The following is a 144,179-nucleotide window of genomic DNA, read 5'->3' as shown; positions in this document are numbered from 1 at the left end:
CCTTTTAACGGTTTTACTAACCCCAAAGCAGGCGCATTTTCCTTTTAACGGTTGTACTAACCCCAAAACAGGTGCGCTTTCATTTTAACGGTTATACGAACCCCAAAACTTGTGCATCTTCTTTTTAATGGTTGTACTAACCCCAAAACACGTGCATTATCCTCAAAACATGTGCTCTTTCCTTTTAATGGTTGTACTAACCCCAAAACAGGTGCATTATCCTCAAAACAGGTGCACATTCCTTTTAACGGTTGTACTAACCCCAAAACTTGTGCCCGTCCCATTCAACGGTTGTACTAAGCCCAAAACGTGTGTATTATCCTCAAAACGTGTGCTCTTTCATTTTAAAAGGTGTATTATCCTCAAAACAGGCGCATTTTCCTTTTATCGGTTGTACTAACCCCAAAACAGGTGCGCTTTCCTTTTAACGGTTGTACTAACCCTAAAACAGGTGCGCTTTCATTTTAACGGTTATACTAACCCCAGAACGGGTGTATTTTCTTTTCAATGGTTGTACTAACCCCAAAACTTGTGCCCGTCCCATTCAACGGTTGTACTAAGCCCAAAACGTGTGTATTATCCTCAAAACGTGTGCTCTTTCATTTTAAAAGGTGTATTATCCTCAAAACAGGCGCATTTTCCTTTTAACGGTTGTACTAACCCCAAAACAGGTGCGCTTTCATTTTAACGGTTATACGAACCCCAGAACGGGTGTATTTCTTTTCAATGGTTGTACTAAGCCCAAAACGTGTGTATTATCCTCAAAACAGGCGCATTTTCCTTTTAACGGTTGTACTACTAACCCCAAAACAGGTGCATTTTCCTTTTAACGGTTGTACTAACCCCAAAACAGGTGCGCTTTCATTTTAACGGTTATACGAACCCCAGAACGGGTGTATTTTCTTTTCAATGGTTGTACTAACCCCAAAACGTGTGTATTATCCTCAAAACAGGCGCATTTTCCTTTGAAAGGTTTTACTAACCCCAAAACAGGTGCATTTTCCTTTTAACGGTTGTACTAACCCGAGAACGGGTGTATTTTCTTTTCAATGGTTGTACTAACCCCAAAACGTGTGTATTATCCTCAAAACAGGCGCATTTTCCTTTTCACGGATTTACTAACCCCAAAACAGGTGCGCTTTAATTTTAACGGTTATACGAACCCCAGAACGGGTGCATCTTATTTTTAATGGTTGTACTAACCCCAAAATGCGTATATTATCCTCAAAACAGGCGCATTTTCCTTTTAACGGTTGTACTAACCCCAAAACAGGTGCATTTTCCTTTTAACGGTTGTACTAACCCCAAAACAGGTGCATTTTCCTTTTAACGGTTGTACTAACCCCAAAACAGGTGCGCTTTCATTTTTAACGGTTATACTAACCCCAGAACAGGTGCATTTTCTTTTCAATGGTTGTACTAACCCCAAAACAGGTGCGCTTTCATTTTAACGGTTATACGAACCCCAGAACGGGTGCATCTTCTTTTCAATGGTTGTACTAACCCCAAAACGTGTGTATTGTCCTCAAAACCTGCGCATTTTCCTTTTAACAGGTGTATTATCCTCAAAGCAGGCGCATTTTCCTTTTAACGGTTGTACTAACCCCAAAACGGGTGCGCTTTCATTTTAACGGTTATACGAACCCCAGAACGGGTGCATCTTCTTTTTAACGGTTGTACTGACCCCAAAACAGGTGCGCTTTCATTTTTAACGGTTATACGAACCCCAGAACGGGTGTATTTTCTTTTCAATGGTTGTACTAACCCCAAAACGGGTGTATTGTCCTCAAAACCTGCGCATTTTCCTTTTAACAGGTGTATTATCCTCAAAGCAGGCGCATTTTCCTTTTAACGGTTGTACTAACCCCAAAACAGGTGCAGTTTCCTTTTAACGGTTGTACTAACCCCAAAACAGGTGCATTATCCTCAAAACAGGTGCACATTCCTTTTAACGGTTGTACTAACCCCAAAACTTGTGCCCGTCCCATTCAACGGTTGTACTAAGCCCAAAACGTGTGTATTATCCTCAAAACGTGTGCTCTTTCATTTTAAAAGGTGTATTATCCTCAAAACAGGCGCATTTTCCTTTTATCGGTTGTACTAACCCCAAAACAGGTGCGCTTTCATTTTTAACGGTTATACTAACCCCAGAACGGGTGTATTTTCTTTTCAATGGTTGTACTAACCCCAAAACTTGTGCCCGTCCCATTCAACGGTTGTACTAAGCCCAAAACGTGTGTATTATCCTCAAAACGTGTGCTTTTTCATTTTAAAAGGTGTGTTATCCTCAAAACAGGCGCATTTTCCTTTTAACGGTTGTACTAACCCCAAAACAGGTGCATTTTCCTTTTAACGGTTGTACTAACCCTAAAACAGGTGCGCTTTCATTTTAACGGTTATACGAACCCCAGAACGTGTGTATCTTCTTTTCAACGGTTGTACTAACCCCAAAACGTGTGTATTATCCTCAAAACAGGCGCATTTTCCTTTTAACGGTTTTACTAACCCCAAAGCAGGCGCATTTTCCTTTTAACGGTTGTACTAACCCCAAAACAGGTGCGCTTTCATTTTAACGGTTATACGAACCCCAAAACTTGTGCATCTTCTTTTTAATGGTTGTACTAACCCCAAAACAGGTGCATTATCCTCAAAACATGTGCTCTTTCCTTTTAATGGTTGTACTAACCCCAAAACAGGTGCATTATCCTCAAAACCAGTGCACATTCCTTTTAACGGTTGTACTAACCCCAAAACTTGTGCCCGTCCCATTCAACGGTTGTACTAAGCCCAAAACGTGTGTATTATCCTCAAAACGTGTGCTCTTTCATTTTAAAAGGTGTATTATCCTCAAAATAGGCGCATTTTCCTTTTAACGGTTGTACTAACCCCAAAACAGGTGCGCTTCCATTTTTAACGGTTATACGAACCCCAGAACGGGTGTATTTTCTTTTCAATGGTTGTACTAACCCCAAAACGGGTGTATTGTCCTCAAAACCTGCGCATTTTCCTTTTAACAGGTGTATTATCCTCAAAGCAGGCGCATTTTCCTTTTAACGGTTGTACTAACCCCAAAACAGGTGCATTTTCCTTTTAACGGTTGTACTAACCCCAAAACAGGTGCGCTTTCATTTTAACGGTTATACTAACCCCAGAACGGGTGTATTTTCTTTTCAATGGTTGTACTAACCCCAAAACGTGTGTATTATCCTCAAAACAGGCGCATTTTCCTTTTAACGGTTGTACTAACCCCAAAACAGGTGCTCTTTCCTTTTAATGGTTGTACTAACCCCAAAACAGGTGCGCTTTCATTTTAACGGTTATACTAACCCCAAAACAGGTGCTCTTTCCTTTTAACGGTTTTACTAACCCCAAAATGCGTATATTATCCTCAAAACAGGTGCATTTTCCTTTTAATGGTTGTACTAACCCCAAAACAGGTGCAGTTTCCTTTTAACGGTTGTACTAACCCCAAAACAAGTGCGCTTTCATTTTTAACGGTTATACTAACCCCAAAACAGGTGCGCTTTCATTTTTAACGGTTATACGAACCCCAGAACGGGTGTATTTTCTTTTCAATGGTTGTACTAACCCCAAAACGTGTGTATTTTTCTTTTAACAGGTGTATTATCATTTTCCTTTTAACAGGTGTATTATCCTCAAAACCTGCGCATTTTCCTTTTAACGGTTGTACTAACCCCAAAACAGGTGCGCTTTCATTTTTAACGGTTATACTAACCCCAGAACGGGTGTATTTTCTTTTCAATGGTTGTACTAACCCCAAAACACGTGCGCTTTCATTTTAACGGTTATACGAACCCCAGAACGGGTGCATCTTCTTTTCAATGGTTGTACTAACCCCAAAACGGGTGTATTGTCCTCAAAACCTGCGCATTTTCCTTTTAACAGGTGTATTATCCTCAAAGCAGGCGCATTTTCCTTTTAACGGTTGTACTAACCCCAAAACGGGTGTATTGTCCTCAAAACATGTGCTCTTTCCTTTTAACAGTTTTACTAACCCCAACGCTGGTGCGCTTTCATTTTAACGGTTATACGAACCTCAGAATGGGTGTATTTTCTTTTCAATGGTTGTACTAACCCCAAAACAGGTGCATATTCCTTTTAACAGTCTTACTAACCCCAAAACAGGTGCGCTTTCATTTTTAACGGTTATACTAACCCCAGAATGGGTGCATCTTCTTTTTAATGGTTGTACCAACCCCAAAATGCGTATATTATCCTCAAAACATGTGCTCTTTCCTTTTAATGGTTGTACTAACGCCAAAACAGGTGCACATTCCTTTTAACGGTTGTACTAACCCCAAAACTTGTGCCCGTCCCTTTCAACGGTTTTACTAAGCCCAAAACGTGTGTATCATCCTCAAAACGTGTGCTCTTTCATTTTAACAGGTGTATTATCCTCAAAACAGGCGCATTTTCCTTTTAACGGTTGTACTAACCCCAAAACAGGTGCATTTTCTTTTCAATGGTTGTACTAACCCCAAAACAGGTGCGCTTTCATTTTTAACAGTTATACTAAGCCCAGAATGGGTGTATTTTCTTTTCAATGGTTGTACTAACCCCAAAACAGGTGCATTATCCTCAAAACATGTGCTCTTTCCTTTTAACGGGTGTAATAACCCCAAAACAGGTGCATATTCTTTTTAACGGTTAGACTAACCCCAGAACGGGTGCATTTTCTTTTCAATGGTTGTACTAACCCCAGAACGGGTGTATTATGCTCAAAACATGTGCTCTTTCCTTTTAACAGTTTTACTAACCGCAAAACTGGTGCGCTTTCTTTTTTATCGGTTGTACTTACCCCAAAACGGGTGTATTATCCTCGAAACATGTGCTCTTTCCTTTTAACAGGTGTATTATCCTCAATTTTTTAACGGTTGTACTAACCCCAAAACAGGTGCAGTTTCCTTTTAACGGTTGTACTAACACCAAAACAGGTGCGCTTTCATTTTTAACGGTTATACTAACCCCAGAATGGGTGCATCTTCTTTTTAATGGTTGTACTAACCCCAAAATAGGTGCATTATCCTCGAAACATGTCCTCTTTCCTTTTAACAGTTGTACTAACCCAAAAACAGGTGCATTGTTCTCAAAACATGTGCTCTTTCCTTTAAATGGTTGTACTAACCCCAAAACAGGTGCATATTCCTTTTAACAGTTTTACTAACCCCAAAACCGGTGCGCTTTCATTTTTAACAGTTATACTAAGCCCAGAATGGGTGTATTTTCTTTTCAATGGTTGTACTAACCCCAAAACAGGTGCATTATCCTCAAAACATGTGCTCTTTCCTTTTAATGGTTGTACTAACCCCAAAACAGGTGCATATTCCTTTTAACAGTTTTACTAACCGTAATAACCCCCAAAAGGGTGTACTATTATTTCAATGGTTGTACTAACCCCAAAACTTGTGCATTTTCCTTTTTACGGTTGTACTAACCCCAGGTGCATATTCCTTTTAACAGTTTTACTAACCCCAAAGCTGGTGCGCTTTCATTTTTAACGGTTAGACTAATCCCAGAACGGGTGCATTTTCTTTTCAATGGTTGTACTAACCCCAAAATGGGTGTATTATCCTCAAAACATGTGCTCTTTCCTTTTAATGGTTGTACTAACCGTTAGTTTCCTTTTAACGGTTGTACTAATGGGTTCAACGGGTTCAATGGGTTAGTACAACCGTTGAAAGGAAAGGGCACAAGTTTTGGGGTTAGTACAACCGTTAAAAATGATAGTGCACCCTTTTGGAGGTTATCACAGTTAGTAAAACCATTAAAAGGAATATGTACCTGTTTTGGGGTTAGTACAACTGTTAAAAGGAAAACAGGTGCATTATCCTCAAAACTAGCCCCCAAAACCCGCTTTCATTTTTATCGGTTGTACCAACCCCAAAAAGGGTGCATTATCCTCAAAACATGTGCTCTTTCCTTTTAATGGTTGTACTAACCCCAAAACAGGTGCATTTTCCTTTTAACAGTTGTACTAACCCCAAAACAGGTGCCTATTCCATTTAACGGTTGTACTAACCCCAAATCTGGTGCACTTTTATTTTTAAGCTGCAAATAAGTAGCTATCTAAAGCATGCAATTAATATTGTTGATAACATCTTAGTAAACCACAGATTTGTCTGTGAGGAAGAGAGGCACTGCAGACAAAGGCAAACGACAGAGATGGTGATATTTGTTCATTTGTTTTGGATTAAAAAGTCAAAATATTTCAGAGTACATTCAACAATTCTAGAAAATACTGCTGTTAATAGTATCTGTGATAGATAATGGTCATTTTTGTGATGTTTTTGCTTTTGCAGCGTTTCAACCCCATGGACTTGACCTCTCAAGTGAAAAAAGCTACAGGCAGAGGTAAGCTATGGTTTTATATTGTACATTCTTTCGATTTTGCTGTGAAGTACATTTTGTAAATCTACAGGCAAATGAACTGTCTTCCGTGATCAGTGTTACTAGTGTCTACGTAGAACACGGATTTGTCTGTTTTTTTTTTTTTTTTTTTGTTTTTTCATTTTTTTTTACAGTTTTGTATTAAAAAATGGCAAAACTTTTAAAACATTTAATAGTGCGTTCAACAATATTGAAATACTGTTTTAGATAGTGGGCTAAATTCGAAAACTCAGCAGTAACCGGTGTTACCATACTATGCCACACTGCGCAGAATGTGTGGCATGGTAAATAAGTCCTATTCATAAAGTCACCAAGAGGCAGGTGTGGATTTGTCTGTGACTGCTGTATGCAGAAGACTTTATGAACAAAAATACAGAGGCTGCACTGCAAAATGCAAATTATTTTGCTGTCAGCTGTAGAGGCCTTAATGGTTGCAAAGTTCTCTGATTCTCTCTTTCGTCTTAATAATGTTCTAAACAGTCAAGTTTGGTAAGCCTAAGGATTGACTGAAGTCTCTTATTGCTTTATTCTTGTCTCTCAGCCTTAACTTTCTTTTTCACAACTATGGTCCTCATGTTGAAGTAAGATTATAGATTGGCCTTTCTTGGTTACCTTATGGAAAATTAGTGCAGTATTCTAACACATGCCTGACTAAAATTTAAGTGAATATAGACAGATTATGGCGAATGTGGCGTTTTTGTAATTTTTTCTACACACTGGATATTGAATTCTGTATTAATATGCTCTTAAATACTTTCAAAAAGTCTAGTTAATTTTAACTGCATTTGTGATGTTTGTCGTCACGCTCAATCCTAATAGATCAAAATGTTTAAATATATGATTTAATCAGCAGAGAGTGTGTACGTGCGAAATACTTGCCTGTGTGACCAGACATGTTTGAAAACCATATAGAAAACATTCTCATATCCCATATCAGCTTCTTACCAGGAAGTTTGCTTTCAGACATGTTCACATGGTATTTTTTGTGCAATGGTATTCTGTTATTAATCAGTAAAGGCAAACGCAAATGAGGGAAAAGGGCAGCAGTGGCAAAATTGGTGCAAATGTTTAAACACGCAGGTAACGCTATTTGCTTATGGAAAATCTGCCATTGCGTTTTCTGAATCTGACTCTTTCTCACTGGGGCACCCAGAGGAATCCTATATATGGAAGATGCTGCATTAATTTTGTTTGATGTTTGTCATAGCTCTGGCACTCAAAACTGAAATCCAAGAGGAGAGAGCTGTCAAGTCTGCAACAGTGACCCTAGCAACAGGCCAAAAGAATCAAAGGTTAGCAACTCAGGACCTCCTCTGAGTCATCTGAGGATTCTGAGTCTTCTGAAGATGAGAAGTCATCACAAGAAGAAGCAAGAAGTAAGAAGTCCATGAAGAGATGCATGAAGAAGCACAAATTCAAAAAACCCAAGAAAATGAGAGGTAAATAATGTTTTGCTGACGAAGCTTATTCATATCCATAACACTTGAAAAAGAACACATCATTCAGAAGTAAGCACTGACATTTAACCACTCAGTCAAGGTTAATCAAGTAATAGTTGCAGCTCTACTGACATTATTGGCTTAATTTCCACATGGGTCAGAGATTACCTTCTACAATTAGTAATAATTATCATTTTTGTCACTGTACTTGCATTAGATTTTAGATGGGACCTATTATGCTCATTTTCAATGTTCATAATTTTATTTTTGGGGTCTACTACAATATACTGTACAATACTCATACTGTACATCTCTATTCACCATATGTCTGAAATGTTCTGTTAGAGCTCCTGTGTCCTTAAGCCTTGCCTCCCATGAGCCCAGTGTGCTCTGATTGGTCAGCTCACCCACTCTGTTCTGAATGGTCAATCGCCAGAGCAGTTCCCTACACGATGTACATACATTTAGCCTAAGGGGGTGGCTTCATTTAGAGTATCATATCTGATAGGTCTAATCTACATTTCTGTAGGGCATAGAGCATCAACGTTATGATCAGTAACCACAAACTGGTTGAACTAGTCTGATATTAATTAGTAGAACAAATCTAATTCCGGGAAAAGACACAGTTTCATTTGAGTGGAACCTATGTGGCATTTCAAGGCAGCTAGCAGATGGTTGGTTTACTTGGCCAACCAGCAGTTTAGTGACTGTAACCTGCAGTGCAGTGACCATACCTGCTGTAGATTGTAGCCTCACGTCAAACTGGGATGGAGTCAGAACATATTACAGCATCGGACATTGTCCGAGCTAATTTATCTCTTTAATACTAGCCTTAGTTATTTCTGACTGTTGCAGATGAACATCATTAGTACCGACATAAATAACTGTCTTAGAATACCTACAGCTAGCCAGCAGCTTCAGGTAACCTTTTGAACATCCGGCGACAGCTACTGGCACCCCCCAAAGTAGTATCCATTGTCAAGTGCTGTAAAATAGAATCACATAACCAGAGTTCTTTCACCAGGCGTCTCAGAGGGTGTCTCACTCAATGGGGCAAACGTGTTGTGAATAGGAGGGGAGTGGTGCTCACACGGTAAAGCTTTAACATTAGATTTAGCTTTGCGACAATGCCACCAAGATGCCACCCATTCGCTCTACTGCCGGAGTCGAAGGTGTGCTAACTCTCCCTGAAGCACCCGGAGCTTCTAACAGCGAGTCAGAGCCCTGCTGACTAGCCCTGCTCTTTTCTAATTTCTGGATGCACACCTACCTGTATAATCACACCTACCTCTGTCAATCAAGAAACTTACACTTCTCTCAAACGAAGTCAGTAATGCGACGGATAAAAAGGCATAGCTAAACATGTTGCCCTGCCATACCGATACTTATGTAGCTTTGTCGGTTGGTTTGAGTCTTGCCAGGTGTCCCGCGGATCTGATGAGAGAAAACAAGTAGCCTCCAAAAGTCATTGCTTTTAACTTATTGTGAGTAAAATGCAACCACTTATTAACAAAAAAATAAAAATAAGGAAAAACGGCAAGAGACTAGCAAAGTAGAGCGGAGAAAACAGCAAACATTCCTGAGAAACAGGAACTGGTTATGGTAAGTCCTTACATAACATAACCACGACAAAAGTACCAGGCCTCAGAATTGTAATTATTTATTATTCATCTACATAATATCAGCCATACACTTAGCTTAAGCTATTTGACATTGAATTAATCATAGAAGAAAAGAGTGCCAGGCTGCTTAATGAATTGCACTTGCACTTCAGCTAATAAAAAATAAGTTTCACACCAGAAATAAGGGTACTAGGCCTCATTGACTTTGATTTGTTATTAAATTAAGAAGAGTGAGTGAGCTAATGAAGCTTATGATTAACTTGAAGTCTCCTAATTTCTTCAGTTCAAAAATCGAATTAAATTACATTACACCCATGTTACTGCACTGATTATTGATGAACATAAAATGCCATTACGTTCTAACCATCATTTATCACATACATTGACAGAGCAACTGAGCAAGTAATGAAAACATAGGAAAATTACATAAGTTTTACTAACAGTAATAATATTTCTGTTCCTCCAGTAAGAGATGAATCACTGAGAGAGGAGCAGCAGAGAGTTCAGATGAAGAGGGTGGAGGAGATCAGAGGAACCAGCATGATGAGGAGACTCAGCTTAACCCCCTCAGCACTGTTACACAGATCCCCCTCGCAGCATTTGAACTTTCCACTGGCTTCGGCCGCTATACACACAGTGCTGGTTGTACATCCTTTCGCACTCAGCGTAATGCCAAACATTGAGGCTGAGATAAAAAGAGAGGGTTAAGAAAGATATTTAGTTTGGTTCAATAGATATTCAGTTCACCTCAGTAACAGTGATGTGAAAAAGTTTCTAATTCTTCCCAATCTCTTCCTTTTTTCACACTTGAATGTTTCAGATGATTAAACTACTTTTAATATTAGACAAAGATAACCCATGTAAACACAAAATGCTGTTTTTAAAAGATTACTTCATTTATTGAAGGAAAAATGCTGTTCAGCCCTACCTGGCCCTATGTGAAAAAGTAACTGCCCCCTTAGCTACAAAATCAACCTGTTAACCAAATTCAACTGACTACTGGGTTCAATCACACCCGGGCATGATTACTATGATTACTATAATCACTACTAACAATGTGAAGCAGGTTAGAAAGTCTGAAAAAGCATACAAATCAAAAAAGAACACAAAACCTCATCTTGCATTAGCCAAAAAAACATCTAGATGACCTCCAAGACTTTTGGGATAATATTCTGTGGACTGATGAGTCAAAGTTGGAACTTTTTGGAAGACGAGTCCCATTACATCTGGTTTAAAGCTAACACCGCACTCCACCATAAGAACATCATACCAACAGTAAAACATGGTGGTGGTAGTGTGATGTTCTGGGGCTGCTTTTCTTCCGCAGGACCTGGACGACTCGTCATAACTGATGGAACCATGAATTCTAGTTTCTATCAGAAAATCCTGTAGGAGAATGTGTGCCTGTCAGTTCTTGACCCAAAGCTCAAGCGCATTTGGGTCATGCAACAGGACAATGATCCAAAGCACACAAGCAAGTCCACCTCTGAATGGCTCAAAAGAAATAAAGAAAATAAAGAAAAAAAGAAATAAGGGTTATGGGGTGGCTGAGTCAAAGTCTTAACTTGAATCCCATAGAGATGCAGTAGCAAAACCTTAAAAACGCAGTTCATGTTCGAAAACCCTCCAGTGTAGCCGAATTCTGCAAAAAAGATTGGGTCAAAATTCCTCCACAATGATGTAGAAGTCACATCTCAAGTTATCACAAATGTTTGATTGTAGCTGTTACTGCCAAGGGTGGCACAACCAGTTATTAGGTTTAAGGGGGCAATTACTTTTTCACATGAGTGATATAGATTTTGAATAAATCTTTATCTTGCATAAATGGAATAATCATTTAAAAACTGCATTTTGTGTTTACTCGTGTTTTTATGTTTTATTAAAATGAGTTGGATGATCTGAAACATTTTAATGTGACAAATTAGCAAAAATAGAAGAAATTGGAAAGGGGCAAATACTTTTTCACAGCACTGTATGCAGACATTGTAAGGAATCTCATCAAAATAATGAATCTCCTTTCTTGATTGATGTTATTGTCTAGTTTTACTAGTTTACTGTTAGGAGCAATCACACAAGAAAAGTCTTACAGAAAAATATTTCTAGCATCTGGGGTAAATGAGGAAACAGCTCTTTTATATCAGCAGTGTGTACCTGGGAATTGTAGTTCTGGTTGATTTCAAGATTAAATTGTTTGTATGGGTTTTTTTGTGTGAACTCCTTTGTGAGCTTTTTGTGCAGGTTGTAGATTTGTGAATGATTTGTTACTAGCATGCCCCATCAAATGACATTTTTATTGATTTTCTAAGTGAAAATAAGTTAACACATCCTCTACAGATTAATACACACTTTACTGATTATTTGCTAAATTTAACATACTGGAAAAGTCAAAAACATGCAAAAGTTACGACACATTTTATAGTTTATTTTCCATATTTTCCAATATGTTAAACTCAGCATATTCCTATTTATGTTTGTTCTCTGTAGAGGATTTGTTCACTTATTGACCCGTAGGGTGAGTAATGGAGCAAGGGGAGCTTGTGCGCCCCCACTTTTTATCCAAGCTAAAAATTTGATCTCTGGTTGAAATAACTGTGTGAGCATGAGATCAAAAAGTTATATTTTTCTTGAAATTTAAAGAACCTCCTCTAAAACAAACATCTCACCTGTGATGGAGATCAGTAAAATGCCTCACCTTTTGCTTTTTTGGAGGAGAAAGACGAGGAGAAAAATGTCCACCAGGTTAACGTTACCTGGTCCAACATTAGTAATTGCCTGACCACCACAACTACAGCATCGTATTTCTACATTAAAGTAAACTATTCACCAAGCTACAGTAGTGAGGGGCACTTTTTGGAGCGAACTTGTTGAAAAAGTAGTCTAGATGCGTATCTTTGCTCTGCAAGCCACCCAGAAGCCATATAAACACACTAAACATTATACAGATTTGCAAAAGGGACACGTACAGTTTGAGGGCAACGAGAGCAGTGGCTTATGCTCTCTTTGGGGTCTAATTGTGCACGTGCTTGCATTTAGGCCTCTCTTGCACTGGATGCTTTTCTTATGGTTACTTGTTCGGTGACTCTGAGTGGGCTGAGTTGATAGCATTAGCACTAGTATTATCACAAACAATTTTCAAGATCTCCTCAGTTCCTCAACCTGATGTTGAACTTGTGAAGAACTGTGCTGTGGAGAGTCTAACAAATTTAAGAACAAATTTGTGCGTCAGTCATATGATCATTTTGGTATTTTGAAATGTGGTTGGTTTTGAGAGTCAGATGTATGACTTTGTTCAGCTGATATGAGGAGACTATCATGGTTGTTTTTTTTTGTATCTCAGAGAATGTTTTCCATTTAACATTATCGGATACTTGAATCTTTCCAGAGATATCTGAAGTGCTGTCAGAAGCTTGTGCAGACCTGTGTTAGGAAGGGGCTTGAGGGGCCAAGTGTGGTGACTGTGTATAGTGAAATGTTGCTTTCATGTGGGTGATATGATGAGTAATGCTCTCTATTAAAATATTTATAAACTAGAATATTTAAAAAACCTTGCATTATGTGCAGGGTGCTATTTGATAAATATTTCAAGTAAAGCAAATGACCTCCATTTAAACAGTAGAATTATAGGGAACTCTTATTGTTAGATGTTGTCCACAATAGTAATTTGTTAATTTATAATAACAATCTGATAATTGTTATTATAAATGAATACTTTTTAGCTCTGTCTTTCAAATCATATTGATTTTGAGTAAAAACAGGCAACTCAATTTTAAAAATTAAAAATGAAGCCTGTCTTGCTGTGTATCGGAGTTTTAGCACTCAGCATTAATCCAAGAGGACAGAAAATCAATAAAAAGCCTGTTGTGTTCATCCAGTACTAAATTGGATAATATTGTGGCCAGATTTACTCAGTCTCACTCATCCCTCGAGGCTGAAGTTAACTTCTTATTCAAATTGCTGTTCCACCTTAAAAAGTCCTGTAGTTGCAGCTGAGACAATTCCTTTTGTGGCCACCTTATACTAATAATTTATTTTTACTCAATAATGAACAGTAGAAGAAACCACCATCAGAATTTTATGTTTTCAGCTCATAGACACTCTAGACTAACACTTTCTGAAAGGGTATCTGAAGTCTGTAAAAGCAAAAATTAACAAAAAAGGATTTTTTTTTTTTTACAAGACTACATTGTTGATCATAAATCAGCCAAAATCACAAAGATATCAAAATTCTGTTAGCATTTACATGTCAGTTAATGTTAACTCTTGGAACCATATATATGAAGTTTTATTTTTTAGAATATGTTAAACTCAGCAAATAAACAGAAGCTGTGCACTAAAATCTGCAGAAAAAAAGCAATATTTCAGTGTGTTCTCTGTAGTGGATGCGTTAACTTATTTTCACTTTCATTTCGTTTTCAAAACAAAATGTAATTTGACCAGGGGTGTTCAAACTAGTGCATATAACTCTATGTGATCTTCTGCTCCTAGAAGCAATTAACATTCAATTAACAAAGTCAGTGATTCCCAAACTGCGGTACGCGTACCCCGAGGGATACATCGAATGACTTTGGGGGGTACATCAAAAAATTCTGACGTTAATCTCCATTTAATTTCATTCTATTAGCCGGCCACATAGTTACACATGTACTTCCCCAATGCAAGACACAAACAACGTCCAGCACAGGGCAAACTAAAGCTCTAATAGCTCAGTATTGTATTCTTTTTCTCATAAAAGGTTGTTTTAGAGAAAGAGGCATACAGGAGAAACTAATGACAGTAGAGGTAATTCACTTTATTGTGCGTTGTTGTGTCATGAACGAAGTGAGTATCTTTTACTAGTGGTTGTTAAGGCCTGTATGATCCTTGTTAGTCATACACTTAGTTTTGCTTTCACACATGCAATTTAGTTGGCAGTTGCAGTGAGTCGTTTGATAGCTGCTGTGATCAGCACTTAGCTGTTAGCGTTTGGTAACTTGTTTGTAGTGCTGCTTCGTGTTGTAGCTCTGTTAAATGCTGAGTGGATGATGTTACTGTGATATATGCAATCTGTGGCTTGGGTTAATGAACATTTTATTACTCACTGATCATTTTATAACAGCAGACACTTTTACACACACACACACACACACACACACACACACACACACACACACACACATGCCCTCATATAGTGATGCAGTCTTGATTACAAATCAAAATATAGCTCCAAGCGGCCATCATGGGGTCCAAGCACTCTCATTAGCACTTCATTAGCACTATAAGCCTACATTAACATTATACGTTTTTGAAAATGATTAATATTCAGTACCTTGCAAGGCTCTCAAGATACAAACATCACATCTCTTCAAGTTGTCCTTTGCTTTGACAAAGACAACTCAGGTGGGATTTGAACCAAGCACCTTCTGTTTGGAAGGGAGATGGTTTCATGGTGAGCCACAAGTGGCCCCTGATAACATAACATTTTTTAGACAATTTATTGGTAGTGAGCAATAAGAAACCAAGCGTCATTCCCAACTTTTAATTATCATGACTACCGAGTAATACAAAATTAATTCACAACACACCCTTTGTTTGTCAATCCGTATAAATGTTTCAAATTCGATTATAATTAGACAGTTGCTAATGTGCTTGTAGCTCTTTAAGTCAGACTAAGCCAGGTCACGTTGATTTGTTTTCAAATATTGCTGCCACACTCTGGTTAAATGTTATGATGTTTTGATAATTATTTATCTTCAGACTCCACAGTTTGTTCTAAGACCAGTTTTGAGTTGATAAAAACTCAAAGAGTAGCAAGAAAACAACATCACCTTTCAAACATTTAACCATTGCAGACCAACTGTACCTTTTTTTTAAAAAGACTTGTATTTTGTCAAAATTGTCAGGCTCAGTGGAGTAGATAAAATTCAGAAAGTTTCTGTGCCACAAGATGAAATTTTTAAAGACTACAACTGTATGTATGCTTAAAGTAATTAAAAATGTGTAAAATGTGTAGTTTGAAACAAGTATCTTTTCTTCGATTCAATCACAGAAAGAAATAATGACATTTAAGTGAATTATATATATATATATATATATATATAAATATATATATAGGTTATTTATAAAATACAATATGCATGCAAAATGTAACTACATTTACTACAGTTTTAACCACACTCTTCTCTTCAGAAACTGTATACAGGCCTATACTTGTAAATTGTCTTGCATGGCAAAGAATATTTATAATCATAGAATGTATAGATCATTTTTCAATTTGAATTTGCTGGCCAAATGCAGCTGATGCTTCACCGATACTTACACGAACCATCAGAAAGTATAAAATCAGTGTATAAAATGGTTGTATAGCACCATATATATATATATATATATATATATATATACAGTCAGCTAAATGTCAAGTATGCCTGTTCTGTATAAATAGGCAATAAACTCACTGCGACAATGATCTTTCTCTAGTTAACAGTTAAATGTTGAGAAAAGCAAATCTAGCTAGTTTGCTAATGCTATACACTGTTTGTTGTTGTTGTTATACCTAATTAGCGAGGTCAGCAGTGAGCTGTGCCTTGTCCAGGGATGGGGGAGTAGCTAAGTAGTGTGCTACTTTTTGTAGCTAACTACAAATATTTGTAGCTAATAGCTGTAGCGCCTACAAATTTTTGTGTATGTGTATGTTTTGTGTATGCAAAATGTGAACCATAGAACGCGGTCGTTAACTGGGCTGGTGGCGACTGTGCAATCCTGACTGAGCGCGGACAGTCCGAGCAAACGGTCACGTGCTGATCACCCCTTACTAGTAGGCTTAGCTCAGGGGTCGGCAACCGAAATGCTAAGAAGAGCCATTTTTCAACAAAAATGAAACCATCTTGGGAGCCTCAACATTTAATGTCCGTTTTACCCTCTTGGCTGTAAATGTGTCTCAGTATGTTCTGATGTGCTACTACAGGCTAAAAGTATAATATAAACAAAAATGCAGACTTACTTTGCTCTGCTTTACGCTTTAGGCCAGCTATAGCCGCTTTTCTCACACCTCAGTCAGGAAACTTTTCTGTGAGTTTCTTGTAAAATGTTTCTAGACCGAAGTCGCTTCTCATTCTCCAGCTTCTCGTTCGAATTGTCCCGTTCCACCTTAAATGGTGCCTGAGGCACCAGAATGTGCTGCTGAGCCATTTAAGGTGGAGTGGGAGAATTTGAACGAGAAGCTGAAGAATGAGAAGTAACTTCAGCTTCACGCATTGTTGCAGATTAAACGTATCAGGAAGCCAGCTGAGTGATTATAAATGCAAATAAGTCCATTCATCTCCAAATTATCGATGTTCATCTTAAATCTTTCTCTTTGCCTTTTCGTTATCTGCATTGCTGTGTGACCAGCAGTCTGCGCGTCAGTCTTCAGGGCTAAAGGGTGAGTTAGCAGTTGTGCGTTAACTCCAGCATTTAACACCATTTATTGTAAAAACTGTGTTTGAACTATGTGTTTTAACAATTTTAGAGCAAAGGAGGATTATGTTATTTTACCTAAAGATCTAGTTCTGCTGTGGAGCCATAACAGCTCTGCAGCAGTGGAGAGATTATTCATGGCCGATTCTCACCCCAAACTTCTTCATTCACAGCAGTCTAGGCTCTCCAACTGCAAAGTATGATGCTCTTAGGGCTGGTGGGGGGCATGGAGGGGGTTTGAGAGTTGAGTGCTCTCCTCAAATTCCTGACAAAGTAGGTCTGTGAGTGTCTGGGTTTCAAACTTCTGATCTCCTGGAGACCAAACAATTAGACAGTGGCACCACTCTGGAACAGGTTTTGCACAGACAGAGAACTGCTTGTGCATAGAACAGTCAGCTTTGCTGAAATATGTTTACTTAAAGAAAATGTTTACATTTATTTGATGTTTTCCTTTCAATATGTTTTGAAAAAATTCATAACAGGCACAGCTGGCAAGAGCCCACCTGTGAAAGGGGTTTCTGATGTTTAGACTCTACAGAGACTACAGTTCATCTTTGCCAGCTTAACAAGCATCATTAGCTTAGTTATCCAACATCACACATTCTATTAAAGTGGTTCATCCAAAAGCATTGCTTTGTCTGGCTAGCTAAGACACATATCTGTATGACGTCTCATCAGCTATAACTGATTTTAGCCAGCCACCTCTACTGGAGTGAGCTAGTTGGCTTGCAAGCATTGTAAGCATAGCATTCATTTATGTAACATTTACATGTAATCTATGAAGGTGGTTCATCCGAACCTTTACCTAGTGTCTGTATTCACTCCTGTTTGATTTTGTTGTTGTCTTTAAGCTCCATGTAAACACAGCTTTGGGTTTTGTCCTAGAACAGTCAAATACAGCTGAAGAACGCCCTAAACATTACCTGATTCTTAGGAACTCTGTGCATTACCTTTACTCTCAGCTAGCAGTGTTTCTCTTCTGTAGGTGCGAAGTAAATATCCTTGAGGGATTTTTGGGAAGTTCCATCCTCTTCTCAAGAAGTTTCCTTTAGCAGTCAATACTCAACACCAAATGTGGTTGGTATAGTGTAGTGGGTAACACCTATGCCTTCTACGCTGTAGACTGGGGTTCAGTCCCTGGCCTGGGCAAGCACCCTACACTATGTCCTTAGGCAAGACTCCTAACACTACCTTCGCCTACCTGTGTAAAAAAAAATAATGAAATTGTAAGTCGCTCTGGATAAGAGCATCTGCCAAATGCTATCAATGTAAAATCAAATAATTCCTTCAAGTATGGCCAGGAGTGGGTTTCCAGACTCACACACACACAACCTGCTGACGTTCCTAACATCAGTGCAGTCATCACTTTACATATTCCTACACCTCTGCCCTGACACAAAACAATAGCAACCAATCAGACAGCTGGATTCACACAAACAACTAACGCTGCAGCACCTTCCACTCACCACAGACGCAACTTCTACACAGAGAAGATGACAAATCCAAGTTAAAATCAGACAGCTAGGATGTACAATGTTAAACCTGCAAAGTTAAAGATGTACAAACCTGATAAGTACTGAAGCCAAAAACACAGGTTACTGCCATAGCAGACAGACCCAAATGAAGGTGACAGGAAAGTTAGATCAAACAGATGATGTGCGAAGACAAGGAAAAATAACACAGGAGTCTTAAACACCTAAACCTAATAATCCTGCGCTAAAGCACATTGCCACGATAGGCATGAAACATGCTTATGGTCTATTTAGGTCTTACCTGTAATGACTTGATGCACTGAGGTAACGTCCGTACAGGTGTCTGAACATAACTGGTACATCATTTAAGGTGGAACAGGAAATGAAGCTAACTTCAGCATCATCTAATCTCTATGCACTGTATGAGCCTCAGTTACAGTCAGTAAACTGGGGCTGTACCACTGAGTTGGGGCTTCTGGTTTAACCCCTAAATTACTACAGACATACACTTGGATGTAATATTTACAATTTGAGTATTCTTGTGCTGTGAGTTCATTCATTAGCTCACAGTAACCAGGCCAAAAACTTACCGGCCCACCGGTACCAGCCCACTCTCCTGATTTCCTGCTCTGGCACTGAGTAAAGCCATGGATGCAGGTTTTCTTTTCAGAAGCATCGTCTGCATTAATCACTAGCTCAATGCTTTCACTTTTTATGGATTCCATTGAGTCATCTGTTTATTTAACTTCCTTTTCACACGTGCTCACTGCTGGGGCCTGTAAGCCGTGAAAGTAGCCAATCACAGGTCCACTTGCCCCCCCTCGCCATCCCCTCTTCTACCTTTTGCCTTCCACATCCAGTAGGGAGCCAATTTGTGCTTCATTCAATTGCCTGATTAAAAAACACATAAATACCTAGATAGAGATGTTAGATGTTAGATGTTAGATGTTAAAACTAAAGTAACCAGCTTGTTTTGAAAATGTTGTGAGTAAAAAATACAAAATTTTCTTTTCAAATGAAGTGAGTAAAAGAAAAAGTATTAAGTGACAGAAATACTCAAGTAAAGTACACCTAAAAACCTAAAAAAGCCTAAGTACAGAACATTTACTTGTGCTTAATTACTTACCACCTCTGGAAAACAAGTGGAGTGTTCATATATCAAAATGGACTGAAGAAAAGGTTAGATAGGTCTGCACCAAACAAAGTAGGTGTGATGCATAAGAAATGTACAAACTGGTAAGTAGTAAATTCACATAAAATAACAAACTGTGAATAAACGTTTCTGCTGGATTAGTCAGCTGCAGCTCCTCTCACTCAATGCCAACTCACAAAGGCTTTATTGTTTGTGAAATTTACCTCCCATCTGAAATGGAGGTTGTGACTGGTTCTGCCAATACATTTTTTTTAGTTTTGTGCCTACAAAGTGTCCCATGCATTTTGGTTAGAGGGGAGATTTTCTTTTTTTATGAAAGCATCTTGAACTCAGAAAGTGGTGGGTCGTCACCCCAGTACTTTCAAAAGAGGGGGTCAAATGCCCGCTTGTCCTGTGCTTCTGATGGCCTTGGCTGCCCCCTCTGAAATTACTTGTGTTTTTTGTTGAAGTTCACTTCTTCATTCACAGCAGTCTAGGCTCTCCAACTGCAAAGTATGATGCTCTTAGGGCTGGTGGGGGGCATGGAGGGGGTTTGAGAGTTGAGTGCTCTCCTCAAATTCCTGATAAAGGAGGTCTGTGGTGTGTCTGGGTTTCAAACTTCTGATCTCCTGAAGACCAAACAATTAGACAGTGGCACCACTCTGGAACAGGTTTTGCACAGACAGAGAACTGCTTGTGCATAGAACAGTCAGCTTTGCTGAAATATGTTTACTTAAAGAAAATGTTTACATTTATTTGATGTTTTCCTTTCAATATGTTTTGAAAAAATTGATAACATGCACAACTGGCAAAAGCCCACCTGTGAAAGGGGTTTCTGATGTTTAGACTCTACAGAGACTACAGTTCATCTTTGCCAGCTTAACAAGCATCATTAGCTTAGTTATCCAACATCACACATTCTATTAAAGTGGTTCATCCAAAAGCATTGCTTTGTCTGGCTAGCTAAGACACATATCTGTATGACATCTCATCAGCTATAACTGATTTTAGCCAGCCACCTCTACTGGAGTGAGCTAGTTGGCTTGCAAGCATTGTAAGCATAGCATTCATGTATGTAACATTTATGTGTAATCTGTGAAGGTGGTTCATCGGAACCTTTACCTAGTGTCTGCATTCACTCCTGTTTGTTGTCTTTAAGCTCCATGTAAACACAGCTTTGGGTTTTGTCCTAGAACAGTCAAATACAGCTGAAGAACACAAACGCGCACACAGACGCACCCTTAACATTACCTGATTCTTAGGAACCCTGTGCATTACCTTTACTCTCAGCTAGCAGTGTTTCTCTTCTGTTAAGTGTGAGGAGCAAATATCCTTGAGGGATTTTTGGGAAGTTCCATCCTCTTCTCAAGAAGCTTCATAGGGAAGAATAACGATTTTGTATTCCTGCCCCATCAAACCACTAGCCTATATGGGTCAAGACGTATTATCTACTACACTCTTAAAACGTTCCTTAATAAAGAAAATGGTTCTATATCGAACCAAAAATGGTTCTGCTATAGTTATGATGTCAAGCTTGTAACAACAGAAGAACCCTTTTTAGTGCTACATATAACCCTTTTCAAAAAGGTCCTATACAGAACCATCTACAGCACATTCTCCATCAATCTGAAGAACCTTTTCACCAAGCAAAGAACCCTTTAATCATGCAAAGGGTTCTTTGAGTGTTCAAGGTTCTATATAGAACCATTTTCTTTACTAAAGAACCCTCGAAGAACCATCTTTTTAAGTGTGTACAAATTATTATCACGACCACTTTGAAACAAAAATGAATTTATATTTAGCAGCAGAAAAACTTCAGTGCTCCTTCAGCGCCTTACAGACTGCATTGTGTGAGCCTAAACTAGTTTTAAAGGCAAAGAAACAGGATCAAGCATTGACAGAGTCACTGAACTGACCTTGGAATATGGCTGGATGATAAATTCATGATCAAATATCATATCAATAAGCTAGTCCGTCAATGTAGGCAAACGCTCGAATGCTTGTACTGAAATGAGACGTGTTTCTAAAAGCATACTAGGAAAAGAACCATGGAGACAATCTTATTAGTCTTCCTCAACTATGGTGATGTAATCTATGTACATGCATCCACCATGTAGACCCTTACAGCACCCATCATTGCACACTGTATGAAAAAGTTGGTTGGGCCTTTCTAGCCATGTGGTGGGAAACACATTAGCTTGTAAGGATAATATGGCCATATGTCCTTTTACATCACAACTATGCTTTCTGTAAATAATGGTATTTATCAGACCTGCTCTACCTTTATTTGTTGGTACAGATTATTTGTTTATATTATGGTTTATTATTTTAATAGATTATTTTACTTCTTTAATTGTTTTTATAACATGGTTTTTGCTATTTTATCACCATTTTATCTCTATTTCTTTTTGAATTTATGTATTTCATTGTTTTATTCACTTTGTTTGATTTGTCGTTGATTTGTTTGTTTCATTTTTCAATTCAAATTCAATTTTTCATCTTTTCATTATTCCCTTTTTAACTTGCTTGGCCACATTATAACTGACGGTCACTCTAAACCTACTTGTGAGTCGAAATAAAGGTTGATTGGTTGATTGATTGATTCATAAGAGAGTGAGGAATGTTTAATATTTAACTCGATAATTAACTTGACTTATTCATCATGTATTAAACTTTATTACCAGTATTATGACCTGTATTAATACATAACTGAAAGTAGGTTTTGTGATAATAATTGCATTATTAGGTGCAATAATGCCCAACAAATACTTACTGATGACTTTGTTATGTGTATAATTGAGCGTGAATTATTATCTAAATTCACATCTTTGGCAGATCCAATTTAAATCCAATCCAAATTAAATCCAACCCTTATTAAATCCACTTTTTTGTTGTTTCATTCATCATTGTTTTAGTTAGGTCAAATTTAAGAGTGATCTGAACTGTTTTGCTTCTAGATGCTTCCATTTCACAACTATAGCACTTACAGTTGACCGGAGCAGATCTAGCAAAGCAGACGTTTCTGCATCCTGTGACAGTGCCATGTTTAAAGCTCTTTAATATGACCCATTTTACTGCCAGTGTAGAATATCAATCAAGACTGCAAGGCCATGTGCTTGATTTTGTTCACCTGTGTGCTATGAGTGTGGCTGAAACACTTGAACTCAATCTGGAGGGGTGTCCACATACTTTTGTATATATTGTGCGCCCACAAGAGCAGCCTACTCAAAAAGAAAACACAGATTTATGTTCCCTGGAACATTTTCAGATCTATATGTGAGAAGTTGACTTTGTGAGGATTACCTTCTGACAGCACCAACTATTATTGTTACACCGAAAGATGTTTTCAGTGAGCAGCGACCTGCATATGTCTGCATTTCTCCTTACTTGTGCTGTTGTGTTTAGTTTTCCTTTAGTGGTGTAGGAGGCTGGGAGGGTTGGGCTGAGAGCTGTCTAACACTGGTACTCATCAGAATATTAATCTCAGATTAGATCTCGGATAAGTCTGATATGGAATTTTTAAGCTGTCTTTTATTATATTGCTGGATTTTTTTTAATTCAAACTTTGCTGGATGTTTGACATAATGCTCAAATTTAATATCAGATATAACATTTATATTGTTTTAAAAATGTTCCTGTCAATCTTCTCACACAGATGTCAATAGCTGGAAGTCATGGAAAGTTTTGAGCAGGAACAGGTCTACTCAAAGCCACACCTCCATAGAACAGATACAGTAAGTATAAAGTTCAGTCTTATTTCTCCATCACACTCTCAACTTCGCTAATCCACCAACAATGAAGCCGCTGGTCACTCTGGTGCTCATCTACATGCTTTTGTCTGAAGGTACAGAATGTCATATCTAAATCCAATGGAATTCACTTAACCTGTTGATTGTTATTACAGATGTAATGCTGCTGTCAGTGTGCAATTGGAGTGTTTTTAAAGATGTTTTTCAGTGCAGAGATTTCTTTCCTTAAAGGTTTAGTGTTTTACTGAATCCTCTAGGAGTTACTAGAAGAGACTGTTAGTAAGTCGTTTGTGTCGGAACAAAACTTTGTATCTCCAAAATGGTAACGTTTTAAATACAATTTTTAATTTATGCAAAAAAATAAATAATGTAGCTGAAGTGTAATGTTGTGCAGAGTGTTACTGGGAATGTAAAGTTGAAATAATCATCAGTACTGAACGCTGCGGTCATCAACCAAAATGTACAATCTGTTACTCTAGCTGTTTTAGTTTTGGTTAATCTCATTATTTTTGTTTTGTTTTGTTTCCAATTTCTTTACTTTGCTTGTTTACCTGTGAAGCTTTTCAGACTTCCATGGCACTGAAATGTTACGCCTGTGTGAGCGTAGTTTGTACAACTCAGCAGTGTAAGGCTGATGCAGATCGCTGCTATACTGCCACAGGTGAGACAGAAAGCACAACCTCACCATCTCACTTTTCTGTTATTCACAAATTGTAGGCCTATAGTGGTATGCAAGTGAGCTCTTTGTGAGATCGGGCCTGTGTACTAATGTATTTACTGATGAAGTTTGCACACTTTCAGAAAAAAGATACAAAACTGTCACTGGGGTGGGACCCTCAAGGGTACATCTCAGTACCTTTAGTCAGGGAACATACTTGTACCATAATCCACAGAAATGATGTTTTTAAGCTGTATTGACTCCACACACCCCGTCTCGTCCCCAGGCTTTTTATTTTATTGTTGCATTTTAAAATTTTGGTTAAAGTGCCAAACGTATTACATAAGAAGTCTCAAAATGTGTTCAAGAGAAGTTTTTCACTTGAAATAATACCAACTACAATTAAAATTCCCAGGCAAACACTACTGATAAAAAGGGTTGTTTCCTCATTTACCCCTACCTGGTAGAAATATTTGTCCATTAGACAAATGCTCCTAACATTAACAGTAACAGCTGCTCCTAACAGTAACAGTCCCAACAATAACTGGGAATTGTATAAGGAAAGTCATTGAATACTGAATATCTGTTGAAGTGAATAGAACATCTTTCTTTTTATCCCAGTTTCAACAGTTGGCGTGGAGGTAACTGAGAAAGGATGTGCAAACAAGACCATGTGTGATGAGGCAGCAAGCTCTTGGATGCCAACCTGCTGTAACACTGATCTGTGTAACAGTGCTGAGGGGGTTAAGCTGAGTCTCCTCATCATGCTGGTTCCTCTGATCTCCTCCATCCTCTTCATCTGAACTCTCTGCTGCTCCTCTCTCAGTGATTGATTATATGTAGTATATGATGATTCGTTTCTAATGACATCATCTGTGCATCAATAAACCATGTGGTAAGAGGGGTGTAATGTAGTTTAGATTTTTGAACTTAAGAAATGAGAAGAATTCACTCCAGGTTTATCATAAAGCTCAAATAGTGCACATACTCTCCTTTCACTAATTATTTTAATGACAAATCAAAGTCAATGAATCCTGGTTATTTCATTTTAGCTGGAAAAATTAAGAGGCTTCACTCTAAGTGCAACTTAGTAGGCATACTGACCCTCTTCTGTTATTAATTTAATGATAAGTAGCTTAAGTATTTAAATGTACATCTGATTTCTTTGATAATAAATAATAAACTAAGTCTGTTTTCTGAAGAAAATGCAGAATGATTGTGCTTCTTAAGCTTGTTAAGATGTTGCTAGGCAGTTGCTATGCTATCTCAGGTGGTTGCTAGTGTGTTGCTAGACAGTTGCTATGGCATCCCATGTGGTTGCTAGATGGTTGCTGTGATATTCCACATGGTAAGGAGTTTCTAATGGACTTGTATCATTATGATTTAAGATGAACAGATTCTTGCCCCCATTTGGGGGGAAAAATCGCCATTTAATGATAATCGTACAAAAACAAAACAAAAAAAAACATCCAAAAAAAAGTCCTATCAAAATGCAGTACACAAGCACTCCGAGTCAGACTGAACATGATTTGAATGGTGATATATTGATAACAGTGGGAACAAACATCCAGCATAATAATAATAATAATAATAATAATAAGAAGAAGACGCAGAAAAAGAGGAATATAAATCAAATGATTAGTGTCACTAATAATGACAATTCTGAGGCCTAGTACTTTTATTTCTGCTGTGTATATATATATATATATATATATATGTTATAAGATCCTATCATAAATAAAGCCAAAGAAAAAGGTCACAAACGAAAATCCAGTGTTAGTACTATAGACTTTCTGTTACTGGCACTATAAGGCAAGAAATGTCTTTCCTCTAGTGCTGTATTGGTTTGTAGAAATCTCTACTTTCAATCTAAACAAAAGAACTGTTACACTGTCTCGTAAATCTGATGCAGAAGATTTAAAAGTTTTAGACTGGTGTAGTTTGAGTAGATTTGTGTTTATAAGTTCTAGGTATTAACCAGGAATGTGTGAGGTACAAACTTCAAAGTACTCTGTAATTATGTTAGGTAAAATGATGACATGTATCCAAGTCAGTCTAACTACATTACACCAAAAAGTTAATAGAGGTAGTTAAATATCTGATAAATAGTGGGAGAAACAAGGTGGTAGGTACAAATGTACTCACACTAAATTTCAGTAACAGATTCAAGTAGTTAGTGAGCTATATAATGTAAAATGAAGGCACAAAATACAAAGACTTTAGGAAGTGAAGGTTAAGGGCTCCAGTAAGAATAAATGCTTTCTTTTATATCACAGATTTATTTTTAATTATAGGTCATAGACATACACATAGACATATTATGTAAGACTCTTTATTCTTGTGCAATCTTTTAACATCAGATAATTACCCTGTACTGTTTACCCCAAATAATTACACAGTACTGTGGACATATTTACCACATATTTATCCAGTTAATACCTCGCCTCGGGTATTTCAGTGTAATTTAGTTAAACTGTCTCAAAACCTACCATCATATTACCCAAATTAATTACCTAGTATTTTTAAGATTTTACCTCACACTTATCTGGTTAATACTATAGGACTATATGAGATAGCATTAGTGTTTAACTTATGTAAAATAGCAAGCTGTATTAACATGAGGTGCAGATTCCTGTATTGATAAGAACTGTGTGTGTGATCTATATTAGATCCACATCAGATCCAAGTTATAGGATTCAGGACATTTGTAGCATATGACAGAACATGGCATTTGTAGCAAATAAACTCTCGCAGCTATAGGTAAAACTAGAAGAGAAACAATTTCATCTGGTAACGCTGAAAAAATAGAAAAGTTGCTGAGCACAGCCAGGGAGATGGTTGTTTTTGAAATCTTAAAAGGGTTAATATTCCAGGCAGTTGCAGTGGTGTTGCTGCAAGGTTCCTATGGTATTTCAGCTTGTTTTTAGGGTGATGCTTAGTGGTGGTTAGATGGTTGCTAAAGTGTTGCTGGGCTGTTGTTATGCTGTCCCACATGTTTGCTAATGTGTTGTTAGGCCATTGCTATAGTATCCACTATGGCTGCTGGTATGAGTGTATACACGTGTGGTAGTAAGTGAATTTGTATGTAGTGTCAGTATAAGAGATGTATTTGTGGCAGGTAACGTTGAGTTCTTCCACCTTTAACCCAATGTTTGTAGCTCAGTCTGAGTGTGCTCAAATCAATTTACAGTCACCCGAACAAATTGCACTTATAAATTGTATTTGGTGTGTAAAGGTCTTTTGTATTTCACCATTCATGTCCTATGGGAAAAATGGTATATGAAAACTGTAAATCTGATCAGTTAAAAAGCACAAGCATCCTATTTGGATGCACAGCCTACAAAGCTTCAAGGTTCTAGCATATGAAGAAAACATAGAACGGTTAATTGGCTTTTTCAAGCAAATGTAATAACACTTTACTGCTACAAATCATCATAACTTTAGGCCTACATACAGATTCAGGTGCTAAAGTCAACCTGCAGGGTTGCATTTAGTGTTAAATATTTTAATCAGGAAACCTTGTGACAATTTGAGCCATTGACTATAACCTTTGAAATTTCTCATAATAATAATAATAATAATAATAATGCCCTTTATTAATGTATTACTATTGTTGCTGTTATTCATACAAAGCAGTAATATGAACTTTAAACCTGTCTAGTCTCATTGAGAGTATGTGAAGTCTCACTAAGAGCGGAATCAGTCCATATTTTATCTTTGTGTAGTTCTAACTGGCTCTGGTCTTACCAGCAAACTGTATGGAGCAGGAGAACAGCGCCCTCTAGTAGATGAAATAAAGATTACATTAAAAAATGTAATACATCTTGTCCACTAGATGGTGATGCTCTCAGCTCATTGACTGGGCTGCCGCAGTTTGAGGGCTTAATGAGGAGTTGAAAATTCTATCTGTCTGTCAGTCTGTCTGTGTGTCTCTGCCACACACACTACACACACACACACACACACACTCAAACACTCGGTGTACAGCACAAACAAGTTTAGGCCTTCTTTATAGATGCCACTGTAGCGTTTTATCAATGAATCATACATTTTTAAAAAAAATATAAAAACAATTCTTTTTTATAATGCATTAATGGTCATTCATTTATACATACAAGTGAACACAGGTGAACTTAAAGAATTTATTTAGCTTGATTCATGATAATTAACCTTATTATCTCAAAACTTTTAAAAATTGTTAATTGCTCAGCTATGTTTAATCTGTGTAAGAGATAAGTTAAACGGACATAGTGCTGTAAGTTGTATTACTGTGTCTGTCTTAAATAATTGACTAAATTACTGATTAAATTCTAAGCTGGTGAAAGTACAGTAAACAAATTTGTGTCTTTACGATGAACATCAAACTATTCATTTTGGGCCAGGATGCTTAAGGGGCTCCTTTTTTGCCCCATATCTGGAGGATTTTTTTGCCCCAAAGGTGTAATCAGGGACCTTTCCGAAATATTAGGGGTCTGTGGTATCTTACAGTGTTGTGAAAAGGTATTTGCCCCTTTCCAATTTCTCCTATTTTTGCTTATTTGTCACACTTGAGTGTTCCAGATCATCAAACTAATTTTAATGTTAGACAAAGATAAAATTGACAGAAAAATGGTGTTTTTAAATGATGATTTTGTTTAATGAAGGAAAAATACTGTTCAGTCCTACCTGGCCATATGTGAAAAAGTAATTGCCCCCTTATCTACTAAATCAACCACTTGACCAAATTCAGTTGACTATTGGGTTAAGTTTTACTGGCCACACCTAGGCATGATTACTGCCAGACCTGTTGATTCTAAACATCACTTAAATTGTGTCTTTTTGACAATGTGAAGCCGGTTAGAAGGTCTCAAAAAGTCGCATATGATGTCATGATCTAAAGAGATTTAAATACAGCTGTGAAACAAAGTCATTGAAATCTACCATCTGGAAAGTGTTACACGGCCATTGCTGAGGCTCTGGGACTCCAGCAAACCACAGTGAGAGCCATTATCCACAAATGGAGAAACCTTGGAACAGTGGTGAACCTGCCCAGGAGTGGCCGGCCTACCAAAATTTCACCAAAAGCACCTCGATGACTCACAAAAGAACTCAGACAAACATTTAAAGAACTGCAGGCCGCATGTGCCTCTTTTAAGGTCAATGTACACAGTTCCATAATAAGTCCATCAGTTCGTGACCTTAAGCTCAAGCACATTTGGGTTATGCAGCAATGACAATGGTCAGACACACACAAGCAACTCCAGCTCTGAATGGATCAAAAGAAACAAAATTAAGGTTTTGGAATGGCCGTGTCAAAGTCCTGACTCGAATCCCATTGAGATGCTGAGACAAGACCTTAAACAGGCAGTTGATGCTCAAAAACCCTCCAATGTAGCTGAATTAAAACAATTCTTCAGAGAACAGCAGGTGAAAATTCCTCCACAGTGATGAATAACACTGCAAGTTATCGCAAATGTTTGATTGCAGTTGTTACTGATAAGGGTGGCACAAGCAGTTATTAGGTTTAGGGGGCAATTACTTCTTCACATGGTGATAAAGGTTTTGAATAAATCTTTATTTATTCAAATTTAATCAAATTTATCTTCAATAAATGGAATGATCTTTTGAAAGCTGCATTTTGTCTTTACTTGTGTTGTTTTTGTCTTATATTAAAATTAGTTGAATGATCTAAAACATTAAATGTGACAAATTAGCAAAAATAGAAGAAATTTGCTGATGGGCAAATAGTTTTTAATACTAATTTGTGCAACTTTGCCAACACAAGCGCAGTAAATCTTCTCCTTGATGAGATTGGAGAATTTAGAGCAAGGACGACTCCTCAATATAGAATTTCTACAGATCCTCCAGGGTCCTGTGTCCTCTCTGTAGAACTCTTTTAGGGTTTAGGTCAGAAGACTGGGATGGGCATGTCAAAAGATTGATTCTGTGGTCACTGAACTATTTTTGTATGGATTTGGATGTATGTTTTGGATCATTGTCCTGCTGGAAGAGCCAACTACAGCACAGATTTAGCATTTAGGCAGAGGCAGTCAGATTTTAATTTAGGACCTCATGGTACTACTATGATGTCATGATACCAAGTATCTTAAAATATATATCTAAAACCATCACAGATTCTTCACCATTCATAACAGTGGAGACAGGTTTCTTTTCTGTAAAACTATCCCTTTTTACATCAAATCAATTGTCTTCTGGTGTGCCTTCCTAAAGCTTTGTTGGTGTCTAATTGTAGTTTTGGAGCCTTGGTGACCCCAAAATGGTACCATCTTCTGCAAACCTTACAAGAATTTTTTTTTTCCTCTGACCATCCTCCTTACTGTACGTGATAGTACAATTGATTTGTTATTTTAAACTTCTCAATTATTGCCATTTGTTGGGCATTCCCATACATTTACATTACATATGCCTAATTTAGGAAAAACAAAACACTTCTGTCTCATTTTGTTGTGAATTTGTGTATTCTCTATTCTTCCACCTGTTCATGAATGACTAATAAAATAAGCTGGTGTCTGACCCCGGTGAAAACGAAAGTCATGGGTGACTGTTTAAGAGTTGTTGAAAGCTCAGGTAGACTTTGTTCAAAAGAATTTCTAAGGATGCCAATAATTGTGATGTGATTATGTTAAAACAGTATTTTGATAAGGATTTTTGTTATTTTTTTTAATCTACAATTACTTCACTTAAATGTACTATCTCTCTCATAGTTTGTGGTGTGGGGGGGTTCCAATGGAAAATATTCATCACAAAATTTTAACAATTCTTGTGGAGACCTCCAAGGCTCAGTTATAGGGCCTTTGCTCTTCTAAGTAATTCCATAAGGAAACATAAGGTCAATTTCCATACCTATACTGGTACACAATTATCTTCTGAAAATCAAGAATCTTACCAGTTGTGTGTCAGATATGTCCTATAGCTTGACATTTTGTACAATTACATGAGCAAAAAAAAATGCTTCGCATACCAACTCTGAAGAATGAAACCAGGGTGTAGTTTGAGATTCTGAGCTGTTTTATCCCACATGCTAATGTAGCCACTAAAGTAGCTTTTTATTTTAGAAAGTTTATCTCAGAGGATGGAATTCCTAAGAATAACATCCGTTCTCCACAATTTGCGCAAAACACAAATCCCAACACAAACCAGAAAAGAGAGCTCATATACCCCCATTTTGAAAGAACTGCTCCAGCTGCCCGTATCTTAGCATCTGTGTACGTACAAAAACAGGAACAAGGAAAAACAGATAGAGAAAACAAGGACGGGGGTGGCAACACTGTTATAGCATGTGTAGATGTATTAGATTTGTGATAAAGTGAAAAAAATGTATTTATTTGCACAGGTTTGCATGAGGTTTAAACTGGCTGATAAACAGTTTGAGATGCTACCTGTTTGAAGATGAATATAAACTCGTATACATATGATATTATTTTATACTAGCCCATAAATACCAGAACAAAAATTATAGCCCTGCTGGACAAAATGCCTGATAAAAAATATCCATGCAAATTTTCAGGAAATAAAATTCTGCTGTTCCAGTGGCCCCCCTCCTAACGCAAACATCCATATTAAAGAAGTGAACACTTATTTTCAAGCATAATCTTTCTGTGTTTGGGTTTTAAATAGGCTTTTATTAGTTTTAGGTTTTTTTTAGATTTTTACTTGGTATTTTGAACGCCTGTGTTTTTTTGTTGTCAAAATTTTCTCAGCTTGAGGACCAGCTCAGTTACACACTGTGACATGTTTTACATAGTGAGATGGCGGCTCAAGTTTAACTGTTCTGTGGATATTCAACAGTAGCTTCATTCATGGCAATGCAAATACTCAGGTTTTATCAAGCTTATCAACAGACATGCACGCTAGCCCAGTCAACAGCGTTATAATACACCTTTTGTGTGCATGTTCTCGCTGATTTTCATGTTTCATGACACTCACTTAAGGCAGCTCGAAAGGGTAACATGGAAAAAAATAAAGCGCTTTCCTGACTTCCTGAGAAGTTGCACTTCTACTCTTTCTTTTTTACCACTACTATACATATGTATTTATAGTCTAACTCTTTGCATGTCACATCAGCATTGAACAGCAGGTTTCCTTTCCTTTCAGAGATCGTGTGGAAAAAAAGTCAGGGGAGCTAATAGGCTAACAATTAGCAGGCTATTTCTAAGTATTTTTTTTTTCTCCTGGTCCCTGAAGGGTTAGGGAAAATAAATAAATAAATAAATAAATAAATAAATAAATAAACAGCTGTCCTCTGCTGGTCAAAGCTTGGGGAACATGCTATTTCATTTTAAATAGTATGTATTTACGTATTTATTTTTTCATACAGTAGTGGAAGGAAAACAAGGAAGGCAAAAAATGAGGTTTTTGATGGTCGAAATTGTAGTAGTGATGCTGGAAATATTTTTTGGCTGTTCTTGGTATGTAATACAGACAGAAAGAAATAAATAAGGTGGAGCTTAGACTCAGAAACACACTTGTACGTTTGAGATGTTATCTGTATGCTATATAAATAAATATAAACTGGTATATGTATAATATGATTTTATGTTAACCAAACAATACCAAAACAAAAATCGCAGTCTTGCTGGATGAAATGTCTGGTACAAAATATCCACCCAAATATTTAGGAAATAAAATTGTGTGTTTTTTTTCCCTGCTGTTCCAATGTCACATATTCTAGCAACAATCTTCAAAAGTGACCTGTTACATAACATAGCTGAATGCATAAGGCGGTTAACCCATTTTCATTAAAAGTCTAAGCCAGCTAGTTCAGTTATGAATGCATTTCATCAAGCTGCATAAATCAATATTAAGGCAGTGTGTCATAGGGTCTCCCTTCTGGAGGAACAAAACATGAAGTCTGCCATTTGGGATTGGCTCACTCCAGTTCCGGAATCTCTGTGTGTCTCTGCCCTTCCTTTATCAGTCGCATTTGCGGGTGGTTCATGGAGTTCAGGTTGCAAAGTCTTTTTCATATGTTTTGAATTTCTTCCAATATTTTTTTTTCCACTTCCTGGACTTGAATTATTTAGCTTTCAGGTCTCTTGCTTTTCTGGGAAGGAATAGAGACTAAAATTGAGGCAGACTTATACTAGAGAGGGAATAGACACCTGAGACTGTAGCAAGACCAGAGACTGAGACTGGAGCAGGAAAAGAGACTGAGACTGAAGAAGGAATGGAGACAGAGTCTAGGACAAGAACACAGACTGAGACCGGGACAGGAATAGATACTGAGACTGGGAAATGGACAGAGACTGGAGACTGGGGCAGGAATAGAGACTGAGACTGATGCAGGAACAGAGACTGAGACTGGGAAAGGGATAGAGACTGAGACTGGAGCAGAGACAGAGAGAGAGACTGGTGCAGGTGTAGAGACTGAGATTGGTATAGGAATAGAGACTGAGAGTGGGACAGGAAAAGAGACTGAGACTGAGACAGGTATACAGACTGAGACTGGGACAGGAATAGAGACTGAGTCTGAAACAGGAATAGAGACTGGGGCAGGGATAGAGACTGAGTCTGAAAGAGGAATAGAGACTGGGGCAGGGATAGAGACTGAGGCTGGGACAGGAATAGATAGTGAGACTGGGGCAGGGATAGAGACTGAGACTGGGACAGGAATGGATACTGAGACTGGGACAGGAATAGATACTGAGACTGGGGCAGGGATAGAGACTGGGACTGGGGCAGAGATAGAGACTGAGACTGAAGAAGGAGCAGAGACTGAGACCGGTGCAGGAATAGAGACTGAGACTGGGGTAGGGACAGAGACTGAGACTGGGGCAGGGATAGAGACTGAGACTGGGGCAGAGAAAGAGACTGAGACTGGGGCAGGGATAGGGACTAAGACTGGGGCAGAGATAGAGACTGAGACTGAAGAAGGAGCAGAGACTGAGACACGGCCAGGAATAGAGATGGAGACAGGTGCAGGAATAGAGACTGAGACTGGTGTAGAAATAGAGACTGCTCAGCAACTCCGGGCACCATTCAAATCCTCAGCGCATCACAGTGCACCTCTCAGCATTTAGCCATTACTACGTTAAATTAAAGCCATATTGAGACCACAGAAAGCCACAGTAGATCACACATTAAAGTTTACACCGAGAAAGGCATTCATTTTTTTAGGTAAACAGACAAATGCTAAATGTAAGTTACCTTAGCTAACAGCCAGCCCATAAAAAAGGTAGTAGACTGATAAGTGATGCTGATTGCTTTATTTAATTGAATTTATATACAAGTAGGGTGTAAAAATAAACTTGAACCTGGCATTTATTTGCAGTGTTATTTGTATATAACACTGCAAAATGAAGAGATATTAATAATTTCAGACTGAAATAATCCCTTTGGCATTATATAGTACCACTTTGCTATGTGACGCTACACGGCACGGCGCATCCGGTGTGCGGTGGCCTTTATTGGATCATTGAGACTGGAACAGGATCAGTGAGTGAGACTGAGGCACTAAATGGAGACTGAGACTGGAGTAGGAATAGAGATTTAGAATAGAGATTATAGCTGGATCTTACTTAGGATGAAGCTGATTGAAAAGTGAATCAAAAAAAAAAGGAAAGGTTGCCCTCATGGTTGACCCTTGAATAGGCCTTGTTTTAAATACAGATGAAAAGTTTCTTTAAGTAGGAAGAACCTTCCCAGTATTTCCTCAAGGCTGACCAATCTTGTCAGAAGCAGTAACAGACTTCACAAAGCCACACCCTCTTAGAACAGCTATATATTAAACCCACTCTCACCTCTTCATTACACTCTCTGTCTCTCTAACCCACCAACAATGAAGCCACTGGTCACTCTGCTGCTCATCTACATGCTTTGGGCTGAAGGTAAAGAATGTCATATGTTGTGTGTTTAGATTAAATCACATACAATTCATTTATTAATTAGTTGTATTTACTTATTATAGTTATTGGTTTATTACCTCTGATTTAGTCATTGTCAAGGTGCAGCTGGGGTATTTTTTACTGCAACATAATATCAGCAAATGTTGAAAAGATGTAATGTTGTGCAGAGAATGTAAACGTGAAGCTAATAAAACCATTATCAGTATTAACACGGCAAAATGAAGAGATATTAATAATTTCAGACTGAAAACTCATTTGCTGTTTTGTCCTCACACATGTACCTGTCAAAAGGACAGTAGGATGTATTGTGCTTCCTGTGTTTGTTTAGTTTTTCATTTTATTACTGTTTATGTTTATCTGGGAAGATGTTCAGGCTTCCACAGCACTGAGGTGTTACAACTGTACCAGCTTGTCGTCCTGTATAGTGAACTGTACTGCGAATCAGGACCAGTGCTATTCCTTGTCAGGTGAGATCTCAGACTCACTTTTGTAGATTATTGTGAGATGCACCCCTCACAGCTACAGCTAAGCAGAAGCTAATTTGTATGAAAAGTAACAGAGTTACATTTAGACCTTGTGAAATTGGACAATTCAAAGCATCACCACTCTATAGAAAATGAAAAGTAATCGGATTGAGAACTTCAAATAATGAGTTAATATAAGTTATTAATAAAAAATTAACAAGTTTAAAATAAGAATGTAAAATATGTATTTTTGTTCTGTTAAATTATCATAAGTTCAGTAAACTGAAGCCGTTAAAATGTTATAGCAGCCAAGTTAAAATAGCAACCCTTTACAGTGCAGATTCTGAAAATACACATTTTGTAATAATAATAATAATAATAATAATAACAATAACAACTTTATTTATAGAGCACTTTTCATGCTGGTGGCAGCTCAAAGCGCTTTGCAGACAAGTTATAACAGTGATAACAGTAACAGAAGACCAGTTTTTCCTGCATCACATTTAGTACAGTACTTTACTCATAAAGGCCTTTCATTGTTATTGCTGTGTCTACAAAAATCATTGCAGATCCTCTTTATCTTTTCCTTCTTTGTCGCGTTATATGGCTTTTCACAGTTTTTGGCCTCGAACCACAAAACAAGATCATTGAGCCAAAATGAAGAATAGTGGGCATGTGCTTTTTGGACTGATCACATGTACAGTTTTCATACAGCATTCATTCAAACATTACCATTGAAAATGAATGTTGGATTGTTGAGTTTATCTGCCACAAATGATGACGACCTCAAAAGGATGCCATTAATAGACATCATACAACAGTTACTTCCGGCCACTCAAGCTGATTGCTACACAGCTAAACAACCTGGAATCAGCCAGAAATAAACCAAATACCATTCGCCAAACATGTAGTCTCATCTTCAGAGTCATAAAACTGCCACAAGAGAAAACAATAAACCTTGCTCAGTGCTGATGACAGTTTCTGAATTTAGTGTAAGGAGCTGGAGAATGAACTGCCGGCTGTACAGCGAGTGAGCGAAGATCAGTACTCTGACGTAGCAACAAGTTGCTTGTTAAGGAACTGTAATTTGGCGGAAGGAGCTGCTAACATTAACATATCAAATGCCGCGTTCACAGCTGAATTTATTAATTTCTTACTTTAATTATTTAACTGCTGTATAAAATCAATAGAACACTCGAGGTTGTGTGTTCTCGCTATAACATCACAGCTGTGATGATTTACGGCACTCACCTTCGGCGACCAAATCACAGCCATGATGTTATTTCGTGATAACACACTCCCTCTCATGTTCTATTCTGTGATGAAATGAGGGAATTCATCAACAGAGCTTGCCTTTCTCCTCTTCTAGTAGCACGGCTGTCGGCATAATCTACCTGTTTTAACGTCTCACTCTTTACAGACCCTCATTTGCTCTCTTTTCTGCACCATGAGCTGCTGTAAAATAATAGTGAAGATATGCTTTTGAATTTGGCTCATGGATCAGAATGGATTTTTTGCTGAGCATCAGCAACGTGAGTGGTTAAACTCAAATTGATAAACCAATGACAAAGAAGCAGATATAAAGTAAGGTTTATTTTTTTCAAATTAATCACTAAAACACTCAAAACTGAAGAGACGTCTCAAGATCAAACAATGATTAAACAATGATGTGGCAAAGGCAGTGTAGTATTCTCAGGGTAAAAACACGATGTACTGCAGCCCCAAGTCACAATCCACATCGACCTTGTACATTTCTATTCTTTTTTGCTTCTTTCTCCCTTTGTTAACATATCTGGCCCTTTTTCTGGCCCTGATTCTCAGGTTTTCAGTGTCAGCACTTAAGAAAAGAACTGAAAAAGTTGATATTAGCTTTCCTGTGGGCCGCTGTGCTTTGTAGTTATAAACAGGTTGGCCTTGGGGTGGAAAAGGTTGAGAACTGGACCAAATTAGTTCAAACTGCTGTCCTATAGTAAACAACTATTAAAAACACAATGAAGTATTATTACAATATAAAGAGTACATTATGATGTATTTATTTCCAAGGCATTCATTTACATAATAATAAGCTAAATATATGCAAAATCATATTTTTTTCTGTCCCAAACGCTGACCCCTAAATTTACACTTGTGAAAATAACACTTACATTCTTTATTTTTTTATTGTTTTCTAAAAAGATGTTTGAGCTGAAAGTTGAGCTGAAAGATTTAGATTTATCATAAGTTTATTTTTTTTAATTATTCAAAAAAAAACACTGTTGCATGATTTCAAATCAGTACCAAAACAAGACAAGTTATAGTCTGTAGGACTTATTTTAGCCAAATCCCTGTATTTTAGAGCAGGAAGTGAGACTACGTCCCGGTCCCTCATGGCCACATGGTGAGCTCATTGTTTTAAAGTAAGTGTGTCTCAGAGTCTGAAAATCAAAGTGGAACATTAGGAATTGTTGTTACAAAAAACACAGTTAAGTAAACTTTTTGTGTTTTAATGAAAAATCTTATGATTTTATTAAATCAATTTTTTGATTTTCTCCTTTGTCGATTTTATGTGTGTACAACTATTTAAAGCTGCGTTTGCTAGTCATGTACTGGCTAGTATTTTTGAGTTCTGCTCAAAATTAGCTAAAATTTTCATCGAAACAGTCGCGATCGAAATATTTTTAATAAAATTTTGAGGTATAGAGTCATTCAAAGCAAAAAGATTTTAGCCTAAGGTCCAAGTCAGTTAAAAGTCCAAAATGTGTTTTGAACTCTGAACCAATTCAGTAGAATGATGTACACATATTAGCAACCACCAAGGATATCCTAGCAACAGCCTAGCAGCACCTTAGCAACCACCTTAGATAGCAAAGCAATGGCCTAGCAACACTTTAACAACCACCAGGGATACCATAGCAACGGCCTATCTACACCTAAGCAACCACCAGGGATACCAAAGCACCAGCCTAGCAACACCTTAGCAACCACTTGGATAACATAGCAATGGCCTAGTAACACTTTAACAACCACCAGGGATACCATAGCAACGGCCTATCTACACCTCAGCAACCACCAGGGATACCAAAGCACCAGCCTAGCAACACCTTAGCAACCACTTACAATAACATAGCAATGGCCTAGTAACACTTTAACAACCACCAGGAATACCCTAGCAACAGCCTAGCAACACTTTAACAACCAGCAGGGAACTGTTTAATCAATTGAACAGTACAAATATTTCTCTGTAAGTCTTTTGTTGTGGGAGTGCTGCTGTGTGATTGATTCCGAATCATGCAAATGAGGAAATCCATTAATTTGATGAGTTTCCTTAAAATGACTGTAAAAGAATTGAATATGTATGTTTTTCCCTACTGAACCTTTCCCTCTCTTATTATCTCATGTTCAGGGACACCAAAAGGATGTATAGACCAGGGGAGATGTAATACGACAATGGCCTGCTGTAGCACTGATCTGTGCAACAGTGCTGAAGGAGTTAAACTGAGTCTCCTCTTCATGGTCCCTCTGATCACCTCCACCCCCTTCATCTGAACTCTCTGCTGCTCCTCTCTCAATGATTTATCTTCTATTAAAGGAACAGAAATATTATGACTGTTTTTGAAAATGTCTTGTAATTTTCCTGTTTTTTCACATTTCCTGCTTAGCTGCACTGTCTGGCAATGTGTACGTGATTGATTACAGTTATACTGTAAGAGCACTTTCTGTAACCTAATCAATAAACAATGTGAAGGCTAAGAGGATGTAATGTAGCTTTATTTGATATTTGAGCTAAACAAATGAAGAATTCACTTCAAGTTCAGTGTTAAACTCGATTAGTAGACTGACTGAAATTAATATTAAACTTAATTTAACAACAAATTAATGACTGAAGCAATTGTACCTGATTGAAATGGACTTAAATAAGATTGCTGCTATGCTGTAATTCAGAGGCCGTTAATTCTGGTGTGCTGTTTCAGGACCTTTTATTTGGCGTTTTGAGGACACTTGACTCTAAGAGTAACTTCATTAGCAAACTGACAAATTTATATCATCAATTCAAAGACAAAAAGCCAGAGTAACTAACTGCATGACTGATATTACTTGAAATAAGCTCCAGTTCTGAGGCCTTATTTCTTATATGTTGTGTAATAAACTGCCACAATAAAATGCACCAAGCATTGCTGATCTCATTACATGAGAAACACAGTCTTTCAGTATAAAACAACATACACTGTCCCAAAAAACCTACACAGGTTTTCCCTTAACCCAGGTGTAGTTGCCCAGCCAAGGCATGTTTGGTGTCCAAATATTTAAATAATAACCCAGTGGCCCTTACTGTCCACAAAGGGGGTCTTGGACTGAAAAGAGTTTGAGGACTGCTGGATTAGGGCACAGTATAACTGTGAGCTATAAAAATGAGCAAAACCTGACAGTGTAGCTGAGCGCTGTGCATGTTGTGTTTATAAGCTACGTTAGCTTTGTGGCTCCACTTTACAACCAAAGAAGAAACACCAAGCACGTCTTTGCTGAGCGAGGACGCCTTGGTTCGAAAATTTGGGTAAATTTGATTGTTTGCCAAACCATCCCTTTAACATGCAAATTAAAAGATATAAAATGGCAAAATGAATAACAATGCGATTCAAAAAGCCTCATGAACTTGTCTAATCTGGGATCTACACAAAATTTGGTTTTCAAGCCATTCAGTGAAAACGTAAAATCTGCGTGCAGACACAGTGTCACTGGGGGAGATGAGTTTGATAAAAACCAGTTAGCTTTATTTACATGAGCTGTGGATACATATTAATGTTAAATGTACTCTAAAATGTTGTGTGAATGGCTCCACACAAGTTTGTCCTGTAGATAGATAGATTGACAGAGTAAAATGCATTCACTGCATTCAAGTAAATCGTCCAACAGATATTTCAGTAAATCGATGTTCATTCATGATCATTTAATGTGCTATACATACCTTCCTAATACAGTTATGTTCAAGGGATGAAAGCAAGAAAAATAAGCAGCAATTCTTAATACATTTAAGGTAATAATAATAATAATTATAATAATAATAATAATAATAATGATACATGAAACTTATATCGCACTTTTCAAGAACCCAAAGACCCAAAGTTCTGTCTATGTAATTTAGTTGTTACTGTACAACACAGCGCTCAGCTGCTGGTTACATAACTCTGGAAAACTAGGCAGGCCAGGCATAAAGACAACACACAGGCAGTAAAACAAGTAAAACAATATGCAAATAGACGAAGCCAGGAGCCAATAGGAAAGATACGACTCTCATTTAGGGTTCATGTACTTTGCTGTGTCGGCGTCTCGAAGGCTCATTTTCCTACATCGCCAAAGTCTGATCAATAAAAGATTATACACTGTAGAAGAGAGTGTGATAATTGACTGGTACATACCTTTATACTGTTCTTTTAAATAGTAAAATAACTAAATGCTGTGTGAAGCTTCTCAGACGACAGCACATCATAATTACCATAACTACCACTGAAACTGACAAGGAAGGTCACCGTCAGGGTGAAGCCAGTGGCTGATGTTTGTGGCTGAATTTTAAAATGGGCTCTAAGTTACAAACTACTCCATCTGTCATACCTGACAGCTGATGCTACTTTATCACTTTCCTCTGCTAGCTGTTTCGTTAGCATGCTAAAGGCTACATGGCTAACAAGAACGAAAAGGAAGCTGTTACACAGAATTTACTTACACGCGTTATTGTATGTCATGCTTTAACGTCTTAAAAATGTTGGTAACACTTTACATTAAGCGTACATGATCTGCCAGTAATTAAGGCATTTACTAATTAATAATTAATCAGGAAGCAATGAGTCATTAATCAGGAACAAATGAATAAGTCATATATTAACAACCGCAAGATTAAATTACTAATGCATGTACTAATGAATGAAGATGAAGGTAATAAATGCTTTATTCAGTGCCTGACTTTATCAGGAATTCATGTGTTAATTAAGCATTGAAAAAGAATGTTAGTACACATTGGCGAACAGCGCAAAGCTCTGTTAGTTTTATCCTATTCATGCAATTTATGATTACTTATATCACACTGCAATGTCTTACTGTTACAACAGAAACATAAACTGTTGTATGTTTAATAAACTGTATACTAGTTTATTTACTGAAAAATAGGCATTTGATTTCATTTAAACTGTGAATTATCTTAATATATGCTACTGTTAATGTGTTTTCCATCATTCTTTTGTTATTCTTTTTAAAAATGTGCTATATCTAATTTTTTTAGTAATGAAAACACAGCATTTTGGAATGAAACTCTTCATCTGTTTCCCCAGCTGGAAATCACATCTATTTTTGTAAGAGAAGAGACTGAAAATCATTTAAATCATTTTTAAAAATTGTCCAACATGAAAGCATTTTTCTTACTTTTACAGGTGAGTTGTGCATACTGGATTATATACGCAATTTGCATCGTAGATATAATGTTTATACATGGTATTGCCTAGTTGTCTGAGTGTTGTGAGTGTTTGCTAGTATGTATTTGCAGATGCTGTTAGTTCTGAATCGTTGTAAAGTAGCTTAAATATTTGGTTTGCTGCTTTCTTATTTGCAGTAAACCTTTTTGGTTTTAAGAGTAGTAAGGTGTTTGTGTTTCTCACACATCATGTGATTCTATTAATATGTGGCGTGAGGCACGTCTATTGTGTTTGGTTAAAAACGTTGATTTTATGCTACTTGGTTCATTTGTTATTCCTCCTTTGGCGGGATTCTAATTCTGAAGGGCTGTGTGTGTGCGGTGGCAGTGCTTCACAGGGCCTAGTAGTAAGCAGACAGCGAGAACTGCGTGTGGTTGAGCGCTAGCCTAGCGCGATATTCCCCCCTTTTCTTTTGTTTTTCAGTAAACCTGAGTCATGGACTCGAACTTGTGTGAGTTATTTCGAAACACTGCAATATGAAAATCTTCGTGACATTAACTAGCAGTTCTGTCCATTTTACAGATGTTTGTGGAACAACAGAACCTGTATGTATTGGTTCCTCTTCATTTTCTGTGTACTACGCTGACATATTCATGTGCTCTGGTTCTGTGTATTGTGTAAAAGTCCCTATGAATGTTGTCAATGTCATGTTTTTATATGAGCCATATTGTACTTATCATCCATGACTGTTCTTGTGAAGGTAAAAGGATGACTGTCATTTTGGTAAATAATGATTAACCCCTCGTAACAGAGTGACTGGTTCATAACTTTACTTTAGGGGGCACAAACATTATGAATTCACCATGAATAACCAGTAATCATTGCTTTCTTTATAATTTTACATTTTCCTTACTCTGACACACCTCAACCAGCATAAAAGGAACTTGTAAGTTAGCAGTTGAGTTCAATCAGGTGTACTAGATGATGGAAAGCACAAAAATGTGCATAGAATTAAAGATTCTTATGACCCTCGGAGAAAGGCAGAGTTCAATGGTCACTGTAGGATAAATCATTTCTTCATGAGGCTCCAATACAGGAGTTAAAACATTCATATTATTAACATGAAAGATGAATTAAAACTATGGAACTGTCACAAATGAGGACTAATTGCAAAACAATGTCAGTGTAAGCTTTTAATTTTACTGAACAGTCACTAGGGCCGGCACGGTGGCGCTGTCACCTCACAACAAGAATGGCCGGGGTTCGATTCCCGGCCGGGCGACCAGGGTCATTTCTGTGTGGAGTTTGCATGTTCTCCTCGTGTCTGCGTGGGTTTCCTCCCACAGTCCAAAAACAGGCTGATTGGACATGTTAAATTGCCCCTAGGTGTGTGTGTGTGACTGTGTATGTCTGTCTGTCTGCCCTGCGATGGACTGGCGACCTGTCCAGGGTGTATCCTGCCTTCCGCCCAATGACAGCTGGGATAGGCTCCAGCACCCCACCACGACCCAGAAGGATAAGCGGTTTAGATGATGTATGTATGTATGTATGTATGAACAGTCACTAGGTAGGTAGAAACAGACGAGGTAACATAAGAAATCAAAAACAATAAACTCAAGACCTGACAGAAACAGGCAAATACAAGGGCTGCTTACACCACATGATGAAGAAGAAGGACGAGATGATGAGAGGATGGAGCTACATAAAAAAAACACAGTTGACTTTGATAGGCATAATATTCCAGAGCACTGTGTCTCAGGGGGATCTTGTGACAACAAACATTAATTAACACCTGAATTCCTGATGAATTCAGACACTGAAGAAAGCCTTTATTACCTTCATCTTCATTCATTAATACATGCGTTAGTAATTTAGTCTTGTGATTGTTAATATATGACTTATTAATTTGTTCCTGATTAATGACTCGGCAGATCATGTACACTTAAAGTAAAGTGTTTCCAAAATGTTTTGCATTGCAAAGTTTGCAATGGCTAACTGATTAACTCAGTGCTTCTACCTTACTGCGCGATTTGAATAATGTGCTCCATACTGTCCCCTGCCCCCCTTCTGCTGCGAGTGGACAGTGTAATACAGGTGTGATGGTCATCAGAGTGATGAGTCGAAGTGGGAGAGGGCAAGTTAAAAAGAATTCAAACAGGGCTTTGAAAGAGCTTCTCTGATGTCAAGGTCGGATATGATTGGCATACAGCTTACAAGGTTTCATATGATTGGCTGAGTCAGGCTTTGTGCTTTTCCCTAAGGCCAAAGAGTTGAAGATTGCTGGCTCTCCTTAGGTAAAGAATTTCTGGCTTTATAAACTTAGGGCCTCTGAGCCACCAGAGGGCCCAGAGGATGTACTTTTTTAATTAATCAATATCGTTTGTATAAAAACCACAGTCAGTCTAGAGATTTCTACTGATCAAAATGAACTGTTACCAATTCCTTTTCTGTGTTTTAGTACAAAAGGACATGATTGGAGAGGCCGCATCCCCAAAGTTTTATTGTTATTGTACATTCCAGAAGTAAAATGTCACACAGCGCCCCCAAATGTTCAGAAACGGCCCTGCTTGTCAAGGAAATCTGGGACGTCAGTGAATTATAATGAAACAAAACAGATGGCTTAGCTGCACTCGGTCACAAGCATTTGCTGAAGGGGAACTCCACCAATTTTTGAAAAGTTAAATGAATCTCATAGAAAGATATGACACTGAATGATAATGGACACACTGCTGAAGCCTCACACATTCTTTCACTATAGTTTTACAATAAACTTTTTCCCTAAAACATATTTTTTTTAAATCCATTCATGGTGGGAAAGCAAACACATAAGGCAAAAAAGGATCAACAAATAAAATGTATTTTTCAGATTTACCACTATTTCACCATCATCAACACACACCGATCAGGCATAACGTTATGACCACCTCCTTGTTTCTACGCTCATTGTCCATTTTATCAGTTCCACTTACTACATAGGTGCACTTTGTAGTTCTACAGTTACAGACTGTAGTCCATCTGTTTCTCTGCATACTTTGTTGCCCCCTTTTACCCTGTTCTTCAGTGGTCGGGACCCCCATGGACCCTCACAGAGCAGGTACTATTTGGGTAGTGGATCATTCACAGCACTGCAGTAACACTGACGTGGTAAATACAATGGAAATATTTGCACTGTAGCCATTACAACCCCTGGTTCCTATCACCACCACTGTGAAGAAATCAGAGTGGATACATTTTTCAAAAGTTAAGGGAAAACAAGTAGAACAAACCACATCCCATCACATGATTAAATTGACTTTCATTAAAATGTGTTTTTATTATAATATTTCAAAATTAGCTTTGGTAATATTGATAATGTTATGATCAAATCAAAATATCCTGCTACATAACAGTTACAGTTTCAGTGTAAAAGACTAAAGATTTAATACTGAATTACTATCACAGGATCAGTGTGTGATTCTGATGGGTTAACTTTAACTCTCACCAGAGCAGCTGATGAAATTTACAGGGTCATTGACACAGTGGTCACACAGGTTAATGGAGGCTGTTACCTCATCACATCAGTTTTGGGAATCAGTACAGAGGAAAACCAATAAATGCTCCAATAAAGACATAAAAGCCCTGTTAACCATTTGTTGTAACATCACACAATTAAGAGTACTATAAATGCAAGCGGATGAACAGGATGTGTATAATCAACGTTACATCCTTTTATGAAGCGATCCCTGATTGGTCGAGTCTTTAGAGCAGCCACTTCTTAGTTTTATGTTTAGTTGGACATGAAAACCAATTAAAACACATTAATTCTTTGTGTTTTTACTAATTTTTTAATCTATAATTATTACCACAGCACAGTACATGTATGTATTAGGCTTTAGAAATGGCAGTCCTTCTGTCTGTCAGGCTTTGTGCACATTTTTGGGGACTAAAGCTGCAAGTTTAAAACAGAGAATCTCTACAATGAAGTATTTCACATCGAAACACTAAATTCAAACATACTGAGTTATGTAAAATGGATTTTTGTTTTACAACAGCAGCAACAACAACAACAATAATAATAATAATAATATCATTTATTAACCATATTATTGTTGTATATGCTAATAAAGTAGGAATGTGAACATGTGTAGTTATTTAAGCCTAAATGATGCTGGTGTTCTAACAATTTGTGCTACTAAATTATGCTGTCAAAACATCCTCACTCTTACTAAAAACGGTTCTTCAAGTGTTCTTTAGTAAAGACAACAGTTCTATATAGGAACAATCAAAGAGTCACTTGCATGCTTAAAGTTTTCTTTGCATGGTGAAAATGTTCTTCAGATTGATGGAGAATGTGTTGTATATGGTTCTATATAGCACCTTTTTGAAAAAGGTTCTATGTAGCACCAAAAAGGGTTATTCTATTGTTACAAGCTTCACATCATAACAATAGAAGAACCCTTTTTGGTGCTTTATAGAACCATATACAACACATTCTCCATCAAACTGAAGAACTATTTCACCATGCAACGGACCCTTTAAGCATGCGAATGGTTCTATATAGAAACTTATGATTCTAAATAGAACCAATCCCCCTTACTAAAGAACCCTTGAAGAACCATCTTTTTAAAGAGTGTTCTTATAGTCTATCCATCCATCCATCCATCAACACGGTATGCTCAGGGCTACTTCGTGGGGAGCAGCGCCCTCTAGCGGTCCAGTATCTCTAGCGGACAAAAAAATATATATAGTTTATTAGTTTGTCCGCTAGATGGCGCTGCTCCCCGGCTCTGCGCCCTGTGTCTCGGCGCTGCCCCGCAGTTTGATGGTCTGACTGTCTGACGGTGGTGGATTTTATTTCCCGGAGTGAAGCGAAGTGAAACAGCGAAACTCCCAAACTGCAGAGCTGCTGGAAAACCATCCTGACCCGAGCAGACAGCCGTTTTAAGGTACGGAGCTTACTGAAAACAGTAACTTAAGCCAGAACGCGCTTTGAAGAGCGATCTAGACCTCCTGGATTTAGCCGTCCGGCTAACAGAGCTAACCGAGAGCTGCCGCTGTCATTAGCCTGTCAGCTCATAACCGCGCTCACTTTCGGTCTTTACTTCCCTTAAACCTGCCACCCACAGCTATTCATCTAAAATTCAACGATTTAAAGAGTTTATTCCGTTCATTCGGCGCAGTGAGCAGCTGAAGGAACTGCCAGACAGTTTAGCATTCGCCTGTTTTGGTGAAGCTAACCGCTAACTAACTAACTCCCGAGCTGCCCGTGTTTTGTAGTTATGACAACTTCAGAGGTTCCCGAGCGTCGGACGAGCTCTCCGCTTTAAAGTGTTAAAGTGGGCCGATGTTTGTGGTCTGCGTGTTAAATAAGAGCGACTCGGTCGTGTAGTTTCATAGCTGTTAGCCAAGTTAGCTTAGGAAATGACAGCCTGGGAGAAAACGAGGCTGAAGTTGGCTTATTGGACGAATTTCCCGTTCCACCTTAAATGGTGGAGCAGTTCCGTTCTGGCGCCTCGGGCGACAGAATGGAACTGCTGCTCTGTTTAAGGTGGAACGGAAAGTTCGAATAAGACGCCACATTTAGCTTCTTATAAGCTCGTTGGTTAGATAACAAGAGGAGTGATGTGCTCGGGTGTTTTTTTAGGTTTAAAAACCTCCTCAAAAAGTGTGTATTTTAGTCGAACGTGTCCAGAAGGATTTGTACAGAGACGGCAGCGTTAGGAGACCTAACCTAACTAGCTAACCAAGTGTCTGAGGTGTCCGGTCAGCTGTCTTTGGTTCAACCACATTTAGTGAATGTGTTTTAGTGGTGTTAGACTCACTACAGATGAACACAGGCGGTCTGTAATCAGCTTGATGACTACGTTTATATATTCAGTTAAGCCACACTGTTGTGGGGTAATAGGTGGGTAATAACCAGTTTCATAGTTTTATTTGATCAGTTTCACGTGTTCAAGTACATATTTTCTATATTTGTCTCAGTATTTTCCAGTGATAGTTCTGTTACTTCTATTGAACTGTAAGTAAAAAATAGCGAAGTAGGGTTTCTAAACTGTAGGAGTGATTTTTGGGCTTTACTTTATTAGCTGGCCCAACAAAAAAGTTTATTTTGAGAATTAGGGATGCACAATGATATCAGAATTATATTAATATTGGCAGATTATTGCTTGTAAGATTTATCATCATTGCCCAGATGTTTAGATTTGTGTGCAGAACATTTAGGCGACGCTGGGCTACTGCGCTAAAACGTCTGCGTTTGAGTTACTTTACTGTATTTGTATCTCTGATCCAATAAATATGATATTTCACTGTAAGTCTCATCCAAGTGGATGTAGTACCAGACAGTTTGTACCTGTTTATGTATCGACAGCAGCAGAAATCAGCCACGGCCCTCAAATTCCTATATCGGTATCAAAAATCACACTGAATCTGAAAGTATGTGCACCGTTACACCCCACTCTGTACTGTAGTTGTTTTCTGAGCTGCTACTTTTTTACTTCTATTCAAGTTGTTTGTGAAGCTTATTATTTCAGAGGTAACAGATGCTTCTAGTTGATTTAGGTTTAGGCCACAGTAGCTTCCTCTGGTGTGCAGATGTGTCACAACTGTGTGGTTTGAGTGATCAGAGAAGTTCTGTAAGTGGTCAGTTGATTGGGTCAGACGTAGTGACAGTGTGGTGGTTCTGGCTGCTGGTCTTCAGGGACAAAACCTCTCCTCAGTGACTGACCACTCCGGAGATACAGAGGTCCAAACCTAGTGAGCTGTTAAAGAGGAAAGGAGGAGAGAGAGTACTTTGAAAAGTGTTTCTCGCCGTGTTGTGCCTGAGGGACCGACATGATGACGTCAGTCAGAAATCATGATGGCCAACTAGAACACCACTTGCTTCACCAGTTCCAGTTTTTTTGTCTTACTCAGCAAATGTTATAAGTGGAAAAAGCATCTGTTGTGAAACCTCCGGGTTCTGAATATTTCTGACGAGTTGCTGTCACCATGTGGGGGAACATAAATGAAAGCATCAGCCGAATTTCTCCATCTTTCTGAAGTGTCTACGTGATGTGGTGTGATGAGTAACCAGCTTTCTTAAAATAAAGTGAAGATTTCTGCATAAGTGTAAAAAAGTCATTCGCTGTGGTTTAATGGGGGATGGGTCATTATAGAGAAACATTCAGACTCTGATTTCTTTACAGTGGTGGTGATGGGAACCAGAGATCATAATGTTCACGACACATATATAGCCATTTTATTACTATCCAAAACCACTGTGAACCTACACGTGTCTTATGAGTGTTTATGTGTAATGTTGATGGTGATAAATGGTGGCAAATCCAAAAAATAAGCTAATTTAAGGACTGTTTTGCCTTAGAACGCTCTACATGTGTCTTTCCCAGCTAAATGGATTTTAGAGAACCGACCAAAACCTTCCCAAAACTATCGTAAAACAGAGTCTCAGACATCAGCCAGCAAATTCATAACTATTTCATGTCATAACTTTCTGTTAGAGGCCTTGAACTGTTCGGACGTCTGGTTCCACGGGCCCGTATCGTGGAGAACTCAGTTGTCCTCACTTTCTTGAAATAAGAGTTTGATGGTGCATAAACATTGTTAAAGTTTCAGAACATACCACTCACTCCCTGCTCCATACCTGAATATGGAAACTAAGCTGCAAGAACACCCTGTTGTGAATTCACTGTCATCTGTAATGTCACAAAAATTGGCACATTTCCATATATCCATGTATTTTAGCCGACAGCAGTTTAGCTCTGCCTGTTTACGCTGAACTTATGAGGAGCGTTTCAGCCCAGACTGCTTTTTCAGTTAGACACAATACAGGGCAGCCAATCAGGAGAGAGCTTATTTAGATATATCAGTCTGAAAGGCACAGCAACAAAACTGCCTTTTTAATTGTAAGCAATATAGAGAGGTTGGAAAATGCTTTGTAAATTGAATTATGACTGTTTTTGGTGTATAAAACCCCACGTGTGTTGTAATTGGACATCAGGGGGGATAAAAAAATAAAATAAGACAGGATATGGGGCCTTTAACAGCAGAACAGATTGAACTGGTCTATCTGAACACAGAAAGGTGAATGTATATATTCAGACCTACCCTTTAACATGCGAATAACATGTTAACACAAACAGAAACAGCCTCAGTGCTACAATATTTATATTATTTAGAGATAACAAACATGAAAGTTGAGGACAGTCGTATTTCACAATTTACAGTTGACAACTGTCAGTCATATCAGTCTTTTTTGACTAGAATCGCTGTATAAAAGTAAAATCTATGTAAAATTTAAAATGAAATTAGTCAGTAGTCTTGATTATCAGAATGTTTAGGCCCTTAAGAGAAGTATTGGCCACAATTTTCATATCGGTTGGGCTCTGTTGAGTGTATTTGGTCGCCTTCTAAAGGTTTTGTCAGTGAAATCCATGATTGCAGTGTCCATGTAGACCACTTGTGTCAGGCTCCAGTCCTTGTGGGCCAAAGCACTGCAGACTCCAGCACGTTGCCTCACTAAACACACCTGATACAGCTCATCAATTAATTAGCAAGACTTTCATGAACTTCAGAACATTAGATGAGGGTAAACGCTAATCTCTGCGGCACTTTGGCCTGGAGGGTCCCCAGTTTGACACGCCTGCTGTAGATGATGCAGCCATTGATGGGGCAAGATGGCTGTCAATAGCTGCAGTGAGGAAGGTTTCACCTTTTTACTCTTCAGCCAAGTTTATCTGTTTTTACATCTTTTTCTGTTTCTTTTTTCTTGTGTCTGTGTCAGGAAAGTGAGGCGTGGTTCTCTAACTGTGAAACACTTAGACGCTCGTGATGGATCCCAATGAGGAAATGCTTTATCTTTATTATGGTATCTTTATGACGCTATTATCATTAGTGGATCTATCAGCAGTGGGTCTGTCAGCAATGGCCTGTCAGTATTCGCATAAAAGTCTGAGACAAAACATTGAACAGTCTGTTAACAAATTACACTCCTTGGCGGAAGAGTTGTTTACTGCAGTGTCTATTAATAATACATTTTTACTGAACATTGGTGTATTTTATCGTGTTGTATCCGCAGCTCTTAGCAATGTGGTAAAAAAAGTCACATGGTTTAGGGCTGCGGTTAGACATGATCCAGTGTCCTCAAACGCCCTCTCATGTCTTATTGCTTTTTATAGTGTGTCACATGACAGCCATCCGTACCACCACCATTGACGAGGTGAGAAGAAGTTTGGGTTATACAGGTTGTATTTGCGGCAGGCCACATGAGCGGCAATGAATAATTAACCCAGCAAGCAGCCCGAGTGAAAGTTTATACACATCCTGTGTGTGTGAGAGTGAAACTAGTGAAAAGAATGAATTATGCACAGTGAAAGCAGAGAAAGCGCAAGTCTGTGGTTAGGCCTAACTCGGTGGTGATTTTGTAAGTGTAGAACATTACAGCATGATAATGATAACTAGGGATGCACCAATATGAAAACTGTGGGCCGAAGCTGATATAAAGTAATTTTTATGTACATATCAGCCAATACTGATACATTAACTCACAATAAATTAAATAACGTTCATTTCTTTGGGGTTACAAATGCATTAACATGAATAAAATGCTGGTATTTAGTGCAGTAGCCCACCAAACATTCTGGCCTTCCAAAGTACGATGAAATTTTTTGAGCAATTATCTGCCAAGACCTTTCTGGTTGCATTATGCATCCTTACTGATTAAACATATATAAATGATATTTAAAAATATATATAAAATAAATAAATATATATGAAATAATAAAATAAAATGAATAAATATATATAAAACAAGTGTATCATTCCGTTGTGCAAGTTATGACTGCATCACAGGTAACTGTTCTACTTTGGCACATACAACAACAGAGAATAAATAATTTCAATAATAGTGGTAGTAATAATAATCATTATTGTTATTATTATTAAATTAATGAAGGGAAATGAACAGAATTCAGCAAGATGAGCTGTGAAATGCTTTACAGACAGACTGGAACGAGATCGCTTTCAGGGTAAATCAGGCAATTACTGAAGTTTTGAAAAGCTGAGCTTAAATTGAGACTGTTACAGTTTTATGGCTGTATCTGTGACAATGCTGTAAAGTTGGTTTTGTATTAGACATTTATTGGATATTTGACTTTCTCTCCACAGTTTCTCATGATACACGTCTAAAATGATCACACCTACGTTTTCTCACTACTGGCAAGACGATAAATGAACTACAACCAAACATTTTTTAAAAAAGGCTGTTAAATATTGCTGATTATATTATGTTATGCTTGGTTTAGTCATTAAGGTACCATCTACAAAAGGCATGTGGAAGTTCTATTTTTCATGTATTTAACTAAAAGAACACAAAATCAATCACTTGTAGTGAAGCAAGTATCTTCTTTTAAGGTTTAAAGCAACCCACTCACTTTACTGCTACCATTTAATGTGATTTGGCGGTATTTTTGCTAAATACGAGGGAAATATATTTTGCGCTGTTTAGACCAGTGGTCTCCAACCCTGGTCCTGGAGAGCTACCTTCCTGCTGAGCCTATTTCCAACCACAATTTGCCACACCTGCTCCAGCTAATCAGCCTCTTCTCAAGTCCCTGCATGGCTGGATCAGATGTATTAGCGTTAAGTAAGGGGTGGGACGGCTTACTGGATACAGGTTAAACTCTGCAGGAAGGTAGCTCTCCAGGGCCAGGGTTGGAGACCACTGGTTTAGACAGAGTAGAGGCTGACTAGAGCGTCTGTGATCTGCGTTTCTGAAACGCTGTGTTCAGCAAAATTTAATGACAGATAATTTAAAAATGTGTTTGGTTGTAGTTTGTTCTTTCTTCTTTTTTTATGGAGAAAATGTCTATTTGATTGTTTTAAAGCATTTATTTAATGAGAAATCAAGGAGAGAAAGTTGAATATCCAGCGAATATCATGCGAAGCCACCTTTGCCACACTACTCTTTTTGGTGGAAGGAACTGCCCATATTAAAGCACGTTTAATATAATGTCCAGGGTGTCTTTGCTTTGCTTTTGTCTTTAGAACTGTCATATAAAACGTTATGTTCTTGTGAACAACATCACGGCTGTGATGATCTGCTGTACGTGCTGTCAGCTCAGGCCTACGACCAAATCAGAGCCATGATGATATTCATGATTACACAATCTCCATGTGTTCTTGCTTAAGGATTAGCTGAAGGAGAGGGCGTTATTGGGCTCTGAAGAAAGATGTTATAAGGAAGTGATATAAGGAGGGAAAATGATTGTTCTTGTTTTGTGGCCAAAACGTGGTTCTGTTGGTCGTGTGACTTTCTCTACGTTGTTGTTACCTTTGTTTGTATTTAACTCTGCAGCCATAACTGTGACCGTGTGGCTGAGCGAGGGTGGGCAATATGGGAATACCAGGGATGTAGAGAGATCATTATCATTGATATGATGTTTAGATTCGACTGATATTTCAAACCAATATTTGATGATGTATTTATTGTACTCTGGAAAAGGACAGGCGACACTGGACTGCTGTGCTAATATCTGCATTTTATCTAATAAGTGTTGTGTTACTGTAATGAGACCAGATATTGGACCAAAATTCTCATATTGTTCCACCCATAGGGGATGCATTATTGCTATTGTGATGATTACATTATGCTATGCTTTCCTGGGTTGGCAGAACTTATGGAACATCGAACTACTTTTAACCAATTATAAAGAGCCCATAAACAACTACAACCAATGTACTAACTGCATAAACTACATAATAACAAATAGATGCTTGGATGTCAACATGCTGCGCTTGTTTTTCCACCCAATTGTTTGTTTTTTTTCCTCTTTCTATTCTTCGTTAAATAGTATTTTTACAACATTGCATAAAAAAATCCTACTTATTGTTTTTCAGTAAGCTTTTTAGAGTGTATCACTGCTGTTCTTCATGTGAATTTTGTCCATCCTCCCAAAGCTCACAGAATGAAATGTCGTAATATGACTGACTGCATGCATCTGTGCATAATTGCTCTCTGTAAGTCTTTGTGTGCGTTTGATTTTTCCAGGTTTCAGGCCCGGCGCTGTGCCATGGCCTGCAGCATTCCCAAGCCAGGCCCTGGCAATGGCTACCCCATGAAAGCACAGTTGCAGATCTCAGGTATGTTTGCTTATTTATACTGCATTTGTCAATTAAACTAAAAAGACTTCCCTGCACTTCCAGCAGACACGGACCAGTGCACTATGTATAGCTATGTATAGCATCTTTTCCTGCTTTACAGAAATATCAGCCAAGCTGAAGGAGAGCAAGAAAAACTGGTTCAGCTCCAATCGTTATGTGGAGTTGACTGTGGACGGCCAGTCCAAGAAGACGGAGAAATGCACCAACACTCACAGCCCCAAGTGGAAGCAGAATCTCATTGTGTGAGTGCTAAGTAATGAACACGACCACAGACACTGTTTATGCAGTGTCATTTTTTTTTTCTGCAGTATCATACATATCTATCTATCTATCTATCTATCTATCTATCTGTCTGTATGACCTCAGTAAACAAAGAAAAAAATTAAACCTAGAACAAAACACAGAAAAACACTTTTGAAAGTCAGGACTCTGTTGCTTGAACACGTGCTCTTCCATCTAAAGTCTTTATGGTTGCCTGTTATCTTTAGAATTACCTTTAGAATTCCAGTACACTCACGATCCAAGTGTGGATGATTTACTTTTATGATAATTTATGATTGTCGTGTTATTTATGGCTTCTTTTTATCTCATCTCCCATTCTTCTTACTCAGCCACGCCTGTGACGCTGCTCTGCAGGGCAGCCCTGTGTGAGTGACGTAATTAACAGTCATTGATGATGTCGTTTGTCACTGTGTTTCCCTTGCAGGATTGTCACGCCCTTCAGTAAGCTGATCTTCCGCGTATGGAGTCACCAGACGCTGAAGTCCGACCTGCTGCTGGGCATGGCCACTCTCGACATCAGCGAAACGCTCAAGAATAACGACATGAAGCGTGAGTAACCTGCCCTGCCCTGCCCCAGACACCAGAGAGTGAAAGCAAGAGCTTCCACACACTCTAAAGGGTGTGTGAGAGTTCAGATATACTAAGGTGGCCAGCAGTTGATGTAAAACAGCTGTAAATTTAGTGTGTGGTCTCATAAACAACAAAATGAGCTCAACGAACATCCCACTGCTCAAGTAGAATGACCAAAGTCATCCTCTTTAAATTGCCGTTCCTCTTTTCATCCCCTTTGGATTAATGTTTGTGTGATAGATAGATGTCTAATATCATTATTTTAGTGTCATGATTGTGTAGAAGTATCCACTTTCACCTTCACTGTTATGCAGTGGTGCATTTGGGGAGATGCATTTACCTGCCCTTAGCAGACCTTCATATTCATAACATTTAAAGCTAACTTAAGTGATCTGTGGAGGTCTGTTGGCCTTTGTTTAAAAAACCTGAAAAACTGGGTTGGGTTAGTTTATCAGGGGACATCTGTAATCATATTTTTACGCGTCTCCTCAGTGATGAAACTCTAGCATTCAGACAGTAAAAAAGGACAAGCGAGTTTATGGAGGTTGTATTTTCTGTTAGCCCAGTTTTTGTCCCACATGTGGTCCTGTCATCACGCTCCATTCACAACATTGCACAACAGTAATACTTCCTACCTAAAACTGCAATTCTAATCACCCATTTTATGAACCTGCGGGATCTCACTTCTGTGATGGGCTTTTGTTTTTTTCTTTTTCCTACTATTCATGCTGTTGTAGTGTAGAGCGCTGGGAGAAGTCTTATCACCTAGACCAAGTAAATGAAGACTCTTCTGAAACATTCATCATTTTGTAGTTTACAACTTATAAAATGGAGCAGCAGGTATCAGAAAACCTTTTGTTTTCCCCAGTGCAAAGCGATGATCCTGAAAAATGACAGAAGTGTATCCAGAAGGGCCTAAAATTAGCAGACCATCATTGAACTTGGCAAAAGAGTAGGTGGTCTGGCCTGTCATTTTCTCAGTGGAGGAGGGGACAAAAACAAAGACGTGACCAATACGGATTAAAATAAAATTATTGAGTAGCCCTGTGAAAGAAACTTTCTCCAGGTCCTAATTAAATGTAATCAACAGGGCTTTTAAAAACCAGCATTAACCAGTGAAATATGGCTTTGGCTGTAAAATTTCTTTTTTTGGTACTGATTCATTATTGCTTATTAATTGTAAATACAATGTGCGGTCCTATGAACAAAGTGCTCAAATTACATATTTTGTTGATTTTCTGAGTTAAATTGTGCACAAATAATGCATATTTTTTTGCTGAATCTAACATATTGGGGGAAACAGTGAAAATGGGTTGTAACACGTTTTATATTTTATGTTTTTTTTTCAGTATGTTAAACTATACATGTTAATGCAAATAAATAGACATTGTGCATTGAAATTGGCAAAATACTGGTAATATTTGAGTGTGTTCTCTGTTGAGGATGTGTTAACTTATATTCACTTAGAAAATCAACAGAGCATAGCGTTTGACCAGGGGTGTTTATATAAACACCTTTAGTAATTCTGGCCACAGACTCTTCCTTTGGCTATAAGATTCTTTGGCTTTGTAGGCTGAGTGGCCAGTGCTGTTTGTGGGTATCACGAAGAAAGAAACCGGGCACTTTCTTTAGCAGTTTCGATTGTTGTTGGCTCAGTTTGTCAAATGAGGGCTCTCAGTTCCTCCTTTAAACTCTAAACTCATCTGACAACAGTCTGTGTGTGTGTGTGTGTGTGTGTGTGTGTTTGTGTACGCGCGCGCGTGTGTGTGTGTGTGTTTTTGTGTGTGTGTTTGTGTGCATGAGAGAGCGAGTGTTTTAGCCACTGAATGGTTCATTGTTTGTTCATGTGTTTGTTTTCGACGTCCTGGGAATCGTGCGTTTGTTTGTTCTTGTCCTCTGACTGGTGTCTCCCAGCGTGCTTGGTCAGCATATGTGCATGTGTGTATGAGCCTGTTTGCATTATATGTTTTAAGAGATCGGATAAGAACTCACTGTCTGACATCCGTGACGTGGACGCCGGTGTTTTATTTATTATTGTTGCTGCTGAGCTGTTTCTATGAGGAAGCAGATACTGTTACAAAGAGCACCTTCACTCTGCTGCTGATCCACTAAAATACCTCAAGTCGGACGATGTCGCTGGCTGGGCCGAGGCAGGGTTCAGGTACTCAGACCTTTTAGAACAGCATGGTTGAATGAATGGACCTGGGATTTAAACAGAAGCTTGTTGCACAGGTAATGAGGGCCATTTAACCTCAACCAGTCTGCTGTCCGGTTGACTTAGAGCTTTAGTCTTGGCTTTATGTTGCTGTTTGACTTGTATTTACAGTGTTTGCGATTGTAAATAGAATTAAGATGTTAATGCCCATGTGTACTGAGTCCCTCCCTCCTTTGTTGCTGTAGTTCCGCACATTTCTTCCTGTATTTCACAAATGTGTCCCCTGACAGTCCTAATGGGTTTAAGTGAAAGATATTTTTTTCCAATGCCGATACTGAAAGTATTGGCTGATATATATAATATATAATATACTGTATAAATTTACTATTAACTGCTAAGTTAAAAACTGTGTTGGTTGTTTTATTTAGACAGTTTTATTTAGACTCATTAACTGTGGTAAAATTACGGTAACACATAGTTTTAAAGTGTCCACAGTGCCTACTTTACTATCTGGTGTCGACCAGAATAGGATGGTTCCCCCTCTGAGTCTTGGTTCCTCTTAAGGTTTCTTCCTGTTTCTCTTAGGGAGTTTTTCCTTGCCACTGTCGCCTCTGGCTTGCTCATGGGGGCTTGGACCCGGATTTCTTTCTGTAATGTTGATTTCCTTGTAAAGCTGCTTTGTGACAACACCTGTTGTAAAAAGCACTATATAAATAAACTTTGCTTGCTTGCTTACTTTACAAAAGATCACTTCCACTACTTTGCCCAAGTGAAGCTGGACTTTTATTGATGCTTGTTCTCCACCCCACTGTACGTTTTATCCGCTAAATTCTTTCCTGATATGTTTATTGGCTAGTCTGATTTGACTGACAAATGTTGTTGACATTGTTGCTTGAGTGATTTGTTGCCTGGCGTAGCTACCTAGCCACAGTTATATACTTGTGCAGATGTTTGGATAAATTCCTGCTTGTCTTGGCCACTACCATTCCTGGTCATTCCCAAACTTAACCTTTAATTCAATATCTCTCCCAGTCCAACTTCTGCCACAAAGTAACTGCTTAAAACTCACATAACTTCATTTAATCTAAGACTGTTCAAGCAGTCTATTACTCTTCTGGAAACAGTACTTAGTAAATAACATGATTTATACCAAACCACACCTTACTCTGTTAAATAAAATTAATTAGCAGGCTACTTGTTGTTCTTATGTTAAAATTGGGCTAATCATGTGACCTATTTCACATGTTGCGCTACAAACAGCTGTCATATTTCAGGCGATTTGTTGCAGAATTGTTTTTTTTTCCTACAATATCCGGTACAGTTTCTCACGGTATTGACTGAAAAATTCACTGCAAAGCAATTTGAAGTGGTTCAAAAGTTCCTCCAAAGATACATCATCAGAGAGAGTTTTTTTCTAGACTCTTCCTTTAAGCTCTACATTTACATGCCTTTTCCTGAGGCTTGTTTTCTACAGTCTTCCACACGAACTCTGGGGCTCTGGTCTCTTAGCTGTGAGTGTGGGTGGCAGTGATCTGTCTAGGAGCAGCTCCACCCACCCCAGCCTGCAATATCACACTCATCAGGATATGAATGGCCTCTTTTAGTTGGTTTTCTCTCGTTTTGGAAAGCTTTGCGTTGGCCACTAACACTAGTAACGAGCACTGGTGAGGCTGCATAATTATTACAACACCAGCCACTTTGTGAAAAAAAAAAATAATGTGAATAAGTAGCTGATCTAAAACACATAGCAACTACATAGTGAGATGTGAAATCCCACAAGCACTCCTGATGGGGAATGCTTGTTTAATGGCATATAGTAGCAGTCAAAAGTTTGGGCACACCTGATTGTATGTTGTTGTTTTTATTTTTATTTTTTTAATAACTTTCTGAAAGCTTAAGAATAAACGCTTGATATTTGTTTGACATATCTTAGTGAAATTGATCTTAATTAGGGATTTATTTCAATGGCAAAAATTTTGCAATTGTTGTTGTTTTGATTAGGGATTGATTGGTTGATATTGGTGTCAAACAACATCGTGTTTTGTTTTTGTTTTGTTTTAGTGATTTTTATTGACAACCTTAGTTATACGAGTAGTAGTTTTAGTAGTTGAAGTATAATAAGTTTTAGGTAGTTTAAGTGTGTTAGGTTTTAAGTATAACGCTGCTGTATGAACAAAACCTTGTATCTCCATTTTTGTCCTTTTTCAGTTTTTGACATAATTTGAAAATGCCTGTTACTCTTTACATTGTGTGAAAATGTTATGGTGAATGCACTAAGAGAATGTGCCAAAAATGGCTTGGAAAAAAAGTGTTGTTTCCTTCTCCTGTAAAGTTAAGTCATTTTGGAGATATGAGGTTTTGTTCCGATGGCAGCGATAAGTATATATCATTATCATAGGTATATACTAGGCGTATCATTACCTAATGCTTCAGCCTGTTTTGAAATAGCAGTTCAAAATACATAAAAACTAAGTAAAGAGTAATTTTTCTTTCTGGAAATGCATGTTTATTTGGTTAATATTTTCAAAACCACATAAGGTTCATTTGGTGTGATTTTAAGAGAAAAAGAACAAAATGGACCAAACAAAACAAGCCATGTCATTCTTTTAGTATAGAGTAGCAGACCCCAGGAAGCATGAGTTAGTTAACTTTTAATGCAAGCTTAAATATCATCTGAAACATTGGTACTCTGATATATTTGGAAAATGTGATAATTTTTAACAATAATAGGGTCAATTGTGACAGGTCTGGACTGCTGGCAGGCCAGTTTAGCGCCCGGACTCTTCTAATACGGAGCCATGCTGTTGTAATATGTGCAGAATGTGGTTTGGCATTGTCTTGCTGAAATAAACAAGGCCTTCCCTGAAAAAGGCGTTGTGTGGATGGCAGCATATGTTGCCAAAACATGTAGATATCGGTCAGCATTAATGGTGCCGTCACAGATGCCTTGCCATGTGCACTAATGCCCCCCACACCATCATGAATACTGGCTTTTGAACTGTGCACTGATAACAAGCTGAGTGGTCTTTAGCTCGGAGGACACAGCCCCCATGATTTCCAAAAAGAATTTCAAATGATTTGTCAGACCACAGGACGCTTTTCCACTTCCTCTCAGTCCATTTTAAATGAGCTCGGGCCCAGAGAAGGTGGCAGCGTTTCTGGATCCTGTTTATGTGTGGCTTCTTCTTTGCGTTTTAGAGTTTTAATTAGCATTTGTGGATGCAGCGACGAACTACGACAAACAATAATAGGGTCTCCCACAGGTCTGAAACAAACCTGTATGGAGCACTGTGGGGTATGTTGTTTGAATATATGGATATCCAAAGCTCATAATAGCATTTGTTAACTTAATTGGGTATTTAATTAAGGCATTGAATAAGTGAATGTCAGACCTTGCTGAGCACCTCATAAACTTGGCCAAAGGTTTATGTCGTGGAAATGATTGCAGGGAGAAGGAGTGATGATTTGCCTCAGTGACACTTGGCCTTTTTTTTTTAATTGTAACATTTTCTCTTTGGAATTTGTTAAAGTGAGATGAAAAGACATGGAACAAAACTTGGGTGGCCATCAGTAAACTTGAGGGGGGCCCACCCAAGTATAGTGTATTTGTGGAAAAACTGTATAACATTCAGTTTTGAAATCTTTTGACTATATAGTAAAATTGTGAACAGTAAAACTAAAGCAGACTTTATCAGTAGTTTCACCTGAGATAAAACAAGGTTATAAAAGGCGAAAACTGATCCTAGTAGTGTATAATATGCAGCTCCGTTTGGGTGATTCTCTGTGGCTTCGTTGCAGTCAGTGATCGTGAGAGGTGATAAGGCATGTCTGCGTTTGCTAGGGGTTTTAACCAAATGGCTTTACTGCGCATGTGGTACACGCGTGGCTTTTGTCACATTTCTCCCAGCTGGTGATACCTGTTCTACCTCATTTCCATGATCCATCCGAGCTGAGAGAGCGATAAGTGCTGTTTGAACGCGTTCCAATCTGTTTTATTACTTCAGTCTGTTTGCTCTGTGGCTCCAGAGAGGGCCTGTTGATTGCACCCCAGTTTAAAAGCATTATAGCTCAAGTTTCTGACATATATTACTCTGACAAAATTTATATCCATGCAAGTGAATGCTGAGTGGCACACTGTGGTGCTCAGAGAAATCGAGCAGTGCTGAGTGTCATCGAGTGTCACCGTTAAAAGCAGTGGTTTCAAATATTAGCCTTCACTGTGTGTATAGTATAGTATGTCTGTATAGTAATGTGACGCTGTTTTCTCTCTCGTTGTTTTCTCTGCAGTGTGTGATGTGCAGCAGACGCTGCCGCTGTGTACAGACAGAGACCAGACGGACGTGGTGGGGGACCTGAGTGTGCGTCTGGATGGCATGCAGGTCGACCCGGACATGTTCGCCTCCGCTGAAGCCAATAACCAGAGTGAGTCTCTCTCTCTCGCGCTCTCTCTCTCTCTCTCTCTCTCTCTCTCTCTCTCTCTCTCTCTTTCTAGCTCTGTCTCTCTCTCTGTCTAGCTCTCTCTCTCTCTCTCTCTCTCTATCACTGATGTCTTTCATTCTCTCCCACTCTCTCTTTTTCTTTCTCTAATTTTCATTTACATTCTCATTTTCTTTGTTTATATTTTTCCCCCGAACCGATTATGATCTTTCCCTGTCTAATCAGAGACATCTGAGATTTTTGATTAATGCTTTTGTTTATTTGTTTTTTTCTGTTTTAGGCCTGTCAAACGGAGACTCACAAAATAATGAGGAAATCAGTATGAGGTAGTGGGAACTGTGGCTGTGGTGACACATTATAAGCTGCATCATCACAATAAGCATCAGATAAGCTTGATTGGAGTGAAAGCACTGACTCAGTATTGTGTATGCGTGTCTCCCAGGAGGAGTAGAGAAGGTTCCCCGACGGTGACGGATGCTCAGGAGCGACTCTCCACCCCTAACGGACGAGCTGTGAATGGAACAGGGTCTCCCTCAGCATCAGTGAGGGGGTCACGACCCTTAAGGCCCCCAAGACCCTCTAGACCCCCACCGCCTACCCCACGCAGACCAGTCTCAATGCCAGGTCTGATGATGATGATGAGTATTTTACAATGTTTTTTTTGCTTAACCTCCAGGCTGTTATTGAGTTATTCGGTAATGAGGCTTATTATATAGCTACAATTTATTCAGTAATTAGTATAAAGTGTTCAGTATTAGCAGTAGCTAAAATTATTTAGTTACTGCTCTGAAGAATTAGCAACTACTATAAAATGACACAGTAATAATTGTGAATATTCAGTAACTACTATGAATTGTTTAGTAACTATTATGAATTATGGCAACTACTACTACTTATTCAGTAGCTGCTATGAATTATTCAATTATTGTTGAATTACAAATAATTTGGCAACTACTATGAATTATTTAGTAAATATTATGAATTATTCTGTACCTGCTATGAATTATTCAGTAATTGTGAAGTTATTATGCACATTGTAGTTAGGAGATGAAGTGTGATTTAAACTGTACAGTTTTAATTATTTCTCTGCAAAATGGATAAATCTAAAGCATTAAGTCAAAACCATTGAAAGACCCAGAAAAGAGAGTAATAAGAATGTGCAGAATTAGTGTGAGCTGGTGTCGTTGAATACTTTTTGATGTAATATGTCAGACACGGTCTCTGTCCTGCATGAGGAATCGACTGGATTTTCAAAATTTGGTAAATTTCTGTGGTTTCCATGAACTTAATTATGAGTTTATAATTGGCCTTTCTGCCCCCAGCATGCACTTCTAATGGTTCAGTCCCTGATGGCGGTGACTTGGCACATGCAGAGACACCAGTGCGGAACCCTAATGCCACTACAGCAGCGGCTGTCGACTCCACCCCAGCAGTCAACCACGAACAGCCCGCGCAGCCAGCCCTCGCAGTCACGCCCGCACCCAGCAGGATGCCCGTCGCCACAGGCCCGCTACCACCAGGGTAACACACACACACACACACGCACACAGGGAGACACGAGTTGTAAATTGCTGTTTGAATAGTGCGTGTTAAAGCTAGAATTCAAATATTCCTCCAAATAAGCATTAAAAAAATATTTTGAACAAATAAAACACAGAAATGAAAGTTTTTTACATATTGATCCGTACCTGATTGTTCAGTTCATTTCGTGATTTGCAATTAAACACCTGTATAAATTTGTAAGGTTTTTATTTGTCATTAAGTATTTCCACATGCAGCTCAGTTTAGGAGTGGTCACTTCACTTAACACAAGACGCAATGTCAGTTACTTCCCTACTTTCAAACCCCACCCTTATTTACTGACACAGCATGTAAGAAACCAGTTTTAATTTCCTTGAGGATGTTTGGGAAAATGTTGTGGTCTCAGGACTTTATGACTGGCTCACTTAATTAGAAAAGTGGCTTATGTAGGAAGGTTAGTGCTCTTTGCTGTATTGTTATTTTTGTAAAAAAAGAAGGAACAATGGTTGAAGAGCAAAAAGGGAAGAATAATTTGAAAGCCAGGGTGCACTGAACCAACAGACTCCAGCTAATCTTAGCTCTGGGTTGGTGCTACAGCTGTTAATGACTTTATACTTTTTCATTGTAACATTTTGGTTCATTTGGCCTTGGAAACCTCCTTTTAAACATTTCAGTACACTCACCAGCGCAGGACGAGTGTGTGTGTGGATGTGTATTTGCATGCTGGGCAGCAGTAACATCAATAATAACAGCTTCACTCTCAGTTTGGAGGGACATTGAGTGTTCAGCCCTTCTAGCAGATCTGATTGAGGTAATGAAGGGGTTTAGCTGAAGAGATTAGAGTGTTAAAGCACTGCACTGTGTCTGTGACTGGAACTGGACATGCAGACAGAGTTAATGAAGGGCTGTGGTTGGTGGCTAATGGCTGTCTGGATCACACTAGCTGATGGGACACTGTTGTGTGTAGGTGGGAGCAGCGAGTGGACCAGAGTGGCCGCATGTATTTTGTGGACCACGTGGAGAAGCGGACAACGTGGGAAAGACCAGAGCCTCTGCCTCCAGGGTAAAGCTACACCATCCTCATGTTTACTAATTACACACGTCCAGCGGGGAGATGGTGGTCAGACTGCACGTGCACACTATAAACTGCAGGCTGCTGATCCTACTCAGACTTGTGTTTTAAAGAGAAGTCTTTTCAGTTTAATAAGGATTCTTTATAAAGTAGTACATCTTGAGCTTTTAATTTGTGCAATTGGGCTATTTTGTAGGGATGCATTGATCTGGAAATTATATTATTTTTTATGTATATATCTGCTGATGCTAATAAACCTTTGTAGACTTTGGTCCTACCTGGATTAGCATGACAGAGAAAAAATATATACTATTTATTTGTAGAGGGTTACAAACATAGCAAAACTAATTAAATGTAGGCGTTTTAGCACAGTAGCCCAGGGTCACCTGCTCCCATCGCCTGCAGTATTATTATTATTATTATTATTATTGTTATTATTATTATTGTTATTATTATTAATAGTGGTAGTAGTAGCATTAGGAGTAAGAGTAGTGTACCGTTAAAACCAATAAATTGTTCTTTACATGGTAAAAAGTTTCTTTTCTGTGATACAAAAAATAAAAAGTAGTAAATGGTTCTTTAAAGAAACTTTTTAGAAATGGTTCTATACAGCACTAATAAGGGTTCTATTGATACAGGTCATATAAGCCTTTTTTGTTGCTATATAGAACCCTTTTTGCTAAGAGTGAGCAGTAGTATCAGAGGTAGTAGTGTTTTTGTTCTTATTTTACAATTAAATTCAGGCAGCTGAATCAACACCTTCATATTTTATAGGCCCAGTAGTCTCGCTCCTATAATGTTCCTTTTTGGTGCCTGGTTGTAGGTGGGAGCGGAGAGTGGACCCTTTGGGTCGTGTTTATTTCGTGGATCACATCACCAGAACCACCACGTGGCAGCGGCCCACCATGGAGACGGTGCGTAACTACGAGCAGTGGCAGCACCAGCGCAGTCAACTGGAGGGGGCCATGCACCAGTTCAACCGCCGCTTCCTGTTAGGGGTGAGAATTGCCACACACTCCACCTCACATGCTAAAGCAGTGTTTCTGATATCATGGAGAAAAAGGTTTTGTGTGTATCTGGGCCATTCGCTTGAATGGATCTTTTACTTCTGCCCTGCAACTAAATATGCAATGCATGAGCCACAGCGTCTGTTGGTATAAGTCCAAATTGATTAAACTTTGATCCCACCTTGAAACACGCAGGGTTTTTTGGCATCCTGTCACCATTTCAAAATGGAACATATTGAAAAACATGTAGTGTGTATTTCAGGTTCTCCAGAATTATACGCTAATGAATTACATCTAGTAATGACGAGTTACATCTAGCTCATGGCATTTTAAGTCAACATGTTTGAAAAGAGAACTGACAGAGAACTAGAATTGGCTAAGTTTAAACAGCTTACAAAATAATAAGAGATAATATTTACAAGTTTTATTTTTATTTTTATTCCCTTACTGTTACAGCAGTGAATTATTATGGGGCTTTTGTAAGCTGTTATTTCATGGTAGAGTAAATTCTGCACTGTCCCTGCTGTTGGTTTCCCAAAGTGCAACATACTGTAATGGGAAGGTTCTCAGCATTGTCCGTACAGCTTCCCCGATGATTTGGATGAATTGAATGAAAACAAAATAAAACTGTTTTTGACAGGCAGCTATTGCTGATTTCCAGAGCACCTCTGCTGTTGGAAAATCACTGCTGCAAACTCAGTGCTGCTGTGTAGCACATTGGCACACATGGTGCATTTGTATTGAAGCTCAGTAAGATTTTCAAACTTTCAGAAGTTTCTGTTTATTACAGAAAAAAAAGTTTATTACAAAAAACTTTGTTGTATGACTATTTAAACTTGTGTTTCTTTTCCGGTCAAGCATTTCACTTTTTTCCTCTCTCTTCCTCCGTAAATTTTTGGCCAAAACCGATAAAACTGGCACTTTTGGTTTTGGCCAAAGATTTACGGTGAGCGACATTATGGTGCATCCCTAGTTAAAACATCTAGGGAGCGCACACTGTTTGGGGAATTTATTTGCGTTCCTCTGATGGGTGATTTGCCTCCTTGACTGCTGAAATGGTTCAGTCTTGCGGCAGGCAACGCTTTTACACAGCTACTTTTACACAGCAGGTAAAAGTGGCCCAAATCTGGTTTTCTCACCAAATCCGATTTTTTTGTTTGGCTGTTATGACATTATCTTTTAAATGTGACCTGTATGCGACATTAGTCTGAACAGTTGATCTGTCGAGTTGGATTGACGTCAAAGTCGCATGAATTCTGATCTGGCTGTTCAGACCGAGTCGCATTGCCCGCACATCGGATACGTATCGGATTTCAGTACCACATGTGAAACCGTCTCAAATCGGAATTGAAAATGTCAGATTCAATGCGTTTTTTGCTGTTCACACTGACACACAGACACACATCTGTGTCACATTTGAGGAAAAAGATGGGATTTGGGCCACTTTTACCTGCTGTGTAAACGTAGCCTTATTTTTAGTGGTTACGTGAACACTACTTAACGCGTTTCTTTACGCTGCTATTGCAAGCTTTAGTCCACACAAGAGAAACTTTGTCCACAAAAGTAGAACTGCATTAGATAAATTGTTATGTTTTGTTTTGTTTTGATGTTACAGGATCAGGCCGCTGCAGCTGCTGTTCAGAATAAGGAGTTTGACCCAATGGGCCCACTGCCGCTTGGATGGGGTATAAATGAAATGAAATTAAACATTTTTAAAATGATGACTTTTCTTAGTGTTAGTAAGGTGTAAATTGTAGATATGGCTTGTAACTTAAAGCACATACAGTGGTTCCAAAAGTATTTGGACGTTTGTGCCATACTTTAAAATGCATTAAGTTCACTGTGTTTGGAAGCAAAATGTCAAAGTGGCCTTTATTTTAAGTAGGCCCTTCTAGGACTGTTTTTTTTGTTGTTTTTTGTTTTTTTGCTGGTGCTGGTGAGTTTCCGATTATTATGGTTTGAGCAGTTTATTTGCAGATATCTGACCGTTTTAACCCAGAATGTCCTTTAGTCCTTTAGAATTCATGATCCCAAGTACAGCATTGTAAGATAAACTGCCCGCACACCTCTGTGCTTTATAGTACCCTTAGTGCAGTCTGGTTGGAGGTCTTCTGCAGGCTTTCTCCACACAAAGAGATTACCGTTAGTTTAATGTTGTGCAAAAAATGTCATTCTCATAAACAAATATCATTTGTCAAACATTTTATAAAATAATCATGAATTTCATTACAGTTGACCAATGATTAAAGTGTGCAAATACTTTTCGGGGCTACTGTACCATCACTGCCTTATATTTGAAAGCAGCAGTATGACTATTTCATAAGAGGGTAGGACTTTTGTGGGTGAATCACACACTGTTTTCTTTTCTCTTACTCATTCTCTGTTCTCGCTCTCTCTTCTCGTGCCTAATTTCTCAGAGAAGAGAACAGATGCCAATGGCAGAGTATATTTTGTGCACCACCCTACTCGCTCCACTCAGTGGGAGGACCCTCGCACTCAAGGGTCAGACATTTATATTTTGTGTATTTCGTTTATGTCCATTTATGTCATATTTTACGTTGTATGAACATTTCAGTGGTTGACATTAAAACCATTAACCATTAAAAAGTAATATTGAATGATTCTAAAATTTGAGAAATTCTACCGCCGCCCTGCAGGCTGCTGAATGAGAAGCCGTTGCCGGAGGGCTGGGAGATGAGGTTCACTGTGGACGGAATCCCGTACTTTGTGGATCACAACAGAAGAACCACCACCTACATTGACCCGCGAACAGGAAAATCATCACTGTGAGCCTCAATTATGCATATATGCACATCATATAGAATGTTTGGAACTGTATGGATATCTAACAAAAACTTCCATCAGAAGAGGTTTTTCTTACCTCATATAAAATTAGCATTCCAGAGAAATTAGGTCAGTGATGTTATGTAGTTTCTTCAGATCCAGTTCTAAATTTCAACATGTTTACATGCATACTCGTATTTGGATTCATATATAGTAGTCATGGCACTAACCCAGGTCCATTTCTACGCCTTTAATGTTGGCCATAATTGTAAATATACCTCTTTAGTAATGCTAGTTTTGGGATTTTAGTAATATGTGTGCGCTAAGGAAATAGTGATTCACGTTTTAGATTAAACAAGGATATTTGAAGCTTGTAAAAGACATTCCATATTTTACTTGAAGCTTATAACAGAGATATTAACATAGGTTTTACGTTGCATTTATCTGTAAAGAGTTATAGAGCTGCTGCCGCTGTTTTCCAATTCTAACATCTGACAGAAATCTGGTTAGACTAGTGACGTATCTAGAACTTTCCGAAGCCCTAAAATGGCATTTTTGTCTTACAAAATTGCTCCCTCGCGTTGAAAATCAAAACACGATTGGCTGATTACTCTGTTAGTACCTAGTTTTGTTGTTAATTCTAATGTGTAAGACTTTCAGTTCTTCTCATAAAGTCCTAACAAATGGGAGAGCTCACATGGCTTTGTTTACCTAGATACCACAGAGAACAAAATCCAAGAAACCTCTATAACAAGAGATTGGGCATTTCAAGACTGTAACCCTTTCATTTCCAAAGAAAACTTAACAATTGGAGTATTTCTACAATACAAACTTCATAATTATATTAATTAAAAATGAACTAAAAATTACAGGCATGTATTTGTTTATATCACAAAAATCATTGGACCTAAAAGACCCTGTAGCACGTTTAATCCTAAAATATCACTCACTTACACTGTGTGATGTGATGTTAGCTGTGTAGTCCTTCCTGTGGGTTTAACAGAGAGGTTGAGTAGTTTCATCATGATGGTCTACTTTTGGATGATTATCTTAAGTGAAGTGCTTCAGTTAAAAATAGTTCATTTTAAAGCTTATTCGTTTTTAAAGAATAAGTGTCAGTCGATACTCTAAGTTTCAGTATTGGGAAAGAAAAAAGTGGAATCGTACCAACTCTATTATTTAGTCAAAAGGAGCAAATAAATTTCCAAAATGTCGAATTTGTTTATAATGATATTCCCACAAGTCGGCAGCGTAGACCAGCTGTAGGATCACTGGCCAGCTTGGCTCTGCATGCATTGTCTCAGAAATGATCTGTTTACACTGCTGCCCTTAAATACCACCATAGCTGATTCACCCTTACGTTTCGCCTGGAATGTGTTTGGCTCAAGGTCATGCACACATTAGGCTCAGTTATTACTTTCCGTTGACTCAGGTTATGACTATGTACAGTGAACGCAGTTCCATTAAACAGATACTGCTTCTCTGTTGTCGTCATTTGCATGACAAGATAAACCTGTTTCTTGGCGTTTTCAGAGGATCGGTGATGTTTGCCTTAGTTTCTTTATGAGTCAATACAAGGAATTAGTCCATTCACATTTGCGCTTCAGCCTCTCACAGTGTACTTATGGATTCAAATTAATCTGCAGTTTCACGGAAACTGGAAACAGGTTGTCAAGCCTAAAACACCTAATGGTTTTTACTGATGGTTTTGGCCTGGTCAAAGTACAGATGTAAACCCTATAGAGAATGTTTGTTTCAGCTCACATTAAACACAAACTAGGCAATGTTTATCAAACGATTGAAGCCGTCAGTGCTGAGTGGAACTCTGAGTGACTCTTCTTTCTGTAAAAGGCTGTCTAAGTTTACACCCAACACTTCAACTTTTAAAGAAATCAAAGGGGAAAGCTCTCCCATACTTATTTTATCTATTTGTTTAATTATTTCTAATTTATTGACTAATAATTTCTTGTTGGGACTATTAAATGCTTTTGCCTTTTTATCTCTCTGATTTTTTATTTTATTTATTTATTTATTTTTTGTGTCTGGGAGTATACTTAATCATTTATTTTTTCTTCCTTTTCTTCGCTCAGTGAAAATGGCCCTCAGATCACTTATGTGCGAGACTTCAAAGCCAAAGTACATTACTTCAGATTCTGGTGTCAGGTATGTATTCCATAAAAAAGTGTGAAAGTTGTCATAATTTCTTCTTTTTTTCTCGTACTCAGTGTATTGGAAGTCAACCTGAAATCAAAACTGTCAGAGCAGGCACAATTCATCATACCATACCATTTAAAGGGCCCATATCTCACATGTTCCTTATATTTTTTTCCGCATTTTTCCACTTATGACATTTGTGTAGATTTATGTACTAAAAATGATCATAATCCATTTTTACATGACCGTTTTTCAGCCTCCCTTAATCAGTTGGTATTGTCACTGTGCCTTTTAGAGTGATTTATAGAAATGATCTCTGTTCTGATTGGCTGTCCAGTGTTGTTCCTTATTCAAAAAGCAGTCTGGCCTAAAACACTCCTTATAACTTTAGTGAGAATGGGCAGAGCTAAAGTGCTGTAGGCTGAAGGCAGAAACATATAAATGAGTTAGTTCTTAGTGACATCAAAGAAACGATTCATTCAAAGACTGTTTTTGCAGGTTAGTTTCCATTAGTGGACTGTACAGACTGTATTTTTGAAACTACTGTGTTTACATATTACATTAGACTCTGTTATTTTAAAAACAAATGACTTTCCATGATGTGGGCCCTTTAAAAAACACACTTTCAAAAGTTTTCTTTAAACTACAGTGACGTTTTCCTGCCTCCAAAACATCTGAGATTTTGTTACTCACTGTGCACTAGTGGGTGGGGAAAATAATATTAACCAATAATCTCATTTTCCACCACCCCCACCTATCATTAAGAGAAAATGCCTAGGTAGTACAGAGATACTGTGTTTCATGCTGAAATTCTTCTCAATGCAGAAGAATAATGCATTATGATGTTCCACTCACCATTTATGTTGAATTTAAAGGCCAAAAATCTTTATTGCTTTTCTTATTTTACCTAAAAATATTATAGCACACATTTTTTTCTCTTCTGTTGTAGCAATTAGCTTTGCCGCAGCACATCAAGATCACAGTTAGCCGTAAAACACTGTTTGAGGACTCCTTCCAGCAGGTGAGTTCAAACCACAAAGCATTCATCTCATCTGGCTGATTTTAAACTAGATTTCTGGTATTATTATTTTTTTTATTATTATTATTCTCACCCCCACCCCCCCTTAAGTCTGTACACCGAGAATTGGGTCCTATTTTTGTGAACCTGATTTACATGTTTACCCACCTTCAGCAAATGTATGCCAGCTTGTTGTTTAAACGTGTGATCTGTTTTAAAATGTAACTGAAACTGAAATTGTGTTAGGGGTATTCCTTTTTGAATTTGTAAGTAAGTAAAATAAATAAGTTTTTATGGCCTACATGTGTGGCTATATTGATTAACAGGAACTGTGCATTTTTACATTTCTTTGTCCAGATAATGAGCTTTAGTGCCCAAGACCTTCGCCGCAGACTGTGGATCATCTTCCCTGGGGAGGAGGGACTAGACTACGGTGGCGTAGCAAGGCAAGATCTCAATCAGAAATCTCCATCAAACATTACTTTCAAGATAAGTTAGTGCCTGTTCTGCCTGAACAGATTAAAGTATGTCAGCCACCGTTGTAAATTCAGTCTGGCATTTTGCATAAAGAATCGGTCAGTCTTGTTCTAAACAATTGTACTTGTATGCAAAACTTTGGGCGTCCCTGGTCAGAAGACATGTTTTGTTGATTTTCTAAGTAAAATAAGTGAACACGTCCTCTACAGAGAAACACATTTCTGCACATTTTAAAGCACAATTACTGTTGATTTAGCAAATTTTAACATATAGTAAAAAAAATAACATAAAATGTGGCCTGTGCAAAAATTATAGTAAAAATATAGTAAAAATATTTTATTATTTATTTTTTGTCAATACTTTAAACTCAGCAAATAAATAGAAACAGTTCAGTCAAACCTTTGCAATAACTTAAGCTGACTTTCAAGGATGTAAATCTAGAAATTCAGTGCCTCAAGGAATCTGACATTCTGCCATGAATCAAAATCATTTCATTACATTTTATTTACACAGTAGCGTTTAGCCATTAAAAACGATACTCCAATGCTAAGTTGTTTTTTTTTTTTGTTTTAAAGCCCATGGTGTGTTTAATTTGGCCCAAAAAATAATACATCCTTCACTGAACGCTAATTATAAAATTTCAAAATCAATGCAGTTAAGTCGCCTCTTTCAGATCAAAAAGTTAAAGTGTGTGGCTGCATTTTTAAACACAAACTCATTTTGAGTACGTTTTTTAGTTTTAAGATTGAATTATGGAGAAATTCTGAAAAATCTGTGGAATTGCCCTTTAAAATTGACATTTAGGTTGGGGGGACAGGATGTTTTCCAAACAATAAAGCCTGTGCGATTTTCAGTGAGAGATGTAGCAACTAGGTATTGGGTCGTATAGTTTGTGTTACAGCACTTACTAAAACTTACTAAATGTCAGTTGCAGTATTTCTTACTGCTGCCTCACTAAGCTCGATTTTGTTCTTCAGGGATGTGAACTTGTCTGTCAGCCACTGGGTCATCAGCATGTTAATTTTCTTCCTTAATTTTTTTTTTAAAGAACCAATGCGTTCTGAACTTTGCCCCACCACTTTTGACTTTTGGATATGTGGCGCCACCCCTGGATATAGTGTGTAACTGAACATCTCTTTCTTTTAGGGAGTGGTTCTTCCTGCTGTCCCATGAGGTGCTAAATCCCATGTACTGCCTGTTTGAGTATGCGGGAAAGGATAACTACTGCCTGCAGATCAATCCAGCCTCGTACATCAACCCAGACCATCTCAAATACTTCAAATTCATCGGCCGCTTCATTGCTATGGTAACTCGGACTCACCTCGAGGGTTTAATTGTACTCTTATGCTTAAGAGGGCTGTTTTGAAAAGTCTACATAAAGATGATGTAATGTTTGTAATAATTCAGATATTGTAGCCTAACATATTATCCCTCAATGAGTCTTGTATCTTTCACATATCATCCATAAATTGATGAAATTTAAAGGGCCAATTTCATGGCAAATCAAGTTTTCCTCACTTTTTTTAAACAAAAGAGTTTTATGTATTATGTAAACATTGTTAAAGTTCCAAACGTTCAGCCCCCCCCCAGTCCATTCAGTCCATATAAGCTGCAACAGCAGCTGTTTTCACTTTTTTGTGATGTCACAGAAAACAGTGTGTTTACATGTATCAGCTTACAGCAGTGTTATGGAGGATTTTAGCCCTCATTTCTTTTAGAATGAGCTACAGTACAGAACAGTCAATCAGAACCGAGCTCATTTACATAAATCTTAAAGGCACAGTAAGGCACAGCCTGTTTAGTTCTAAGGGATAACGAGAAGTTGTAAAATGTAACAATTACTAATTAGCCACTCCTGTCTCTATAATTTATACCGAGGTTTCTTACTCCATGTAAATCAGTCTTAAATGTAATAGACGTCCTCTGATAGAATGACGTTACCCCACCTCTCCATGTGAACCTTATTCAATTCCAGATAATACTTTCAATTGAGTTTTCCATTGTTCCCAAATATTGTTTAGTCATTTGTGTTTCTCTTGGGTTCCCTCAGGCCTTGTTCCATGGGAAGTTCATTGATACTGGCTTCTCGCTGCCTTTCTATAAGCGCATCCTCAACAAACCTTTGGCCCTTAAAGACCTGGAGTCCATCGACCCAGAGTTCTACAACTCTCTGATCTGGATCAAGTAAGTTTCACTGCTTTGGTCTGTGACCAGTTAATCAATCACACACCCACAGCAGTAATAACCACACATTAGGTCCAACCAATAAGGCCCGAAACGTGATAACTCTAACATGGTTAAGGCACATGGACCTGCATACATGGGCATTTGTGGGTGCACACTTGTTCACTCTTATGCTTGTGTGTTTCCACACAGGGAGAACAACATTGAGGAGTGTGGTCTGGAGATGTTTTTCTCTGTGGATAAGGACATCCTGGGGGAGATCACCACTCATGACCTGAAACCAGATGGAGGCAACATTCAGGTGACGGAGGAGAACAAGGAGGAGTATATCAGGTAGACACACATCTCATGAGCCTTGGTCTGGGCTGATGTGTGAGGCTGGACACACACTCTTACTTCCCCTCAGATTAGACACACACATCTCAGGACTCTTAAACCTGTGGATGAGCATTTTAACTTGATCCTATTTGAAAATCCACATTTTTAAATGAGTAGTATCTGAATAGTTGAGTAAATTTTGATATTATTATGAATGTCAAGGACAGTATCACAGATACGCAGCATCATCTTTAAGAAGCACTAAAAGCTCCTTGTGTGCTAATAGCTCCCCTTGCTTGATTGTTTAGATGTTAGATACTTGATAATTAGTGAGCTAGTTAGTTAATAGGTTAATTATTTAGTTTGTTACTTTGTTATTTATTTATTTAGTTTTGTTTTTTTTTCTTAGCTATACTCAATTGATTGGTAGATTGTTAGAAAACGATAGTTTTTAGATTGTTGTATAGTTACTTTCATGTTTATTTAGTTAGTTACCTACCTGATTACTTAGTTAGTGACATGGTTATGTAAATATTTGGCCAGTTAATTACTTAGTTTGTTTGTTTTTTTGTTACTTGGTTATATAGATGAATGGCCATTTATGTACTTAGTTAATTGATTTAGTTTCGTTATATAGTTAGTTACTTGGTTATTTAGTTAGATGCCTCATTGTTAAGTTAGTGACATGAGTAATTAGTTATTTTACTAGTTAGTTAGTTGGTTGGTTAGTTAGCTTGTTACATGGTCATTTATTTAGTTCACATCTGATAACAAAAACACACGTTTAACATTTGTTTATTGTGTGTAGTTAGCATGAGGTTGTTGATTTAGTGATTTATCCTTGTGTTTGAAAGTATATGTGACTTGGTTAGTTGACCAACAGAACACTCTCTCTCTCTCCCTCTCTCCCTCTCTCTCTCTCTCTCCTCTCTCTCTCTCTCGCTCTCTCTCTCTCTCTCTCTCTCTCTCACACTGTGCAAATTTGTTTGAAACATTTCCATATTGTGAAAAAAGTGGGTCACTGGGGGTGTCACTGATTCACATATCCACCCCCCGACCCCCCTGTGCTTGTAGATGTGAATGAAGGGGAGCAACTAATGTTCTCTCTGTGTCTCTCTCCCCTGCAGGCTGGTGGCTGAGTGGAGGCTGTTGCGCGGTGTGGAGGAGCAGACGCAGGCCTTCTTTGAGGGCTTCAACGAGGTCCTGCCTCAGCAGTACCTGCAGTACTTTGATGCCAAAGAGCTTGAGGTACCACCCCCTAATTCTCTGTAGAATGCAACTGCATGGTCTCTCTGCATCTCCTCTGTGATGAGAGGGTTAATGGGTAAAGCACTGTATGTAACGATTAATGACTATGCACATCCACAGATGTGGGCACTCTTACAAAGGGCATCAATAAGTATTACTGGCCGTGATACTGACTCTGTGTGCAGCCGTTTGATTAACGCAGGCAAACACATCCTTTAGGTTAACAGACTGTACTGTTAACACCGAGAGATTTGATCTGGGCTCTCTGTGTTGCTCTGCTGTAGGTGTTGCTGTGTGGAATGCAGGAGATTGATCTGGCTGACTGGCAGAGAAACACCATCTACAGACACTACGCTCGGAACAGCAAGCAAATCGTCTGGTTCTGGCAGGTACGTTTCCACTCATCTTTTTAAAGCCAGTATTCCACTTGTTTAGTTTACATTGAGTTATGCAAAGGCCATGTTCACCATTATACAGCAGTGCGTCTAATGTTTTATTTAAAGTGCAAAACTAGCTTCAAAAATCTTAACAATAAATACAACACAGTAAATACTAGAAACACACCAAGAAATTTCACCTGAAAATCAAAAATGGTATTTTGTTTTTTTTGTTTTTTTGCTGAAAGAGAAAATTTTGACCAACAGGGAATTCCACAATTTTTCAGGCCAGTCATTCAGTGTTGTGATATGAAATGGTTAATTATAGAGAAACTTTCACACTCAGATTTCTTTACAGTGGTGGTGATGGGAACCAGGGGTCACCATGTCTACAACACAAATATAACCATTTATTTACTGTCCAAAATGATCAGTGAACCTACATGTGTCTTCTGAGTTTTTGTATGAAATGTTGATGATGGTAAAATAGTGGAAAATATGAAAAAATAATTTTCTTTGGGGACTATTTTGCTTTACAATGACCTGCATGTTTTACTCCACCATGAATGGATTTAAAAATATGTATATTACACTAAATCTTTATCTCAAATCTCTCATAAAACAACGTCTCAGACATCAGGCAGTGTATTCATAACCATTTCATGTAATAGATTTCAGTGAGCTTTCAGAGGCATCAGACTCATCAGATGTCTGGTTCCTATCACCAGCACTGTGAACATTTCACATCAAACCACTCTGAATGGTTTGATTTAAACTTTTAAATAAAGGTTTCTCACACTCTCATATCTCAGTTACAAACATGGTACTAAAAAACATCCATTTTTTAGGGAGCAAAGTGGTTCTTCTGTCATCACTCAAGAAAACCAAAAATAAATATAAAAATTAGATTTTTAAATAAAATACAATTTTCTTATGGATCATGAATTTTTTATAAATAAAATAAAGAAAATTCATGATCCATGCATTCCTGGTGCACATTATATCTAAACCGTGATGCAGTCTAACATTAGCCCTTTACAAGTAGCTGTGTAATATCACTCCAGCAATCTAACTAACAGTCCTTCATCAGACACAACCATCTCTAACTTCTCCTTCTCTTGTGCTGCAGTTGGTGAAGGAGATGGACAATGAGAAGCGCATGCGCCTGCTGCAGTTCGTCACCGGGACGTGCCGTCTGCCCGTGGGGGGCTTTGCTGACCTCATGGGTAAGACACAGCACAGTTAATGTCCTATTTATCACAGGACGAGAGCGGACTGAGGGACAGTTACTTCTTTTGTCATTCTATATTTGTGCTATCGTGTTATTGTTATTTGTGAGTGCGGTTACATGAAGCTATATGAGCTGTGAAGTTTGCTGTTAATCACCATTTGGCTTAGCATGAGCCAGTGTAGCACGTAGTCCACACAGCATATTATCTGAGGTGGGTGACTACAGCTGTGTGTCTTTATAGGGAGCAATGGGCCACAGAAGTTCTGCATTGAGAAAACCGGGAAGGAGAACTGGCTGCCCAGGAGCCACACCTGGTGAGTGCATTCAGTCACCCTATAACACTGTCTGTATTCAGTAGTCCAGGCCTTGCATTTGCATCCGTATGACCTAATGCACTAATAGCAGAGGCATTCAGCTCGATAGTTTATTCTGTACCAGCTCACTGCGACCCTGAGTAAACAGTTTAGTATTCTTCAGCTACGCATAGTGTAAAAATGCATTACAATGCATTCATCTAAAGGTGACGATCTAACTGCATTGATTTTGAGTATCAGTCAATATAAAACTTATAAAATATTCAGTGTGTTTGTTCAGTATAACTCAGTATTCAAGTATGTTTTAATTTTTTTGGCCAAAATAAAATTCTAGGCCAATTTTAAAACACAGAAATGCAAAAAAACAAAAAGGCCACATGTATTGGTTTCATCTGTATTTGAATAGCTCATCCAGTCAATGTATATTTTTGTAAAGTAATTCCGAAACACAGCAAAATCTAATCATTTCATGTATTGAATCGTTTTCTAAAAATCATCATCAAATTGTTGTCATAGATTTACACCCCTTTATGTGTTAAACACAAGACCAGATCAGCCTTGCGAGCCTTATGTTTCACACATGAACTATAGACAGTATTATTGTTCATATTATCGCCCATTAAAAAAACTGTACTCTGACACAATCCTATCCAGCCAGCAAAGTTATTTAATTTTTCTATTAAAGGCCTGTTTCACAGTGCACTGCACTACAACCCCCAGCATGCACTCTCACCCTTCTCTTATAAATTGGCCACAGGGTGGGGTTACATAATTTCCTGCATTATCCACTGAGAGCCAGACATGTTGAGCTTGAAAGAAAGAATTCTTAGAAAGAAACATTCTCCTCTGTGTGAAAACAGACTGTCCTTCCATCACATCGACTCCCACATTTGTACTTGGTGCTTTTCCCTCTCCAGTAGTGGCAGGTTGTGTCTGATTCTGGCCTGTGGACAGGTTCTTTCCTACTGTTGAACACACACAGGCAATTAGGTGACAAAATCACAGCCTGAGTGCAAACATAACCCTGTGTTCACACCGACAGTGACTTTGCAACTCTTGTCACCCAAACACCGTGACCGTGGCGGGACATGGTTTCACTGACGCCAAGAACGAATCAGATGTCTTCCCGCTAAAAATAAAAATCCTGGAGAGGAATTGCTTGTCTGTAAATGGAATCCCTGTAAAATGCACCCTTTTTATGCAGTCAGTATGTGAAGAAAGCAGTGCTTGGTCTTTGTGAACGCTGCCATCTATTTGCGCTGAAAGCTCTGCCGCCACTCCTCTGTCTGTGGCCCTATAAAATCACCAGCTCTCATTGAAAATGAACGTCCTCCGCCCACTTTGTAGCATCGCTGCCAGTTGTGAATGCTGGGTTATATTGTTGGTCAGAATGTCGACATCCTAACAGTAAACATTGTACATATTTTTTGCAAAGTAACATGAAAGACAAGAACTGTGCATGTTTAACTGTGCTCTCATTTCTCTCTGCTGCAGTTTTAACCGACTGGATCTGCCACCTTATAAAAGCTACGAGCAGCTGAAGGAGAAGCTGCTGTTTGCTATCGAGGAGACGGAGGGCTTCGGGCAGGAGTGACGTGCTGAACCGCGGTTGGATGGACAGGCAGCGAGAAATGCCTTATGGAAGATTACGCATATATACATACACACTGGATATGATGCCACGATGCAGCACTTTGTGTGTGTGTGTGTGTGTGTGTCTATGTGTGCGTGCGTGTGTGTGTGTGTGTGTGTGTGTGTGTCTAAGGACCCCCATGCCTTGGCTGTCTGGCACACAGCAGGTGATCAGAAAGAACAGTGGATTTTGCACTCTACCAAATCCTATTCCGATTCTGTACCTATTGGGTAAACCTGTAAGGATGTGCTTTTTCTAGACCACTACTCTACATCAGAGCCCCTTTGAAGTGCACTTTCCCTCAGCTCCTCTCAAAAATCTTTTAAAAAAACAATTTGCACATAACCAACACCCCTTGTAAGCTAGAAATGATGCCAAAAATGTACCTTTAATGTATTCAAATGAACTGAGAATCCTACTTTGAGTGGAAATGTCACAGACATTGAAAAAAAAAAACAATATTCTAGATTTACTTTAAAGAAACATGTACATCATTTCCATGTAAATTAAAGGAATAGTTTGCTGAAAAATCAAATTAACATGATGTTTACCCCAAATGCAGTCCATCAGCTAAGACGCGCCAGGCTAGGGGTGCTAATAAACACTGGAAGTAAATAGTCACCAAAACTTTTCACAAATACATCCCGAAGTCTTCATATTTTTGCTTTGAATTACATCAGTAAGCTACGTATGCAAATTTAATAAAATGGCATGGACAGACCTTTTTTTCCACATTTGTACCTACGTTACTCTACGATGTCCTAAGCACTGTCTGTGATCTTCTTGCAGGGATCGATACCAAACTGTGGTCAGGAAAGGAGTGATTCCAGTTTTCCTAAATTGCTGGCCCTTCTTTTAGCAACACGTAGAGGCTTTCTTCATTTTTATAGTTCATAGTGAGTCATTCTGTGTTGTAAACTACATCGACTCACCTGCACTACCTTAATTAAGACGCAGTTTAAGCAGGTTAAGAGAAGTTTTTTGGGCATGTATTAATGGAAACGGTTTGAGGGTCCATTGACTTCCAGTATTTGTTAGCGATCTTAGCCTCGTAGCTCCTATTCTAAACTAAAGAAGCACAATTTTAACACCAAACGTTGACTGACTGACTGCATTTGGTGTAAATGGAAAATCATATATTTGATTTGTCACCAAACTATTCCTTTAAATATATTCATCTACTGTCTTTCAGTAAACTTGCTTTTGGCAACAACAGTGTAGATGTAATGTATTTTATTTATGTGGAAACCATGTACACATTTGGAGAAAGTCAATTCAAAGCACTGTCTCAGTGTCTTACTCTAGCTGACATCTAAAATCTTTATATGCTTTTTCTTGTAATTTTCTTGTAATGGTTATTACAAGGTTATTACACCTGTGACACAGGTTCAAACCAGTTGTCTATAACATAGTCCATTTGGAAAGAATTTCTGTCTCTACTGAGCGAGTATACCATGCTCTAAAGGCATGCTAGTTCTTGGTAAATCAGATTGCCTAGCAGCTGAAGGAAGACGAGCAAAGCATGCACTAGGTGAACTCGTCCTTGTAGCACGTGGACGCTGGAGAGCACAGAACCGCCTTCTTCCAGGTTGTTTAATTCCTGGACAGGTGCTTGTCCAACCAGCTGAACTTCAGCTTTGTTTAAAAGAATCTGAACGTTGAAACTTTTAACAAATATCTTGAAAGAACATTTTTTTCTCTGTCTTTATTCTAGTATTGTAGCTCAGATTTAACACTGTGTCCATCATCTAAAGCAAAGTGAGCTGGTTTTATTGAAACATGGTGCCCCATTTAAACGAGGCCTTCCTTTGTTCTGACTGTACAGTGACAGTCGGACTCTAAAGGTGTGTTACACCCTTTTTCAGCCTAGTTTCTATCTGCTGTATCTGTAGCATAGCATGTCTGTTAGCATTGAGAAACATACATAGAAAAGAACAGGAAACTCATTGACTCAAAACCGGCTTCTGATGGAAGCCTATGGGCAGATGCTGAAGCAAACGCCACTGCCCACTGGCGTCTATTGTAAACATGATTTGAGTCAACAGGTTTTCTGTTCTTTTTCAGGGAAATCATCGCCGATGCTAATCGACCATACACTGCGAATGCAGCAGGTAGACATTAAGCTGAAAAACGCTTAAGAGTACTCCTTGGAAGTGCTTAAGTTTTCAATACCAGTTTCAAACAGCTGAAACGTCCCCAGTAAAACCTGCATCAGCATTATATTAACACACACATGTAGCCGACGCCGTGTACAGCTTGCCTTCTCCAGTGTGATCAGCACAACCTTAAGACCCACGGCCCAGTATTTATTGCGGATATGAGTGAGTGAGAACTGTCTGTGTTCCTAACGCCCTAGTTTTATAGGGTAAGATTGCTTTGTATATTCTGGAGCAAGACCTTTGTGTCCAGGGTATTACCTTTCCATGCCTCTCAACTTAACTGAGGTGATAGTAGTCAAAACCACTGGGGGGTGCTGTTGAGCCCTAAAAAAGTGTCGTATTCACAGAGCTCATAGCGTGGACATACTGCTTTCTAACTCTGTCTGGCTTTGTAAGCACATGCTAAAGGAATACTCCAGATTATTTATCTGTGGCATCAGTTGATTAACTGTGGACAGCCTTTTGGACATTACTGAATATGTGTTGACTTGAAACTGGCTTATAACAGAGGCCAAAGGGCACTTGATGAACTTTGCGATTAAACATTTGAAATCTGTGATTATGTAACACAAAAGTACAACTGCTGCACTCTGACAGTACAGGTCTAAAGGCACGGTCACACCACTGCCTCGCCGTTTTCATCACTAAGGCAGTGCAAGAGTCACGCCAGTTTGGGCAGTGATGTGGTTTTTTGAAGGAACATAGTTTGGTGAAATACTGCTTGTTTTTTTTTTTTGTTTTTTTTTCGTTTTTGTTAGTATGTTTTTTCTGCAACTGTGAACGACAACTTGACATTATGCTGACTGATAAGCAAGTGTCCTTTTTTTCCCAGACATATAATACCACAGCCCTCGTTTTGTTTTCACCACCACTGTATCAGATTTGTTGAGTTTGTCTACACTCAACCGTTTCACATCAAACCACTTTACATCTCAACAATTAAATTATGAGGAAATTTGGCAAACTGGTAGAATTCTGTTATCCATGGTGAGGAGTCTATGCTGGTAGCAAATTACCATGACTTGTTTCCGCCGGAAAACTAGCGCCATCTCTGAACAAACAGGTTATACAGATTTCCAGCTCACAGCTGACTTACTGTTAGTTTTTATTATTGTACCCTTTTTTTGGTAGTGTTTTCACAGCCCCTGATACAGAATCACAAAACTTTGCAGGATCGTAGAGCCGATACGGGAAAAGTGCGCTTTAGGGACCGACCGCGGTTTTCATACAGCGTTCGTTCAAACGCAGGAACATAGGTTCCCATAGGAAATGACTGGTGGAATGCTGAGGAAATTCAAATCTAACTGCCATGAATGATGTCACAAAGGACATGTTTCACACTGACCTTCATAGACATTACATACAGACTCGCATACTAGCACTCATATTAGCAACCACCTGGGATACCCCAGCAGCAGTTTAGCAGTTTCTTAGCAACCACCTGAAATACCATGGTAATGGTTTAGCAACACCTTAGCAACCACCTGGGATACCATAGCAATAGCCTAGCAGCACTTAGCAACCACCTGGAATACTACAGCAATGGCCTAGCAACACTAAGTAACCACCTGGGATACCATAGCAATGGTTTAGCAACACCTTAGCAACCACCTGGGATACCACAGCAATGGCCGAGCAACACTTAGCAACCACCCAGCATCACATAGCAACACCTTAGCGACCACCTGGGAATTCATTAGCAGCAGCTTTGTCAAGCCAACCTATAGTTTGTTCACAGGTTTTCCTCTTCTAGTTTACAGACACCTTTCGCTGAAGAACCCATCAAGGTTCTACTTGTACACGTTTGTGTAAATGTTTAGTGACAGATTTCAGCAGCTGCCCATCACCTCTGTTAAAAGTAGGTTTCGAGTCAACAGGTCTCTGCTTGAAACGCTGTGCAAGTATTGTCGGTTCTAATCGACTGTACACTGCAGATGTTCCAGATAGAGATCAGGTCGAAGAACACTGGAGTATTCCTTCAATACGCAGAGGGAACCTGACCCAGCCCTCAGAAACGATGACCGGCTCTCTGCTGCACATCCTCGTTCCCTCACCCCACAACCTGTGATATTTTTCAGTAGAACTTTGGATTTCATGAGCCGACACACACGTTCTCAGTGTATGGAACAGATTTGGAGATCTTTTTGTAGCCTGGTTTATACAGGGTGTGTTTTTCCATTTGGGTAATTCTGGTTCTTCTAAGTCTCAAGCTTTACCTTGAATTCTCATGACCTGAACACTAACAGCACTCGACCTCTCTGTGTTCTGGAAAATAACTGAATTTGCCTTCATATATCCACGGAGCTGAATTCCCTGGGAAGATCCGGTGTACGTTAAATCAGTTTGGTAACGTTAATATAAATTTTTTCAGATTTTTTTTTCTTTGCTCTTCATATTAGATCGACCCTTTGGGGAAAAACTGAACTGCTTCCCTCTGTATATGAACTGAATGTTGTACATTGTGTGAATACCTGATCGATCTCTTCTCTGTGAAAAGATAATGAGGATTTTAGTACTGAGGCCAGGCGGCTCGTTTTGAGGCCGTTTCAGAGATTCTGCACCACTGCTGGTTGATTTACTGATTTATATGTACAGTAAATTGTGTAAGAAAATAAAAAAAGGTTGAATAAATAATTACATGGGTAAAATTGTTTGTCTAAAAATCTGTCTTTTTCAGCAGCATGATCCAACTGAAGCTGTGCTAGTTTGTGCTCATTTGCATAAACACAAACATCTGTGTAAATTGTAAATCAAAGTGTGCCTGAGTTCTCATTGGCAACACACCTGGTTCTGTTTGTTCTGAGGTTATTATACAAATAGCTCAGTTCTGGACAGGTTTTGGGTTGAACTGGACAGAGAAAGAGAAACCTTCAGCATTTAATGTTAGTTTTACTCACAAAGAAAAACATTTATGCGTAGTATAAAACAGGAGTTTCCAAAACTGGACTTTAAAAAGTGACAAAATGGAATTCTAAACGTGCAACAGCTGGTAGACACCAACACTGTCCCCATCAGATAAACAGCACTTAAGGCTTTCATCTTCGAGAGAGAGGAGAAAATCAAAGCTGCTTCAGATCTGAAAACATCCACAGGTGTTTCTGTCCATCCTTCCACTGTGAGAAGACAACTCGGCGCTATGAGTCTGAAAGGATGTGTAGCTGTTAAGAAGCTCTTACTGAGAAAAGATACAGACACATCAAACAAAGAAGCTGCTGGTGGTCTCAGAACAATGAACTGACCACCCAAGAGTCCAGACCTCAACATCGCTGAATGTGTTTGGGGTTATTCACATGGTGAAAAGCAGAAAATGCAACTTCTACCACTGAACTTTGTAGGTGTGGAAAAACATTCCTGCAGATTTCTTTGAAAAACTTAGTGACTCTCCTAAAAAGAACGGAAGCTATAACTACATGTGAATATATTGTATATATGCATTTATACTATATAAATAAGACTGCAACATTCTAAACGGGCTCCTCGTGTTTAACTACATTTCTTTTCGAAACTTGCTATGGCATGAAACAGCACTTTGGTGTTTTGCGCTGAAAACGTGAGAAACAACAGAGAAAAAACCATTATAACAAAGAAGAGAGCCTAAATAATAAAAACTTATCTTTTAAAATTACTTAGTAATAACAGAAATGTTTGATTTCATGTGTTTATTTCATTTCAAACTTCTTTTTTTAACAAAAGTACATTAGTGGAATCATCACATTTATAACTGTGTGTTTTGTGAGGGGTACAAAGTGTTAAAAAAAAATAAATAATTACAAAAAATTGTCTTCCTTTATTCTTTATTTAGACAGGGAGCCCCGAGGACAACGCTGTCCACGGTACCATAAAACAAGGTTAATAAAATTTACACAAAAATAAAGACTCGTTTAGACTTTTGAAAATAAACGTTAAAATGCAGAGCTGTAGGGCAAAATGTTTGACCAAATTCAGTAAAATAATTTTTTTTGTTAAGTCAAACCATCTTAATGTCAGACGGGAACAAACATATCACAGTAGTTCAGTGCTGATATGAAGGCCTGAACATTTCTTTGTTATTTATACAGTAAAACACACAGATCATTCAGAGCTGTTCTCTTCAGTCTCCGGTTCATCTGACCACAGGATTCTGTTGCTCGAGGACAGACAGTCTTTAGGTGCTTCTAGGCAAACTCGTGTGCCTTTTACTGAGGAGCGGCTTCCGTCTGATCTGACCGCTCTCAAAAAGCTCTGCATGATGGAGTTCTGCTGAAATGGCCGTCCTTCTGTAAACTGGACTCTTTCCTTATCCAAATGACCTCAGTCTAAAATCACAGTTCATTTTAAAGTGCACGTCTTTATTTAGCAGCACAAAGAGAAAAGACCCAGCAGCAGCTCAGCTCCACTAAAATGATAGCAGCAGTGTTTCAAATGAACTCCAGGAACTGCAGCAGCTCTGCCAGTCTCAGCTTTTACTCTCACGCTTTTCTCTTATGAGAAGATAAACAAAAATAACTGTTTTAATATAAAACAAAAGACAGTCGATCGTGAAAACGGCTGAAATCACAGACAAGGTAAAGATGGTCTCTTTGTCTTGTCAGTGCCTGAAGCCTGTGCTTCATAGCCAAACCTAATCTTGTATTTTCTGTATACACAGAATTAGACTGGGGATCTTGTCGGTCACTAAATCTCTACGTACAGGTAAAAATTCTGAATCAAACTGCAGATGACTGATTCACTGAGAGAAGCCGGGGGGGCTGGGCTGTAGTCATGGAGGGATCGATTTCAGCACAGTTCCAGTGGTTTCTCAGCTGTAGAGGTGGCCAGTATGATATGATGTTATCATGATAAATTAGGGCTGGGCAATGTGACAGTACATATCGTCATCGTGATGAATTATGTCACGATACAATACACTATGCTTTTCTGAACATATCATGGATATCACTGTACTTGTAGAGCACTGCCCACCTGCACGTTTCATAATACACAGTGTGCCAAATACTGACTAAAAATCAGAGTATTCACACTTTTTGATGGTATTTTTTAATGCAGCACCAGCGTCTTTTTTCTCTTTTCCAACTGGTAAGATGTGTAAAAAAATAAATACCATGACATACTGCGTATCGTGAAGTATCGCAATACTATATTTTTGCCATATCGCCCACCTCTATAATAAATTAAGAGTCTCAAAAAGAGACTGATAAAGTTATGATAAAGTTGCATCACAATACGCTTTTCTGAGCACATATTGGATACTGACAGTACTTAAAGAGCACTGACCAGCGGTATGGATGACTAGAGAGCATAATTAGTCCTGTTTAACTGGATTTAGTGCAGTGCAGTGTGTGAGATGGGAAATAAAAATCACTGTATTCACTTTTTTCGATAGTATTTTTTGGCACTGCTGCTTTTTTGTCCGTAGCTTTGAACCTCAGAAAAACGAAGTACTGTCATACATATTGTGTATCATGAAAATGTGGAGTCTTATGATATTATATTTTTACCATACTGCCCACCCCTTGGCCCCATATTCAGGAGGCCATTTTCAAAGCTGGCAATGCATATTTGTGTAACTGGTCTTGTTACAGTGCAAGATGTAAAACAAATTAAACTCATGTTGCAGTTCTGTTCTGCTGGCGCGCTCTGAAAACTAAATGATGTAAATATCATGTACCGTGAAAATGTCAAATATGTTGACACTGTATTTTTTTTTTAATATCACCCACTTCTTTACTCAAACCTAATCCACCGTCAGTCTCCAGCGGCTCCAAACACAGGTGCGGCCAGCAGACCACCCGCTCCTCCACCGTCCTGCATCTGCTCCAGGCTCGCACCGGCCACCAAGCCTTCATCCCTCTCCTCCTCTTCCTCTCTTTCCCCCGTTTCTGTCTCCATCACTCCGCTCACAGACGTGTCTCCTTCATCATTTCCATCATCCTCGTCCTCCTCCTCCTCCTCCTCCTCTGGAGTCTCTGGAGTGTCAGGGTCCTCAGCTGCAGGTTCTGGATCTAGAGACGAAACACGGCGCACCACAGTCTCAGTACACACGTTACTCTCTGAGTTTTAGTTGAGCAAATCTATTTGAGATCATTTAACATCACTGTTGATTTCTTTTACAGTCCCTTAAGTTCTAGATATTAACCAGGTAAGTGGGTGGAAATTATTATTAGGAAATTATTTTGGGTAACATGATGGTAAGTTCCAAGGCAGACTTACTAAATAAAACTGAAATTAACTCAGTAAATATAGGGTACAAACTTGATTATCCGGGCTAAAAAACACCAGGTTGATCTTAGATGTAAAAAGAGTGTACAATAAAGAGAGCTGGGTTTTAGCTCAGTAATCAGATTTCTCAGTCCATGTAAACTCTTACTCTGATTTCTTTCGGATTCCCAGTCTGCGCATGCGTGAAAACAGACAGTGGTACTGGTAAACAAGTGAGCAGCGCTTCCGCGAGACGCAGCAAACACATTTGGAGCGACGCTGAAACCAAACACAGGCTTGACAAAATGAAGGATTTAAATATTCTTTATCTTCTAAATGATACATGTTCATAGTTTCAGGTAAAGTGACGCAGTGTTTTAAAAAAAATCAGGTTTATGTCGCGTCTTCTTCCGTGAGTTTATTGGCAAAGCAGAAATCCGATTACTGCCTGACTCATGTAGACCAGGAGTTTTCCATTATCTGATTACCCAAAACAGCTAAAACCTGTTCATCATTTCAGTGTATTTTAGTTACAGTGTCTTGGTACCTTATCATTTTACCCAAAATAGAAACTGAACCCCACACTCACCCGTTGGGCATCACAGTGTCATTTATTTAAACTGTCTCAGAAATTATCATCATGTTACCCATACTTTGAAGTTTGCACCTCATATTTACCTGGTTAATATCTAGAACTTAAGGCACTGTAAAAGAAAGCGGTACTTCAACATCCAGTGTGGTTTTGAGGCAGGTGTGTAATGATTTAGACATGCTAATGTTAGCTACACTAGCCTCGTAGCTCCAGGGTAAAACTAAAGAAGCCACCAAACTTGGTCACCAAACCATCCCTTAAAAAAGCAAACACCTTCACCTTTACCTGTTCCTTTACTGCCCTCTGCGCTCCTCCCCCTGCTCCGTCTCTCAGCCCCCTCTGCTGGAGCTCCTGCCAGGGGGCACTTGTGGTCTCTGTAATATTTGTGGCGGCTGAAGCCTTTGCTGCAGGTGGAGCAGCGGAAGCGGTAGTTGTTGGTGTGAGAGCGCTGGTGCTCCAGCATGTGGGCTCGGCGGCTGAAACTCTTCTGACACAACTGGCACTTAAACGGCTTGATGCCTGCACACACAGCAGGAAGGAAGCAGTGATTTAGTTCAGCGTTTCTCAGCCTCGCTTCACACACATCAGTGAACAAGCACTACACAGTCGTATGCAAAAGTTTGTGCGTCGCTGGTCATATTACATGTTTTGGTGATAGTAAAAATAAGTGAACTCATCCCCTACAGAGAATTCAAAGCACAATGTAATGCAATATCCTTGTTTATTTACTCAAAAAACAATGAAAATAAAATGAAGCCTGTGCAAAAGTAATGCCACATTTAGTATTTCATGTTTCATTTTTTCCAATATATTTAACTCAGCAAATAAATAGAAGCTGTGCAGAAAATGCCATATTTAGGTTTGTTCCAAAAGTTGTCAACTTGGTGAACTCAGTATAACCATTATCAACAAAGCATTTAATTTGACCAGGTGTTCACATTTTTGTATAGAACGTACCGTATACTGCATTAAAAGAAAGGTTTGGTGAAAAATCAGACTGGCACAAATTTCCCCAACCCCAGAAGTACTCGAACAAGACACCCAAATCTTTACCATAAATACATTCCCAAAAACGTTCATTAAGGTCACGCATACTTCTCCATGTGGATTTGAGGACAGTATGACTTACTGTGAGCTATAAAAATAAATAAAACAGTTTAGACCACAGGTTGTGCCGAATTCCACCTCCTCTTCGCATGTGACACAGATATACGGTCACTAGATCATCCTCAAAGATTTCTGTTGCTTCTGTTTTTAAATATATCTTCAGTTTAAAAATTCATCATTTAATTCAATTATTTATGAAAAGCAACAGAAATCACAGACACAGCCTAAATGAAGGGCTGGATGCGGGTTGAGAGAAGATTTGAATATCTCCTGTCTTCTAATGTTAGCTACGTTAGCCTCGTAGCCCCAGCTCTCAACTAAAGATGTAAAATATGGACACCTAACATGTCTCACACCAAATTGTATTTACATTGCTTATTTAGCTTTTATTCAGTTATTATCAAAGTTCTCTGGCAAAGCGACTTAATGGCATGAATGTACAGTGACATACAATCCAGGTTAAGCACTGACACTCATACACAGATACAGAAATAGGTTTATCTCATAAATCTACCTAAACAGGCCCTCATGTCTTGTACGATGCACTGTATGATACTTAATATGTAATACGTGATGCTTTGCTGTTGTATGAATTGTTTTCTCTCCTTACCAGAGTGAGAGAGTATGTGGGCCTTCAGCTTGTCCGGCCTGTTGAACTCCTTAGTGCAGCCAACATGCGTCCTTTCAGAAATACAAACCAACTATCAAAAATCACAACAAGCTTCATCTGCTTAATAATACAGACAGTCTGTGCTGTAAATATGAATATATGACAACACAAAGACAATATTTACAAACTGACGTATTTCCTGTGAATTAAAAAAAGCTATTTTAATACAATTAATGTTTTCAAAGAAATCAAAATAACCTTTTATGAACTGACATTTCACTAATACATATGCATATTTTTATGTTATTCTTATGAACAATGGCAAACACTTTATCAACATTGTGAATGTATGCCCTGCATATTTTGCATTACAAAGCATTCTGTCAACACAATGGCTCACAGAACTCTGAAGTACTACAGTGCTGTGCTAATTGTTTAAAACCATTTATATCAGTATGTTTCTAAATGTTTCTGTATGTTTTCAGTAAAACCTCACCTGTACTATATAATGAGAGTACTAGATGATATCTATAACACTGAGCTGCCATGAGGAGAGGTTTAGAAAAGGTTAAACACTTTGAGACATATACAATTATTATTGTATATTATTATATTTATTCTGATATTAAAGTTTATTTATTTTGTTAAGCAAATAAACACTTACTGCCCAGATAACTTATATAATCTTAAATAATATTCTCAGGTGCCCAAAACTCCTGCACAGGACTGTATGTTTCACTGTAGTGAAGTCTGCATGTGTATTAGGCAGAGGTGTGCAGAGTAGCCCAAGTCCAAACTCAAGTAAAAGAGTTGAGAAAATAATGGCACAGGTAACAGTAAAAGTACCTTCAGAAAAAACTTGAGCAGAAGTACAAAAGTAATGGCTCAAAAACTACAGAGTATCATACTGAGCTGTGGTGGAACCTCAGCCTCTGTCAGCACAGAAACTGAAGTTTGTCAGCCTCTATTCTTCTGTTTTTGGGAGTCTTTTAACCTGAATAAAGTGATAAAGCTGTAAAATCAGAGGTCTGGCTGAGCACAAAACAGCAGAATGAAATGAAACCCAAAAAAAAGGAACTAGTGACTAAATAAAATGTAACTGAGTAAAAAGTAGATTCTTCTCACTAATATATCTCAGAGTAAAATGATCATGATTTGATACTCAGGAAAGCACAAAACCTTCAATATTTTACTTAAGTAAACGTAATTGAGTAAATGTAACTAGTCACTACCCACCTCTGTATTAGGTGTATTGACTGACTGCTCATTAGGGACCACTGCACTTTAGGAATTCCACGGTCCTGGCAGACCCCTAAACCTGAAACACCCCCCACACCCTCCGACCCCCGAGCTGTACCTGAAAGGGCACTTGTACTTCTTAAAGGGTTCATGGATCAGCATGTGTCTCTTCACTTTGTCCTTGCGGTTGAACGTGGCCTCGCAGACAGAACATTTGTATGGCTTCTCTCCTACATTATCAACAAGGAACACTTTATCACTGTGAGATCTGTGTTGGTAATAACATGCTGTTTATACTCTAAGCCATCATCAAGGTTTGATGGCATTAACTCTGATAACTGACAACAGGAAATGAAAGATGGCTGTGTTATATTACGCCTTAAATTCGGGCTGCTCAGGTGATTTAAAAGAGGAAATTCCAAAAACATACACACCTGAGTGTATCTGTGTGTGGAGTTTGAGGTAGTGCTCAGTTTTGAAAAACTTTTTACAGATTTGGCATTTGAATTTGCCACCCGCACCGTGAGTCGAGAGATGTCTGCGGAAATACCTCTCACAAGGGAAAACCTGAACACAAGAAAAGATACATGAGTATGTAAGTTTACAATAAAATACACACAAACTGTGATTGTTTATGTATTTTACAGCTGGTAAATTCACACCTCCTCAACAGGGAACACATGAAAATATGGCATGTTTCTGTAAAAACATACATAAGATCTTAAAATATCATAACGTTTTTGCCAGCAAAAAAAAAATTGTGTATTACAGTGGTGTGCTCCATATATAATACTGCATTCTTCTGCTAATTTCTTGCACTATTTAGCATTAACACAATTTAATTTAACATACTGGACAAAACATAAAACAAGCAGTGTACCATAACTTTTGCACAGGCCACATTTTATGTTTTTTCACCAATATGTCAAATTCAGCAAATGAACAGTAACTGTCCATTAACATGTGCAGAAGTGTGTTCTCTGTAAAGGATGTGTTCACTTTCACTTAGAAAATCAACAAAACACAAACAGGAGGCCAAGAAACACAATGACAAACAAAAAGAACAGAGAAAGTTAATGTAAAAAAATTTAAGGAAAGGGAAAAAGGACTTTTAAAAACTACTATTATTATTATTATTACTGTTAATAGTACTCGTATTAAAATCCTTATTGCACTGTAAAACCCCTCTTTTGAAAGGTATATGAATATGTAAGTAAACAGTACAAATGAAAAGTTCTGCAGTCCATTTAGAACTCAATTCACAGAAACAAGCAGCAGTTTAATCAGTAAACCTGCAGTGACCGTGGACGGTAAGCAGACTGATGTCAGCCGTACCTTCTGGCAGTGAGGGCAGGGGTAGTTGTGGGAGGCGGTGAGGAGATGCTGCTCCAGAGCTTCCTGTGTGGAGTATTTACTCTGGCACTTATTACATCTGCACACAACAACAACAACAACAACATCATCACTCATCCTATTCAGTGTTAGCACTGCTTAGAACACTCATTTTAAATATGTGTGATATAGTCAGGATTATTATAGATTTTACATTTTTATTACTTTCCATTTCTTTTTTTTTTCAGTTTTGTTTCTATTTTCTGAAAAGTAAGAGTAAGTTTTATGTTAGTGTTTATTTATAAGGCTCAGTCTAATTTCATTGTGATAAGGGCACAATGAAATAAGACTGAGCCTGGATCCACCTCTAAACTCCCAATTTATCTTGATTCGTCCTGATAAACTGTAACCAATCATGCTTAAAAAGCACAATAAAACATTCTCAATATCATGCATAGCAAGATAAAAGCTCACATTTACGCTTTACAATAGTGTTAAGCTCAACAGTCTGATCTTTTCAGAGGTGGAGCTGCACTAACCTGTAGTAGTTGGTCTCTTTGCGCAGGTTCTGCTGGGGGCAGAGGCTGTGGGAGTACTGGTGCAGGCCCAGCTCAAACAGGGAGGGGAACACTTTACAGCAGAGGTGACAGCGGTACGTCAGGTGCTCCTGGTGTGTGCGGATGTGTTCGAGAAACAGGTCCAGCTTCTGAAAGGTCTGAGAGCACGTCTTCACCACACACCTGTACACCTGCACAGGACAACAGAGACGAGCTTGCTGCATTAATAAATGTTCATTTTAGAGTTCTTGCTTTCGTTATGCTACAGTGTTTAAAGGAAAATTTCACCAAATTCCCCAAATTCCTGCATAATTCAGTCACTCAGAGTGGTTTGGTGTGAAATGCTCCATTCTAGAATAACTTAACAAGTCACAGTTGTTCACAGTGGTGACGATGGGATGTCGGTGTTTAATGCCTTTAAAACACCCTCACAGAAAGTTATTACATTAAATAGTACTGAATGCACTGCATGATGCCTGAGATGCTTTTTTTGTTGTTATTTTACATAAAGATCTACATTTTTTAGATTCATTCATGGCAGCGAGATACATGAGGCAAAACAGTCCCCAAAGAAAACTTATTTTTCAAGATTTACCACAATTTTAGCATCAACGTTATATATAAACTCAGAGGACACAAGTAGGTTCACTGGTCATTTTGGATAGTAAATAAAATGGTTATATTTGTGTTGGACACACTGTGATCCCTGGTTCCTATTAAGGCAGAACGATTAATCAGATTCTATTTTCAATTATGATTTTGGCTTCCGACAATTATGAAAATAAGATTTATTATTAGGGCGCATTTTGTTTCATAATGATGCTCTCATTTTGTCTTGTGTTACAAATCCAGTGCACCCGTTTTCTTCAGCAGTGCGCTTTCGCCCCACCCTAAAACCCAAACTCACTCGCAGTCAGGCTGTGGCATGCTTAGTTCAACTCGAGCCGAGATGACAGAAAAAGAGCCTGTAGACAACAAGAAAGATCGAAACAATTCAGCTGTTGGGAAACACCTGAGTTTCAAGGAGTCCCAACGAAGTACAACAAATACTGTGCAAGATCATTACACAGAGCTTCTTCATCACAAGCCAATACGAGCACCTGGTTTAGTCATCTGAAATTCAATTTTTTAAAAAGATTTTCTAAAATGTTCAATAAATACATGATGTTTCCAAGGTCAATGAGTAATCGTTTTGAAATTTAGTTCATAACAAAATATCTTCCCTTCTAGTACAAACACAGCTGTGGTATGTTGTGGTTTATATATGAGTGATTCAGATTCCACAATCTTTACAGAATGTAAACTGGTCCCAATATACTATAAGTGAGAATTAATATCGGATCAGCAGCGAGAAGCCCAGCTGTGAGGGGTCGTACCTGCTCGTCTTTGTGCTGGGTCATGTGGGACTTGAGCTGGAAGTACGTGCTGAACTTGGCTGCGCAGAACTGGCACTGGTAAGAGCTGTCGATCAGATGATCTGTTTGCTGTGACCCTGACCAGGGCCTTTAGCCTCAGACGCACCGGCCGCCTCCGCCTGCAGCTCTTCGTCGCTCTGCTCCACAGCTGCTGCAGAATACGAACAATGAGGGAACAGCTATTCAGCTGTTTAAGCATGGAAGTTGAATGTTGATGTGAATTTTGTCCAGTTTCAAATATATTAAGTGGGTAATTTTACATAGACACTCCTTCCGGTAAAGAACAATTCTGAAACAAATACAAACAGCAGCCATTTCAAAATTCATATGGAGTTTCAATGTTTTTAGAATGTCTGGTTAATCACACAGTTAATCACTGAGATCGTTTAGAATCATTCAGTGTGGTTTGGTGAGAAAAGTTACGCTCCAGAAAGTCAGAATTGTTCACAGTGGTGGTGATAGGAACCAGACGTCTGAAGAGTTAAATACCTCTGAAAGCTCCTCACAGAGAGTTAATAAATGAAACGGTTATGAAATACTCTGGCCGATGACTGAGACACTGTTTTACGACTGGTCTGAAATAAGATTTTGGTCTAAAATGTATTTTTACAATACATTCATGGTGGGGGGGTTATATGCAGGGGGTTGTTAAGCAAAACAGCCCCCAAAAGAAAACTTTCAGATTTACCACTATTTTACCATCATCAACATTACATATAAAAACTCACAGGTCATGTTTAGGTTCCCTGGTCATTCTGGATAGTAGATAAAATGGCTACCTTTTTGTCGTAACCCCTGGTTCCTATCAGCACCACCATTCCAGAGGTCCAGAAAGTTTCTCTACGATTAATCTTAATCAGCTCACATTAAACCTCTCTGAATGACTTTGTTTACAATAGAATATGCAGATTTTTTGAAAAATTGTAATTTAATGTAATTTATTAAGACGCTGGATGTATGAACAGTTTCTTGAGTTTGATCCCAACTGATGGCTACTGCCTCTGTGCCCTCAGATAGGGGGCAGTCTCTGAAGATAAAAGTCAGTCACTTTGGGCAGAAGAGCAGGTGCATCACTAACTGTAAATTCAAATGTACTGTGAAATGAAGTGGAATAAGAGGAAGTTACTCTGAGCTTCCTGTGCCTCTGCTGGCTGCGGTGTGTTTTCATCCGTGTTCACAGGAACCACTTTCACAGTGATGGGCAGTCTGGACACAGTGCTGTGGACGCCAGCCGGCCACACTTTGTGAGTCTGCATGTGCTTCTTCACGTTGGACTTTTGGGCAAAAGCTCGACCGCACACAATACACTGGAAAGGCTTCTCACCTGTGTGGCTGGACAGTGCAGAGTGGGCAAAATCAAGCATCATACCAAAGAGCCAGTATAACATTCACACTTATGAGCTGTTGTAGTTATAAGAAAACCTCATATCTCCGAAACAGTAACATCTGGCAACGTAGCTTGGCAAAATTCCTATTGATCAGGAAAAGTGTTGACACATCTGGTGTTTTCAAATGGTGTAAACGTCATTTTTTGTGTTCTGAGTGTAGATTTGAACAGTGTTTAAGTGACGTGACAGTTTTTCACGTTTACCTTCTGATGTGTTGCTGAAGGTCGAAGTTTTTGGTGAACACTTTGTCACAGAAATTGCACTTCAGCTTCTGACCTTTTGCTTTCGTCTGTCCTACTGAGAGACAAAATAATAACTTAAAAACAGACAACACAGTTTAATAAAAGAGTTTGATAATATCTTATTATACATCTTACTTATCTTTAATTAGATTACTTTTGGCCTAAATTCCACTAACAGTGTCCATTTTCCACTACTTGACATGAAGCCTGTAACCCCTTCAGTCTTAGGCTTATTATTCAGTTATTAATCTTGAGACATAACATTTAAAAACTACTATTCATTATTCAGAAACTACTGTAAATAATTCAGTAACTATTAGCAATTACTCAGTAAGTACAATGAAACATTCAATAATTACTATATTTTATTCAGTAACTACTATGAATTATTCAGCAATTGCTGCAAATAATTCAGTTATTGCTATAATTTATTTAGTAACTATTATGAATTATTCACTAACTACTGTAAATTATTTGGTAAGTGCTATGGATCACTCATTAATTACTATACATTATTCAATAACTACTTTAGCGAGAGCGAGGAAGTGTGTATGGACCCACATGCAGGTCTTCAAGGTTTAACGGGTTCAATCTGATCTTATGAACTGTTCAGTACCATCCTGTCCTTTCTTGGTGTTTCTGGCTTTCTTGGGGATGATGACCTTGTCATATTCCCCCAGCTCAGGCAGGGCTGCTGTGTTGGTGCAGGTTTTGGCTTTGGCTGCTGGTTTTGCGGGAGTGTAGGCAGGAGCGCTGCTGAACGCCTGACTCTGACTCTCCACACACTGGCTGGGACCCTGAGATACACACATAATCTGGGTCACGAACCACCCCACAGTGGACACACTGTAGGTTACAGTTACACAGGCACTCAAATCATCTTTCACATTATTTACTTTGATCTTAAGAAGGTGACAGGATGCTGTCAACCAATACACACATTAATACTATACAATTACACAATAACAGCCTCTGTATAACATGTGACAGTATATTAAAAACATACGATAATGAATCCCACATGGTCACTAAAATGGACAAATTAAAACTTTTTAACACACTAACTAAAAATAATCATCAGCACTTTGAAACTCCCTTGAACTAAACTCAGAGTGCTGCTGTACCTGAACCGACTGAAACGCCTGCAGTCCAAGTGCGTGCACTTCTGCATTACCACCCCCAGCCATCGGGGGCAGCGCGCTGTACACCTGCACCACTGAGTTGTTGTTGCTGGAGGGGACCTGAGAGGAGAGGGGCTGGGTTTGGCTGGGTGGGAGTGGGTGAGGGGGCTGTGGGTGGTGCTGCAGGTATGATGCTCCAGTGGGCATGCTCAGATTACTCTGGAAGAAAAACAACAGCAGTGGTCAAAACACTGTTATCTCCTCTCATGTCCTTGGTTATTTGGACAACAAGCTGTAACAGCCAGTGGGACCTGAGGGCCAGAGTCCAGCAGAGTTCGGTGATTTCACTGCTCTGACACATTAACTGAACTTCTTAACTGACTGCTAATAACTGGTTGAATCAGGTCTGTTTGAGGAGGGAAATCACCAAACTCTGCCGCGGTCTGTGCCTCCAGGACGGGAGTTCCCCACTCCTGCATTAAAAGACAGACAGCCTCATTACAGCTAATTATCAAGCGCTGAATGAGCTGAATCAGGTTGGTCAGAACAAGATAAATGCAGTGGGCTACAACAGTTTGAGATCATAAGTAAAAATGACTGAATTTGACACTTTAAAAAATCTGAATGTTTTAATTATTAATAAATTGTTTAAATGTGAATAGTGACCTACAAATAATGCAAAATCCTTAATATTCTTTTTTTTTTCATTTTACTTGTCATAACTTTTCTTTGTGTTAATTTTTTCAAAAAATCTAAAACTTTCTGTTTATTTCCAAGTTTAAATGAAAAAAAATGTGGTCTCAGACTCCTGGACTGCACTGTATACCATACAATCATATGCAAACATTTGAACACCCCAAGACATATTACACATTTAGTTGACTCTCTATGTGAAACAGGTCAACACACAGAGAACAAACCTAAATAAATAAGCTATTTTTCTGCAAATGTCACTGTGCAATTTCTATTTATTTGGTGAGTTTAACAAAAAGTAAAATAAAACATATAAATTATGCCAGAACTTTTGCACAGGCCACATTTTACATTTTAATTTTTCACCAATATGTTAAATTCAGTAAGTAAACAGTAAGTGATCATTAGTATGTGCAGAAGTGTGCAAAATTTGCATACACTATGAGAGCTTAAAGAAATTGCTGTTTTATTGTGCATGTTTTTCATGTTTGCAATTCAAATGAGAAGGGAATGTGTCTTAACCAACTCCAGGGGAATACCAAACAACTATATAATAATAAAATTAGCCTTTTGAAGGTGTGGAGCCACACAAATTCCCAAACAAGTAAATGACATGCAAACACTAACACTGCCTCTTCTTTTATTCACAGACTTTTTCCTAGTTGTTGTGTGGTGTGGTGTGAGACTTTAACCAGAGGGGATTTATACAATCTTTGATGTAACTCTGATGTCACTGGAGCATTTCTCTCAGTTCTGGCATTTTCCACTGTAGGAAGCCTTTTAGCAAACCTTGCCTGGCTAATCTGCAAACTAATGACAGTATTACTGTGCTGTACTATATTAAACCACACAATATCCATATTAAATCACACATGGCTTAAATTTACATTGAAGAGGCAGCCAATCTAAAGCCTTTCAGAGAAAGTCACAGCTTAACTTCACCTTGTACTGGAAAACAACATCTTCTGAGAAGTAAAATGTTAGGTTGTGGTAGTATCACTTCACACTTCACCACAAAGCTGAGATTTGCTTTTTTTCTAGCTTCTTATTCCAATTTTCCGTTCCACCTTAAACGGTGCAGCAGTTATGTTCTGGCACCTCTGAGGCGTTGAAGATCTAGTCAGCAGATTCCAAAGATGATAAATCCAATCAATGATATCCAACATTTTACTCCATTTAATCTTCACGATTAAATCTGTGAAATTAGCTTGAGCTGAATGTTTATCTGCACTCTCACTGCAATGCTTCCTAAGTGCTGTTAAACTAGAGCTGCGTCCAAATAGAATGAAACTTCCCACCGATCCGCTTTCCTCGATTCTGCTCTGAGCTTTGATCTGGTAGTCAAGTAGATCCACATGCTGATCAGGTCTGCAAACATGTTAAGTGAGTTAAAGGGCTCATTAGATCAGAGAAAATCAAGGAAAGCAGATATGAAAGGAGGATTCATTCAACTATTTCGAACCAGCCTAGACAGACTAACCCTGCCAAAATGGTGGATCACCCAGAAGACACTGCATCATGACATCACGTTCACAAACCCAAACAGCAAAACACCTCTAAGGAACTTTTTGAGTTGTTGTTTGAAAATAAAGCCTCAGTCTCATCAATCACTAAAACACATAGGCGCATGTGTGATTTCTGACCATACTTTTATTAGAAATTTTAGTTTTTTAAAATTAGTATTAGTGTATCAATGATGAAACAGCCAAGCTAACACTATACTGCACAGTGCTGCGGCTGTTTTTACTGAGCCAGTGGATGGAGACTGTGATATACTTAAGTTCATGACTGGCAGAATATTAAAGACAAAACCACTGACATATCGAATGTTCCAGCCGGCTCAAAGACACCCAAAGAGACCTGTGGCCTTGAAGCCACTATTCAGAGACACCACATGCATGATGTTGGCCTTTTTAACTCAACAAGATCTCAGCGTTCACACTGTATTAACCTGCTAACACTGTGTCTCTCCAACAGTGATGAAAAGTGTGTCTACCTGAGTGGAAGCCTGCATGGCAGCCATGGGCTGGTCCATGGACGTAAACGCAGAGATAGCAGACATGAGAACCTCATCGCTGACCAGAACGTTCCCCTGCACCAGCGTGTGTGTGAGAGGAGAGGGAGGAACTGTGATGTATGTGGACACCTATGGGAGACACACACACACACACACAATAAACAGATGTTCAGTCATGAAAAGTAAAGATGAAAGGAGTCACGGTTGTCAGCAGTAACAAAAGCATCCTGTAATTTTATATGAAATAAAAGGTACCTGTATGTTGGAAAGTGTGTTTATATTGACCACCCATAAAGACCACCTGTACCTCACTACACCCAGATGTATATAAAGACCACCTGTACCTGTCTGTTGGCAGGGGGCTGCGGCACAGCGCTGATGGAGGGGACGGAGGTGTAGGCATTGCTGGAGGCCAGAGACACGGTGGCCAGTGAGGGGGTGTTGGGCTGGCACTGCTCCCTCTTATGTGTCATGAATGCAGGCAAGGAGTTAAACTGCTTCTTACACTTTCCACAGAGGAAGACGTCATCATCATCTGCGAAACATCAACACAGTAGTCATGTTTAAAGTTCCTGTTAAAACAGCTTAAATTCTAACAGTTAGACCCCCAGCTTTCATAACTACATATTAGTTACAGAATAATTATTGGAATTAATAAATGAATAATAAGCCTGTAGTTTAAGGAAAAGCCAAACGTAGTAGATTCAGTACTGTGTGTGGGAGTAGCTGATTTTGATAATTGCGTAAAAGAAAACAAGCCGTCATCCGGACTGTCTTGAATCTCAGGACAGACTGGGTATTCCTGGTTGGTCACCGTGGTGCTGAACTGAAGGGCGGCTACAAGAGCTAATTTGAGGCATTCAGCCTCCTGGCAGCGCTCCCAAACTGAGCGCTGTTGGGCAGTAAAATGACCAATGTTTGTTGTAAAATGATAAATTTAGAATACTTTACAGCCCACAGGCCTACTTTGGACAGAAATGTAACATTTAAAAATACTCTCTGTACATCAGCAACAACACAGAACAGAAAACGCTGCTCACCCATTGGCTGGATGGTCGTCCCTGAGACAGTCTGAGTACTGGGATCTGGGACACCACCTTGGCCATCCAGAAGGGACTGGACAGCAAGGACCGTCTGGTTGTCCATTCCTATTCAGGAGCAGAATGAGGCTTAATTAATGCATCTGTGAAAGATTTTAGTCACCAGAGCCACTGAACTGTGCAGCAGCAGAAAGTCAGGGCAACTAGACTGCTGGTATAATCATCTGAGTGGGTGGTAACCAGTACCACTTACTCCTTCCTCAGTATCTCCAAATGATAATACTTCACTTCTACTCAAGCATATCTGTGAGGAAGGAAATCTACTTTACTCAGTCACATTTTATTTAGTAACATTTAGATACTAATATGATACACTGGTGAAAGCACCAGTACTGCTTTGGGACTGCTCACACCTCTTCAGCACTGCATTTTAGACCAAACAGACTGAACCTAACAAACTTTAGTTACTTTTGAACATCTTTCTCAAGTTGTTTTTGAAAAGGTACTTTTAATTTTACATAACTCACTATTTCACCAAACTAATAACACCTTCATTTGACCATAGGTTTAGATTACTGTGTGGGGACCCAGCGGCTTTAAGACATCTTCAAAATTTCTCCAGTTGTTCAGACGCAATTAAAGTCATTCAAGGCTGATGTGAAATGATTCACTGTAAACAAAAGAACGGACTTAGACTTATCATAATAAATTTATTTAGTATCCCAAACTGGTAAACGGCCTTAAATCTGGAAAATAAATTAATTTTCTTTGGGTACTATTTTGCTTTACAACAACATGCTCGTACCTACATTTCATGCCAAAATTTTATAACTATCGTAAAAAAATGTCTCGGACATCAGGCGACGCATTCATAGCCATTTCATGTAAGAACTTTGTGAGCTTGGGAGCTTTTAGAAGAGTCAGAACAATTCTGAATCTGTACATTTCACTAAAAATTCAGCATTTTAGATGAAACTCTGAATGACTGTTTACATCTTAAGGGTTTAATTATGTACAAATTTTGAAAAATGGGTGGAGTTCCACTTCAATCAATGTGTAACAGGAAAAATAAGGTTACATTTATAAAAATCAATGAAAAGCAAAAGTGGGATGAAAGGATAGCATCTGGTTGACATGAAGGTCCTAAACACTAAAGGTACACTATTAGGGTTCTTTAGTAAAGGGAATGGTTCTGTTTAGAACCATGAGTTCTATATAGAACAATATCATGCCTAAAATGGTGAAATGGTTCATCTGACTGATGCAGAATGTGTTGTATTTGGTTTTATATAGCACCTTTTTGAAAATGGTTCTATACGGCACCAAAAAGGGTTCTTTTATTGTTACAAGCTTGACATCGCAGAACCCTTTTTTGGTGCTATATAGAACCACATATAGCACATTCTCCATCAATCTGAAGAACCATTTCACCATGCAAAGAACCATTTGCAGCATGAAAGGGTTCCATATAGGGCTCATGGTTCTAAACAGAACCGAAGCCTTTACTAAAGAACTCTTGAAGAACCATCTATTTTAAGAGTGTAGGTAAAAACAAAGTACAGTAGTTCAATGTGCACTGAGCCACAGTATGACCCTAAATATATTTAAATCAAGAAATTATACAGCAGAAATATCCAAAAGCAAACATAGGGCTTGTTCAGGATCTCTGGATCAGTGGGAGGAGATGTCTGGTTGGTTCTCCTCAGCTCTGTTTACACCGGCTCGGCTTTTCCCACCACTCGCCGTCCTCCCTCCGCCATCTTTTCCCCCTCCGCGCCTAGCTGTTGTTTTACCGGCCCTCCCTCCCCTTCACGAGGATGAAGTTGCTTCTTCTTCTTCGAATCTTCCCGTTCCACCTTAAATGGTGCAGCAGTTACGCTCTGGCGCCTGAGGCGTTTTCGTAACTGCTGGATAATTTAAGGTGGAACGGGGAAATTCGAACAAGGAGGTGACGAATAGAAAGCTGACTTCGGCTTCTCCTCCACGAATCTCAGCACAGCTCCAAAACAACAGTAAAGCCATCCTAACAGACCCGCTACAGACCCCGCACCGACCCCAAACACCAGCACCGCGCAGCTCCGCTCGCCGTAGCGGCACCAGAGGCTTCGGTTTAGCTGCGAAATGACCATTTCTGCGGAGGCTCTTCGTCCGGGGTTTAAAGGAGCCACACGGAAGAACAGAGAGAGCCGCCTGCTGCTTAAAGCCCCGGTTTTCGGACCAAGCGATAAAAAGCGAAAACAAAAGGCAGACGATAACTGTATCTGCACGGTTAAAGTACTGTAGAAATGCTTATGGCTACCTTCCAGCACCTCAAATATCGCCTGCGACATGTTGAAGTCCTCGGTTAGCAGAGCAGCAGCGCACGCTCTGAGGAGGAGGAGTGGGCGGGGCCTGTCGACGGAGGTGTGGGCGGGGATATTAAGGTTGATATTAACTTGGGTTGGGCGATATGACAATTTATCGTTATTGTGATGAATTATATCACAGTATGTCACAATATGCTTTTCTGAGCATATCATGGTTTTTGTGAGCACTTAAAAAACACTTACCAACTGCATGTTTGATAAAATAAGAGCATAGCAAAGCATAATTAGTCCTGTTTAATTAGATTTAGTGCAGCAAAGTGTGTGAAGTGAAGTAATATGATTTAGTTTTTGATAGTATTTTTAAAACGTGGCACTACTTTGTCTGTTCTAGCTTGTCAGATGTCAGAAAAAATAAACACCATGACGCATCATGTATCATAAAAAAACTTCCTGAAGTATTGTGATTAGATTTTGTCATATCGCCCACCTCTAACATTAATTATATTTTCAGTTTCAATATGACTTTCATTCCTGAGACCAAGTTTCAGTTTTAATTCGATTTTTGATTTTCTCTGTGTTAAAAGTGGACTGATCGTTAGGGCTCAGAAAAAGATCATTTAACTTGAAAACAAAACACTGGAAGCATGTAGTAGCATGTCTTTGTGCAAAAATCTTATTAAAAATGCAGTACATGAAGTATGAACAGCACAAAAGCCTCATATAAAATCTTACATAGAATGCAAAAACATCCAATACTTCAGATAAAACCGTATACAGCACGTCCTCACACCATCATTGATCACTGGGTGTTCACTATACCGTTTCGGACATTCATTTTCTCAGTTTTTCATTCAAAATCTCAATTTTTTATTTTTATTTTTTTTTTGGAATTGTTACATCTTCACTGCATATTAGACCTGTCTACTATCAGCTGTACTGTTATACAGCTATAGCCTAGCTCAGCTCGAGGACTTACTAACAAAATGAACATTAAACCTGGCCTAATATTCTACAAACAGTAATTAAACGTTTGGACATTTTACAAAACTTCCCTCAGAAGGACAGAAACAACCCGGCAGAGCTGAAGTGTTATACATATGTAATTACGGGTTGTTTGTTTGTTTATTAACATCAAATAGCACTTGATAGAACTATTTAGAGTACAAAAAGATGGTTCTTCAAGGGTTCTTTAATAAAGGCAATGGTTATGTTTAGAGCCATGTTCTTCAGACTGATAGAGAACGTGCTGTATATGTTTTGTTTTGAAAATGCTTCTATTTGCGCCAAAATGGGTTCTGCCATTGTTATCACGTCGAGCTTGTAACAATAGAAGAACCCTTTTTGGTGCCATATAGAACCACATACAATACATTTTCACGATCTGAAGAACCTTTACACAGTCCAAAGAACCCTTTAAGCGCTGCCTTTACTAAAGAACCCATGAAGAACCGTCTTTTTAGGAGTGTAGTCGACAGTTTCCACTGGAAGCGTTGCTGTGAGGAACGGGTGCGGCGGCCAATCAGAGATCAGGCGAACCGTGACGTACAGGGACGTTCTGGGCCAATCGTCTGGCTGAGTTTCGGCACGTGCCAGTTTTCGCGGCAAAAAAGATTTGGCGCGTAAAAAGCTGGAGCCGATCAGCTGAGACAAAAAAACAACAACAACGAAAACGGCAGCAGCAACAAAGGAGGTCATTTCGGGGAGCGGAGGGCGACCGAGCGGCCAACCTGCGGGCAGAGAGCGGCTCTCAGAGGCACAACCGGAGGCTTTATTTGGAGATGAGCGGCGGGGTGGCAGGATTATTGTGCTGCTGAACAGAGAAGCTTCCTGAATGAGTTTGTTTTGGTTTTTTTTTTCGGTCGCGGGCTGAAAGAGAAACTACGGGCCGCCAGCAGATGAAACTTTTCTTCTTTCCTTCACTCAGGTGTTCGTTCGTTCTGCTCCTGGTCGCGCCTTCCGAAGGAAAGGTTTGGTGAAAATGTGCAGAGGTTTGACTGAGTGTGAAACCTTTGGCCTGAGTGAGTCTCCTCTGTCAGTTAGCAGTGCAGCTAAGCTAGGCTGCCTGTAGCTGCAGTCAGGGCCTAAAGCTCAAATAAGGCACATCTGGGTTAGTAATTTATGCACTGGTTACTAATATATTCATATTTTACCACTTTTAGGCTTCTGTAGCTCGTGTTTGGAGGAGTTTACCTTCAGCTGCGGGTCTTTCAGCTGTAGGTTACAAGTGCAGTTTTCAGGATTGGGATCCTGCTTTAACGTGCATAACAGCAGATGACACGCTTTTTGGCCGCTTAGCTAACTTTCCTGCTGTCCTCTCGCAGGAGTTTGTGTAGTTCTGTGGTTTGGGCTGTGAAAGCCGGGGCTCTCCGTGACCCAGTTAGGTTAGCCAGGTTAGCTAGCTCAGCTGGTCCGGTCACTTCATATGAATGAAAGCTCCGTGTCGGGGGGTCAGTCTGCTCTGGGACCTCTCTCTGTTAAGTATATAACCGTGTCGAGGTCATCTGCCCGTGTGAGAATGGCCGAGGACAGTGTTCTCACTTCCTTCAGTGCGTTTTCACTCAGAGCAGCTCAGCGAAGCCTCGCCTGAGCCTGAAGTTTGACGGAGACACCCAGCGCTTATGAACACACAGCCCCCCTTTAATGCCAGCATGTCAGAGACCTTCATATCGGGCCACACGTCCGAGGACCTGCTGGCCGACTTCGAGTCGCTGTTGAACAGCGGCAGCATCGACCTGAGCGCCGAGCACCAGATTGTGATCATCTCCACCCCCAGCAGTGTGGACCTCCACCCGGCCGCGTCACACCCCGCGGGCGGGGACATCCTGCTGTTCGCCACTCCGAACACCACCCCGGCCCCCGTGCAGGAGACCCGCAGACCCGCGCTGGGACGACCACCGGTACTACTCAATGACTATAGGATCATCAGTACTGTTTTACTTATTTGTTATTATTCTTACTATTATTATTATTATTATTATTACTATTACTATTATTATTATTATTAACCTATTTGTTATAATTGTAGTAATAGTGCTATTATTACTAGTACTACAACTGCTACTTCTACTACCAGTGCTACTATTACTAGTACTACAACTGCTACTTCTACTACCAGTGCTATTATTACTAGTACTACAACTGCTACTTCTACTACCAGTGCTACTATTACTAGTACTAAAACTGCTACTTCTACTACCAGTGCTATTATTACTAGTACTACAACTGCTACTTCTACTACCAGTGCTACTATTACTAGTACTAAAACTGCTACTTCTACTACCAGTGCTACTATTACTAGTACTAAAACTGCTACTTCTACTACCAGTGCTATTATTACTAGTACTACAACTGCTACTTCTACTGCCTGTGCTATTATAACTAGTACTAAAACTGCTACTTCTACTACCTGTGCTACTATTACTAGTACTAAAACTGCTACTTCTACTACCAGTGCTACTATTACTAGTACTAAAACTGCTACTTCTACTACCAGTGCTATTATTACTAGTACTACAACTGCTACTTCTACTACCAGTGCTACTATTACTAGTACTAAAACTGCTACTTCTACTACCAGTGCTACTATTACTAGTACTAAAACTGCTATTTCTACTGTACCAGTGCTACTATTACTAAAACTGCTACTTCTACTACCAGTGCTACTATTACTAGTAATAAATATGCTACTTCTACTACCAGTGCATTATTACTACTACTAAAACTGCTACTACAAGTGCTAATATCTAGCACTAAAACTGCTGCTACATCTGCTGCTTCTTGGGCTTTTATTATGAGTACAAAAACTACTACTGCTGCTATTATTACTACTGGTAGTGTTGTTATCATATTAGAATTAGTAGTGATTGTAGCAGTAGTTTTAGTACTAGTCTGTATTAGGTTGCATTTGTCTGAGTAGTAGTAGTACTAATGACAGTATTAGTGATATTATATTAGCACTTGTAGCAGTTTTTGTTTGTTTTTGTTGTGTGTAGTATTAGTGCTCATAGAAATAATAGCAGCAGTAGCTTTGTTATTAGTGGTATTACTGACACTAATGTTAATAATAGTAGTAATATCGTTATCAGTAGTATTAGTCATCGTATTAGAAGTACTATTAATAATAGTTGTTATTGTGGTTATTAGCGCTATAATACCATCTGTAATGCTACAATATGTAATACATAACAGGAGGTTTATATGACCCTCATTGTCCACTCTTGTATTTACACTGGAAAACTCTGCTGATAGTCATTTTTCACCACCTGTGCCTTCTCTGAACTTTGACTCCAGGTGAAAAGGAAGTTGGACTTAGACAGCGATCACCAGTACCTGAGCAGTAACGGACCACCGTCACAAATTCCAGCCCCCCCGGCCACACCCGCTCCCAGAGGTAAACACATCTTTCTACAGCAAACCAGACCTCAAAAGGGATCAAAGACCTTTTATATGCTGTCCTCCCCATTTCAGAGTCCAGCTGTAACTGGACGAATGCGTTGCGTTGGAGATGAATAGCGCTTTAACTTACTACAGCGCATCACACAATACAGGCAGCATGGACTTCTTGTATACAGTGATAGGAAACACAGCAGCACACAGAAAGCTCAGATTCCACAACAGGAGAAAGACTAAGAGTCTTGCATTGTTTAACCACTCTGGGCCCACCGACCGGCCCAAAGTGTTACACACTTCTATGGCCTAAAAATAGCTCTACCAGTTTGCACTGAAGTCCCTGTAGTTACTGAGTAATAAGCCTTAGTGTGTAATAAGCCTGAGATTTTAAGGGGTGAAATTAAAATGTTTTTACCCCTTTTTAAAAAATGGACACATAAACACAAACTACAGACTGTAAAAGTAGTGATAACTTTAGACTGTTTACAGAGCTGCTCTACACTTTTACCATTACAGCAGTTTGATAGTAATGTTATAATATCAGTGTTACAGGCTTAAGTTAAACTGACACTTCAGAACAGCTACATAGAGATAAATTCATTTGATCTCTTTTTCTCTCTTCTCCCTAAACTGACCACAGAGAAGTCTCGCTATGACACGTCACTCAATCTCACCACCAAGCGCTTTCTGGACCTGCTGGCCCAGTCTTCTGACGGGGTGGTGGACCTGAACTGGGCTTCGCAAGTTCTGGACGTCCAGAAACGTCGTATCTATGACATCACTAACGTCCTGGAGGGCATCCACCTGATCTCCAAGAAGTCAAAGAACCACATTCAGTGGCTGTGAGTGACGTCCGTCCGCATTCTCAGCGATTCTGTTCAGTCGTGATTCTTTACCAGCTGCATTATAAAATATAAAATTGCACTATTTTCACTAAAATTTCGGTTTGATTTTATTGTTTTGGTATAATTCAGATTTCCACTTAGTTATCGTTCTTAAAGTTCATCAAATTTAACATTCCACCTCAATTTGGTTTGATTAGATTAATTTGATGCAATTCTGAATTATCTTTTAAAATATCCAGAAATCTGGGGCCAAACTTTGTTCTTCAGGCTTCAGACTCAGAAAATATCTCTCTACTTTTTGAAAACAAAAAAGTTCTTGTTACTTTTTACTGTATTTAAGTTTATTTGCATTGATTGTAATGATATGTAGTTTTTACTGGCAAAAACACATTTACTGAGGGGATAAATACTTTTGCTTATAATTTGACTTTTGCGCAGTGCTCAAAGCAAACAAAGCAGTGTAGCACAAAGATCAGTGAAAGATCACTTAAACTAGGAATGTAGCAATTTGCAGAATTCACCACTTGCTTTGATACGATACAGGGACCTTTTGATTTGATACGGTTTTATTAGGGCAAAAATAAGGAGTGGCTAAAAATGTTGTTGTTGTTGAGATGTTAATGTTTCAGCTATCAGCTTATTAAAGCATTCAGCTTTACAAAAGCATAATATTTAAAATACAAGCTGCTTTATAGGAACCGATTTAACACTTTAGGCACAAGCTGACATGCTAGTTCCAGTACATTTATACAAAGAGGAAGAGAAAGAGGAAGAGAAAAAAATCGGAAGAAGGAAAAAAAGGAACAACAAAGAAAACTAAAGGAAAATAGGGAATAAAGCAAAATGAAAAGAAACTGTTAAGAGAAAATAATAAGAAAAGAAAAGAGAAAAAAAAGACAAGAATTATTTAAAATGTTATTAAAATGAAAAATAGACGCCACACATCCCATCTCGTGCATTAATTGCGTTACAAGAAGAGAAAGAACAGGGAGGAAAGGAAAGAAACAGAAACAAGAAAGAAAGAAAGAATGAAAGAATGAAAATGAAACAACAAACCACTACAAGAAAGGAAGAGAGAAAAAGAAACAATAAAGAAAGAAAAGGAAGACAGAAAGAAAGAAGAGGAGGAGTTTCAAAGCATGAAATGCGGTCATGGTCTGTCTTTGTTTCAGAGCCATTTTTGTCTGTTTTCGTTTCAGTGGGAACCGAATTGACGGCGCGTCCGTGGCGCGGTATCAGGAGCTGCAGAGGGAAGTGTCTGAACTGTCCGAGGCTGAAGATAAACTGGATGAACTCATCAGCAAGTGCAACCTGCAGCTCAGGCTGCTCACTGAGGACTCCAACAACAAGAAATATCCTTTCTGGACGTGAGTGCGTGTTTGTGTGGGGTGGTTCAGTAGCTCGTAATGACTCAATGTCTCTGTGTGCGCTATTGTCTTTAACACAATGCTACGCTGGGCTACGTGAGGTGTCAGGACCTGCGGAACACGGTGGACCCTCCAGATCAAATCGTCATGGTGATAAGAGCCCCTCCGGAGACGCAGATGACCGTCTCAGAGCCCAGTCAGGTATTTAGAAAGCACTTTTAATTTGCAATAATTCTGTTTGATCGTTATGTTGGTGTTAGTCTCCTCAGTGAGGATTCAGAAGCTTGTTTTATTAGCCATTTAGTCTCCATCAGAATCAGCGTTAAAGGCGTATTTATTACTGTTAACTAAACATTTTATTATTAAAAACAGGAGAAAGTGGCATTTACTGAACAGTGGACGTCATATTGTGCTTTAAAAATCATAGCCAGGGAGTGATATCTAAAGGCTGAGCACAGCCACACTCCCCCCTACAATTTCACAGCATTACTCTTTTTGTTTGAAAGACTGAAGCACGAGAAAAGAACGAAAGAAATGTTAAAAGCGATGTTAAGTTATGGCAAACAACATTAACACACAGAGAAATAGGTGTTAAATAGGTGGAATTTGGAGACCTCCGTAGAGCAAATGTGTCATTACATGCAACATACAAAAGAACATTTCGTGACATGGGTTGTGCCAAAGCCGTTTTAAGGGGAGCCTGGCCTCTTCCTATTTCCCTCGTTATATCAAAAACAGGATTGCCTGTGAGCAGGTACTCAATGAATGGGGGTGAAAAGAGCTAAAAAAGGCTAAAAATGAAAACTTAAAATAGTTTCTAATCACTTGCCCTGTACTTTCTCTTGATTTTGGAAAGCAGAAGGATGTACATCACTGAAAAAGCAAAGCAAAATTCGCCAATATATTTATTTTTTTCCTGCAGCAGTCAGCTTTTGAGCAGCAGGATGCTAATATTATTGCTAATGAGTGCTTATTGGTTGGCGAGCGGAGCAGCTCATTGGCTGTTCGTGCTCACTGACATCATAAAACGAATGAGGTGCCGTTTTAAACTCCTATAACTCAAGTTAAAAAGCTCTCAAAAATATAACAGTGGTCTTAAAATGTTTTATGCTGCTCTGTTCGCTGCTATCAGAACAAAACCTCATGTCTCCATTTTTGTTGTTTTTCAGTTTTTGACATAATTTGAAAGTACATTGTCCTATACATTGTTTGTACATTTCATGGTGAATGGACCAACAGAAATGACCCAAAATTTCTTGGAAAAAAGTCTGGTCACTGACTTACATTAAAAGTAGAGTATGTTTTTTCCTTCACGTATGTGTATTTATATATCTACCAACATCTTTACCATCCCCTGGATACCATAGCAACAACCTAGCAACACCTTAACACCCACCTGGGATAACATGGCAACTCCTTGGGACCTAAACAGCAAGCTTGACTTTCTTTTTGAGCCTGTGTGTGTAACAGTAATATGTAAAGACTTTTTAGATGATCCAGAAAACTCCTGCGAAATCCGACACCTCTGACTTTGAAATGATTATTTCAGGCTTTACAGCAGCCGCAGCAGTTCATGCACACATTTTAGCCTGTTTTTTTTTCTCCTGACTACGTGATGCTACGTCTTCTACTTTTAACAAAAAAATCGTACATAATGTTTGTGTTTGTCTGTAGTTTTAACTGTTGAATGGTATCGAGTTAAATAAGCTGAGCGTCCTCAGTCACTCGTTTAGCTGCTGAGAGTCGGAGACAGAGAGAGATAAAAGGCAAGCTAATTGGTTTAGCTTATTCCTATAATATGAACAGCTTTAAATCTATACAAATTTAGTATGAAACACTGAAACACCTTGTGGAGTCCACAGTGAGGTTTATGTTGGCCTGTTTGAATATTGTGATGAAATTGAACTTGAACCACTGGGATAATAATGTGATATAAACTTGGTTTTCCATTCATTAAACCAGCTAAACTGGCACTGAAAACACATCGCTAAGTAAAAACCTCTGTAGCATCACTGCTATGTGGGCAAGTAAGCAAAACACCAGTCATCTCATGTGATATAACGTTACAGCACATCTGTCACTCATAGTATGTTTATAAGAACCTGTGCGGCTATTATTACAAATAAAAACTGCAATATTTTGATTGAAAAACATACCTTAAATTATGATTAACTATCAGATGTAAATATTATTGTTTTAAAGGACAGCACTGAGAACGAGCCTGTAAAATGCTGTTTGGACCAATATTAGTTCTGTATCTCACCTGGCTCTGCGCTGGTGCGTTGTAAGCCTGCTTATTCTTTATTGATTGTGCTGATCCTTTATTGACCCTCAGGGCTATCAGATCTCTCTGAAGAGCACCAACGGCCCCATCGACGTCTTCCTGTGTCCAGAGGACAGCTCTGGGGTTTGTAGCCCTGTAACAGATTGTAGTCCTGCCAAATCATCCAGTCACAGCCCTCCTCAGACTACCTCGACCGCACCGGAAGCAGCATCAACTCCATCGACTCTTCCAAGTGCCTCGCCGCTTCCTCTGGGTAACGAGTCAGGTGAGTAGATCACAGCGACATAATCTGCCTTCGCAAAAAGATCTTAAACAACTGTGAGTTTAATTTTTCACTTCAGGCTACGTTTACATTATAAGCTTTATGGCTCAGTTCCAGGTGTTTGTATTTGTGTTTGTAAGTGACCCGTGTCATTAGTGTGACTGAGAGGATCTGCGTGAGCGCATTTTATTGTTAAGTTCAGCCGCTGCCCACCCTGGATGATGACCATGTGCACATGCACAGTGAAGCATTAAGAAGGGAGTCAAAATAGTGACGATTTCAGAACTAAACCTCCTGTCAAAATGACAACTTTACAGGAGACGGATGTTCTTAACTCTCTCATCATGAGTCTATTTATTTATTTATTCATTTATTTATTTTTTGTGATTCATTTTTATTACTTTCCATTTAAAGAAAAGCCAAACAACCCCCCCATTTCAACCCTGACCCACAGCCACAGGGGACGTATCCATATAAACCGTTCATGCATACAACTTAAGACACTGAGTTACACCATTCACAACCTAAACACATCAACAGTTAAGTGAGCACAAGGATCTAAACTTTAGGACATCTGTGAATCCATGTATGAGGAGTTCTAGGGGCTGCCTTGCTGGTTTTTATGGACGATAGTTCCAGATAGGAGAAATTGTTCATCATTAAATTTCAAATTTTCAAATTATGCAAATAAGTCAAAAAAAAAAGACAAAAGTGGGGATACAAGGTTTTTGTGTGACAGCAAGGATATAAATATATGTATATATCTCTAATGTTTTTTGTGTATTTTTTTTTAGTTTTCTACGTCATTTGAGTTCATCAGCTACCTTTTACATGAAAACTTCAGTGAGTGACCCATAGAAATGCTCCAAAGTGCTTAGAATAAAAACTCACATTAAAAGCAAAGAATGTTTTGTCATTTTGGAGGTTTTTTGAACAGCGACGATAAACAACAGTAGCCAAGATGTTTGCCAATCCGATTGAATACATTCCGGTTCTAGATTAAGACTGAGGTGTTTATCTGCTCACTCTACTCAACAATCTGATAGAAAATCGAGCATCATGTGAGTCCCAGTCAGAGTGAGATGAGCAGCAGTGAGCAGTGCTTGTGTTTTTAACTACTTTAAAATGATGTCAGACTCAGAAAAACATCCTTCACATGTCCTTATTAAAGAAGGCCGAGAGGAAGACGTCGTGTTCTGAGACACATAAGCTGGACGTCCGTCCCACCGCCGTCTTTTAAAGATCAGAGCATAAACTTCGTCTCCTCTGCAGACCAGATTTCTGCTCCGCCGTGCTGAACGATCTAAACTTTCACTATGACGTGACAAACATGATCAGAACGGACTTAAACTTTCCGTTTGGGAATGTAAGCAGATACAGTTATTATTCTTCTATTTAACGGATTATTTACAGGATTACCCACCTCGTTCAATCGGATAGAAACTGTATTCTGAATGGCCTCAATCGGACTAGTCTATTCTGACTGAGGTGTATAGATGGACGTATTCTATTCTGATTGAGCTGTTAGTCAGATTTTTAACAGGTTATTAGGCTGCATGTAAACGTTGCTAGTCCCTCATATCCATCATACTATGTCAGTGAGCTTTCCTGAGTATATCATGGGTATCATCAGTATTTCTAGAACACTGAGCCACTGAACGTAGAGTGAGTCGTCCTCATTAACTAGATTCAGTGCAGAGTGTGAAACCCAATGTGACGCTGTCCTTTTTACTTGTTTGCCTAACAGAGTCAGAAACAAAAATAGCCTGTATTGTGAAAATGTCTTGACAGAATCTTGATTTCATATTTTTGCCAATATATCTGTGTTAGTCAACCAAAAAAACTACCATAACCTCAAAGGACACTCTCTGGTTCTTTCACATTCACACACACTAACTCTTCTTCTTCTTCTCTGACTTTCCCTCAGAGTCGTTCCTGGACACGTTTTCTGGCATTTGCGAGATGCCTGATTTCGATCTCTCCGCGCTCGGCTCGTCGGACTTCCTGCTGGAGCGCCCTGTTTCCGGCGGCGCGGTTGGCGACGCTTTCGGCCTGCCGATAGACAGCTTCATCAGCTTATCTCCGCCCCACAGCCCTGACTACCACTTCGGGCTAGAGGAGCACGAGGGCATCAGCGAACTGTTTGACTGCGACTTCACTGACCTTGGCCCGCTGGAATTCTGAGAGAAGGAGTGAGAAGGGCAGAGAGAGAGAGAGAGATGGTGCAGATGAACTGTGGTTTTGTCGTGCGCTGGAGTGCAATGGGCTCTCTTTACTTTAGCACTTGCATTGTTGCTGATGCTTCAGGCGCTCTATACCATTAGGCCTGCACCATATAGATGAGGTTCCGTATTGCGATTATATCGCAGTTATGATGGAACATTTAGGCCTGAGCAAAAGGATTTACACTTGTTTTATCACATGAATACTTACCATTCATCAGTATACACACAGTAAATCATAGGGTGGAATGATTTATCCTTTTTATATCAAAATCGCAATTTGAAAGTGCAATTTTCAAAATTGCAAGAGCTGCAATTAAAAAATGACGTCTTACATTATTCAGAGTTGTCAGCAAGTTTTCAGTGGTTTGGCCTTAACAATGGGAAAATGAATGCACTGGTCTTCTTGGGTAAAAAGGCTTGGAGCTTAACTTAAAAATAAAAATAGGCGCATTTAAATTGCCGTTGCAGGATTAATCAAAAACATTGAAATTAGATATTTTCCCTAAAATGTCCAGCCCTAATAACTTGCCTGGCACTGTAATTGGTCAGGATACTCACATCACACAGTAACCAACGCTGCAGTTGGTTAGAGAGCTTATCTGTGTACTGCAGCCTTCTGCACCGTCAATATTGCGATTGCTTTTAACAGGTTCTATATCATGCAGCCTTGTTTACAAACCACGCACAATGCCTCTCTCTCAGTGAAGTAAAACAAGTGTGGTGGCTTTAACGCACTTGCTGCATCATGTTAAAAGGGCTACAGCTCAGCGCTGCCTTAGACACATTTTACCAGCACTTGGGTCGTCTTAAAGCTCCGGTTTCTTTAGAAGCTTTAGATGGCCGCTTAATTTATTTATAGAATCCTATAATCTCTTTTTTTCTCTCTTTTTAAATTGTTTGTTTGAATTTTAACGTGTAAAGTTGAGGGTTTTTGTGCTACGTTGTATATTTGAATCGTAACTGACGAGGTCTGGTGGGACGAGGTCGCGCGCTCAGGAGAATAGAGAATACAGAGTAGACCAGTTGAACGTTCAGGAATTCAGGAAGGTTGTTTGTGTTTAGATCTGCGTTCGTATATGTACAGCATGTCTGTAGGGTGCCTTGGTTGGCTGGCAAGTTTAGCGGATGTTTTTCAATGGTCACAGTCACATTTGTCCATGTCCAGTGTTCACTGAGGGAATGTGTGGTTGTTTTTTCTTTTTTTCTTTTGTTTTTTCTTTTTTTTCTTTACCTTTTTTTTTTGTTTAAGTTTTAAACATCAATCTTTCAGGCTATAAAATCTCATTCTCTACGTCTGATTTCCGAATTGCCGTCATAATTATGGTTCTGTCTTGGTTTTTAGAAATGACAGACATGTTGGTTCTGGGTTTTGTGGTTTTTGGTTTGTCTGCGTTTTTCGTTTTACTGCCAACGTGCTGTCAAAGTTAGCGGTCTACTAATATATTGCACCATACAAAACTGATGTGGGTGGTCATAACCCCCCCCCACTTTAATCTCTTACAAATACAGTTTTGAATTATAATTCAAAACTTTGTTTGTTTTGTACAGTCTTGGAAAAAAAAATATTTTATTATTGCTTTATATTTATTGGATTGTTTTTGTTTGTTTTTGGGTACCGCAGTTGTTTAGACAGTGTAGTACTTTTTTCAGAACAGAAATGTTATTTTTCCTAGTTTCTTTTCACAAGCTGAATAGATTAAACTATAATTATATGTGCTAGATCTTATATATCTCCTCTACGCGAACTAATCGTACCTCCAGCTTCTCTGAAGGCTGCATGTCGTTGTAGAAAGCTACTATTCTTCTGGTTTATATACACAAATGGATTTTAGGTTTCCAATAACCAGCAACTCCTGTTGTTTCATGCTTTCAGTGAACAGATCAAGGGTCATTTTTACAAAATCAAACATTTTCAGCGTCCAGTTCCAAAACAAAACACTGGCTTTAAAAAGGAAAATACACTTGTAACCAGTTTTAATGTTTCACGGCTGGTTTCACAGACGTGGATTAAGCACCGTCTTGGACTAAACTGCATTGCAAATGGGGAATCGCCATTGAAAGTTCTAGGATTAGGCTTAACCTGGGTCTGTGAGGCTAGCCCTTAGTCTCCAGCTCTTGTAGTCTCGTATAGTATGTTGTGCAGTAGAGATTCTGAGCTATGTTAGAATTTGTGATAAGCTATTTACTTTGTACATGAGTTTGAAGCGACCGTATGCGAGGGTCCCACCTGTATGTAAATTAGTCTGGGCTCTGAATCCCTGAATTGTTCTTTTGGAAGGCAGCTTATGAACAGTTGTGTGCAAAAGTTTGGGCGCCCCTGGTCAAACGACATGCTTTGTTGAGGTGAAAATAAGTGAACACACCTAAAAATGACACGTTTCTGCAAATTGTAGTGCATAGTGTCTGTTTGCTTTAGCATATCGGTCACGTTTTACCTTTTATTTTTTCACAATATGTTCAATCAGCAGACAAACAGTTAAGTTGTGTATGAAAATGTGCAGACGTGTGTTCTCCGTGGAGAACGTGTTCACTTAGATTCAGAAAACCAGCAAAACATACAACAGTAATTTGGCCGGAGGCGCCCAAACTTTTGCTTACAACTGTATGGATTTGTGTGCGTGTGCTTGAGTGAGTGACTGTGTTGGATTAATATAGCTGTACTATAGACATGGACAATGTTAAATTTGCAAATTTGCTAAGTGGAAAAAATTGGGGTTTGTATGTGTGAAGCTGTATGGAATTTTTTTTTCTTTTTTTTTTTTTTTTTTTTGGAGGTTTTGCTGGTTAAACGGATCTGATCTGTTGGGGAATTTTACCGTGTTGGGCTGGATGAAAGGGGCTGAATTTTCAAAATTTCTGTGTGAATTCAGTTGTTACATCATTCAGAGTGGTTTGATGAGAAATGGTTCATTGTAGAGAAACTTACTGACTCAGATTTCTTCACAGTGGTGCTGATAGGAACCAGGGGATGCAATGCCTACAACACAAAGATAGCCATTTTATTTACCATCCAAAATGACCAGTGAACCTACACACGTCTTCTGAGTTTTATATATCGTCATTGTTGAAACAAAACAGTGTTATCTTTAATATCTTTAATATCTAGATATCTAGATTTAATATCTAAGTAATTTTCGAACTTTTAGATCCATTTATCGTGACATTTTAACACAATGCAAAGGGTAACTGGGGGTTTCCAATTAGGAAAAGAAGAAAAATGCAAGATAAAAATTGAAAAATAAAAATAATTTATTAATTTATACTTTATTATTAGTTTTTGTGCAACAACGTTATAGTGGAAAATTTTAAAAAATATGGGTTTTTTATGGAACTAATTTTTTCTTTCAATGCCCTGCGTGTGCTTCAGCTATGAATTGCTTAAAAAATACATTTTACTCCAAAAATCTATCTCAGAATTATCATAAATAATGTCTCAGACGTCAGGCAGTGCATTCATAACCATTTCAAGTTATAACTTTCTGTGAGGGAAGTTTTAGAGGCATTAAACACTTCAGATGTTTGGTTCCTTTCACCACCACTGTGAACAGTTCTGACTCAGTAAGTTGCTCTAGAACAGAACATTTCACACCAAACCACTCCGAATAACTTTATTTACATTATATTTACATTACAACCATTTTATTATGCAGAGATTTTGTGAAATCAGTGGAGTCCCCCTTTACGTTTCGGGATTATTCCGTCTTCTCATTGGTTGATTTCAGTTTGCTGCATGTGTTGTTGAATGAATGTTCATTGATCATGAAATTACAGCCTTAAATCTAATGTTTCACTCAGAACTCAATAATAATAGGCTAGAGGTTTGAATCAATATTCAGCATTCACATTAATGATCTGCTGACCTGTGTTGTGGCTAAACCAAATGCCTTTTTTCTATACAAATTACAGCTTGGAGAAACCCAAGCATCAATCATTTGTATCATTTTTTTTCACTGCCTGTCAGAAAACAAGTCATAGATAATGTTTCTGTTTTAAAACAATACAAATAAATCAGTTGTCTCCCCCCATTGGTTGGTTCTGTAATATTTCGCACATGGACGGTGACGCGGTGTGAAAAGTTAGGTGAACATGTTTTAAATTAAATTAGAGGTGGGCATTATGACGACCATCATACGTTACACCACAGTTTTGTGCGTAAAAGAGCTCTGATTAACAGCCTTTCATGATGTGTGAACTGCTCTGTGTCTCATTCATAAAGCTTTCTGCTAGGACGTGGAAAAAAGTGGAGATTTTTAGCAAATGATGAATCAGCTTCAGTGCATGAAATCAAGTGCCAGCCTACCAGCACCTCATTTACATATCATTTACATGAAGCCCAGCCTAATTAATGCATTCAGTTGGGAGCCAATAAAACAACAGCATTAAATAATGATAATAATGAGATCCTGTCTCGTAAGTATGACTTAGTATCTCAATTTTGACTTAGTATCTCATGATTTACTTTCTCATAATTATGACTTACTATTTCATAATAATGAGATCCTGTCGTAATTATGATTTAGTATCTCAATTTTGACTTAGTATCTCATGATTCCTCACAATTATGACATACTATTTTATAATAATGAGATACTGTCTCATAATTATGACTTGGTGTCTCATAATTATGACATATCTCATAATAAAGTCATAATAAGTAAGTCATGATTATGACTTACTTTCTCATAATTATATGAGAAAAAAATAATAATGACTTAGTATCTCAATAATGAAATCCTGTCTCATGACTTAGTATCTCACAATTATGACTTAGTATCTCATAATTATGACTTACTATCTCATAAAAATGTGATCTTGTCTCATAATCATGACTCAGAATCTCATAATTATGACTTGATGTCTCATAGTAATGAGATCCAGTGTAGATAATTATGACTTAGCTTCTCATGCATCCATCATCTAAACCGCTTATCCTTCTGGGTCGCGGTGGGGTGCTGGAGCCTATCCCAGCTGTCATTGGGCGGAAGGCAGGATCCACCCTGGACAGGTCGCCAGTCCATCACAGGGCAGACAGACAGACATACACATTCACACCTAGGGGCAATTCAGCATGTCCAATCAGCCTGACTGCATGTTTTTGGACTGTGGGAGGAAACCAGAGTACCCGGAGGAAACCCACACAGACACAGGGAGAACATGCAAACTCCACACAGAAAGGACCCTGGTCGCCCGGCCGGGAATCAAACCCAGGCCCTTCTTGCTGTGAAGCGACAGCGCTACCCACTGCGCCACCGTGCCGCCAGCTTCTCATAATTATGGTTTATTTTCTCAGACACTGTCAAAATCGTATGACGAGAGGACCAATAGAAATGCCTTAAAATGACTTAAAATTCAAACTTAAACTGAAAGTTAAGCGTATTTCATTACAGAGACAGACAGTTCTGTTATACTGGATTGAATGCAGAGTATTATGTGAAACAGTTTTCCATCATACAATAAGTTCCAGTTTAACTAAGCATAAAGTTTAATGACTGTAAAAGGAATATGAGTAAATGTATAATCCAGATTAAACCACACTGCTCTTTACCTGCCGTACATTCAGCATACAGTGTTCACAGACTGTCCCTCAGACCTGATCCTGCTGGTTCCAAACACTATCAGTAGAAGCCAGCGTGCCCTTGTTTTATCACCTTTCACTTCTGTTATGAGCAGTTTATTCCTTTAATGCTAGTCGATCATGTACGTTTCACATTTTGCCCATTTTAGTCGTATAAACAAGGCTGAAGCTAAAAAATAACAGCATTCCTGTCTGAGGGCAGTGAGCTGTTCTGTCTTTGAGCAGAACTGAAGCGTGTCTGTCAGAGCGGCAGGGTTACGGAACGCAACGTTACATTCCCAAGGCTTTTCACTCCCTTTTTCGCTCTCATTTCTCTATCACTTTCTCTTTTCTTTTTTTCTTTGTTCTTTCTCTCTGTTTTTCTTTCCCTATTTCCTTCTGTCTCTCAAATTCTTTCTGTTTTTCTCTTCTTTCTCCCTCTTCTCTCTTTCTATCTCTATTTTTCTTTACCTCTTTCTCTTTCTATATCTTGTTCACTCCCTCCCTCTCTCTGTTTTTGTCTCTATTTTCTCTCATTCAGTGTTGAACTCAGTGTTTGTTATTTACATACCATTGCATTACTCATACAGCTGATCAAGTAATCCTCTCTCTCTCTCTCTCTTTCTCTTTCCCTCTCTCTCCTCTCTCTCTCTCTCTCTCTCTCTCTCTCAAAAAGGGAACAAGAAAAATTTAGAACAGAGTATAAGAACTCTGAATTCTCTCTCTCTGTCTCTCTCTCTCTTTATCTCTCTCTCTCTTTATCTCTCTCTCTGTCTCTCAGTCTCTCTCTGTCTCTCTCTCTCTCTCTCTCTGTCTTTCTCTCTCTGTCTTTCTCTCTCTCTCTCTCTCTCTCTCTTTCTCTCTTTCTCTCTCCTCCCACACACATTCTCCGCCTTATTGTGTTGTCATTTGCGCTAGTACTGTTAGGACTATATATATATATATGAAAGAGAGGGAGAGATAGAGAAAGAGCGAGACAGAGAGAGAGAGAGAGCAGAGGGATATACAGAGAGATATAGAGAGACAGGAGACAGAGACGGAGAGAGGAAGAATCAGAAAGAGAAAGAGAATCGGGAGAAAAAGAGAGAGAGAGTGAGAGAGCGAGACCGAGAGACAGAGAGTGGACACTGTGTTGAGGGATTGTTTTTTTGGGTCCGTGCTGAGCTCCTCATGCAGACTCCACAGACAGCAGGTGAACCCCTTTTTTCTCTTTTCTTTTCTCCTCTGTCCATCCTTCACTTTCTTCTCTCTTCAGATTATCCAAACTAAATCTAACAGTCTGATTGGTACTGATGACCTCATGACCTCTGTTATATCTGAGTTTATTGACTGAAATGTGCACGATTTCCACGTGAACAAACTCAGTTACACCAACACACTGACTCTTGCAGTTTACTTACGTTTGGCCATAACTGTGCTGATGCAGTTTATGACTGTGGAAACGTGTGACTGGAGTAAATACGGTGCTCTGCTCTGTTCAGAGCTGCAGCTCTGTGTTTGAATGAGTCGTGTTTGGAGGAAGGCGGTGTGTTACTCCGCTCCTTTAGCATTCATGCATGCCGCGGCACTGATCTGACTGGATCTTCTCACTTCCACAGAAACAGCTTATGTCTTTATGACATTATGTCTTTATGTCTTTGTGAATGGGCCGGGCTTTGTTGAGGCCGGCGTGGCCACTTCCATTTTTCTTACTGTAAGGTTTGTCTCAGTTTTAGCTGTGGGTGTTGGACATTCCAGAGAAAAAATGTTTCTTATTAAAGGTAATACAGCTGTGCAGGTTAAACAGGTTCAGCTTTGATTTTAGCCTCTGTGGGTTACTTATCAGTGTGTGCAGTTAACCTCACTCTGCTGTACGGAGGAGGATCTCATTGTATTCAGGCTCTCGTGATCCTACTGACGAGTTGAATTTTCACTACTGCAGCCTGATTGGTTAGTTGACCCACCCATGATCCATTTAGCTAACTGAGGTTTCCCCCAGCACTGATTGGCTAGTGTAACTTTCCCACCTGTGCTCTGATTGCCTAGATGAATATTCAGAGATATAATTTGATTGGCTGTTTGAATATTCCCTCCTGTGATCTGATTGGATAGTTAAACTTATATCCTGAGCTCTGTTTGGCTAGTTGAATTTCTATCCCTGCACTCTGGGAAGCTGAATTTTTCCTGTTGCGATCAGATTGGCTAGTTGGTTTTATTTGCAGCAGCAGTCAAATTGCCAAATAAAGTTATTAGTCATGCCATGTGACTGGCAAATTGTGTTTTTTCTCCTGTGCTTTGACTGACTATTTAAATTTTCAATACAGCTATCTGATTGGCTAGTTACATTTTCAGTACAGCTATCGGATTGGCTAGTTACATTTTCAGCATAGCTATCTGATTGGCTGTAACTAATGGTGTTATCCATTATGCTATCCTACTGCTACAATAAGGCAACCAATGTTGGAAGTATATGTTGTTTATAAATATGTACCTCACTGTGCATTGACATGTTTTGGTTAGGACCACTAAAAGTTCAGAAACGCCACTGAGTAGTGGTGTTCATGGACAATTATGGACAATAATTTAAAAAAAAGTCATTTTTAAAATGTTTTTTTCTGGGATGATAAAACTGAGTGAAGAGTTGGTTTACTAAGTCATTTGAAATGCCATTTCTAAATTTACTGACATAGTTTGTACTAATAAGTAGTACAGCTTACAGAAAACTTCACTTTGGTCATCTCATATGAGCTCTGGCAAACAGTTGTCGGCAACACTTTATTTGATTGTCCACGGTAAATGCTTTATAAATACTCAGTCTGTCTTTAATTAACATTCAACTAAGTATCTATTAAATGCAACTGATCCTGAGCGCGAAAGATTCTATTAAAACAAATCCTGACAGCAAGAAGGGCCTGGGTTCGATTCCCCGGCTGGGTAACCAGGGTCCTTTCTGTGTGGAGTTTGCATGTTCTTCCCCGTGTCTCTGTGGTTTTCCTCCCACAGTCCAAAGACATGCAGTCAGACGCATTGGAGATGCTAATTTGCCCCAGGTGTGAATGTAGATGTCTCTGTGTCCGCCCTATGATGGACTGGCGACCTGTCCAGGATGTTTCCACCCAATGAACCCTGGGATCCCCTGCCTCCCAGGAGGATAAGTGGCTTAGATAATGTGTGTGTGTGTGTGTAAACCTAACCCTAACTCCATCACAACAACGTTGCTGATAATCACCAGATAGTTTGTGAATAATAATTAAGTATCCTGTGTTGATCATCTATAGGGGACCATCCATCCAAATAAAGCTTGACCCCATTATCATAAACCACAGTAGTATGATTAGTCGGTCCAGTTGTCAGCAGTCAGCCATGCTTTCTCTTCGCAGGTGTGGGACTGAACCATGTGAAGCTAGAGGTGAAGGAGAATCACATGGCCCATCACACCGTCGGCCTCAGCGGCACTCACCTGGTCACCCGCAGGGGCCAGCCTTTCAAACTCCTGCTCCACTTCAATGAGCCGGGCTTCAGCCATCACTACGAGGCGCTTGCCTTCCAGGTTCTGTTAGGTAGGGGGCACCAGGGTGGTTCGACCAGCCTCAGTAGAGCTTACATCCAACTGTAACTGGCTGTTCATATGTTACTGAACCCAAGATCTAGACTTAATTTTTATATTCCTCAATCCGTAACACCTCTCGATAAAGAGAGCACGTCCACTCAGACAGGGCAGCCTGAAACTGTGTTGGAATGAAAGTGTTGTTTCTTCTGGAAATGAATAACTCAAGTGAAAGTAAAAGGGCCTATTTATAAGATTTGTGTGCTTTTGTGTTCTCAAAGCTGTTTTCCAGCCTCTCTTTGTTCCTTAGAATTAGACGGCTGTTTATGTTACTGTGCCTTTAAGACTGCGAGATGTAAATGAGTTCTGTTCTGATTGGCCGCTTCATTGAAAAGATTGAAACACTCCTTATAACTTCAGTGTGAATGAGCGGGGCTAGACTGCTGTAGACTGAACAGGGGGATATATGTAAATGTGCTTGTGTTCATGACATCACACACTGTTGTTATTGTTGTTATTGTTTGGATGCACCTGTGGCTTAAATAAAATAAAGAGTCAGAGCTGTGACCGATCACAAAGCAGTAAAGATACTGTTACCAGATGCATAGCCAATGGGGTGGCCAGGTGAGATCCAGTGATTTTATTAGGGTGGCAAACTGCCAGGGGAAAAAAGTGTCAGGTAACATTATGACAGAAGAATATTTGGCTATAGTATTCACAGGAACTGAATTCACATCTGATGAAATCTAGCCAGCATCATTAAACATGTGCTCAGCTGTAAAGAGTATTTAGCTTCATGATAAACGATAGACGTTACTGTACGATAGTAAATGTTATTAGTTATTCATTTTTGATGGTTACTTCGATTTGGCTCATATAGCCTGTTTCATATAATAGCTCATATAGCAGCACTGCTGAAGTGTAGTGGGCTGAACTACACTGATATAGAGACGTGTTTAGGTGCTATTAAATGTTTTGCTAATATAACAGGCCAGTGTTGCTGCTTCCTCAAGCAAAATGAACAAGACTAATGTTAACAACAACAGATGTTCAGAGGAATCACACTATAACATTCAGCCATATCTTATCACAAACAGGTGACCTGGCCGTGGAGTTCCCGGTTACGTTTTTAGAGAACATGACCAATGTGGGATGGAGAGCCTGGATTTATCCTCATGAGGTGCTTCCCAGGTGAATCATCAAAAAAACCAGACTGTACTGTTTACAAAATGTTTGTGGTGGCTTATGGCCATAATATGTAACTACACCCCCCCCTGTAGTTCCACTCACTGGCCACTTTAGTAGAAACACCCACCTTGTATGTCCACTAACTGGTCACTTTATTAGAAACACCTCCCTTGTTTTTCCACTCACCGGCCACTTTATTGGAAACACCCCCATGTACTTCCACTCACTGGTCAATTTATTGGAAACACCCCCCATGTACTTCCACTCACTGGCCACTTTATTAGAAGCACCTGTCTTGTATGTCCACCACTGGCCACTTTATTAGAAACACCTATTTTGTATGCCCACCACTGGCCACTTTGTTGGACACAACCCCCCTTGTACTTCCACTTACTAATCACTTTATTTGAGACCCCCCCCCTCCCCCCCAGCTTCCACTCACTGGCCAATTTATAGGAACTTGTACTTCCACTCACTGGCCACGTTATGAGAAACACCTCCCTTGTATTTCCACTCTCTGGCCACTTTATTGGAAACACCTCTTATAAACTGCTCTGTAATGCTCCTGACTGCTCATCCATGCTGGTCAGCAGGTGTGTGTCAGTGCCTGTACGAGTGTGTTCTCCTGTCTCTGCTTCTGTGGGACTCTATGAACTGAATTTGATCGTCCAGAACAGCCTCGGCCAGCGATGTTACAGCGCCGGCCGCTTCATCCTGCTCTGTAACCCGTGGCTGAAAGGTAGGGATGTATTAAAGAATTTTACCATGTTGGGCTTTGTGGTTATGGAATAAGCTATAGAGCTGAAAGTGAAATGCTGAAATGATGTAGCACTGTTTGATCCACTCTACAATTCCCAGTTCAGCATAATTTCAGTGCTGAGCTGGACTAAGAGTGCTGGAGAACATGCTGTTGGCTTTTAAGGCTTTAGTCTGAGAAGCCAGGTTTCATATTGGAACATTTCTTACAGTAGAGTTGTTCTACTATGTTACTGGAAATTTGCTCTTATACAGGGTATATTAAATATTAAATTTACACAATTTTCCCCTTAACCCAATGAGTTTTTCAGACCATGTCATACGTTTTTACGTATTAACGTCACACAAACAGACTCAAAAAGAAGGTCCGGCTCGATGTTTAGGTCTCAAATGCAAAATCAACATTATACTGATGAAGATATGATGACAGTAGTAGATCATTCACTCACATCCTCAGAAGACACATCACCAAGTTCTCTTTGAATTCTCTTTCAACACAGCATCAGATTCATCTGCTCAGGTAAGGGGTGTAAAAAAACAACCCACATTACAAAATGTTCTACCGTATGTTGGGTGCAATTACACATTTTCACCAGAGAGGTCTCCAAATCCCCAAAACTTACATAGTAAAGCTGTAAAAAAGGTATGTTTTAGACGAAAACCTTCTGAAAACTATCGTCAAACAATGCCTCAGACATTAAGCAGTGTATTTGTGACCATTTCAAGCAATTACTTTCTGTGAGGGAGATTTCAGACACATTAAACTCTTCAGACGTCTGGTTCCTATCACCACCACTGTGAACAATTCTGACCCTTAAGCCTTTCTGCCTGGAGCATCATTTCACATCAAACCACTACAGTTGATTTTTTGGCCTCAATGTCTCAATCATGTGGAAATTTTGAAAGATCAGTGGAATTTCCCTTTGAGTAATCTCACATAGTCTTGTTTATGTGGTTTCCGAGACTGTTTGATGTACCGTTGTCTATAAAAACAGATAAACGTTCAGACAGAGTTCAGGCCTCAGTGTAGATGGCTATTCTTTGTGATTTTGTCTGGTTTTTTAGATAACATTGTGTCACACAGAAACCACATCACTGCTGGACTCATCTGACTGGCCTGTCTGTGTTTCTGCTAGCGGACCCTGTGTATCTCCCTGATGAGGGGCAGAGGGAGGAGTATGTGAGGAACGACGCTGGCGTTCTTTATCTTGGCACACCTCACAACATCACAACATGGCACTGGGCCTTCGGTCAGGTACCAAGAACAAACTCTTCAGATAACACTCCACGTTACGCTTTGTTTTTCTGCCAAATATCTCTGTTCGTGTTGGTCAGATACTGTTTGACCTTTGCTCTCTTATCCATTTTCCTTTGTCTTTCTCTTTGTCTCGTATTCTTTTGTCTTGCTTTCTCTCTTCTCCTGTCTCCTGCAGTATGAGAGTGAGGTTCTGGAGGCGTGTGTGAACCTGTTGCAGGTCAGTCCGCAGCATGTGTGGGACAGAAGGAGAGACTACCTGCGCCGCTCGGACCCCGTTTACATCAGCAGAGTGAGCTGTGCCATGGTGAGTCCTGAAGCTGCTGAAGAGTGAACGGCCAGTTTGTCACCACAGAGTTCACTACAAATGAAAAAAGCGTTATGTGTAATGCAAGAGTGAGAATCGTCCACCACCCAAATCATATCTGGTCAGCAGCAGTGCTGTGGTCAGAAACTCACCAATGATGGGGGCTGATCAATTATGCATCATCTGTGCATCAACAGATGGGCTAGTCTGTACCTGTACAACTACAGAGCAGAGATATGAGGGAGGTGTTTCCAATAAAATGGCCAGTGAGTGGATGTACAAGGGGAGATGTTTGTAATAAAGTGGCCAGTGAGTGGACATACAAGCAGGTGTTTCTAATAAGGTGGCCAGTGAATAGAAGTACAAGGAAGGTGTTTCTAATGGCCAGTGAGTGGAAGTACAAGCGGGGGTGTTTCTAATAAAGTGGCCAGTGAACGGTAATACAAGGCAGTGTTTGTAATAAAATGGCCAGTGAGTGGAAGTACAATGGGGGGAGTGTTTCTAATAAAGTGGCCAGTGAAGGGTAATACAAGGGAGTGTTTGTAATAAAGTGGCCAGTGATTGGACGTACAGAGAGGATGTTTCTAATAAAATGGCCAGTGAGTGGAAGTGCAAGGGAGGTGTTTCTAATAAAGTGGCCAGTGAGTGGAAGAACAAGGGGGGTGTTTCTAATAAAGTGGCCAGTGAACGGTAATACAAGGGAGTGTTTGTAATAAAGTGGCCAGTGATTGGATGTACAGAGAGGATGTTTCTAATAAAGTGGCCAGTGAGAGGAAGTGCAAGATGGGTGTTTCTGAAAAACTGGCCAGTCAGTGTACCGTAAATTCAGAATTAATTTTTCTGAACAATTATTCATTTATAATGTTCTTCTTGTTGCAGATAAACTGTGGGGATGACCGAAGTGTTCTGGAAGGAAGCTGGTCAGCTGATCCCCAGGCGTTGGGTAACGGTGTTGACCCTGCAGACTGGACAGGAAGTGCAAAAATCCTGAAGCTCTGGGCTGCTACGCATTTCAGACCAGTGTGCTATGGCCAGTGCTGGGTTTTCGCCTCCGTCATGTGCACAGGTAATGGAAAACTCAGCATTAGTGGCATCGTACCTGTTACAGAGTAGGTGGAACGCTGCTTCATATAGTATAATGTACACATCATTCTCTGTACTTTCACACTGGAAAAGCATTTATTAGACTCATCTAATGCTAGAAGTTTACCTGGAGTTTTTGCTATTTACCACATTATTTTCCACCATTTAGAATAATAGTGACGCCATCAAAACTCCAAAACAATATACACCACTGTGCAAAAGTAACCACCCTTCATTTATTTTATTTTTACAGCCATCAAGTGTTGGTTTATTCATTTTTAAACATCAGGAGAAAATTAGAAAACACATTTAAAAGAAAATGACACAGAAACTAAACATAGTCTAATTTTTCTGAGTCCACTCTTCACCTTTATTAGAGCTTCTATTCTTTTTGGGAGACTCGCTTTCAGGTTTTCAAAGAAATCAGGGATATTTTACAAAGTTTAGTCTTAGAAGTTGGTTGCATTTTCTGCTTCTCACAATCCAACTAATCCTAAACACATTCAGTGATGTTGAGGTCTGGACTCTGGGGTGGTCAGTCTATTGTTCTGAGAACACCAGCAGTTTCAATCAGGAGTGTCCAAATTTTCGGCTCATACTCTTAAAGCCTGGCAGTAAATAACACTGAAACTCAAGAACGACGGTGATTAGCAGTTTACTCAAGGGGGGTGTTTCTAATAAAGTGGCCATTGAGTGGACATTATACAAGGGGGTGTTTCTAATAAAGTGGCCAATGAGTGGACATACAAGGGAGGTGTTTCTTGTAAAGTGGCCAGTAAATGGACGTACAATATTTACTCAACATTTATACCTTTTACTCTTTTCCTATTCAGTGATGAGAGCTCTGGGGATCCCTTGTCGAGTTGTCACCATCTTTAACTCAGCCCACAACACTAAGGGCAACCTGATCATGGAGGAGTATTACACAGACAGCGGGCAGAAACTGGACCTGTCTCAGAGCACAGTATGGTAGGCCTAAAGAGACACTCTCAGATACGTCCCGCAGGAAACACAGGCATTACAATGGATCTCTGTAGGAGCAGATTTAACATTGAATAAGTTCTTTTAAAGCTTTGGAGAGTTATGGTGAGGGCATATTATGTATGTAGACAATATATCTAATATTTCTCATTAAGAAATTGGTTCTATGAGCGTTAAAGATCATTCAACTTACAGTACTGAGCAAAAGAGACCACCCTTCATTTATTTAATTTTTAGTCAGAATGGTCACTAAGTACATTATTCATTTTTCAGCATCAGGAAAAAGGCAGAACATATATTCAACAGACAATTACACAGAATCTTCTATAACTAAATATAATCTCACAGTTTTCAATATTTAGTGTGTCCAGTCTTTACCTTTACCTTCCATTCTCTTCAGGAGACTCGCTTTCAGCTTCCCAAAGCAATCTGCAGATATTCTTCCATACCTCCAAAGTTCAGTCTTAGAAGTTGGTTTAATTTTCTGTTTCTCCTGATCCAAGCAATCCCAAAAACATTGAGTGATGTTGAGGTCTGGACTTTGGGGTGGTCAGTCCTGTTCTGAGAACACCAGCAGCACATTTTTCTTTTTCACCATGAACTATCTTCTCACAGTGGAAGGATGGACAGATACAGCTGTGAATGTTTTTCAGATCTGAAGCAAGAGTGGGCACTGTTTAGAAGTGCTGTTTATCTGATGGGGTCAGTTTTGGTGGTCTACCAGGTGGTCCAGGTGGTTGTTAAGAGTCCCATTGTCCTTATATGTTCCCTTTCCTAATATAAGTGCTCCTCAGAAACATATCCTGACCAATGAATGACTTGTACTTAATGGCCATTTTGACTGGAAATTAAATAAATGTAGGGGGTCTCTGACTTTTGCACAGTAAAAAATTTTAGACATTTTAGTTTAGTAATTTTATCCAATGTATCATATTTCACTGGGAGGTAATTCTGCTTGTTTTGAGAAATAAAACTTAAAGTAAGTGTAATTATTTGACAGTTCAGTGTATGGAATGGAACCAAAGCCATTTCTAGATGGGCTGCTTTAGATTTCTGGATATTTTCCCTCCAAACAGGAATTTCCATGTGTGGGTGGAGTGCTGGATGACCCGTCCTGACCTGGGCAGTGAGTTTGATGGGTGGCAGGTGCTGGACCCAACTCCACAGGAGAGGAGAGCAGGTGAGAACCTGGGGAACATTATTCATTCAAACACCTCACAGGACTCAAAGCAAGTATAACAGCTTTTAAAGGAATTCCTTGACATTAAAATGCAGTGTGGACACTGAATAAGGTGTTTTCTGGCCTCGTTTGTGTCATATAGCTGTTTTTTTACACATTTTACAGAGTTATTCAGAGTGGTTTGATGTTAAATAGTGTGTTGTACAGAAACTTGCTGACTCTGTGCAGTGGTGCTGATAGGAACCAGGGGTCTCCATGTCTACAATGCAAATATAGACATTTTATTTACTATCTAAAAACCACCAGTGAACCTACACATGTCCTACAGGTGTTTATATGTAGGGATGATGATGATGATGATAAACTAGTGGAAAATCTGAAAAATTATTTTGCCTTACAGAGCCCTGCATGTATTAAAATATAGTTTTTAAACTAAACACAAAACTATCGTAAAACAATGTTTCAGGCATCAACCAACATATTCATAACAATTTCATATAATAACTTACTGTGAAGGACCTTTTAGAGCCGTTAAATGCCTCAGATATCTGGTTCCCATCATCACCACTGTGAACAGTTCTGACTCTGAAAGGTTCTCTAGATATGAGTAACCATTGGATACACTAAATGTAAGTAGATATATACAGAGATCTCTTTTCATACTGTAGCACCTGAATATTACATAGCACACTTACATGGTCCTGTTCATTATCATCTGCTCTTTCAACTGTAAGTTTATTGTTCAGTAACTACGATATCTTACGCAGACTAATGTTTAAGTCATTATGTGTCTCTAAAGGGTTATAAATTTGAATATTCCTCAGGCATGTTCTGCTGTGGGCCGTGTTCTGTTAAAGCCGTCCGGATGCGGAACGTGAACCTGCTGTATGACACCCCATTCATCTTCGCCTCTGTGAACGCTGACGTGATCACGGTGGTGGTGCGGGACGGCCGAGTGGTCAGCAGGAGAGTGGACAGGAAGAGAGTGGGCTCTCACATCTATACCAAACATATCGGATCTGACCGGCCACAGAGTCTGACCTGCAACTACAAGTGTGTCTTAGGTATGAACATGACATGCAGGGGTGCCATCACTTTAATGAGGAGCAACCTTTAAAACAGTCAGTGTTTCTAGGAGCTTCCTGAAATGGATTTCCATTGGTTGGGCAGCTGAATACATACATAAGATCAACATGCGTCGGCTGACCTGGTGTGAAGCACACTGCCACTGTACTGTGGAGCAGTGGAAACGTGTTCTCTGGAGTGATAAATCATTTTGATGATAAAATTTACTGTAATTTCATGGCAGTAAAGTCACCAATAAAGTACTGTATCATTATTGTAAATATTTTATGGTATTTTACTGTATATCAAATTTCCAGTTATATACTGTCAATTTATAGTACTTAACGGAAAACTGTGCCACCAGTAAATTACTGTTGCATTGTCTGGTATGTTACTGTAAACCAGTGCACAATGACTAATCTTTTACGGTATAATTCTGTAAAATAAAGAACTAGTATTTTACTGTAAAAGAAATACTGTAAATTTATATACATTTTTAACATTGTGTGGTTTCAGTAGATAAAACCTAAAAACTGAGAAGTCTAGAATATGGGGTGTAACATAAAAAGTTGTGTTAAACATCTTAGCCTACTACAGAGCAATTAAAGCTAGTAAACTAGTAAAAAGTTAAGAAAACAACTGCAATGCACTTTATAATGTGTCACATTCTTCTCGTTTTCTGTATTTGCCCAGATAACCTGTCTCGCTATGGAGAACCTGGACATGGTATGGTTTCTTTTCTCCTATACCAACCCTCACAGTTCAACTACAGCTCTGTATATCGTGTTTAATGCACAACACAGTCCACATAAGCAAAAACCTCAACATATCAACAATGCTAAAATGAGCCCATGTGGATTCTGTAAACTGTGACTGCTGTGTCTTTTCTCTCTGTGTCTTTAGACATATCTCAGAGTCTGCAGGTGTCCTTGCGGCTGGACCGAGTTCCTGTGATGGGGGAGGACATCGCCCTGACCGTTACAGTGAGAAACACCGGTCACAGTCTGAGAATATTCAGGGAGCATGTCAACGCCCAGGCCAAAGTGTACAACAGAGGTGCGCAGCAAACACTGTGGGAGACGCACAACCGACTGCACGTCCAGCCTGGAGAGGGTGAGGACACCAGCTCTAGAACTACAACATAGGAACATTTTGCTGGATTCATACTGATGCAAAGTAAAAGAATCAGAGCTCTTCTCATGTATTGCATTATGTATATTTAGAGTTCAGTGGCAAATAGTAACCTAGGCCTACATGTCGGGCCATAAATGTCAAAAAAACCTTTACGATAATGCTAATTTCTACTAGCTCCCATATGGGTTTTGCAATAGTATGTTAGCACTAAGCTAACGCTTATGAACATTAACGTTTTCTGGCTGTTCTAGACTAAACACAGACATTAAAAGCTTGTAAAAGACATTCTATATGTATTATCTGAAGCTGGCATTAACATATTTTTAACATTGACAGTAGCAGTTTCACAGTGACTCTTTCAGTAAAGAGCCCTAACATAGAGCTGCTGCGGCTGTTTTACATTTCTGACATCTGACTGAAACCTGTTTGACTATGGCTCATATTCACATATTCAGTGATGTATGGAGAACCTCCTGAAGGCCTGGAGTGACATTTTGTCTCACAAAACTGGTCCCATACATTGTAAATCAAAATGTTATTGATAGATTACACTCTCGGTCCCTAACTATGTAAGCCTTCAGTTCAGTCTCTGAGGTCCTAACCAATGGGAGATCGCACTTGGCTGTATCTACCTAGATAACACAATGAAAAGCAATTCAAATTGGACAATTTTCGGTTGGGTTTTTTAACATCTTAACCTTTTTGATATCAACCAAAAACAATGAAATAAGAGTATTACTATGATACTAGCAAAGTTGTGATACAGCACGAGTGATCAATCTTTTTAATAGAAGTGACTAATTATTGCAGACAGTTTTAGTTCCCAAAAATCAAGCCTTCTCACTGACTGTTTACATACTACTGCATTAGACTGAATGAGTCACCAATTAGGGAATTACGATTAAGTGACCCCTGATAGTCCCACAACAGGGAAGCTTCACCTCTGCATTTTATCCCATCTGTGCAGTGAAACACCACATACACACTACTGAACGCACACACTAGGGGGCAGTGAGCACACTTGCCCGGAGTGGTGGGCAGCCCTATCTGCAGCGCCCAGGGAGCAGTTGAGGGTTAGGTGCCTTGCTTAAGGGCACTTCAGTCATGTACTGTCGGCTTAGGGGATCGAACCTTGAATGAACCATGAATGAAAATAGCAATATGAGTTATAGGACTATAGCTACATTTCCATCGATGTTCTACACAAATTCAATTGCTAGCAGTAAAATTAAAAGAAAAAAGATTTTTTTATGGTTATTTCCATCAACCTTTAAGTAATAATGTCACTTTTGCAAAATACTGTTAGTTTAGCACTAAAAATTCCTATTTCACCATTTCAGCTTGTGTACTTTTGGCTTCTCTGACCTCCTCTCAACCTACCGATAAGGAAATTGTGTTTATTCTATTATTTATTTATGTATTTTTCCATCTGAACCGATGTGTGAGAGCTCACACTTCTCTGCCGTATAAAGCTGTGTGAGCACCTTCATTTTAAAATGGCTGTAATCTTTTCTGGACATCTCTACCTGTGTATTAAGTGTCTCTAATAACTGTTTAGTTACATATTAACAACACATGCAACAACAGTGTAACTACTGGTTGTTGCATTGTTGTTAATGTGTAACTACACAGTTATTAAGGCAATATAAAAGTTTTCTACAAAAAAGCTGCTGTTTTTTGCCCGTTCTGTGTGTCTGTATGCAGTGCTGCTAATTGAGCATGTGATCCCGCACGGTCAGTATGAGAGCAAACTGACCAGTGACTGCCTGATTAACTTGGCCGCTGTCGTGGAGGACGAGAGGACACAAGAACACATGCTGGTGTCCGAGGAGTTCAACATCAGCATCCCCAACATCTCCATACAGGTGATCACACTGGACTCTGCTTAATTAAAGTCATTTGGAGTGGTTTGTTGTGACGTACCGTCTCAGATTTCTGTGTCGTATCGCCTCAAAGTTATGTGTTCATTTACTGTCTAAAACCACCAGTGAACCTACACAAGTTTTTATATGTAATAATGTAATATATGTAATACATATATACAGTCTGTGTTGGGAAAATTTGAAAAAATACATTTTCTTTCAGGATTATTTTGCCTCACAACGCCCTTCATGTACCCCTCCACCGTGACTATATTTAGAAAAATACATTTTAGATCAAAGAGTTATCTCAGAAGTATCATGCAAAGAATCTGTAACCGTCGTGTGTAAGGATTTTTCTATGATAGGGCTTTTAAAGCCATTCAACTCTTCAGACATCTGGTTCCTATCATCACCACTGTGAACAATTCTGACTCAGTAAGTGTCCCTAGAATGGAGAATTTCACACCAAACCACTTTGAATGACTTTGTTTACCTCTTAATCACCTATTTATGTAGAAACATGGATGGAATTCCACTTCAAGACTTTGTTTAGGGTGATTTTGGGCTTGGACATGAGAAGATACAGATGTTTTCTTTCTGTAGGTCACAGGTGGAGATACAGTGGTACTGCATAAGGAACACAGTGCTGAGGTCAGCTTCACTAACATCTTTAGCACCGCCATGAATGACACCGTACTGACCGTGGAGGGCACTTCTTTGATACAGGGCAAGCACCAATCACGGTAAGGAGACAAACTAGACTAGAACATAATGCGGGCTGATACACTGATAAGTGCAGCATTCTTCAAAACACATCGTTGCCTTACAACTACTGTCAACAACTGAGACATCTGATTAGCCTCTGCATACACAGTACCAGACAAGATAAACACACCTGATTAAACTCTGAACTTTCACAGTATTGTATGTCTTTCATAATCTCTGACATTTTCATCTGAAGACTTGTACTTAAATGTTTGAAATTTAAGACAGTGATGAAAAAGTGAGTTGGTGCAGTAATAGTGACAAAAATAGTGAATTGCAGCCGATGGAAATAAAGTTCAGCAGCCTTATTAATTCATTTAGTCGCTTTTTGTACACTTTCAAAAGCTATTTGTTCATCTAATGTTTACATCTGTGTTGGATTGTCCCTAATGTTTGATCCGCTTCAGGCTTGGTGGTCTGACGGCACTCAAAGTCCTCTGGGCACTGGCCGCACTGGCCTGGTCAGTAGTCCACCCCCGACAGCTAACCCCTTCAGTCATTTGCAGTCATTTACAGGCTAGTTTAAATTGCTGTTGAGTTGCAGGCTGAACTGAACAAACATAACATTACTAACCGATGATAGAGGTTTTAAATTTACACTTCTTTTTTTGGAACAGTTGAGGATGATAATGTTTTTGGTTTCATCTTTGGTTCTTAGCAGAACACTGCTCGTTCATGGTTTTATTGTGAAAAACTCTTCTGTGAGTAGATGTATCCAAACTTTTGACTGGAACTCTACATACGTTAGCTCATTCAGGTGTGTACAGGACCTGAGAGAAGCCAGGGCTTATCATGGATTACTGTGTGGAATGCAGTTTTGGCACGTTGTAGAACACTGTTGAACACTTCCATCTCCCAATATGTCCATCATGAACTTCACACCCTCGCACTGTATCAGATCATCAGGCGTTCCGTTCATCTGGCCTTGTGCTTCTATTGTCTGGACTTGTTTGGCTGGACTATCTTTCGGGCATCTGCTCTTTTTGAAACAGAGCTTTTAATTACACAACCCTTCACACTTGGCTATTATAACTGATTCTAGGTCAACAGAAGTCCAAATGAGCATCAGTAACCAGCAGACACAGCTGCTAATCACAGATTGCTAAGCTAAAAGAGAGCAGGACTGTCTGTCAGGTCTGAGTGCACAAATAATGAACTGACAAAAGAACAGTTGGGCAAATCAACTTGAAATACCCCCCCCACACACACTTTTACCCTGAATGTAGTCCATCAAACATGTTTGGTGTCTGACGTTTCCTTTTTGACTTCAGTATTGGAGCTACAAAGCTAATGTAGCTAGTAATGGAAGCTAATTCCAAACTGATTAGCATTGTGCTAACTAAATCACCTCAGACTTGCCTCAAACTGTGTCAAACTGTTAAGTAATCTCTAACAGACTCGGTCAGGTGGTTTCTGACACTGTATGACATACTGTTATATAGCAACAATGGACAAAATTCACAGTGTCAGGCTTCAAGGTGGCTGCTATGCTATGTTTTTAGCTATGGAACTACACTGCATTGCTAAGAACAGAAGTATCAGCTGCCTATAAGTAAGAATTTTGTCCTTCGATTTGTATTTTTGTAAAGTGTGTGATGATTTTGAGTTTGTATGATGCTAATTGACGACTATAAGCTTCTGTTACTTGTTAGTTACACTAGCCTGGTAGCTCCAGTGCAAAACTGAAGGAGCAGACTTCAAACACCAAATGTGTCTTGGCTACATTTGAGGTAAAGGAGAAACTGTGAAAATGAGAGGTTTTTTTTTTGCTGAAGAGACACAATGATAAGAGTGGACAGTGCTAAAACAAAATTTCAGAATAATCCAAAGGTTTTGATGTAAATAAAGTCATTCAGTGGTTTGTTGTGAAACTTACAGAACTGTTAGTGATGGGAACCAGATGTCTGACAAGTTCAATGCCTCTAAAAGCTACATTAGAGAAAGTTATTAGATAAACCGGTTATGAATACGCTATCTGATGCATGTTTTATTATAATTGTGTGATGGTTTTGGTTTAAAATCCATGTACGGTCAAGAGTTACAAGCAAGGTGCTGTAATTCAAAATACATATAAAAACTCAGAACCATTAACTGCTCATTTTGGATAGTAAATAAAATGGCCGTACTTGCCTTATAGACATGTTGACCCCTGGTTCCTGTCACCACCACTGTAAAGAAATCTGAGTCTGCAAGTTTCTCTGCCTTGAAATACATGAGCCCGAACCACTCTATAAGACTGTTTACATCCCGACCACTGAATCATGCCAAAATTTTGGTGAAATTCCCATTTCAAGGCTTTTATAGTATATCTTTTTCTTTTGTTGAATTTGTATTATTATTATTATTATAACACTGCTTTTCATTGTAATGCCAGAAGAGACGTAACAATCAAAAGAATTTCATAAGAATATCATATTCATACCTTGTACTGCATACAGAGTAATGCTTCTATCTGCTCTCTCTGTAGGCTGTATCTGTTACAGCCGGGCCAGGTGATGAAGACAAAGGTGACCTTCATACCTGTCGGCCTCGGCGTGAAGGTGCTGCATGCTAAGCTGACATTCAGAAACCTTCCAGCCCTCGTCATCAGAGGAACCCATAAAGTCTCAGTCACACCGGCCTAACTCCTCAGCACACCTTTTCAGAGGGAAATGCTGTTAAAACTATTGTGTAAAATGTGTAAAAATGATCCAACAGTGAGAAATATGGATTGATGTTTTGATGATATGGCTTATAATATCAGGCCTACAGGGACTACAGTTGACAATTAGCCAGCTAGCCAACGCTGGCACATTGGCCCAATCCAGTTTCTTATTTTTACCCATTGTTGAGTGTCACATATGACAGTTATCTATTATCACCCACCCCAATTCTTTGGTAATATGAAGCTGAATTTTCCTGTTCCACCCTAAATGGAGCAGCAGTTCTGATGCCTGAGGTGTCAGAACGTAACTGCTAAAAGGTTTATGGTGGAACAGTAAATTTAGCTAGCTAGCTACCAAAACATCAGCAAACTACTAGTGATTTTTATGTTTTTTTATGATGGAAAAGGACCATAATACACTGAAACAACATTAAACTAAGACAATACAATGGTTATCATAATTCTTTATGAAAAAATTCTCACATTTGTGGGTTTCTTTGGTCATTTGTGCAGCTGTCTTGCCGGTTTTTCCGTTTGGAGTGGGTTGGGTTCTTTGTCATTGATGTTGTATGAAATCCTTGCAACCACACTTTGTTTTTTTATAATTTTTTTTTTTTTTTGCAGCATTTGACACCAGCTGCCCTTTACACTGTATAAACAGGTCATGATGAATGGACCAATAGAAATGATCTAAAATTACTTGACTTAAAATCTCTTTACATTAAAGCACATTACAGTTGAGAAGGTTTCTATCTTCTCCTGTTGTTGCCAGTTTAAAGACATGAGGTTTTGTTATGACTGATGCTGTGAAGAGCAGTGTTGGATATGAATTCATGATATTTGAGATATTTTGAAGACATAGTCGTCTACAGTGCTGTCAAACAATCGCCAATAATAACTCTGGGCAGATTTATCAGTCGTCATATTCTTCTATTTTAACTGCGCATTCAGAAAGGACTGCCTTGATTTCATTTGTGGTCTAAAAGCAAACTGGTGTGTTTCTGAAGTTTCTCAACTGGTGCTAGAAAATAGTAGCTTACTTGTTCTTCTCACAGTGGACAGACGGACAGAAACACCTGTGGATGTTTTCAGATCTGAAGCAGCTTGATTTTCTCCTCTCTCTCAAAGATGAAAGCTTTAAGTGCTGTTTATCAGATGATGGTCTACCAGGTGTTTCAGGTGGTTGTTAGGATTCACATTTTCTGTGTATTTTAATCATTTTGTCCTCAGAAATATCTCTTGAAAATGAATAATTTGTACTTGACTAGGTGTTTAATAAATGAAGGATGGTTTCTGACACAGTACTCTATGTTACTCTGAACTCTGTTTCATTTTAATCCTTAAAGAATACATACAAGAAACTTGCTATACATAAAGACTGATTGCTTTTTAAATCAATACAGCCATAACAATTTATGTAAAAATACCAGATGTTTAAAATATCACAAGTGGCCAGCGTAGGGTTCTCCTTTAGCAGCTGTAGCCAGTCAGCAGCCTGTCCATGTTGTCTACCCTCACACAAATGCACACACATATACAAACACATACACACATAGACACACAGACACACACACACTAACAGCAGGCCATGTAGGAGGAGAACAGAGTGAAGGACACAGCACCTCCACACTTTTACTCCCTGTGGGTTCACCAAACACCACATGTGTAATATAATGTGTAGGGGATGAACAGTGTGAAGTCAATCAAAAAAGGAGTCATTTTCTATGTTCTTCACAGAGAATGAGCAAAGGCCAAGAAATCTGGGGTTGAAATAATAATAAATCGCATCATTTTCTCTTTTGGTAAACATTGAAAATGAGTCCCACAGACCTGAACACCACACAAGGGTTAAGAGACACACAGCTTTCGCACAAGTTGTGGTGCTTTATTGTCCAGCTGTTGTTGGCCTCAGCCATTCCGTACATAAACCACAAGTTTTGTCTAACAGTTTGCTCACTACTCAGCTCATGTCTCACTCTATCAGCCATCAGCTCTTTACTGACTCTCAGTTCTTCCTGCTCTAGCACATATCCCCCCATGATATCGCAACTAGCCACACCTTCACAATAAGAGTCCTTAGTAGAATAATCCCATGAATAAATGCTGCAGAATTAAAGAACTAACATGTCAAAACATACACAGAAGAACTGTTTTCAAGTATGAATGGATATTTTAAAAAACTTTGTGCACACAGTAGAGACATTAGAAAGTAGGATTGCTGTTTCTAGCCCCAAATACTATATACATGATTACCCTGCTGAAAAAAACCATAGAAACCATTCAAAGATTCCGTTAGTTTCTGGCGGTGTCCAGTAGTCTGTAATGGTATTTTTGTGCTTTCTTGATGGCTTGATATGAAAGTGTAAAGGACTCTAATGGTTTAACAAATTCCAGATGTATCTGATGATTTCCTAATGGGATCTAAAGGTGTCCTACGTGAAACTAGTGGTCTCTAATGAAAGCATTAGAAAGCAAATGCATCAGGTTTTAATCTTCATGGCCCTGATGTTTTTTTTTATCATTCAAATTAAATAGTTTCAAATGATATGAAACTTATTATATGTGTCGAAGGTCCTCTGCTGTTTCTGATGATGCTGGAAATGTCTGCTCTCACCACAGGAGGGCAGTATTGATGCACGTGTGAATTACAGCTGCGCTGCTTCATCATTCTTTGAAGTCATTCCAAGGATATTTTCATAGTGTCAAACTATTTTTTTTTTGCTTTTACTGTACATTAACCTTAATGCTGCCTGTTTCCCGCCCCATTTAAACTGGAATGTATTCTAAATCACCTCTGTGTTATTCAGCCGCGGGCTGCATGTTCATCATCCTGAAGGCTGCAGGGCCGATAAATCATTTTCAGCACTGTAACCTGCTTTAAACAATAATAAAATGGCAAATATTTATATATTTGTTTGTTTTATTGTATGTTTTGGGGACTGACAGTTTCATCTGCCTATTGTATTTGGAATGAAAAATGATTTAGGTAATTTTGATGAATGCGGTTTGCTAACTGGAGAATGCATGTGTGTGTGAGAGAGGGAGCAGGAGAGATAGAAGGAGAACGAGCAGATTCTGCTGGCCTGCAGGAGAAAGGAATATTAAGTAAATCCATGTATTCATTAATGATAGATTAGCTTAGCTGGAAGAAACTGATCATTCGTCGGGCCTCGTGCTGGCCAAGGATGATCTGGCTCAGAGATTTGGATCAATCTTGTGAGTGATATTGAATCCAAAGCTGACTGCAGAACTATAGTCAAGATTCAACTGCATTATTAAAGGGAAATTCCACCCATTTTCAAGAATTTCTGCATAATTCAGTCTGTAAGATGTAAATAAAGTCGGTCAGAGTGGTTTGGTGTGAAATGCTCGGTTCTAGAGAAACTACTGAGTCAGAATTGTTCACGGTGGTGGTGATGGGAACCAGACGTCTGAAGAGTTTAATGGCTCTAAAAGCTCCTTCACATAAAGTTATTACAGAAAATAGTTATGAAGGCACTGCATGTCTGAGACACTGTTTCATGGTAGTTTTGAGAGAAGGATTTGGCCTAAAATGTGTTTTTAAATATCTTTTCATGGCGAAGGGGTACCTGCAGAGTGTTGTGAGGCGCAGTAGTTCCCAAAGAAAGCATTTTTTTTTAAACGTAGCACTATTTTACCATCAACATTACATACAAAAACTCGTGTGGGTTCACTGGTGGTTTTGGATAGTAAATAATATTTGTGTTGTAGACATTGTGACCGCTGGTTCCTATCACCACCACTGTAAAGAAATCAGTCAGTTAGTTTCTCTACAATGAGCCATTTTAAACCAAACCACTCTGAATGACAGACTCAACCACTGACTTATGAATGGACCAAAAGAAATGGCCCAAAATACCTTGGAAAAATATCTGGTTCCGTTGACTTACATTAAAAGTAAAGCATGTTTTTTTCCTTCTCCGGTAGAGTTACCATTTTGGAGATACAAGGTTTGCTTCCAACAACAGCGATATACTGGTTTTGCTGGTGATCAGCTATACCCGTCTATGCTGGCATTTCTAGCAGGGTGGTGATGGTGGAAGCTATGCTAGTACGAGGCACATCCTCACACGGGCACGAGCGATAATCAGACTGCACACTCTCTGATTTTCAGACAAATTAAATGTCAGGAGGAACGGGAGCGCTGGAGCGCCTTGAAGAGCACAGACTATCATAAATTATTAACGGCTCCTCTCCTCCCTGCAACCATCTCTGAAAGAACCGTCACGCCGACATTCGCTGAGTGAAGGGCGAAGCTTTCTCAACTTCACACAAGAGTTAAGATGAGCCTCACCCGTTTTTCCCTCAGTTCTCTGCTGAAATGTTTTCTACAAGCTAAAAACCACATTAGCATCAAGATCCACAGCCCTGTGCACATCTGACAACAGGTGTGAACATGCCTGCTTAAGTAAGAGTGCTGCTAATGTACTGAGAGCTTGATTAAATACCAGTAAAACTATTAAGGTACAGCATTTCAACAAGTAAATAAGTGATTGAAAACTACTCTGTGAACTGCTTTGAGCTTCTATTAGTCTTACAATAAGAAAAACTGTCCACTGCTGAAGGTTTCACTGGGTTTAATTGCTACATAAGCTAATCCTTCCGCCTAATTACCTCGGATGTTCTCTTACATTAGTTAAATTAGCTAACAAGCACTCACAATAGAACATATAAGCAGCTTTAGGTGTAGCCCAATACAGAACTGCCATATGCTACTTGTTACAACCCCATTTCCAAAAAGTTGGGACGCTGTGCAGAATGTAAATGAAAACGGAATGCAATGATATGCAAACCATGTGAACCATATTTTTAAAGGAAAATAGTACAAACACAACATAACAAATGTTGAAACTGAAAAATGTAATTGTTTTTTGAGAAATATATGCCCATTTTGAATTTAATGTCAACAACTCATTCCAAAAAAGTGAGGAGGGGGGCATGTTTACCACTGTGTTTCATCCCTTCTTCTTTTAACAACACTCTGTAAGCGTTTGGGAACTGAGGAGACACTGCTGTAGTTTTGAAAGTGAAATGTTTTCCTGTTCTTGTTTGATATAGGATTTCAGCTGCTCATCAGTTCGGGGTCTCCTTTGTCATATTTTTCATTTGATAACCCTCCAAATGTTATCAGTGGTGACAGTTCTGGACTGCAGGCAGTTCAGTTTAGCACGCGGACTCTTAATACAGAGCAATACTGTTGTAATACATGCAGAATGTGATTTGACACTGTCTTGCTGAAAAAGACGTAGTCTGGATGGCAGATGTGCACGTCAGCCATGCCATGTGCACTGATGCACCCCTCTACCATCATGAATGTTGGCTTTTGAACTGTGTACTGATAACAAGCTGAGTGTTCTGTAGTCCAGAGGACACAGTGTCCATGATTTCCAAAAAGAATTTCAAATGTTGATCTGTCGGACCACAGGACACTTTTCCACTTCCCCTCAATCCATTTTAAATGCGCTTGGGCCCAGAGAAGGTGGCAGCATTTCTGGATCCTGTTTGTATATGCTTTCTTCTTTTGCGTTTTAGAGTTTTAACTAGCATTTGTGGATGCAGCGCCAAACTGTTTTCACAGACAGTGTTTTTCAGAAGTGTTCCTGAGCCCATGCAGTGATTTCCACTACAGAATCATGTCTGTTTTTAATGCAGTGCCGTCTGAGCGCCCAAAGATCATGACCAGCAAATACTGGTTTTTGGCCTTGTCCCTTACATACAGAGATTTCTCCAGGTTCTCTGAATTTTTATGATTATTATAATTTGAATGTTATTATGTACTGTAGATGCTGAAAAGCAAAAGTTATATAAAAAAGCTGTTTTATGTTGAGAAACTTTATTCTGATTGTGCAGTCCTTCACAGAGTGGTGAACCCCTCCTCATCTTTACTTCTGAAAGACTCAGCCTCTCTGGGATGCTTTGTTATACCCAATCATGTTACTGACCTGTAGCTATTCAACGACCAGATGTTTTTTTAGCATTGCACAACTTTACCAGCCTTTTGTTGCCCCCATCCCAACTTTTTTGGAATGTATTGCTGGCATCAAATTCAAAATTGGCAAATACTTTTCAAAAAACAATAAAATTTCTCATTTGATTTGTTGTCTTTGTACTATTTCCAACGAAATATAGAGTTTTACATGATTTGCGCATCATTGCATTCTGTTTATATTTACACTTTGCACAGCATCCCAACTTTTTTGGAAATGGGGTTGTACATGTTTAAGACCAAAATCTTATCAAAACTAGCACAAAACTATGTCTCTGGCATCACAAAGAGCATTCATGACCATTTCATGTAACAGTTATTTTGCAAGGTAGCTTTTAGAGGCATTAACTTCTTCAGACATCTGGTTCCTATCACCACCACTGTGAACGACTCTGACTTGAGTTTCTGACTGACGGGTTTTCTCTAGAATGAAGCAGCTCACATCAAACCACTCTGAATGACTATGTTTACACCTTATCCATTTAATTATACAGAAATTTAGATCAGAACTGCACTTTAATCAGATTCAAAACTTACCATAAAATGCTATATCATGCTCTAATGAGAGCAAAAGCCATTTAAAACTTTCCAGCTCTGCATGGTATCCATAACGATCAGACCTGTAGATTAGCACAGTCATCATTAGCGTCGTTAGCAGGTCAGTAATGTGCTCGGTAGCACATTTTAAAGGTCTGTCTGCCACAGGCGCTCTGCTGAATCATCTCCATTTGAATCAAGTCATATTACATCCATTCCTATTCGCCTCCCCCACCCCCCCACGGTGAAGTGAAGTTGGCGAGTGAAGGAAACAGAGAAGGAAGTAATAATAACGTGGACCGAGCTCTGCGTTAGCCGCTAAGGCCACCCGGATTGTCTGTCTCATTAGCTTAGCGGTTAGCTTGGAGCCACTGCAATTAGCCGAAGGTAAACTGTTTCCCCAGCCGGCCGGGGTAATATGAGTGAGATAGCAGTGGTCAGCGCTAATG

The 144,179-nt window shown here is 39.0% G+C and overlaps 5 protein-coding genes and 1 long non-coding RNA gene across 7 annotated transcripts; 5 read left to right on the top strand and 1 right to left on the bottom strand.

Annotated features, from left to right (window-relative positions):
- The first annotated feature begins 23,260 nt into the window (after window positions 1-23,260).
- LOC118822771 (prostate stem cell antigen-like) lies at window positions 23,261-25,074 on the top strand. Its single transcript, XM_036592042.1, has 3 exons — window positions 23,261-23,348; window positions 23,813-23,914; window positions 24,533-25,074. The coding sequence occupies exons 1-3, from the start codon at window positions 23,300-23,302 to the stop codon at window positions 24,712-24,714; spliced, it is 333 nt and encodes a 110-aa protein (XP_036447935.1). The 5' UTR covers window positions 23,261-23,299; the 3' UTR covers window positions 24,715-25,074.
- Window positions 25,075-46,373: 21,299 nt separating this feature from the next.
- Window positions 46,374-78,992, top strand: itchb (itchy E3 ubiquitin protein ligase b). 2 transcript variants are annotated; one of them, XM_036590901.1, is made up of 24 exons: window positions 46,374-46,524; window positions 53,625-53,716; window positions 53,838-53,979; window positions 54,444-54,568; window positions 61,032-61,166; window positions 61,462-61,507; window positions 61,624-61,805; window positions 62,504-62,702; window positions 63,670-63,765; window positions 64,598-64,772; window positions 66,397-66,466; window positions 67,199-67,283; window positions 67,439-67,567; window positions 69,656-69,728; window positions 70,669-70,740; window positions 71,095-71,183; window positions 72,361-72,520; window positions 73,265-73,398; window positions 73,591-73,731; window positions 74,844-74,964; window positions 75,249-75,353; window positions 76,471-76,567; window positions 76,814-76,886; window positions 78,381-78,992. In XM_036590901.1, exons 2-24 carry the CDS (start codon window positions 53,647-53,649, stop codon window positions 78,478-78,480), a joined length of 2,619 nt encoding a protein of 872 aa, XP_036446794.1. In that variant the 5' UTR covers window positions 46,374-46,524; window positions 53,625-53,646; the 3' UTR covers window positions 78,481-78,992. The 2 variants fall into 2 exon arrangements, with proteins under 2 accessions (XP_036446794.1, XP_036446796.1); XM_036590903.1 differs by lacking the exons at window positions 46,374-46,524; window positions 53,625-53,716; window positions 53,838-53,979; window positions 54,444-54,568 and adding an exon at window positions 55,982-56,821.
- Window positions 78,993-84,455: 5,463 nt separating this feature from the next.
- znf341 (zinc finger protein 341) lies at window positions 84,456-102,594 on the bottom strand. The gene is given in 17 exon segments (XM_036591011.1): window positions 84,456-86,659; window positions 87,733-87,966; window positions 89,165-89,235; window positions 90,522-90,633; window positions 90,838-90,970; window positions 91,739-91,835; window positions 92,275-92,483; window positions 93,669-93,766; window positions 93,769-93,858; window positions 94,834-95,039; window positions 95,299-95,392; window positions 95,954-96,134; window positions 96,462-96,677; window positions 99,148-99,297; window positions 99,513-99,703; window positions 100,209-100,316; window positions 102,508-102,594. Coding segments are annotated over 17 exon segments (2,478 nt in total). The 5' UTR covers window positions 102,539-102,594; the 3' UTR covers window positions 84,456-86,402.
- LOC118822136 lies at window positions 96,585-100,935 on the top strand. Its single transcript, XR_005008415.1, has 3 exons — window positions 96,585-96,994; window positions 99,129-99,285; window positions 99,527-100,935. It is a non-coding gene; the product is annotated as an uncharacterized LOC118822136 (long non-coding RNA).
- Window positions 102,595-103,910: 1,316 nt separating the features above from the next.
- Window positions 103,911-117,911, top strand: e2f1 (E2F transcription factor 1). The gene is made up of 7 exons (XM_036592075.1): window positions 103,911-105,411; window positions 106,805-106,904; window positions 107,544-107,745; window positions 108,948-109,100; window positions 109,202-109,316; window positions 111,451-111,664; window positions 113,589-117,911. The coding sequence occupies exons 1-7, from the start codon at window positions 105,133-105,135 to the stop codon at window positions 113,843-113,845; spliced, it is 1,320 nt and encodes a 439-aa protein (XP_036447968.1). The 5' UTR covers window positions 103,911-105,132; the 3' UTR covers window positions 113,846-117,911.
- A 2,582-nt stretch (window positions 117,912-120,493) lies between these two features.
- On the top strand, window positions 120,494-137,166 carry LOC118822886 (protein-glutamine gamma-glutamyltransferase 5-like). The gene is made up of 15 exons (XM_036592212.1): window positions 120,494-120,632; window positions 122,800-122,979; window positions 124,064-124,157; window positions 124,748-124,893; window positions 126,047-126,165; window positions 126,344-126,472; window positions 127,352-127,538; window positions 128,389-128,524; window positions 129,613-129,716; window positions 130,541-130,780; window positions 131,475-131,507; window positions 131,685-131,894; window positions 133,620-133,780; window positions 134,381-134,520; window positions 137,010-137,166. The coding sequence occupies exons 1-15, from the start codon at window positions 120,611-120,613 to the stop codon at window positions 137,164-137,166; spliced, it is 2,058 nt and encodes a 685-aa protein (XP_036448105.1). The 5' UTR covers window positions 120,494-120,610.
- Window positions 137,167-144,179: the final 7,013 nt, after the last annotated feature.

The sequence above is a fragment of the Colossoma macropomum genome, unplaced genomic scaffold (genome assembly GCF_904425465.1).
Source record: "Colossoma macropomum unplaced genomic scaffold, Colossoma_macropomum, whole genome shotgun sequence".
Classification (NCBI taxonomy): domain Eukaryota; kingdom Metazoa; phylum Chordata; class Actinopteri; order Characiformes; family Serrasalmidae; genus Colossoma; species Colossoma macropomum.
Note: the sequence above shows the minus strand (reverse complement) of the source record. Positions and strands in the feature narration are given on the sequence as shown.

Excerpts from the sequence above, each read along its gene's own strand:
- LOC118822886 (XM_036592212.1), top strand. The coding sequence starts at position 120,611 with ATGCAGACTCCACAGACAGCAG. Across the intron at positions 124,894-126,046 it reads CTGTAACCCGTGGCTGAAAG|CGGACCCTGTGTATCTCCCT; the intron begins GTAGGGATGTAT and ends TGTTTCTGCTAG. Across the intron at positions 129,717-130,540 it reads TCCACAGGAGAGGAGAGCAG|GCATGTTCTGCTGTGGGCCG; the intron begins GTGAGAACCTGG and ends AATATTCCTCAG.
- LOC118822771 (XM_036592042.1), top strand. The coding sequence starts at position 23,300 with ATGAAGCCGCTGGTCACTCTGGTGCTCATCTACATGCTTTTGTCTGAA. Across the intron at positions 23,349-23,812 it reads CTACATGCTTTTGTCTGAAG|CTTTTCAGACTTCCATGGCA; the intron begins GTACAGAATGTC and ends TTACCTGTGAAG. Across the intron at positions 23,915-24,532 it reads TCGCTGCTATACTGCCACAG|TTTCAACAGTTGGCGTGGAG; the intron begins GTGAGACAGAAA and ends TTTTTATCCCAG.
- e2f1 (XM_036592075.1), top strand. The coding sequence starts at position 105,133 with ATGAACACACAGCCCCCCTTTAATGCCAGCATGTCAGAGACCTTCATA. Across the intron at positions 107,746-108,947 it reads AAGAACCACATTCAGTGGCT|TGGGAACCGAATTGACGGCG; the intron begins GTGAGTGACGTC and ends TTTTCGTTTCAG. Across the intron at positions 109,317-111,450 it reads CCGTCTCAGAGCCCAGTCAG|GGCTATCAGATCTCTCTGAA; the intron begins GTATTTAGAAAG and ends ATTGACCCTCAG.
- itchb (XM_036590901.1), top strand. The coding sequence starts at position 53,647 with ATGGCCTGCAGCATTCCCAAGCCAGGCCCTGGCAATGGCTACCCCATG. Across the intron at positions 71,184-72,360 it reads GACTACGGTGGCGTAGCAAG|GGAGTGGTTCTTCCTGCTGT; the intron begins GCAAGATCTCAA and ends TCTTTCTTTTAG. Across the intron at positions 76,887-78,380 it reads CTGCCCAGGAGCCACACCTG|TTTTAACCGACTGGATCTGC; the intron begins GTGAGTGCATTC and ends TCTCTGCTGCAG.